This window comes from Argentina silus (assembly GCF_951799395.1).
Source record: "Argentina silus genome assembly, chromosome: X".
In the NCBI taxonomy this organism is placed as follows: Eukaryota; Metazoa; Chordata; class Actinopteri; order Argentiniformes; family Argentinidae; genus Argentina; species Argentina silus.
Window position 1 is genome coordinate 2,676,289 of NC_139653.1, and position 144,179 is coordinate 2,820,467.

At 40.9% G+C, this 144,179-nt stretch overlaps 7 protein-coding genes across 12 annotated transcripts; 6 read left to right on the forward strand and 1 right to left on the reverse strand.

Annotated features, from left to right (window-relative positions):
• Positions 1–704: 704 nt before the first annotated feature.
• Positions 705–24,131, forward strand: prkg2l (protein kinase cGMP-dependent 2, like; the record flags this gene model as incomplete). The annotated part of the gene is made up of 18 exons (XM_083695511.1): positions 705–1,189; positions 2,255–2,421; positions 2,779–2,892; positions 4,851–4,956; positions 6,871–6,934; positions 7,066–7,143; positions 8,816–8,910; positions 9,593–9,661; positions 9,776–9,874; positions 9,969–10,119; positions 10,448–10,584; positions 13,155–13,244; positions 13,909–14,050; positions 14,515–14,678; positions 14,876–14,998; positions 21,229–21,291; positions 22,448–22,514; positions 23,031–24,131. The coding sequence occupies 18 exons, from the start codon at positions 705–707 to the stop codon at positions 23,124–23,126; spliced, it is 2,310 nt and encodes a 769-aa protein (XP_083551637.1). The 3' UTR covers positions 23,127–24,131.
• Positions 24,132–28,284: 4,153 nt separating this feature from the next.
• LOC310823196 (uncharacterized protein) lies at positions 28,285–68,255 on the reverse strand. The gene is made up of 8 exons (XM_083695959.1): positions 68,120–68,255; positions 55,863–56,686; positions 45,325–45,486; positions 38,934–39,096; positions 34,849–34,979; positions 33,388–33,509; positions 32,098–32,199; positions 28,285–31,626 (listed from the first exon to the last, which is right to left on the reverse strand). Exons 1-7 carry the CDS (start codon positions 68,196–68,198, stop codon positions 32,106–32,108), a joined length of 1,575 nt encoding a protein of 524 aa, XP_083552085.1. The 5' UTR covers positions 68,199–68,255; the 3' UTR covers positions 28,285–31,626; positions 32,098–32,105.
• Positions 68,256–87,391: 19,136 nt separating this feature from the next.
• Positions 87,392–96,945, forward strand: hells (helicase, lymphoid specific). 3 transcript variants are annotated; one of them, XM_083695684.1, is made up of 23 exons: positions 87,392–87,709; positions 87,871–87,971; positions 88,073–88,194; positions 88,304–88,426; positions 88,778–88,810; positions 88,898–88,922; positions 89,050–89,111; positions 89,200–89,241; positions 90,039–90,266; positions 90,476–90,658; positions 90,871–91,014; positions 91,223–91,419; positions 91,620–91,716; positions 91,865–92,026; positions 92,423–92,574; positions 93,163–93,307; positions 93,639–93,722; positions 94,063–94,182; positions 94,374–94,490; positions 95,000–95,159; positions 95,504–95,600; positions 96,148–96,224; positions 96,403–96,945. In XM_083695684.1, the coding sequence occupies exons 1-23, from the start codon at positions 87,702–87,704 to the stop codon at positions 96,486–96,488; spliced, it is 2,565 nt and encodes an 854-aa protein (XP_083551810.1). In that variant the 5' UTR covers positions 87,392–87,701; the 3' UTR covers positions 96,489–96,945. The 3 variants fall into 3 exon arrangements, with proteins under 3 accessions (XP_083551810.1, XP_083551811.1, XP_083551812.1); XM_083695685.1 differs by having other exon boundaries at positions 88,076–88,194; XM_083695686.1 differs by lacking the exon at positions 88,778–88,810.
• A 1,826-nt stretch (positions 96,946–98,771) lies between these two features.
• On the forward strand, positions 98,772–100,863 carry calhm3 (calcium homeostasis modulator 3; the record flags this gene model as incomplete). Its single annotated transcript, XM_083695851.1, has 4 exons — positions 98,772–99,069; positions 99,460–99,587; positions 100,020–100,147; positions 100,411–100,863. Exons 1-4 carry the CDS (start codon positions 98,783–98,785, stop codon positions 100,861–100,863), a joined length of 996 nt encoding a protein of 331 aa, XP_083551977.1. The 5' UTR covers positions 98,772–98,782.
• A 2,481-nt stretch (positions 100,864–103,344) lies between these two features.
• On the forward strand, positions 103,345–105,207 carry calhm2.1 (calcium homeostasis modulator family member 2, tandem duplicate 1). The gene is made up of 2 exons (XM_083694514.1): positions 103,345–104,054; positions 104,303–105,207. Exons 1-2 carry the CDS (start codon positions 103,509–103,511, stop codon positions 104,714–104,716), a joined length of 960 nt encoding a protein of 319 aa, XP_083550640.1. The 5' UTR covers positions 103,345–103,508; the 3' UTR covers positions 104,717–105,207.
• A 2,771-nt stretch (positions 105,208–107,978) lies between these two features.
• On the forward strand, positions 107,979–116,815 carry LOC310823173 (RING finger protein 122). 4 transcript variants are annotated; one of them, XM_083695928.1, is made up of 8 exons: positions 107,979–108,075; positions 108,164–109,075; positions 109,519–109,590; positions 110,453–110,609; positions 113,636–113,678; positions 113,911–113,952; positions 114,243–114,325; positions 116,059–116,815. In XM_083695928.1, the coding sequence occupies exons 4-8, from the start codon at positions 110,500–110,502 to the stop codon at positions 116,177–116,179; spliced, it is 399 nt and encodes a 132-aa protein (XP_083552054.1). In that variant the 5' UTR covers positions 107,979–108,075; positions 108,164–109,075; positions 109,519–109,590; positions 110,453–110,499; the 3' UTR covers positions 116,180–116,815. The 4 variants fall into 4 exon arrangements, with proteins under 4 accessions (XP_083552054.1, XP_083552055.1, XP_083552053.1 ...); XM_083695929.1 differs by having other exon boundaries at positions 109,542–109,590; XM_083695927.1 differs by lacking the exon at positions 109,519–109,590 and having other exon boundaries at positions 108,164–108,475; positions 108,960–109,075.
• A 17,829-nt stretch (positions 116,816–134,644) lies between these two features.
• On the forward strand, positions 134,645–135,559 carry LOC310822782 (phosphatidylinositol 3,4,5-trisphosphate 3-phosphatase and dual-specificity protein phosphatase PTEN-like; the record flags this gene model as incomplete). The annotated part of the gene is made up of 1 exon (XM_083695261.1): positions 134,645–135,559. One exon carries the CDS (start codon positions 134,645–134,647, stop codon positions 135,557–135,559), a length of 915 nt encoding a protein of 304 aa, XP_083551387.1.
• Between the last annotated feature and the right edge of the window lie 8,620 nt (positions 135,560–144,179).

Consider the following 144,179-nt stretch of genomic DNA (forward strand, 5'->3'; position numbering starts at 1 on the left):
ATTTTTAAGTTTTTTCGCGGTAATACCGGTAAACTTTGAGGACGGTATAAAAGTATGAAAAAATGGATACCGCCCACCCCTGCGTCACACATTTTAATTAAATGAGATCACATTTTGATGAAGATGATCACGGGTAACAATTACATTTGGGATTTCAATTTATTGAAATTAAAATAATTATTTCTTTGATTACGTGGTGAATGTTTTTCATTATTATTGTGTGTTTGATTATGTAAAACCCGCAATTTTTAAAATATAATTACATTATCTCTTACTTAAAATGCTATCTAAAAGTGATTTTGTAACTATTACTTGGAGTACTTATCTGGGAAAATGAAGCAGTATTGAGGTCAATGCAAAGCATAACATTTTTCACTTAATTAATTTTAAATTAATTGGAAGTTAAAGCAAGTCATGCTGATCATACCAGTTACATTTTAAGAGATAGCCTACTGTAATGAGATAAATATGATTTATGTGATGTGTTTATCCAGATTCAAAAGAATGACTTATAAGTTCACATTCTAATCAGAATATATGTTGCTCATATCTATTGTTCATAACATCCATCTCAATTTTAAAGAACGTTCATAAGCCTTTGAAACAGCACAAGTCCCTCCAGGAGTGAGAGAAGGGAGACCTTTAATCAATCAAAGGACGGAGACCTCTCAGTAACTGGGGTGAGGTTGACCAAGGGCTTTCCTATGGTGGCCAGCCAAAAGCTGGGCATGGGCAACGGTTCGATCAAAGCCCCACGGCTAGAGGACAGCTGCCTGGCCCCAAGTCTGAAGGAGCCCCCGGTGTGGGACACGGAGCCCCTGAGGCTCCGCATAGCCCACCTGGAGGAGGAGCTGACCCGGAGGGACCAGGAGTTCAAAGCCCAGGAGCAGCAGCTCCAGAAGCTTCAGAGGGAGCTGGAGGCTAAGATCTCCCAGATAGACAAGCTTCAAGATGCCATTGGCTACAACAGCCTGGGCTGCTCCCCGCCGGCACCCCCTCGCCACAGCCACCGCCTGCTCAGCGTCATCAACCAGGGCCCTACCCGATTCCACAGGGTGGCTGTGGAGGTGCACCGCAGGCTCAAGGCCAAGGAGGGTGTGTCGGCTGAGCCCACCTCAGAGCACTTCTGCGGAGGTCTCAGGGCCCATCATGTGTCCGTTGAGAGGGCCCGTGTCCGCAAGGACTCCAGGTGAGTGGCCTAATCAACAAAACTGATGTGTGACATTTTAGAAGGGTTATTGAATGTACTGTATTGTAGTCTGGAATCATAATTCATATGGGGGGTATCCCAGACTGATTCTCGTGCCCATGTTCCTTGTGTCAGATCCATACCCAATTGTACATTTGATAATGGGCTACTTGTCAAGACAAACCTTGTCCTCTTTAAGCAGCACAGCAGCAATTGTAACACTTTTATTTTTCAGTCGAATCAATATTATTTGTATTGCCTAAAAGGAAGTGTCAGCAAGCTCATTCTGTTGGACAAGAGCAGAGACTGGAGCTGCCAAGCCTTTGTAGTCTGTCCCACTCCAAGGAGGTTTGAAATCTTGTATTATTAGCATCGGGACATACAAGATGGGGGAAACAAAGGCCAGAGCATTTATATGCAGGACTGGATCATTATGGCTACAATTAAGCTGGCATTGGTTGCCTGACCCCCACTCTGCAGCATTAATACATTCACAAGGTCCATTTTAGGTCAATGGATGGAACCTCTGCTGTGTGATGTGGTAATCAGAAGCCTCGTAGTGATGAGGAGGCACACAGAGGGAAACTGACAGGCCTAATTGAACTGAATGCACCTTTTTGTTTCTCATTGGGGATTGGCTAAGAGCCATCATGAGAGCAGTGCATCATGTGAAAAATATATACATGAATACTCTGAACTAGTCGAGTTAAACTAAAATGATCTGTGTCTTATAGATTCTAAAGATTATTTAAAAGTTATTAAATCCATTCCTTTTCCAGCACCATGTGTGATATTGTTTCAGAACATATATCATATGGATTTAAGAAAAAAATATCCAAAAAATATAGCTAAAGCCAACATGAACTACTAATACATTAAGATTGTGACATAATCACAAATCTACCCACTGAGCTCCTCCAAGTACCAGCTAATATCTCACATCCTGTCAGAAGTGGTATTTGACTTTGGAGGAATATTGATCTCCTGGTCAAACAAACCTTAGACCTTTGACCTAGCGAGTGTCCGTGCTGCTTCTTATCTCTCTCTCCCCCCTCATGCTCCCAGCACCAAGAAGCTGATCAACGATGCCTTCATGAACAACGACTTTCTGAAGAAGCTGGAGCCGCAGCACATGAGGGAGATGGTGGACTGCATGTACGAGAAGATCTACACTAAGGACCAGCTGGTCATCCAGGAGGGGGAGCCCGGGAACTACCTCAATGTTTTGGCAGGTCATAAATAAACACATTTATATTTTCACCTGCCAGTTTCGTCTATGTATGTTGTTGTACTTGTACCCACTTAAACAGAGCCGGTTTATGATGCCAGATACCCTTGAGGAACCTTGAGAAAACTGTGAAGAAACCCATTCTAGTCACCTACTGGGGCCTGTCTACCATTTTCAATGTAGAATGTGTCTGTGGCTATACTGCACTTGTTTGTAATACTAACAGTCAACATTTCATATTAATTTGCATAGCTAAACTTTACGTTGCTTTTGATAGTGAAGTTGTGCTCTAACACCAACACACACTTTGGCATTCATTCTTTTATGTATAGACTTATGTTTAGTATGTTTTCCTCTCTAGACGGCTTGTTAGAAGTCATACAGAATGGCAAGCTGCTGGGAGAGATGCGTCCTGGGACGGCTTTCGGAGAGTTGGCCATATTGTACAACTGTAAAAGAACTGCAACAGTGAAAGGTGAGTTGCCGCTAGCAAGCGTTCTGTCAAAGTGGTATATGATGTTACGAGAAATCGCAAAGGGATTATTACATCCCCATTCAAATGCCCAAGCGAAAAAAGTAAACTTAAGTGTATTAAAAATGGATTAAATGAGTAATTCAAATATATTCATGTTTTTATACTTACTTAAAGTACACTAAAGTTGCCTTTGTAATTTTGTGTACTTACTAAAAGTATACTTTAATTTCATGCCCTTACATGTGTACTTTAGTAGTATACTGACAAAAAGTATACTTTATTGTCATATTCTTAAACCTTTATTTCAGTTTACTTATAAAAAAGTATACTTTTTTATCAATTTAAAAAAAAGAATTCTAGGTAGCTTTTTCTGCTTCTCGCAGGTACAGCAGTAAACAAAGGAAACATGTTTTAGCATTTACAAATTTACAAAAGAAAAGATTGTTAAATAAAGATAGTACTATATGCAGTATACATATACTGTTTGTGTGTATATATACACTACATACACACACACACACACACACATGCTATATACGCATACATATACAATTACAGTAATCATATTTATAGCGATAATTATGTATCAGTACAACACAATAGTTGCACCTGCTGGCTACCACTGCCAAAAATAAAATTAGGATTAGAGAATTAGGATTGGAGAGTAAACAGAAGACGTCGAATGGCTGTAGAAATTGCGTCCATCTCCAACGTCGGAAGACCGGCCAATAAAGGACCCAGTGTGAATGTTTGCTGACATTCATTGAGGTCACATTTCAACCTGTTATATTAATTACACTTTAATACAATTTTAACACCCCCGCTCCCCTTTCTACTATCTTTATGTAATCTAATATACTACCACTACTCTTCTATCTGCACTCCACCACCACACACATTTGCATCAACACACACACAAAACAAATACAGAAAAATACAGTCAATCCTCTGGTTAATCCAGTCACAATTCAGGCAAGTTATTATTGAAACAATAACATGATTTAGAAAAAATATTTCGAGCAAGGTCTTCAAAAGCTGAGGATCAAACAAGCAGTTTTAGCAGTACGAAGATGTAATCGCCATAGAGGCATCATGTTGTAAAGGCCAACAAATATTATTTATTGACCAAGATAAGGTATGCCATTCAGCACCTTGTACAGTACCAGGCAGAAGCTTATGGGCCTACTTGCTTGGCAGTTGACCTGCTGCTAGAGTGACATAGTTGCATGGTTATGTCATGTCCCCTTCAACCTCAATGGGACTTCATGCATTAATAAAGGTTGAGTATTAAAATTAAATACCAATGCATTTTCTATCTAATTGAAGTATACTTTTAGAATACACAGAAATATGTTAGTGACACATTATTAACACACTTCTAATATACTTCATACTATTTTACAGTTGCTTTGAATATGACTAAGATTACATTCTGAGTGTGTTGAAAGTACATCTCAGATAATCTATTATAAGTATACTTAAATATGAATTAAGGGGTCAATTTAACATATTTAAGTATTAAATAATAAGAATTATAATTAATATTCAATAAACCTACATAATTTAAAATGTTTGTATATTAAATACAACTTAAATACATTTTAAGATGGGTCATTTTAGAACCTTTTATATACTTAAGTAAAAAATGTTTTCACTTGGGTGTGTTTAATAGCATGTGCAACATAGATACAGTGTGTAAAGTACATGTTGCTAAACACACTTTAATGTAAAATGGCTGGCCAACTCATTTACTTTAGGTTATTTGACTTATTTTAAAAGCAAACACACATATCAAGACCCAGATGTACTGTACAGAAATAAAATCATTGAGACTATTACACAATAAATTCCAAGACTTGTTTCCATTGTGGTCCTCATTTAAAATTATGAAAATACCTGTCTTAGTGAGTGTCAGGTGACATACTGTAGTACATGGTGTCATGTAACTATGTGTTCAGCTGTATCCAGGTCTCATATCTGGGCTCTGGACCGCCAGACCTTCCAGAGTATCATGATGAGGTCTACCCAGGCCAGGCACGAGGAGTATTTCAGCTTTCTACGCAGGTAAAACCAAGGAGTCAGCCATTGAAGTCTCAACCTCAGTATCTCGGTTATACAGTATATAATAATGAGTTACCATAAACATATAACAGTAACACATCCAGTGCCCTCCATAAGTATTGGAAAGCATTTTGTCTTCTTTTAGCTCTATACTCCACTTTGGATTTGAAACCAAACAATTACTATGATGTTAAAGTAGAGATTCTCAGCTTTAATTCAATGTTTTAAAAAAAAAAAAAAAAAAAAATGTCAGATTGGTTTCACCATTTAGAAATTGCTACCCTTTTTTACATAGTCCCCCTATTTCAGGGCACAAAAGGTATTGGAAAATTGGCTTGACAGGTCTTTCTAGTTAGTCAGGTGTGTTCTGTCACATCATTTGTGCAGGCAAAAAAAGAGCTGTCAATGTCTAGTATTGATTCTAGGCTTTGCATTTGCCTTTGGAGTCTGCTATTGGTGTCTGTCAACATGAGGACTAAAGAGACGTCAATGAAAGTCTTGGAAGCCATTATGAGGCTGAAATATCAGAAAAATCTATCAGAAACATAGCCAAAACCTTAGACTTACCAAAATCAACAGTTTGTAAAATCATTAAAAAAGAAAGAAAGCACTGGTGAGTTCATCAATCGCAAGCAGGTTGGTAGACCAAGGAAGACTTCTACAGTGGATGACCGAGGAATGCTCACCATAATTAAGAAAAAACCCAGAACAACTATTCCACAGATCAGGAACACACACAGGAGGTAGGCGCGAATGTTGTCAGAGACTACCATCTGCAGAATACATCACATGCCAAACTATAGGCTTCACTGCAAGGTGCAAACCAGTAGTTATCCTCAAAAAGGATGGTCAGGTTACTGTTTACTAAAAAGTACCTAAAAAGCCTGTAGAGGTCTGGAAAATGGTCTAGTGGACAGATTAGAATTAGAAGAATATGATCATGTACCAGAGAGGAAGGTTTGGAGAAAAAACGATCTGCCCAAGATTTACAGCATACCACCTCATTGTGAAACATGGTGGAGTGGTGCTATGGTTTGGGCATGTATAGCAGCAGCAGAATGTATTCTGATGTATACAGAAACATCTTGTCTGCTTGAGTACAAGCAAATGCCACCAAATTCATTGGATGGTGCTTCATCATGCACTAAGACAATGACCCCAAACATACTGCCATAGCAACTAGAGAGTTTTTCAGGGCCGAGAAGTGGTAAGTTCTTGACTGGCCATGTCTATATTCAGATTTAAACCTGTTTGAACATGCATTTCATTTCTTGATAATAGAAATGTAGGCAAAAATACCTCAAAACAAACAACAACTGAAGATGGCTGCAGTACAGAGAATATACCCAGCGTCTGGTGGGGTCAATGGGTCGAAGACTTCAGGCAGTTATTGCATGCAAAGGATTGTCGACTAAATACTAACATGAGTACTTTTTTGCACGTTATATGATTTTTCATTATATGATGTTCTGAAATAGAGGGAGTATGTTTAAAACATGTTGTACCTTCTCAATGGTGAACCCAACTTGAAAAAAATACATAGAATTAAACCTGAGAATCTCTACAATACTTTAACCCCATAGTAATTGTTTCAATTTCAAATCCAAACTGTTTGAGTTTAGAGCTAAAAGAAGACAAAATGCTTCCTCTTTCCAATACTTACAGAGGGCACTGTACATAATCATTGCAATTCAAGGCTCCCATAACACATTTCTTTTACATTTTTGTGTACAATAATTGGTTATCTATTACTCCTTTCATAGACATTGCTGCCTCTCTGATGTGCTTATGCTGTAGCTTAGGGAGAAGACATTCTGAGACTAGTAGGTTGTTGATATTAGGTAAACACAGCTCAATCAGTATTATCAACAACATCCCCCGCCCCCCAATAACTATCTCTGTGAACTTAACCCACAGTGTGTCTCTATTGAGAGACTTACCAGAAGAGAAGCTTGCTAAAATTGTTGACTGTCTTGAAGTGGTAAGTCTTAACTGTGTTGTACATCTGTTTTTTCAATTTGATCTTTAAATTAAAAAAAATATATATATACAGTACATGATGTGGGAAGATTGTTGATGTGGCAAAGAGTTGCTCTTCTGTTTCATTTTCAGGACTATTTTGATAAAGGAGAGTATATCATTCGAGAAGGCGAGGAGGGAAACACCTTTTTCATAATAGCTAAAGGAGAGGTAAGGTACTACTCTCATCATCATCAGGCGTTGAAGTTTTCCGTCACTACGACTGATTTCTGTCATTTTGGATTCAATATGGATTATTGAGTGACGATGCTGATTCCCATAGGTGGCCCTGCCCAAGCGGGGGGAAAAAATGCTTAAGTGTATTGAAAATAGATTAAAGGAGTAATTAACATGCTTAAAATATATTCATGTTTTCTATAATTACTTAAAATACACTAAAATTGTACTTTGTACTTTTGTGTAATTACTTAAAGTATACTTTAATGTCATGCCATTACATTTGAGCTTTAGTATACTTGCCAGCAGTAACTAGAACTGAATGTATTTTAAATTTTACTTAGTATACTTACAGTACACTTTATGTACTAAAAGTACACTTTATTGTCATGTAAACAAATCTGCATTTTAGATTAGATAATTAAGATTTGATTGATTAAGTAATATCATGTCCGTAAATGTGTCCCTGAGTGTTAGGTAACCTGGTCCTTCAACTTGCAGTTGCACCTCTCATGGGATCAATCAATTAGAAACTCAGTTTTGCCAAGTAAATATCTTGGGTCGTCTTGGGCCATGAGTAAACCATCTCAGCGACAGCTTTGAACAAAAATATTTGTAGAATATCCTGAAAGAATCCCAATAAAAAATATGAAATTAAGTTTAGAATATAATGGTAATATACTTTTAGTATATTTCATGTCATTTACATATTACCCAGCATTGCTGTCTCAAATGTACTTTTTTAACAACAACACTTACAGTTTGGTTATTTATTGGATTCAATGCTCATTTTGAGATTGGATTATGTATTAATAGTGCTACCCTTCAGTTTTGTATACTTCGATTCCTGCTATCCCTCAATTATGTGTATTAAGTTGCTAACCATATTTATAAATAATTAGGACCATTATTAGGACCAACATATGGTATGCCATTCAGCTCTATGTACAAGGCGGAAGCCTATGGGCCTCCTTGCTTTGCAGTTGAGCTGCTGCAAGAGTGACATAGTTGCATGGTCACGTGTCATGTCCCCCTCAACCTCAATGGGACTTTATGCATTAATAAATATTGAATATGAAAATGTAAAAGAACATAAATACTAATGCATTTTCTATCTAATTGAAGTGTACTTTTAGAATACACAGAAATATGCTAGTGACACATTATTAACACACTTCTAATATACTTCATACTATTTTACAGTGGATTTGAATATGACTAAGATTACATTCTGAGTGTGTTGAAAGTACATCTCAGATAATGTTATAATAAGTATACTTAAATATGAGGGTTCAATTTAACATATTTCATGTATATTTAATATGCTAAAAACCTACATAATTTACCTAAGTTTCAGTATATTAAATACAACTTGAATACAATTTAAGATGGGTCATTTTAGTATCCTTTAATATATTTAAGTATATTTAAACTCAAGTATTCAGGACTTGAAATATAATACTTAAGTATACTTAAAGTATTAGGATTTTTTGCTTGGGTGTTGAGATCCCATAGGTGGCCCTGTCACAGATTATACCATTGCATGTTTCTTTTTTAGCTGTTTTCAGCACATTCGTAAGTGCATATTTTAACAAGTCAACCTTTATGGCAAAATAGATTGATGGAGAAAGAAGGGGAACACTAAGATGCTGTGTTTCTTGGTCAGGTGTCTGTCACACAAACTACAGAGGGATGTCCTGAACCCCAGGAGATCAAGACTCTGGGTGTGGGGGACTACTTTGGAGAAAAAGCCCTCATTAGGTAAGAGCTGTCACTGCTCTCTTTGTCAAAGGTCAAAAGGCTGTTCTCTGCTCTAGTATCAAACACAGTTGGAACATACTGTATGTGAGTCCACTCTCTCTCTCTCTCTCTCTCTCTCTCTCTCTCTCTCTCTCTCTCTCTCTCTCTCCATTGTATAAAATGTATTTGTTTTGCACCAAACAATAGAATAATCTTAGTCATTGCCCCCAGACTGACATCAACATATCTGACCACAGCAAGCAGTTTCAGTCCAGTCCTTTCACATGGGAGTTGTAGGCTGTGGAATGTTAGTCTGCTTACAAAGACATGCATTATCAAACAATTGTTATTTAGGTAGTAGATTTCTACTGGTTTCATAGAAGAGAAGTGTCTGGTGAGCAGGGACATAGGAAGTATATTTTGCAAGGTCTTGCTGCCTAAAATGGCCAATTCTGGTGACTTTTGATGGGAGAATAACATAGTGGTTAGTGTGAGTGTATAATAATAATAATAATAATAATATCAGTTTCCACACAAAGGTTTGGCAGAGACTTTTGGCTATATTTTGTTAATAGCAAAGCATATCTAATATGCTTTGCAACTGCACCCCCACTTCCTACGTGCCTGCTGGTGAGTAAGATGAGTTTCACAGTTTTTCTGGGCTGTATAGTTTGGTTGGTTTATGTAACCTGTCTGTCTCCAGTGAGGATGTTCGCTCAGCCAACATCATCTCCACTGAGAATGACACACAGTGCTTGGTGGTAGACAGAGAGTGAGTAGCGTCAATGCAACCACACTGCACAGTACACACACACACACACACACACACACACACACACACACACATGCCTGCAACACATCTATATTCTTCATGGTACCTCTCCAGCAACTTCAACCAGATGGTAGGCACTTATGAGGAACTCCAGGCATACCTGAAGGAATACGTTGAGGAGCTGTCTCGGAGCGATGTGAGGAGAAACGCACTGTGAGTAATGTTGTAGGCCAGCTAACAAACTACATGGTTCCCTTCCAAATTAAGTACAAATCCCACATTATTCCACACTTCTCTCATCCCACAGGCCTCAGTCTCCCCTCATCAACTCATCCCCAGAGGCCCAGGAGCTGAGGAGACTCAGAGAGAGGGTCGCCATCCTGCCCACCCACCAGCCCTTTCAGGACCTGGAGGTCATAGCTACGCTGGGCATGGGCGGCTTCGGACGGGTGGAGCTGGTGAGACCCCTGCCGTTTAGGTCACACCCCCAGTGGGTGCATACACACATTATCATAAAGTATATGTAACAGCCAGGGTTCACATATGCACGGAAGATCCAAGTGTCTACTATTAGACCAAGAGGATATCCTCAAGATCCGAGGGCGGCACTTGAGTTTACTGTACATGTCTCAGGCAGGGTTATCACGATTCCTAATCATCTCACGACATATTTTACAGTTCTCTTCATACAGTAACATTCATGACAGAACTCTGCAGGGCTGATCCTCAGTGTCCTGTTAACTCTGTTTTCTCCTTAGCAGATACCATATGATCTTTGTGTCTCAGGTGAAGCTGAAGGATGAGGACACAACTTTTGCTCTGAAGTGTATTAAAAAAAAGCACATTGTGGACACGAGACAACAGGAGCACATCTACTCTGAGAAGAACATCCTACAGCAGACCAACTCACACTTCATAGTCAGGTCTGTGTTATATTGTACTCCACATGCTCTGATAGCAGATATGTGGATATGGATATATGATGTGGATCCATGAGCTATCCTCAGGGTTCATGCCTACCAGACCTGGGTTGAAACCAATTTGAAATACTTTCAAATGGGCAGGGTTTGCTTTTTTGGACTACTCCATTGGTTCTATTGTGTCAGGCAAACTCAATCAAGTATTTGAAATGATTTCACATACTATTTGAGCCCAGGTCTGATCACCACACACGTATTCCTCATGCCCCAAGAGTGTGATGCTATAGCGTCCAAGCAAGCATTAATACATGACAGGATGTGCATTAACAGCCGATATCCACACACTTCCGGCTGTTGTGACAGTGACCGCCAGAAGCGTGTGGATATCGGCTGTTAATGCACATCCTGTTATGTATAAATGCTTACTTTTATAACGGGTTCTGAGAAATATATGATCTGATTGGCTAAAACTGTGTTCCAAGCTGTGCATTAATCTCTGAGAATCACACAGCTGAGAAAGGGATGCCGGGCGGTTACATTTACATGTGCCAACCTGATTGGTGCATGGCTTGGAACGCAGTTATCTCAGAACCCGTTTATTCACACTTTCAGGTGCTCTTGGTAGACATTGTCTTTACAATCCCAAGGCACTCATGGTCGTTAACTGTCTTAGTTCAAAGACAGGCGTAGATTGAAAACCCATCTCTTCAGGCTACATCTTAACAGTCCTTCCTAAAGACCTCTTCACCCCCACTACCCCCCCTGTACTAACCCTAACCCCAACCCTTGAGACCCCTTCACCCCAACTTCCCCCCTGTACAAGTTCTCTCCTGTTAATAAATAATTTAAAAACAAAAAAACAAAACAAAAAAAACGACTGCCAATGGCCCCTGGTGTGAGCATTGATTACTTTGTCTTATGATGACTGTTGGATAGATGATTCACTTACTTAAACAAATGTATTTGTTGTAAGTCGCTTTGGATAAAGGCGTCTGCTAAATGCCATGAATGTAAATGTAAAACAAACACTTGAAATAGTCTGGACTGGTGACTTTAGCACAGGTGGCCAGCATGTTCTGAAGCTGGCAAATTTAGCTGAAAATTAGTAGGGTTATGATTCCCATGAGGGTATAACCACAGATTACTGTGGCACAAAGAAGTCTGTCAGCCACTGTCCAGGAGTGGATGAGAGACATGTCTTTGTGGGTAGTTAAGAGGTTATTAAAGTAGATTAACTTAAGGTCTGATCAACAACATTGTGTGTGGATATTAGCTTGTGTGGAAGTCATGTTTGTTGGTATTGTAGGTACTGTATGTCAATGTCAAGGAGTGAGAGCAATCTAGTACAGTATGAACAAACGAGAGGTTGAATTACCTATTCAATATCTTACTTTGCATTCTTCTGGACTGGCATAATGAAATGGATCATGAACCAAAGATGTTCATCCCAGGAGGGGATCAACAGAATTGTATGTTACATAATAATAGGGAGCAGGGAACTCTTTAGTGTATAATAAAGCCTTGGACCTTCAAAGGAGGTCCTTGGACCTTGGTGGTTCATGTTCTGTTTCATAAAACAATTCATGATTACATAACATAATACAATGTCAGTAGGTAGATGTATGCAAAGTTTTGGCTGATTAGTGTCCCCTGAATGCATAAAAAGGTCAGCAAAGGTCAACTTCACTGTTCTTTAGATCTGTGAGGCACAGAAAAATATTGCTTGTGGTCACAATAGAAATGAATTTGTAGCCTAGTGCATGAATAATGCATACTACAGTAGAGTGTGATATTAAAAAACTAAATTATGGAACAGAGACTGTGAGCATAGCCAGCTGTAGTATCAGACAGCGGGGTATTCTTCTTCCCTGCTTTTAAGGATACAAGACAGACCTAAGGGAAAGTCAGTGAATGCAGTTAAAAGCTTTGTATGTTGAGCCTATAGCCTTCATATTGACAGGGGAAAGGTGGTCTGTGAAAGTGAAGGGCGCTGACTTTGAAACAAGAAGCCACTCTTGTGAGTAAACTTGGAGCTGTTCTCTTGGTGAGAGAGAGAGAGGGAGAGGGAGAGAGAGAGAGGCCCCATCTCGCGTGCTCCATATCCTAGTAGGAGTTGCTAAGGAGTCCCTTTGGAGAATGTGTGTTTGTCTCCCATCCCACAGCTGAATGTGTAGACTGAGGTTTCATTTATATGGCCTGTGACATTCATGGACAAAAGAGCCGGATAAACACTGCTCTGAGCTGCCACTCAGAAGGAAAGTTCAGTGTAAATATGGTGATCTTTCTCCCATATTTATTTTTCCTTTTCTTACTTTCCTTCTCTTTCTCCGAAACCCTTTCTCTCTCTCTGCTTTCTTAGTTTTTCTTTGGGGCCTCGATTGACAAATAAAACAAGGCACATATAACACAAAGCTAACCTCTTCATTAAAAGTACCCCGGCCTAACAAAAATAGTTCTGAAGAGTGCACAGTCTTGTTTTTACTGTGGAGAAGCACGTTTACAATGTTCAAAATGTTTCTTACCCTAAATTCTCTACACTAAGGAAAATTAACCTGTGGGTGTGTGTGTTCCAGGTTATTCCGGACATTCCGGGATGATAAGTTTGTGTACATGCTACTGGAGGTTTGCCTTGGTGGGGAACTGTGGAGTGTGCTACGGGACATGTGAGTGTAGGTTGTTTTCCAGTACTGTACATCATCCTCAACACCCATTTGAAAAGGCTATGATTTTGCTTCAAATCAAACCTACTGTACTAGAACTTTTGCGGGTGACGGTCAGATTGAAACATAATTAAAGCCAGGTGTTTCTTTTTCTGACCATATGACTAGAAAGTTGTAGTTGTAGTAGCCTATAACTTCGTAGAACTGAGGTTTTCCTGGCCAAGTCATGAGGTCAGGGCAAACATAGGGCCTAGACATATTATATGTTGTATGGAACAATAAAAACCTTAAGCATGTAGTCACAGACCACCAATATTCAGTCCAACTATGTGTCCTAAGCCAGGGCCACAGTAGTCTGACAGAAAACAAAAATGTATATGTAAGCACTATCTTATTTTATCCATGAAATTTGGGCATAAACAGAGGCACCACCACTTCCTCATTTCTAATTGGCTAAACGGACTACAGTATAACATATAGTGTGGTAAGTTAAATGTTCAACTCCTCTGAACTTTCAACTGTATGAAAATGGACACCTACAGACCCTTGTCATCTGTTGCCTGTCAACGGATGACTCCCTCAGAGAAACCATTGGCTCAATCTGTACTTGACGGATACAACAGACTAGTGTGTCCATAGCTTAACAACTGCCTTGCCTGTTAAACAGGAGTTTCTTTGAAGAGGCCACAGCCCGCTTCTGCATTGGCTGTGTCCTGGAGGCCTTTGATTACCTCCACGCCAAAGGAATCGTGTATCGAGACCTCAAACCAGAGAATCTACTGCTGGATGCAGAGGGCTACATCAAATTGGTACATAGATCCATTACTTGATAACCTTAACCTTAATTTAACCTTACACAACCTTTACTTGATTCCTGCACTTTATGTATTTGTTTGCTACATAGGAATTATTATCCTACTTGACACAGAAGTGATGTCTATCTAATGACCTGAAAAAGTACTAGGGCATTTTAAGGAAATATTTACAGACCAGGTTTCTTCTTTGTTCTTCTTTGGTGTGTACATGTTGTTTGAAGTACAGTAGAACTACATACAGCACTATAGCAGGTATCAAAGCTGTGTGCTGGGAAACCTTGTTAGTGCACAGGTAAAGTTATGGTTGAGGGTGCTCATTTTGAATGTTCTGTCTTTTGCAGCTTTTGACAAGCCGTAACGTCTCACTTAAAACATAGTTTTTGGTAATTAATTATTATGACATCTGTCCTCCCTGTCCTTACAGTACAGTATCAATCTCTTCTCTTGTGTTTTCTCAGGCTGACTTTGGCTTTGCCAAGAAGATTGGCCTGGGGAAGAAGACATGGACGTTCTGTGGGACTCCAGAGTACGTGGCCCCAGAGGTGATCATGAACAAGGGCCATGACTTTGGGGCCGACTGCTGGTCCCTGGGGATCCTCGTCTTCGAGCTGCTAACTGGCGTGTGAGTCAGTGTGACAGACAGTAAAGCTAAGTGGGATGCTCTTGACAAAGGCTGTACGGGTGAGCGCCTTACTCTGTGATGAAGCTTTACGCTAGCTACCTCTCAAGGAGGTAACCATGGTAACCACGTATGTTGTATAGTGCTGATCAAATCAAGCCACAGATGAATCATACAGGACCTCCTTCATTCCCGTCCAGCCCACCCTTTTCCGGATCAGACCCCATTAAGATCTACACCATGGTTCTTCATGGCATTGAGAAGGTGGACTTCCCAAAGAAGATCAGCAAACGTCCAGATGACCTGATCAGGAGGCTCTGCAAGTATGTTGCATTCACAAACATTGTGTGAAAGGTGTGATACATGCATTACAATCTCGCCGAATAGGGTATATATTTGAATAGCGTTCAGTGTCATGCTTCTAAGTGCAGTTGCCTCAACCCTTCTGACCAGCTCAGTGAGTCACACAGCAACTGGTCTTGCAGTAATTGACCAGACTGGGACCATTGAAGATGTGACAGGCAATCGATCATATCGCATCCTAGATTCCATTAATAATACCCATAATTGTGATGTGTGTAAAATACTTTTTTGAAAGTTGTACTCATCATAATAATCACTCATAGAGTCACGATCAAGCAAGAGAGAACAGGAGGGGGATACAGCAGAGCGTGTCCAAAACCAGCCATGCATATTTTTTTTTCCCGGTGCGCTCCTCCCAAATAGGCAATGGCATTATGATAAATAATGTGTGTACAAAACAAGATTACATGACATTATTTTATTTGTTCCATGTTTGAACGAAAATCAAGATTTAGCTAACTGGTTGTTGTTCTCTATGACAACTGTAGCAAACTATTCTATTTCTATTCACAGACTAAAACCTAAAATCCAGTGTGACTGGAGCGAGATGTTCCTGAGCCAGCCAGGAGTTTAACGTTTATAGTGATATATTTTGTGGTTGATGAGAGAGGATCTTTTTCTTGATAATTTCCGATTAAAATAAAGGCGTGACAATTTATCCAGCACACTCTCCCCCTTCAAACGATCCACCAAAAAGTGTGATACAAAATAAATGCATAATTATCCAACTGAAACCCAAAATCCTTACTCCTATCACGCATGAAAATGATTTATTATTACAACCAACTCATCTTATTCATGTCAGACTGCGCAAAACATTTCCCCCGCTTCTCTGCGCATATGAACATATGAGCATATGAACATCCATGTATCTGAAATGCGCAGAATCAACTGAGAAACATTATGTCCTATGAGTTAATTAATGTGCACTTTCGCGGACACACTGCCACATATATTCCATGTCTGACATGTCCATGAAGACATTAATAATTTCTAAATTAAGGTTCTGTTACGTCTCGTCTTGTTCATTAGTTTGTTTGTCTTTGTTTCATGTTATTCATTGTTCCCTGTTTATTCTGGTGTCTCTCACCTTATCTCTCGTTCTAGACACTTCACTACCTGCCCTTGTGTGTTTCCTGCCTGTGTGATCGTCTACCCCACCCTGATTGGATTCACCTGTTCATCAGCATCATTCCCTGTGTATTTAGTCTGTGTGTTTCCCCTGTCTCGTTGCCAGTTCGTCTTTTGTGCCTTAGGGTCAAAACGTCCTTCTTGTCTTCCTGTTTTTTTTATCTTTGTTAGTTTTTCCGAGTTTGTCTTTTGTACCATACCCTGCTTTGCCTGCCCTTTTTTGGATATCTGCCTCCCTACATATTGTCTACCTGTGTACCACACTCTTTTTCTGGAATTAAAGGATTATTCTTTTGGATTAAGCTTTTGTCCTGAGTCGTACGATTGAGTTCTCTGCCTTGGTCTACAGCCTTTACAGTACGAACTGGCCAACAATGGACTCAGCCGTCTCTGACTTGGTGCGCGCTGTGCTTCAGACCCAGGAGAGATGGATTCTCCGCCATGACGAACAACTCACCTCAATCTGCCTGGGGGTGAGTGGGCTGTCAGAGCGACATGAGGGCTTTTTGATCATACAACCCCCGGTTGAGAGGCAGCAAGAGTGCTTATGGGCCTGCGTCAGGGTAGAAGACGGGTGTCCGATTACGCCATCGAGTTCTGCATCTTGGCAGCATATAGTGGCTGGAATCCTTCCGCCCAGTTTGACGCGTTTTTCTTTGGGCTTTCAGAACCCCATCAAAGACCAGTCGGCTCCGCTTGAGCTTCCCTCTGACCTGGATTGTCTTTTCGCCCTGGCCATCAGAATTGACAGCCATCTTCAAGAGAGAGAGATGGAGAGGTCCAGGTCTGCGATTTATCCGTCCGTCCAGAGGAGTCAGTTCCATGTTGATCGCTCTTCGTCGTGGCGTCTTCCTCAACAGATCCTGCTGACTGCTCATCTACGCCCCCTGCTGCATCGGAGGAGTCCATGCAGCTAGGGAGGGCCAGGCTTTCTCCTGAGGAGTGCCAACGTCGAATACGGGAGGACAGGTGCGTCTACTGTGCTCAGATGGGTCATTTCATGTCTGTGTGTCCTGTAAGACAAGACTCATCAGTGGAGAAGAGGGCGCTGATGAATCAAACTGTTTTTTCTGCCAATCTCGTTGTTTTACTCCTGCACAACCAATCGTTTCTTCTCGGACTATTAACCATCCTTTGTTTGTGGACTCCAGAGCGGATGGGAGTTTCATGGATTGGAGGTTTGCTAAAAGGCATGGTATAGACTTTGTTCCTCTGCCCAAGCCATTAGAGGCCAACGCTCTTGATGGTCACTTATTATGCAGAGTCACTCACCGCATGGAACCTATTCAGATTGTCATCGCCAATAACCACACGGAAACCCTGAGTTTTCATTTGTTCAACTCCCTGTTAAGCCTCTCATTCTGGGATATCCCTGGCTCGCCAAGCATAACCCCCACATAGACTGGTCCACTGGGGAGGTTACGGGGTGGGGCAAGGGCTGCTCACCTTCATGCTTTCCGTCTGTTCCGGTTTCTGTGTCTCCTCGATCTTCGGCCTCTCCAGTGCTTCCTAGGTCTCATGTTTCCTCACATCCCCTGCTTTCTATGGATTCTGATTTCCCGGACCTCTCTAGTGTTCCCCTCTGTTACCTCGACCTCAAAGAGGTATTCAACAAGTCACATGCTACCTCTCTGACTCCTCACCGGTCCTACGATTGCGCCATTGACTTGCTCCCAGGATCGTCTCCTCCAAGAGGGCGTCTCTATTCCTTAGCGGCCCGGGAGAGGGAGGCTATGAAGGAATATATTGACTCCTCCCTAGCTGCTGGTATCATTCGCCCTTCCTCTTCTCCTGCTGGGTTTGGCTTTTTCTTTGTGGACAAGAAGGATAAGACGGTTCGTCCCTGCATTGACTATTGAGGTCTTAATGTGGTCACCATAAGGAACAGGTACCCTCCCTCTTATCTCATCTGCTTTTGAACTATTGCAAGGGGCTAAGATACACTAAGCTGGACCATGCCTAACATTTGGTTAGGATAAGGGAGGGGGACGAATGGAAGATGGCATTCAATACTCCTAGTGGTCAATATGAGTACCTAGTTATGGCGTTTGACCTCACTAATGCCCCCGCTGTGTTTCAGGCTCTGACGTTCTCCGGGACATATTGAATCAATTTGTTTCTGTTTACCTGGATGATATCCTTATCTTCTCCCCCGACGAGGAGACTCATGTCCAGCACGTCCGCCAAGTTCTCCAGCATCTCCTCGACAATCAGTTTTTCATAAAAGCTGAAAAGTGTGAGTTCCATGCCTCCACTGTTGCTTTCCTGGGTTTTATCATCTCTAAAGACAACATTGGATGGATCCCACCAAGGTTAGTGCGGTTGCTGAGTGGTCCCTGTCTACTAGTCGCAAGCTGGTACAGCGGTTTTTAGGGTTCGCTAATTTCTATAGATGTTTTATCAGAAATGTTAGTACTATTGCCACACCATTGCATGCTCTCACCTCCTCGTCTGTTAGATTCCAGTGGTCTCCCTAGGGGTTCGTTGTAGAAGTGGATGCTTCCCGCTTCCTGTGCCTCATCGCCCCTGGTCTGACATCTTTCAGGACGTCATCACAGGGTTACCACCCTCGGAAGGTAACACCACCATCTTGACGGTGGTGGACAGATTTTCCAAAATGGTACACTTCATCCCCCTGTCTAAATTGCCGTCCGCCAAGGAGACGGTGGAGACACTGTTATTTCATGTGTTCCGTATCCATGGTTTCCCTAAGGATGTGGTGTCGGACCGGGGGCCACAGTTCATCTCCCAGTTTTGGAAGGCTTTCTGTTCTCTCCTCGGTGCCACCGTCAGCCTCTCCTCCGGGTACCACCCCCAGTCCAACAGCCAGAGCGAGCGGCTCAACCAGGAGCTGGAGACCTGCCTGCGGTGCATCGTTTCCCAGAATCCGGCCACCTGGAGAAAACATCTCAAATGTGGGATGAGCATGCTCACAACATCCCCCTTCTAGTGCGCTTATGGGTACCAGTCGCCGCTGTTCCCGGAGATGGACAGGGAGGTCAGCATTCCTTCTGCTCAGGCATTCGTTCGGCGGTGCCGCCACACCTGGAGCCGGGATGCAGGCAGGTGCTCCTTAGAACCTTGGCCCGGTATAAGAAGATGGCAGACCGTCAGCAAACCTCCGCTCCCATTTACCGGCCTGGGCAGAAGGTATGGTTGTCCACACGAGACCTCCCCTTGCAGTGGCTGTGCATCTTCGACTCCCCAGATTCTTGAAGGTTCACCCCACCTTCCATGTGGCCAAGGTCAAATGGGTAAAGGAGCCCCCCCCCGGTTCATTGATGGAGGGCCGGTATACACGGTTAAGCCGCTCCTGGCTGTTCATCGTCGGGGTCATAGACAGCAGTACCTGGTGTATTGGGAGGGGTACGGTCCTGAGGAGAGATCCTGGGTCTCCACCAACAACATTGTGGATCCAGGTCTCATCTGGGAGTTCCACCAAGCCCATCCTGATCTGCCAGGGACGTCAGGTGCCATCCCTAGATGGGGGGGTACTGTTGGCTGTCTACGTCTTGTCTTGTTCCTTAGTTTGTTTGTCTTCATTCCATGTTATTCATTTATTGTTCCCTGTTTATTTTTGTGTCACTCACCTTATCTCTTGTTCCAGACACTTCACTACCTGCCCTTGTGTGTTTCCCGCCTGTGTGATCATCTACCCCGCCCTGATTGGATTCACCTGTTCATCATCATCATTCCCTGTGTATTTAGTCTGTGTGTTTCCGTCATTGCCAGTTCGTCTTTGTGCCTTAGGGTCAAAACGTCCCAGTGATTTTCATAGTGATTTCTTGTCTTTCTCGTTTTTGATCTTTGTTCGTTTTTTCCAAGATGTCTTTTGCCTTTTCCCTGTTGGATTATCCGCCTCCTATTTGACTGACTACCCGTGTACCATACCCTGCCTTGCCCCTCCCTACGTATTGTCTACCTGTGTACCAAACTCTTTTTCTGTAACTAAAGGATTATTCTTTTGCATTCAGCTTTTTGTCCCGAGTCGTGCGATTGAGTCCTCAGCCTTGATCTACAGCCTTTACAGGTTCATCCAAAGACATCATCACCCCCCTCGCAGCATTTTAAACAGCACCCCCTCACGAAATATAATTGAGCTAAACATTTTCCCCGCTTCTCTGCGCTGTGATAGAATGCTTGATGACGGTATGAGAATAGATAGGACTTGGTCCCATTGCTTGGTCCTGATATTTAAATCATTTCCACTCTTCATCTCTGCAATTCATGAGCTGCTATAATAAACTTGATTATGCCAATCTATCTGATAAGGCAAACCATTGTCCTTGTCATCGCCTCGGTAGGCTAAAAAGGTTGGTCTAGCTTGTATACAATAGTTTGACTTTATCTTCAATGTTGCCTCTATTGGATATCCGACAAATTTATGTGAGGGGGCTACAGCCTAAAAGGGGTGTAGGGGGGGCTGTGTTGCATATCACATGTTAAACAAGCAATTTTGATGACTTTTGACTGGAGAATGGGTGAATGGAATTGCAGCGCATGACAAATATATGCAACTCTTATCAGAGCTGTTTATAGGCCTTGTGTCATAAAGAGAGAGATCCGATCCATTTCATGCTTTTCACTTACACTAACCACTATGTTATTCTCCTGTCAAAAGTAACCAGATTTGCTTGTTTAACAATATTTTCCTGTCCTTGATACTGTATATTAGCTTCAAAGGATGGCGTTACAGTAAAACTGCCCGTTTGGCTCTGACAAAAGTATATCTTTTCATGTGAGACCATCCTCCGTTCGTGATGTAGCGATTACAATTCACAATTTATCACATTACGTGAGCTCATTAGTGATCAAAATAATTAACTGAAAAACTTTCCAGAAAATTTAAATAATCCAATGATGGTTATTGTTTGTGTGCGATGTTTGCAAGTGCAAGACGCATATCCCATCCTTCACAGCTCTTGTCACCACCTTGTGGTGGCTTTTGGCAACACTTCACACCGTGAAATTTCTGCAGCTGCGGGACTTAGAAGTACCCTGCTAAAGCGTTGGCTTGGACCTATTAAACTCCTACCTACTGTACCTCTTCCTTCCTCAGGCTCAACCCTGTGAACAGGCTTGGGAATAAAAAGAATGGCATCATTGACATTAAGAAACACAAGTACGTCCACTTCCATTTCGCCAAACACCATCAACACGACTGACACTTTACATTTACATTTGAGTAATTTAGCAGACGATTTACAGTAAGTACATTTGTACGTGTAACAACTATACATCACAAACATCGCAAGTAAGACTTTCTATAAGAACAAGTTCCACAAGCAGTCACAGTGCTAGAGAAAGGAAAGAAAACAATTGTTAGTTAGTTTGTTAGTTTATTTCAACCACTTATTAGATAGAACACAAAATGGTACAGACACTACTGAATCAAAAGGTTTGCTTCATTCATTCAACTCGCCAAGTGGTTCACAAATGAGCACTTTCTCTGTATTAGTCATACTGTACATAGGGGAGCTCATTAAATCAAGACCATACCAAAACTGTCATCGGTGTCATAGCAGTGTTCAAGTCATTGTCTGCTAAACACCTTCCCCCTGGCCCCACTCTCCTCCTCGTCCTCCTCAATGTGTCACATCTACCACACCATCCCTGCACGGGCAGCATTGTGGAACAAGCAGCACTTACACCAGGGAGCAATAAGAGATGAGAATGAGGGCTGCAGCTGTACACCCCTCCCCAGCCCCTCTCAATGGAGTACAATGTAGCCTTCTCTCAGTTGTTAGGAATACGACTCCTGTGACCTACTGAAAACACATTGGAGGAGAAGATTTAGGTTCCTCCTCTTAGATCTTCTCCTACAATGTCTTTTGAGGACGACTCGAGTAGAGGACGGCGGAGAGGACGTGAGGAGTCATCAGACGAGTGCTTGAAGAGTAGCTTTGTGTTGTTTTCATCAGAGCAAATAATGGATAATGACAACCAATCGACATGTTTTAGATGGGAGAGATACATTGTAATAGATTGTATTATGGAAGAAAGAGCGTGAGATCAGTAGCGCACCTATTTGAAGTTCAGCGAGCTCTACAGTTGGTCATGTAGTGTTTCTATGGTTGCATATTGCTGTTTGTGTCTTTTCTGCGGCTATTGAGTGCCCACAGCATGCTATATATCCATGTCATTCAACTCTATCAGTATAGAGTGTTGTAAATAGCTGTCTTTGTGGAGGGCATTTTAGGCTAGAATGAGGGCTGTGATGTAGTGCTGACAGGAAATGAACACATGCCTTTTTTATTTGTATTTTATACTCCATTCAGGTGGTTCCAGGGCTTCAACTGGGAGGGGCTTAGACGGCAGAAGCTCAATTCTCCACTGAGGAGAGAGGTGAAGTGTTCCCATTCAGACTGTTCATGTACTCACTCTGCAACACCCATCTATTGTGTACCCTGGTGTGTTTTCATTGAAAACTGAAAAGAGCCCCCTTGAAGCGATGAGGTGACATGATGTTCAGAAGCTCAATGAGTGGGCCTCAGGCTTGGGTGGATCACACTGTCTCATTCTGGAATGAATTACCATGAGTGATTCTTTATGTACAGCTCTAGTATTAGTCTCTCCTGTTGATAAGAGGAGGCGCAATGAGTGGATATGTGCTATTATCTGAAGGGATGACAAATAACATGTGCAGGCCAATTTAAAAACACAGACAGCTATCTCATCTGAATTGCATTCATTTAACATAACACATGCATACAGCACTAAAAGGTGGTGTGACATATATTTCCCATCAATCTTCACATGCCGACTACGAACCTTTGAACATCAATTGATGAGACATTAGGATCTTTGCATATTGTTGTATCTGACTGACTGGTGATCTGTGATGATCCTCCCTCCACACAGCTGAAGGGCCCGATGGACCACAGCCACTTTGACATGTTCCCTCCAGAACTAGAGGAGACACCAGAGGAGTTCTCTGGCTGGGACAAGGACTTCTGAAACGCCCCTGGAGTTTCCACACTCTACAGACAAACAGTGTGGTGACATTCCCAGACTCTAGTTTTTCAACCAGTGAGCAGTGAGCTGTGCTACAGTATCTAACGTAAAACAATGCACTCTGCAGAAGTAGCCATTACCCTTGATTATCCCATTGCTTCCCTGCTAGTTGCCATACTTGCCATGAATTTGACATGAGTGTCTGTTGCTGCCCCTGCAGACTGAAGATTGTCTCTAAACCAGTAATGTCAGCCATTTGGCAGGAGGAACAGTGTATGAAGTGCTACTTGATGACACCAGGCAACAGCAAGGACATTCATCAAGACAAGTGATTAATTGGCTCTGAGTGCCAAAAGTATGCAGGGTGCTAACACTCCGAAGGCGTTGTCATTCTACCCTCTATTCAAACCAAAAATGTTTTTTGCTTGGATGCTCCCAGCCTTCCAATTTGTTGATGTGTTTCTAATATCATGGGTTTGAATCTCAGTTATAAAATGTCATATTTTGACAATGTGCTCCACAATGTGATCATCAAGATGTTTGTGCTTGAGTAAGCAAGGTGGTGAATTATCGTATCTTCCTTGTGTTGTCTGTTAATCATTAACTTGTTTTGTTTCCCTGGTTTGGTCAGATCAATATCTTTCAGTTTCACACTAATCCTCAGGATCGACATGTATTATGTACAATAATATATCTTATGATTCAGCTTAGTTAAAAAAAATAATACAAAAAATGTAATTCACTTTCTTCCCATGGTGGCCATTTTGAGAATTAATTGGTTTAAATGGCTCATATACTGTAACACCTTATGTTGCTGTGTGGGCTTTGAAATATGTACGATTTTATCACCAACTGATGGAAGTCTGTTTGTTAATAATCTGCACTGTAGATACAAAACAAAGATAGACAATTCTGATCAAAGCATTATCTAGGTATTTTCCTTCCATTTATGTTCAACAAATGTATGTATGTAATGCAATGTGATCATGCAGAATTATAATTGTATAACTCCCCAAATAATGTGCACTCTGTTTGAAATTATTGAATTAAGTGTTATACTGTATGTTTTTGAAGCTTTTGTAGCACAGATGTAAAAACAAACAAAAAATGTGTTTATGATAAAACATCTGTTTTATCTAAAGATATGACATCTCAGTTATTTCTTTCAGGGATGTCTTTCTTGAAAACACAATAGAGATACTAGATACAGTGGTTCCTATAAATGGAGAAAAACAATCAATACAGGAAATATGCCACAAGCAACAGGCAACATATGAACAGCCCTGGGAGAAAATCTCAGATTCCCACTCAGATTCCCATAGTTCCCTGTGTTGTTCTGTCAACAATGTGTCAGACAGCTGGTTTTTTATTTATGGTCACTAAGTAAAGTAGAGTTACGAAAATTACGAAAATAAATACACATAAATATTTCTATGGTATACACAGCCATGGTGATAGCATCACAATAAATTGAAAAAAATAATAACAATTTCAGATGCAAGATGAGAGGCCGACCACAGTTAACAGAAATGCATTGATGCATATATTTTTGTAGAAGGATGAATAGTAATTTAATTGTTATTTTGTACAATAAGTGAATATCAAGGTGGCAAAATCTACGGATGTTTGTAAACAACTGACATTTGTCTTACAAATACTTCAGGGAAGCAATGGCTCCCTCTACTGAGCAACTTGATGAATTGCACCATCTGAGACACAACAAGAGACCAATGCCTCAAACAACGCAATGCCTGTTCTCTTGTTACTTTCCCAGAGAGAGGTCCATGGTGAAGACTGGCATATGGCCCTCAGAGGCTCTCTGCAAGGCCAACACAGACCGAAAAGGTACAGTACGGTGTTTACAGCAAAGAGAAACAAATTCCTTTTAGGATGGTAAGAAAAGAAGGCAAATGGTTATTATAATAATAATAATAATAATGCATTTTATTTGGAGGCGCCTTTCAGGTCACCCAAGGTCACCTATTATAGACCATGTTACCATTTCTCAGTGCATACAGGCTCAGAGGAGGGAGCCAAAGGGAGGGCAACATGAGCCAAAGAGAGCCACACCAGAGGAGACCTATTTGTTCTGGGGTCAAATTGGCTACCTAGAAATTCCTACAAATATTTGATGTACTGATGGGATCTTCTCTGTTGTGGTTGTGTTTGACCTCAGAACATGAATGATTCAAGCTTGGAGATGAGCTTTTTTGTTGGGGACACAGATGTAAAACGAATGTCTTCCGACTTTTGCAGACAGCACCCTGCCGTCAAAGCACCCTACCATCAAAAAATAGAATCAGTTGAGCTTATTTGTGGTGTCTGCACTGTGCAAAGACTCAACCAGGCATTTATTTGTAAAACATCACCCTGTATCCTGTCACAGACCCTACCTCCCTGAGAGTGAGAACGATGCACTCATCAATGTTATGCTCAGTGCTGTCTGTCAAGCGTTTGTGGTAACCCCCCAACTGGCCATAAAGTCAGGCTGGCACACAGACACAGATATGTTTTGTGTTTCCTGGGCCCTAGATAATCTTCAGAGACCCCAAGTCCAAACACTTCCTGAAAGAGACAGGGAAGAGCCTGCTAGGAGGTCAGGAGGTAAAGTGCTAGGAGGTAAAGTGCTCACTTTAGCAGGGAAGGTATGTATTGAGTATTCCAAAAATAGCCTAAATGGATCCTCTGGTAATATGTCCATTAGAATACATGCATTGGCAATCAGTATTATGACAGTATTATACAAGGACGTCAAATAGCATATTTTTAACTCAAACTATTCATGATTCTGATTGAAGAACAATGGACAGCTTTCTTCCAAACATGCCTATTTGAATTTCAAGCTCTCTGTCTACGCAGCGTGGTGGGTTCAATATGTGTGTCTCTCAGTGGGCTTTATACATAATGCCCTCAGTTCTTTATGCATCACACATTTGTTGCTGAATTCCTCTGGAGGTGGATACTGGAAAACAGCCTGGTATTTTACTCAAGAATCTCCACAGTAAATGTCCTTGCTGTCCAATGTTGGAATCACGCCATCAGACTACTATGAGTGTTTGTTTGGGTGTTGTATTGTTCGTGATTCCCATAGAGTACTGAAGGCTATGGCCTAGTATAAGAGAAGCTCATGGCATTCACTGAAAATCCAACAAACTGGCCCAGTATCGTTGATGAGTGCAAAGAGGCAGGGGTGAGCTACTGTCAAAGAGACACATATCACATCAGTACCAACTGTCGTTACTGTCAAATCCTAATTTAATCAATTAAAGAGCTTCAATGGAATACATTGAATCATTTAAAATGCTGCATTGTTGCACTGTAGTGTTTTACTTTTCAATGGAAGTTGATTCAATTGAAGTAAATTGAGTAATACTTAGATATTGTCATGAAATAACCCTTTTTTGGTACACTGTTACAAACACTCTGCAATGTTAACCTGCCCATCAAAACAACATGCACCATGTGTGAACTACCATACTATACCAGCCTTGTCATCTATGCACTGGCATTGTTGTAAAATGGGTCTGGGGGAAACGTGATTTAGACCTAAGCAGTAACAGTAAGAATATCCTGCTCTTCATCCATCCCAAAAATATTCCCACCATATTTCACTGAACAATGCTTCTGTTCCCTAACTGCTATCTCTACATGCAGACTGTTGACTTTTATGACATATTTTATGAGTCCATTGTGCTGAAAGTTCAGGAATGCAAGGATCACATTCCAGACATCTTGAAGCCAACTCTATACGCACCACATGGATTTCAGAGAGTACTAAGAAAATGGTGAGTTTTTTATAATCAATAGTGTCTGTGTGTACTTAGTATTGCTTGTAATGACACTACTGAAGCTGATTACCTTGGTTCAGCGATTTCTGTCAGAATGGTATAGCATACAGTATATGATTTAGTTTATACCTGTAGTTAACATCTACATTTTCAATCTAAATGTCTATTTTGAAATGTTGTTTTCTCTTCACAGGCTGTAATGTTCCATCCAGGTCACAAATTAAAAATAAAAGTTAGTGTTCAGTGGTATGTTAAAGATTAAGGTTTAAGGTTTAAGGATTAAGGTTAAAAATAGGACTTGTATTATCTCCATCAATACCTGGAGAGTTCAGTTCTTACAGTAACAGCAATATTCTGTCTGGCCAACGCATTACCATCAGTTACCATAAGATGTCAGCATGGTTTTGACACAGAATATTCACAAAGTGCTGTTTTTACTGTTTTGACACAGAATTTTCACAACTGTGCTGTTTTATATGTACAGGAAACTATTGGGAATCTCATTTATGGTCTTATTCATGCTCAATGAAAACCCTGTATTATATATATACCACTGTCTTTCCTTCATCACATTTTCAGCCTGGACAGATCGTGGTACCACTGTCCCAGCTTGGCTGTGCTCGTCTTTGCTGATTGTTAGAGGCTGGTCTGGTTCCTACAGTGCTGTCTGGATGACAGCTACAGCTCGGTGAACCAGTAGCCCTGTCAGTGTGTGGCAACTGGAGGATGGGTTGTATGTATTCTGATGGCTGATGATGACTTTATTCCATAGGGAGTTCACAATACATGGAAAAGTCAGTAGATCCTGTTATTATTGTATATGATGAGGTGCATGATGAGTGCAATCATCAGTGACATCTGTGTGTGAATGATTGGCTCCATGGTCGTTATTGATATTCATAAAGAGAATGGGATCTCTCTCTCTAAAACAGGGGTGTCATACAGGTACACCCATTGGGTGGTCCAATCAGGCCTGGGGTGATTTGCGCAAAAAAATATATATATATATATATATATACATATATATATAGATCAGCTTTGAAATGGGAAGATGTGTTCTATCAGAAAGGATTACTTGCATAATGTCTTCATTTTTTATTTCATTTTTTAATTCCCTACCATCCCCTTTTTTTTGTACTTGGTAAGGTAGATGCAATATATATATATGTTATATATATATTCGATTTTCAGCTTCAGTTTTTGGCGGTTCAGCAGTAGCGAACTCTCGCTCTCTCCCTGAGAAGCATGACATCATTGGCACTGAGAGTGCAGTCAGTTTGATGACAAACATTGAATCTATGCTACAGTTGTAGTCTATAAAGAAATGCTAGTGGCTAACAAGAATTACAGCAGAGATGTCCTGTCAGAGGAAATGTCAAGTTTATTTTTAAAAATAACTTTGAATAATAATGCAATGTGCATATTGAGATATTCCATTGTAATACATTGTACAATATATAATACAGTGTCTTCGTTAAGTATTCACCCCCCTGGATTTTTTCCACATTTTGTTGTGTTACAACCAGATTTTAAAATAGATTTAATTTATTTAGTTGGCACTGATCTACACAAAATACCCCATAATGTCATAATGTCAATTATTTTTTGGGAAATGTTTACAAATTAATCAACAATGAAAAGTTTAAATGTCTTGAGTCAATAAATATTCACCCCCTTTTCTATGACACTATTAAAATTAGCTCAAATGCAAACATGTCTTCAACAAGTCACTCATCTGAGTTCATGTGATATATCAGAATAAATATATTTGTTTTTATAGGGTCTCTATTTGCATAAAAATCAAATACACACTGTGTGGATCAGGTTCTCATTACAAACTGAGCAAATGGAGAGGAACAACACTGCTCAGAAATGCTACCCTGAGGCCTGGGGAGACTTTAAAAAAATCTACAAAGTTGAATGGCTGAGAGGAAAACGCAGTCGATGGGACAACATCATCGGTCACTCTACAAAATTGGTCTACAACCGAGTGACCAAAAATAAATCTATTTCACATCCATAATTGTGTTTGCCACAATGAATTCAAGTGATACAGCAAAGAAAGTGGCTGGACATGTGTTTATTTAATAGTGCAAATGCAGCACATACAATGCAGTTTCTGCACTATTCCTCGTGTGAAGAATCATGGTAGATGCATCATGTTATGGGTATACTTGTCACTGGCAGGGATTGGGGAGTTTGTCAGGATCAAGAGAAAATTATGAAATGTGTCATTGATTTCTATGGAAATCAGAGACCCTATAAAAACAAATATATTCATTCCAAAATCATATTAACTATTATCTCTGCATTCAGATGGACTCAATTCAACTTACTGAGTAACTTGTGGCAGACATTTTGGCATTTGAGCTAATTTGTAGCAAAGGGGTGAATACTTATAGTGAAGACTCAAGACATTTCAGCTTTTCATTTTTAATTAATTTGTAAACATTTCTAAAAAATAATTTTCATTTTGACATTATGTTTTTTTTTTTTTGTAGATCAGTGACAAAACAAACAAAATGTCCAGGGGGTTGAATACTTACTGAAGGCACTGTACACAGTTATTGCCTTCTTTTGTCTGTAGCTTCCAGACAGACAAAACATTTATCACACACATGCTGACAGTATTTGCTGCCTCTAATGTTCCCACAAATGTCATTTCTACTTTGTTTAGAGTATTTGGAGGTAAAATACAATTTGATACAGCATGAATACATTCTTGTTATTACATTAGGAGTCAATTATGACAGAACAGTATGTAATATATCTCTTAGCATTGTACTAAATTAATATTAGCGTCACAATGTTAATATTGCTGAAGTACATATACTGAATAACGAACTCTCTCGCTCTTTGCTTTTAGTGTTCTCTCTGTTTTAGGATGAGCGGCTTGTAAAATATGAACCCGATCTTTTTATTTATTTTAAGGAACTGTTACCACTGGTAGTTACCGAGTATTCACTAGGAAAGTATTGTTGGTAACTACCTAGTACCATATGGTGAATTTGGTTATTATTGTGTTATTACCATTTTACCATGTACAGTTGTTTCTAAGTAAATATCTGGTTATTTTTGTACCATAAAGTAAGACTATGGAAACTTTTGTTTTCTAGTTCACCAAGGCATCATATGTTTTTTCTGTCTGCAATCAGACTGGAACCCATTAGTGATGTAACAGTGGTGCAGTGGAACCCATCAGTCACCCATCAGTCACCCATGATATAATAATAACCCAGTGGATGCTCAATCATTGTTAGCCTGTCAAATACAACCTTTTCCATGTCCAGATCAGAGAGCATCTCTAACACATGAGCAGCAGTCTATGATATAATATATTTTTTTGTGATCTAATGATTAATGATGTCTCTTGACAGTCTCTTAACATCCATGTTCATGAGTGGAACATTAGAAACCTTAGGGCAATGCAAGGATTTATGGATGTGTACTCCATATCTGGAGACTAATGTTAACAGGCTAATGGATCACAAATGTTATGGAATATCTGACGGCGAGCGTCAACGTAGTAGTGGTTTTATCTTTAGTGTGATCTTGAGCCCCATCTCCAAAATGATGCATGTCCATAGAAATAGGTATTTACAGGGACATATCTCCCCTCTTGTACATACAAGCATACTGTACACTACATCTATCATGCCCACATACTGTACATAGATCCTTATGGTACACATAAACAAGAAGATAATTCTCACAAAATGAAACTCTGAAACTGAAATATGTGTGAAATACATGTGTATGTTTCACATTTGCTTATGGGAATTTGGGTATGGTTTGTCTTACTGTAAACTGCGATCACATTCAGACCTAGGTAGAAATAGTATTAATAGTATTATTTTTTCAAACCTTGAGCATTTGCTTGGACTTGCCTGGAGTGCCAGGTGGACAGGGTTTGCAATTTTGAGATTATTCCATTGGTTCCATTGTGCCAGGCAAACTCAATCAAGCACAGTCTTAAAGGACTTCCAATACTATTTGAACCCAGATCTGCTCTCATATAAGTGAATCACCAGTAATAAGCAAATAACATTAAATATATACTACAGGATTCTTGTTGCTAAGTCGAAAAACAAACTACATAAAAAAACTAATGTTGCTTAAGTGTTTGACTGTATGCTTCATGATATCATTGTTCTAATTAGACCACACAGTCCTAAGTGTAAGGCCTACAAACTTTAGCAAAATAAGGGATTGTGTGCTCATGGGAGTGGGGAGGTGTGCCCCTCTATCCAATCAGGTAATTTCTTGGCAATATTCAATATATTTCTGGGACCCTTTTTTGGCTCGTGACGGCTAATTTTAGAACTAGTGGTTCAAATTATACAGAAATCCTGTTGCATCTCTTTAATACAGCAGACCTTAGCAGCCCTGTTCAGTTTTCATGTTGCATTAAGTGAGTATCTTTACCATAAACAAGATACAATCTTCTTTATTGTGTTCATGTAATCATAGTTGTTGTGGAAGTAAATGCAACTCATATAAATACATTTTCCCTTATCTGAAACAATCCCTTACTTAATAAGAATAACATCTCAAGAGTCATGTACAGTAAGACCATCCCTCATTTTGTTTTCTTTTTACTCCACACATATTTGTCATCCATCACAATTTTCTCCCTCTCATCCCTCCTTCAACTCTTCTTTTCCCCATCCAGGATCAAGGCAGTATCTTCCCACTTGGGGCCATGTGTTTCGTATCTGCGTAGGAAACAAAGAGTGTCAGTGTGGGGGCAGTGTTCAAATAGTGCTGCTTCTTCACCTTAATGTAATATCTTTACTATCTTTAATGTCTTATGATTGTAAAGCTTATTGTCGCCGCTAAATGAGCTTGGCCTGTAAGCGTACAAAAACATAACAAGTTAGTGATATGATATAGCAATTCCAGTAGGTAGTATTTAATACAAATACATAATAATAACAATGATCTCATTGATTACAATAATTTACTCTATACGGAGGTATAGCACTTAAGATAATGAAATGGAAATTCTATGTATATCTCATGGATTACCAGATAGTTACAGTCAAATACACACAGCATCAATGGTTTGTGTGGGTTTTTTTAGCAGGTAATGTATAGTGGGTTTGATGTAGGCTTATCTTAACAAAAACATAATTGAAATATCTTGTGATAACACAGAGAATGTTGGCTCATAGCAGAACCTATACCTGCTTGGTCATTGGGACCATAGGAAGTCCAGTTTCTGATGGCCCAAGGCAATCATCGAGTTCCTGTTTCTTCCTCGTAGTTCCATTGATCCCAGGTCAGGTCTGTGGGGAAATAGGACAATGTTATGAATGGCAACCAGTGACAACAAATAGTGTCCCAAGCAGCCTGGAGAGAACACCTCTCCTTTCAATGGATATCTTGGAATATCTAATGTTGCTCAACATTGAACAATACAATTCAGAAGATCTACCAAATCCAACACAATTACCCACTAATTGGAGTAAGATATACAGTTTACGCATAGCAATGCATGAAATACCATACAGTACTACAAAGCAAGAGATCAGCATGGGTTTTCCACATGCATTCCTGTCCAACAGAGGGTCTCCCCTTGGATTAATCTGGCATAACATCCATATCTCATTGGACCACTAAAATACTTGGGGAATTCTCCAACTCCTCCAAGCATACCAAAAACCTGACACGACAACCCCTCTGCTATTCGTCTGGGTTGGTGCCAAGCTCCCAGTGAGGAGTGCCCCACTCTAACGTGTGGAACACGGTGAAGGGCCACAGAAATATCTGTTCTTTTCACAAGCCTTGCAACTCCCACCAGATTCCTATGTTCTACAACCCACTCAAACAAAGGAATACCACAATTCATCCACTGACACACCCGTCTAGCATTAGAGGTGGGGGGGGAAGAGAAAGAAATCAGAATTTTGATGTGCCAAGAACCTGTCATAGTTGGTCCTCGCCTAAAGTAGCTGAAGCTGTCAACACTTTCCATCCGAAAATATCATCAAGCCTTTTTTTTATTTTGCTGGCATGAATTTCTGAGTGTAAAATAGTTCACATACCATCAGTTCAAAAAATGAGGGAGGGCACTTTCAGTCTTTTGAACTTCTACCATTTTAACTCAGCAGTGCTTGTCACCAATTACAGTCCAGAGCTGAGAGCCAAAGTATTTCTTTCTGAGGAACCAGTGAACTTTGCAGAGCAGAGGTCTCAGGAGGAAGTATGGGCTTACAGTGTTTTGGTGAGATAAAAAATATCTGGCCTGGTCACTGCATAGTCTCTCCCTAACACAAATACACCTGTGTTCAGCTTGTTTTTATGCCGTTGTGACATTATTTTTGTGGCATAAATTGTGGCATTTAGAAGATGTGTGTCACTACAAACATAGCCCAGCTTTACTGACTGCCAATGACACTTCTCTGTGAAACGTGATGGGACATTGTCAGATATAATAGGCCCCAGTCTCCTCTAGGTTCAGACATTCTTCCCACCGGTAGAGCTGTGGACAGGACATCTTCAGGGAGTTGGAGGTGAGTCCAAGCTTGCTTTGGTTCCGCAGTTTGGTCCTCTTCACCAGATCCTTCACTCTGCCCCATGTGTGGTTCTCACTCAGCTACAACATAACCACACACACATACATTATTAGCTTTATAGGCTGTATAGGCTCTTGGCTGGATCATGCATAGTTTTGATATTTAACATAACTGTCCAATTCTAGTTGTACCATACAGTACTATGTCAATTATCTTATATAAGATCACTCTCCCTCAAAATATAATCCGTCACCACCTGTATATCTAAAAACAAACAACTTTACTGTAACACATGGATCATTCCTTTATTCCCTGTGGAATATTTCTCTGGATTAAATTGTCTGCTCTCCACGTCACTACAGATTTCATTTTTTGGATTTCATTCTTCTTTTAGCCCTATACTCCAACAGTTTGTAATCAAACAATTACTATAGGATCAAAGTAGTAATTCATAATTTTTTAAACATACTCCTCCTATTTCAGGGCTCCAAACGTATTGGTCGACAATCCTTTGCATACAGTAACTGTGACCCATTAACCCCACCAGACGCTGGGTATATTCTCAGGTAATGCTCTGCCAGGCCTGGTGAGCATTCTTTGGTCATCCACTGAAGCCTTTTTTGGCCTACCTGCCTGTTTGCGATTGCTGAGTTTACCAATGCTTTCTTTATTTTTTAATGATGTTACAAACTGTTGATTTTGGTAAGTCTAAGGTTTTGGCTATGTTTCTGATTGATTTTTCAGATATTTCAGCTTCATAATGGCTTCCTTGACTTTCATTGATGTCTCTTTGGTCCTCATGTTGACAGACACCAATAGCAGACTCCATGCACATGATGTCATGGAACACACATGACTAACCAGAAACACCTGTCAAGCCAATTTTCCAATAGTTTTGGTTCCCTGAAATAGGGGGACTATGTACAAAATTATTTTCATTTAAAAAATGTTGTAATATGTATAATATGTATAATTGTATAATATGTAAAAAAATAAAATAATTAATTTCTAAATGGTGAAACCAATCTGAAAAATGAAAACATTGAATTAAACCTGAGAATTTCTATTTTAACCTCTCAAGTAATTGTTTGATTTCAAATCCAAACTGTTGGAGTATAGAGCTAAAAATACACAAAATGCTTCCTCATTCCAATACTTTTGAAGGGCACAGTATAAGTCCCAGGCACCTCCCTTAAAAGGTGTGGTAGTACAGTCAATGGCAGTGCATTTTTCTTTTACTGTGGTAGGGAGGCAGGGCTTCTCCTCTGGAAGATAAATCCTACTAAACTGCGTGTCATAATTTTGAGTCATAATTTTGAGCGCACTGAGCCCCATGTTTTTGCCAGTAGACCACTAAAGAGGGCTGAGGATGTTGAGTGGAGCCCAGTGAGTCAGAGTAGGGATGTTAGCATGACTCACCCGTCTGTGAGGGGCAGAGAGGCCTTCGTTGCTGTCACAGAGATAGTGTGTGTCCCCTTCCATATAGCTCCTCCAGTTCAGACTTCTCCTCCACAGTGGCACCAGAGGCTGGCATCCGGCCTGACCAATGTCTGCCCACAGATATATATATATATATATATATATATATATATATATGTATATATATATATATATATATAGAGAGAGAGAGAGAGAGAGAGAGAGAGAGATGATATGAGTCATGGGAGACTGGAAAAACAGCTATGTGGGGGGAAACAGTTATGACTTGTGATGTGAATCAGCAGTCCCAGTGGACCTCTGCTTTGGGCCATGCCTCCGTAACCACGCACGCATGCACGCACGCACGCACACACACACACACCCTTCCCCACCCCCTTGTATAGTTAATTGCTATTTTTTTTCTGATCATGTGACCAGACCAGGAAAAACTTCTGCCATTACTTACTGTAGCATAGGAAAGAATGCTCATCATCCCTCTCCTCCCCATCCCCCCATTGGAGGGAGTGAGGAATTTAAGAGTCACTGGGACGTTATACATAAGCGTTGGAAAGAGGAAGCATTTTGTCTTCTTTTAGCTCTATACTCCAAAAGTTTGGATTTGAAATCAAACAATTATTATGAGGTTAAAGCAGATTCTCAGCTTTAACTCAATGTTTTTGAAATTACAACATTATACATAGTCCCCCTATTTCAGGGCACAAGTATTGGAAAACTGGCTTGACAGGTGTTTCTGGTTCGTCAGGTGTATTTTGTCACATCATTTGTGCAGGAATAAGAGAGCTGTCAATGTCTACTATTGATTCTAGGCTTTGCATTTGCCTTTGGAGTCTGCTAATGGTGGCTGTCAAGAGGAAGACCAAAGAGACGTCAGTGAAAGTCACGGAAGCCATTATGAGGCTGAAATATCAGAAAATCAATCAGAAACATAGCCAAGACCTTACACTTACAAAAATCAACAGTTTGGAACATCAGTAAAAATAAAGAAAGCACTGTTGAGCACTCACAAACGGGCTGGTAGGCCAAGGAAGACATTACTGTTGATGACCGAAGAATGCTCACCATAGTTAAGAACAAACCCAAAACAACTGTACCATCTGCAGAACAACAGCCAAACTACAGAGGCTTCACTGCAAGGTGCAAACCATTAGTTATCCTCAGAAAGGATGCCAGGTTACAGTTTGTTAAAAAGCCTCCAGAGGACTGGAAAAAGGTCTTGTGGACAGATAAGACAAATATTTACCAGAGTGAAGAGTGCAAGAAGAACTTTTAGAGAAAAAAACGATCTGCCCAAGATTTACAACATACCACCTCATCTGTGGAACATGGTGGAGTGGGTGTTATGGTTTGGGCACATATGCTGTAGCTGCCACTAGAACTGGCTGGCTTTTCTTAATTGATGGTGTAACTGCTGATGTTAGCAGCAGAATATACTGTATTCTGAAGTGTACAGAAACATCTTATCTGCTCGAGTGCAAGCAAATGCCTCAAAATTCATTGGATGGTGCTTCTTCATACAGTAAGACAATGGTCCAAAACATACTGCCATAGCAACTAGGGATTCTTGTGGAAAGGTCTTGACTGGCCAAGTCAATCTTCAGATTTACATCCAATTGAACATGCATTTAATTTCCTGATGATAAGATTTTAGGCAAGAAAACCCTCAAAACAAACAACTGAAGATGGCGGCAGAGAAGATACCCAGTGTCAATGGGTCAATCGGGTCAATGGGTTATTGTATGCAAAGGATTGTTGACCAAATACTAAACATGAGTACTTTATTTGGACATAATATTAATAATAATATTGGACATCATTTTTCCAATACTTTTGGAGCACTGAAATAGGCAATTAAAATGTTTTGTACTTTCTAAATGGTGAACCCAATCTGAAAAAACCCCCACTGAATTAAGAGAATGAAAATCTCTACTTTGACCCCATAGTAATTGTTTCAAATCCAAACTGTTGGAGTATGGATCTAAAAGAAGACTAAATGTTTCCTCTTTCCAGTACTTAGGGCATTGTATTAGGGCATTGTATGTTACCTCCAAAAGCAAAAATGCCTGGAATTTGCCTCCCGCTCAAGCAATCATTCCTCTGTCCCCTCGAGACTGTCACCTGAGAGAAAGTGAGCTGCTCCCAAAACAGCATAGTAAAAACCTTTTGGGAAATGACTTTTTTGCAGAGTGACTGCCTTTGCTCGGAATGTGATATGATGAAAAGTTACCTTTTGGGCGAACAAAAACACACCTGAGGTCGCCCTACGGTCACATTATGAAACCCAAGAATCAGTAACGCATTTAAAATAAACCCATTAGGTCTATTCAGGAAGACGCTGGGCAAACATTGACTTTAAAATGGTCAAATGTGGTTGTGTGTGCCGTAATGAAATGCTAATTTCCTTGCTAATGAAAATAATACAGTTGTGAGGTTTGCTGAGGTCAGGGCAGGTCCAGCTTCAAGTCCATATTGGTGAATATTGCCAATATCCACCTTTTATTCACCAAAACAAAAAGATGGATAAACTGAGTTTACTTGGGGGTCACTGCACTAACATCACTGATGCCATCGTTAAAGGTTGGATAGGAGACATGTCTTTTTACATTCCTCTTTTTACATTCCTCTGAAGAGTCAAGATTATGCACATTGTTAAGCAACTATAGCCACAGCCCTTAGGATATACACTCATGAACACTTTATTAGGAACACTATACTAATACTGGGTAGGGCCTCAATTCTTTGTGGCATTGATTCCACAAGATGTTGGAAATGACATTCTGGTTCATGACGACATGATTGCATTACGCAATTCCTGCAGATTTTTCAGGTGCACTTTCAAGCTGTGAATCTCTCGTTCTACCACATCCCAAAGGTGTTCTATTGGATTCAAATCTGGTGACTGGGAAGGCCACTGAAGAACACTAAACTCATTGTCATGTTCATGAAACCAGTTTGAGACGACTTTTGCTTTGTGACATGGTGCATTATCATGCTGGAAGTAGCCATTAGAAGATGGGTAAATTGTGGCCATGAAGGGATGCACATGGTCAGCAACAATACTTAAATAGGCTGTGGCATTCAAGCGATGATTGATTGGTATTAACAGGCACAAAGTGTGCCAAGAAAACATTCCCCACACCATTACACCACCTCCACTATGAGAAGGTGTACAGGTGTTTCTAATAAAGTGTTCAGTGAGTGTAGGTTCTCTGCTAGCGAAAAAGTTTGACAATATAATTGAACAAAGCCACTTAGACAACAACGTTGGAATTTCATAATTCCATAGTGGGTGTATGCCTGTCTTTCACTCCTACCAATTTACCTTGTCCAGGGCCATGCACAGGCAGCTGCTGTTTCCCAAAAAAGGGGACGGAATGTGTACACTACCTCATTCAGGTGGTTTTGCCACAACAGTTCTGTAAATGTTTTGGCGCATTCAGATTAATAAAATAATCTGTTATGCCACATCCTTTGGGACCAAGGTGTTGTACAGCTGTTTTAGAAGGTCCAGTGTGAACAGGGTAAGTATGTCTATGTTGTGTATTGACTGAGAGTACTTGACTGGACATTTAATTGTCCTCCACAATGAAATCAAGGAGGGGACTATGGATCGGTCTGTCCGTCATTTGAACAGAACTAAGGTACGAAATGACACTGATTGGCCCAATTTTGACTAAACGTATTATTATTATGAGTTTCGAGGTGGTGCGGCTAAAGTGATTATTGTCATTAATAATGTAAAAACATCATTATAGGGTGCAAAGAGGAGAGTGTATCTCAGACCGCACCTTTTGGCCAATTGACTGTTTTCAAATAATACTGTCAAATCCTTGGAAATGAATCAAATAAGAACTACAAGCTCAAGTAACTTTTCAGCCTACCTCAAATCCGTGGACTGCCTTCAAATAAACGCAAAGCTGTAAGAAGCAAGACTGATTATGAATAATATGAATAAGTCATAGGTCTGAATAATTGTCACCAATTCACACAAGGAGGGGCACTACATCATTTGTGAGGGGCAAAATGTTTACTGTACACTTGTTTTAGGTTGTAATTATGTTACTGACCATTCCTGCCTGTGATCCCAGGGCGGCGTGTGACCTCAGGGATGGTCGACAGATCAGAGAGGGTAGCGCTGGAGGCCGTCAGGAAGTCACTCCTGGAGTGTCTCTTCATCTCCTGGAAGGCCAGGCTGGCCGCCCGACAGCTGCAGTGCTGCAGGAAGAAGTCCTGTAGAGGGAACAGAAGACATCTGGCCAGTCAGGAGGAAAACCACTAACCGATGACTAACCACTAACCAACTAACCTACAAAACTGACAGCAAACCCTTAAAACTAAGTGGACAACCACCCGACCAGACCTTTTTGCTAAAAATGATGCTCCTGAACACATACAGTATATTGACTATATTTAAGTATTAGTACTAGTATTAGTATATTGAAGATATTCGATATGTAGCACCATATTGTAGCTCTTTCTTCCTTTTATCAAACAGGCATCTTAGTTTGAGGATACGACAAAACAGTAAACACTTATGATATAATGAGCAAAACATGAAAAATAATAATTCTAGTCATAAAAAAGGAAATGTTGTCCTTTAGTCTACAAATTGTGATGCTGACACCTATGAACGACTCTGGGGTCATCTATAATGATGAGGACACACATGTTCTAGTCAAAGCACCCTCCAAATGTATTGTTATGAGCGCTGTGACAATCAACCACTGTAACTTAAAGCCCCAGTCTCCCCAATGATCTTTAAGAATATGTATTATATTTCACTGTCCAAATCTAGATTGGTTGTTTTTCTCGCTCATGGGTCTAGGAGGGTTCTCCTATACTACTTGGCTCAGCAAGCAACCATCTGTTAAAGATTCAGGAGAGTTAAAATGTGAGAGGTTAAATATCAAAGCATTTAACCTCTCACTAAAAGCTTAAATAGTTTTAAAAAAATATATATAATAATAATAATATCCTCCAGAACAGTCAGATCCGATTTGACGAAAAAAGCTTATGGAAAAAAACGAATAATTTCCCTCAATTATATTATGAAAGATGAAAAAATTATGTCACATAAACAACTTTTAAAAGAATATGGGATTGTATGTTCAGTCAAAAATTACAGTCAACTGATTACAGCCTTGCCACAGAAAAACTAGGAAAATTAGAAAAGGAGAAGGTAAGGATTAAGTTTGTCTGCCTCATATCAAAAATCAAAAATGGCTGAAAAGGATTAGTATAAATAGATCTCTCTACTATACCAGTTTCATTTAAGGTAAAAAAAAAATACTGAACTGCACCATACAGTATACAAGATGACTGGGATCAGTTATTTGATGTTCCTATCCCATGGCATCAGGTTTATGAGTCAATATATAAAACAACAGTTGACTCATCACATCGCTTTTTTCAATTTAAATTGCTGAGACACCACAGCACAATTTAAATATATATGGCACAAGGAAACCAAGAGGGGGTGGTATCTCGAGAGAAGTGGGATGGGCTGAGAGCAGTTGAGGGGTGGAATTAAAAATAAACCTCAAGAACTATATAAATTAAAATATAAAATATAGGGCTAATAAAAAACATATAAAATATCAGCTTGTGAAGGTTACACACACACACACACACACACACACACACACACACACACACACACACACACACACACACACACACACACACACACACACACACACACACACACACACACACACACACACACACACACACACACCTGCACTGCTTAAAAAAATTAAACAGCAACCCAAGTGCCTCATTTACAGGGAGTGAAGTCATTTCCTAATCTTGTTAAAATGCTCCTCTACTATGAGGTTACCTCTAACTTAGACACAAGGTGCAAACCCAATGCTAAAATAACATCATCAATGTACAACTCTCTCCAAAATGTAGTGTTTAGTCTTTGATGGCTGCCTCTCTTGTTACACAACCACTGGGCGTTTATATATTTGCTGAAAAACAGGGGAAGTATATCATGAAGAATGGCCGCTGATGTCACGCTCCACTGCTTTGTTTTTGTTTTTACTGAACTTTGGCCTCGATCTGAAATCCCCACTGGAACCCTCAACAGCACTCTACCCTTAGTGAAGGCATTTGAACTGCTGGGGGAGACCATTTCAGTTCCTGGCCAGTTTTCAGTGTGGTCTCTGACTCTTAGGACCACACCATCTGTGTGTGCTTAGCCCCTTACAAGGGGGCAGCCCACCTTCAGGGACACAGAGGGGCCGCACATCTTAGGCCTTTGACCTTTGACCCTCTCAGAAGAGGATTAGACAGTTAGAGGTATTATGCTACGTACTCAGGGGAGAGGGGAAGGTCCAGAGCATCCAGCCCTGGAATGTTCCCTCCATCACTTCCTATTCCTTTACACTTCAGGGATGCATCAGATGTGTCCTCTGTGTGAGGAGAGTCTTCAGAGCAAGCAGATTTTTGACATTAGAAACTCAGATTTAGAGTCTCTTAGGGTGGAATCCTAACTCGAGATCCATGCGTGTAACTCCGACCTTCACATAAATCTTACATTGATGTCAATGGGAAACTCAAACTGGCATGAAACATGATTTGAGTTACAGTTGCAGATCTCAAGTTAGGATTTCACCTTTAATAAATGAACACCATCAAAGTGTTGATTTCCATTGCTTCACTAACGATCTTTTTCCCACACAAATTGCCTTACTATCCTCCATTTTATACACCGAAATATCCTATGACAACATTGTCATTCTCATTTGCATTCTAAGTGGAATGGAATTGTTGTGAAGACTTCTGCTGCATGGCTCTGGTTCTTCTCAGTCAATTTGGGAGATGCCAACAACCCCATAGTGGTCCTGTTGGCACACAATGCACATAAAGACAGGGGAGAGGGCTCTATGTAGGTGGTAACTGCCCATTGTCCTGCCTCAGAGGGGTAATAATGAGCCCAGCTGTGCCCGTGGTGCTGATGTGAAAGGTGGGGTAGATTTGGCACAGGCACATGGAGCCATGGGTGTCAGCATGGCCCTTCACAGGGCTTAGACGTACACGTCACAGCTGAGTTGCTCCTCCTTTTGATGTGTCATCTCCGTGTTTCAGCTTGCCGCCTTTCTATAGAAATGTTCACAGCAGGGGGAATGACCAAAGGCTTGGGAGGCCAGTTAGTGTGGTCCTGGCTATTTACGTAGAGATTTCAAATCCTTTGCGCATCTCTTGAGTCAGGATTCCGCCCATTGAAAATAGCATCCCCCGGTTCCATCCTTGTATATGTCAGTACATTTTATCATAAATTGAAATAATGTCTGAATTATGTGACCTCAAAATCAGGAAGAGGGCTTTTGTGGAAAAGGTTGAGTTTTTTGGGGATCTCGCTCCCTCTCTTGCTGTATTTCTCTCCTCCTGTCTTTTGCTTCTCTCTCTCTCTCTCTCTCTCTCACTCTCTCATTCTCTCACTCTCTCACTCACTCACTCACTCACTCACTCCCTCTGTGTGAAGGCTTTGAAGTGGGGGCTCCTGCTGGGCTCACCCACTGCTTCAGTGGAAAGCTTTTCCGGCCCCCGGGCACAAACTGACAAGGTTAGTTTAGAACAAGCTTTCTAAAACCCCCTGATCATAGGCAGCTGCGGTATTGTGCCAAGGTCTCAAAGGAGAGAGCGAGACATCTACACAATGTGAAAGTGCTTTTCTTTAGAAACCCAGGCAAATGTCACTAGACATTTGAAAGTTGAACACAATGTAAAAAGGTGTCACCCATGTTGTAAGAAGATATCTTAGAATTCAAGGTTAGGTTTTCTTCTTGTGTTAAGCTGATATAATGACAGAAAATACTGGGTAAATTGTTCAAATAAAAATTAATTATTGTTTTGGCTGGGGTGGTTTTGGGAGACAATGAGATGGAGAGGCTGCTGCTGTACAATGTTGTCAATACTACAAAATGTAGTGTTACTGAAGTGTGCTGAAATCCTCCCTTTGGGATCATGTTATCACTGCAATAATAAAGTGTTTTTTTGTCTCTTTGGTGATGGTAAGATAACATTCAGAGTTGATCATCCTTTTTGGGAACAGAGAGGGAGAGTGAGGAGAGCTGGGGCTGTGGATTTTATTGCCATTTTTATGAGAGCTTACTGGAATACTACCTAATGCTTACTGCAGAAAAACAACCGTGCCTATTTTTATGTTGACATTGCACTTGTCTTTGTACATTTTTATAGGCATTTGTTTTGTTTGCTTTGTTTAAATCTAATTTTGATTAGCTATGACAGTGACACAATGATTTGAAAAAAATTTTCATGGAATTCTACAAAATCAGCTGGGGTGACATTTTCCTGAACTCATGACCCCGGGTAGCAAAGTTTAACAAACTATTAAAGTATATGCACAAAGACTACTTCCAACAATAAAAAAAGAAAAAAGAAAAAAAAAGAATACTTTAACAACTGTGCAGCTTCAAAATTCAGTAACAATGACCCTAAAATCTCCTTAGTTTTTTTCTGCAACCACATGTCCCCAAAACTCTTCAATATCTGCTCCAACTTAAGATTCAAATATGTCTACAGAAAGAGTGGGGTGTTTGCTATCATATGATAGCTTGAGTTTGAAAATATCTCTTTTGGTTGTTGAGCTACAGTAAGTGAAGCAGATACAGGTACATCCAGTAACAGAATGATGGAAACAGAATGACTAAATGGGTCCCTTACAGAAATGCATATATGGAAACAATGCAAATAGGGAAACAGAAGTAGAAATATTATTAAGGTAATAATGTATTATTTTATCAACTTATATATAACAAAACACAAGGAACATAAATCTGCCTTCGAAACTCTTAATTTAATGTGATTTAAATCAATGACATCTGTGGTTTTCAGTGTATCTTTCTTGATTATAACAAAATAAAATAGGCTACACAGTCGTCCTATGTCATGTGTAGACACACACACACACAGACACCCAGTCTGCTCCTACAGTAGTTTGCCTCAGAATGAAAAATGAAAACATTCTTTATTGTCTGCATTGTCTGCAACCGTTGTAAGAATCTGTCTTAGGGACACCATACCATGTGTCAGTGCATTCTTTCATGATGAAGATAAATCTCTTGATGTCCTTTATGTAGAAGTGTGCAACATGTACACTCACCGGCCACTTTATTAGGTACACCTTGCTAGTACCGGGTTGGACCCCCTTTTGCCTTCAGAACTGCCTTAATTCTTTGTGGCATAGATTCAACAAGGTGCTGGGAACATTCCTCAGAGATTTTGGTCCATATTGACATGGTAGCATGCAGCAGTTGCTGCACTCATGGTTTTTCAGGTCATCTACTGTACAATAGTCACCATGATGCAGCTTTGGTGTGTCCTGCCCTCCCCCTCATATAGATCTTTATGAAACTGTTTACAATATGATATGATATCTTTGGTCCTGTTCCTCCCCCAGATCTGTCCAAAGCGGGAGGAAAAGCCCCAGTGATGCTTGTTATGAACATGTGCACCATGTGCTGCACCATAAGACTGCACTGCAGAGGGCTGTGATAGTCCCTCCCAGCTGCTCTATATAATAAATACACTTTCATCTGGCATGACTAACAACTCCTAACTTAAGTGAACTGCCGCTTTGGAAACAGCTTGTTACGTCTTGTCTTGTTTGTTAGTTTGTTTGTCTTTGTTTCATGTTATTCATTTATTGTTCCCTGTTTATTTTTGTGTCTCTCACCTTATCTCTTGTTCCAGACACTTCACTACCTGCCCTTGTGTGTTTCCCGCCTGTGTGATCATCTACCCCGCCCTGATTGGATTCACCTGTTCATCATCATCATTCCCTGTGTATTTAATCTGTGTGTTTCCCCTGTCTCGTTGCCAGTTCGTCTTTGTGCCTTAGTGTCAAAACATCCTAGCGATTTTCATAGTGATTTCTTGTCTTCCTGTTTTTTTTATCTTTGTTAGTTTTTCCGAGTTTGTCTTTTGCCTTTTCCCTGTTGGATTATCTGCCTCCAATTTGACTAACTACCTGTGTACCATACCCTGCTTTGCCTACCCCTTATTGGATATCTGCCTCCCTACATATTGTCTACTTGTGTACCAAACTCTTTTTTCTGGAATTAAAGGATTATTCTTTTGGATTAAACTTTTGTCCCAAGTCGTGCGATTGAGTCCTCTGCCTTGGTCTACAGCTTTTACACAGCTGGGTTTACACAGAGACAGCACGGGTGACTAATCTCTCGCTTGAAGGCACCACAACACCTGGATCACAGACACAATCAGCAGCATACTGTATCAAAAATCAATAATCCTTTGTTTTATCGACAAGGACCCACAACGTTGATCTTAATGTTTAATGTTAATATTTCCAGGAGCTTCACCTCTCTGAATAAGTGTATCTCCATGATTCTCATCGACTGTCATTGAGGTCAATCAAAGAGCATGACTCTGAGAGCATGTTTAGCACTGTTGAGACAGTAAGCTACGCACCTCTTTGGTCTTGGTCATGCGGCCGTCCTTCTGCAGGCCACAGATCTGCTTCTGCAGTCTGAGGTTGTGGTCCTGGAGCTGGCCGATCTTCTCAATGAGCTGGCAGATGTGCTCCAGGTAGCCCAGGCCGGAGCCCAGGGGGTTGGAGCTCCTCTGGTGGACCTGGAAGGAGGGGAGAGGGGTTTTGGAGGTCAGGAAGCAGACATTTTCATTGTGTTCAACTTCAGAAAACAAAACTTTTTTCCAGTTGGAAATTTAGAATGTCAAATATATTTACAGCAATTCCAATTGAACATGCATTTCATTTCCTGATGATAAGATTTTAGGGAAAAAGACCTCAAAACAAACAATTTGTCTCTATTTAATATTTTCTGAACCCAACAGTAAAATAAAAGTTTTCATCATGAGTATAAAGCAGAGATACAAATACAATAATACAAAAGAAACACTGGAAGAAGGACACAAGTGTAGCTAAAGCCCATCACTATGCTCGGACTCTGAGGAGAGACCACCATCTTTAGCTAGCATGGATGGAAAAGGCAGCATTGGAATGAAGAGACTTGCAAGTTTCGGGGGGAAGTCAACGAGTCACTTGGGAAGATGTCCAACTCCATGGCTGACATTACACAACAAATCTCAGGGCTTGACAAATGCATGGATGAGGCAGAAAGCAGAATCAATGAAACAGAGCACAACTGCTGCCACAATGGCAGGCTACTTGACTACATGCTACAGAGAGAGAAACAACTAGGAGAGCGGTGTGAACAACTGGAATCCTTTTCAAGAAGGAGCAATGTGAGAATTTACGGCGTGCCAGAGGACTCAGAGAGTGGGGACACTGTGCAATGGGCTGATGGATTTCTGAAAGTACTTTTACAACTACTACTCGATGTCAAGCTACAACTCGAGAGAGCACACTGATCACTGACACCGAAACCAACAGACCCGGCACGGCCCATCGTTATGAAATTCCTTCTCTTTCAAATGAAGCAGCACATGCTGTTTACAGCTTGGAACGAGTCCACTTAGAAGACAAAGTGAAAACCTTCCAGTCAGCTTGGGAGGCAGCAGGGCTGAAACCCCTGGGAATCAAGACCACTTGAGAGAAGCACCACATCAGATGGCACATCACGGGCGGAATGGAAAGACAGAGAGACACGCTTTACTCCGAGATGCAACCCAGCTTCTTGTCAAACCGAAATATAACCAGCGGCATTAGCCTACATGCTGTAGCTGAGAATGAGTGTTAATGTTTGATTTAAATCAGGCTAGGTTACTAGCCTACAGGGTTCAGAATTAAAGACTATCTGTGTTTGGACGATGCTGCTGCGGTCAGTCTGATATAATAAGCTAACGTTAGCCTATATTTCTCGAACTTTGGGTGGACTTTCTTTGTCTGATTTGTACAGCAGCGCGTCTGCTGACTTTTGTTATTATTGGGTTGTTTTTTTTATTATTACTATCATACTACCATAGAAACACATTTGTCAGATGTAGAACATGCCAAGCTTAATACGTCATGGGCAAATCAAGTGTTTTTCTCATCCCATCAGGTAAAAAAATGTGATGCATGATTTTGATACACAGAGCTCTTCAATTCTCTGTTACATCACAGTACAAAGACAAGGAAGGGAGGTATATTCTGATCAATGGTTCCATGGCAGGGACAGAGTTAGTTAATGTTTGTGCTCCAAATGACAATAACCCTCAATTCATTAACAAGCTTTTCAATGTAATTTTAGATACGGCTACAGGAATGTTTCTAATGGGGGGAGATTTCAATTGTGTGATGTCCCATGTCCTTGACAAGCTCCCTATGACCAATGCTAGCCTTTCCAGAATGAACAAAACATACAAAAACAACAAACACTGCACTGAAGCAGGAATAGTAGATATTTGGCGCCACATACATCCTAGGCAGAAGGACATTACCTTTTACTCCAACACACATGATACTTATTCTTGTATTGATTTTTTTTTTTCACCTGTAAATCTGAAGCCTATAGAAGTAAATGTGAAATTCTACCTATCACACTGTCTGACCATGCTCCGGTGGTCCTTCAGTGGGAAATAGGTGGGAATCAAGCATCTAAAAGATGGTGACTAAATACTGGTTTACTTAATGAAAAGGAATTTGTAGCATTTATTGAATCAGAGATTAAGCTGTACCTTGAAACCAATGCCTCCCCTGAAATATCACCTGTGACCCTCTGGAAGTGTGTCAAGGCTTATTTAAGAGGTTGTATAATTGCTTTTGCTTCAGCTACAAAGAAAAAGAGTGAAAGTAATAGAATCACTCTTGAGCATAGAATAGTTGACCTAGAACAACAGAACAAACAGCAGCAATCTCAGGATGTGTCTGAGGGAACGTAAAGCAGACAGGAGCAATCTTAATAAACTGCTCTCAGAGAAGATCAAACGAAATCTGACATTCCTAAAGCAGAAATATTATGAACATGGAAATAGGACTGGCCGGATGCTGTCCTACCACCTGAGAAAACAGCAGGCTGCATCTACCATACAGAAAATAAAACTAGCTTATGGAAATGGATTTCTAACTACACTAAAACACATCTGTGAAGCATTTGCTGATTTTACAAAACCCTCTATGCAAAGAGTGACACATCCAACAACGCAAATCAGATTAAGAACTTTCTTGAACGTATCAGGCTACCCACCATCTCAGAGGAGAAAATGACAGGAGTGGCTGTAGCTATCACAGAGATAGAAATTAGAAAATGAGAATTATTAAATTAGAAAATATTAGAAAAATAATAAGAGCCCAGGGCCTGACGGATTCACTAATGAATTCTATAAGAACTGAACTGGTTTCCCCTCTGTAATCAGATGCATATAACCACTCCTTTAAGGCCCAGACACTGCCTTCCACATGCGGCGATGCATTGATAACAGTTATTCACAAAGAAGGTAAAGGCACCACAGAGTGTGTCACTCCTGAACTGTGATTATCGAATCCTAGCTACCATATTGTCCCACAGACTGAATAGAGTTGTCAACACCATCATACACCCAGACCAGACAGGGTTCATGATAGGCCGTTATTCAGGAAATAATATCAGGAGACTTCTCGAGATAATGGCACACTCCCAGAGGGTAGGGCTTGAGGCAATGGTCTTGTCTCTTGATGCTGAGAAGGCCTTTGACCGAGTATCCTGGGAATTTCTGTTTTAGGCATTGGCTAAGTTTGGCTTTGGGCCCAATTGTTTAAACTGGATAAGCTTATTGGTTGTACAGTGCATGTGTGTGTTGTCTCGGGGGGTTAGGGTTAGGGTTTTGTGTTATTTAAATGTTCCATATTTCCTTTCTGTAGTTGCTTATCTCAGTGTATACATTCTCAGCCGTTTGATTTATAGTAAGGGAGTGTGTCTGCCTCATTCCCATGGCAGTAATAAAGATGTCTTGACACCAACATGGAAATATGATCTTAATAGTCTTGTTGTCATTGAGAGAGGTGCTGTTGTTGCTGGTTTTGAATGTAGATTATATAACTGTTAGATAGTTGGAGTTGGATTGGTAAAAAGCAACAGTGCTCACAGAGTGAGACAATAGTGTAGTGTCTTTGACGGGTGGAGCAGAGATCACTGCTGTTCGTGTTCAAACCTACATCCGCTCTCATGAGAACACCACAAAGAGATGGTTATTCAGCATTATTTGTTTGTTTGCTAGTGTGCCACGGTTCACCCGAAAGATGCAGATGTTCACGTTTTCCAAAATATGAAAATAACATTTTTGAGCAAATATTTAAACAATCATCAACATTCAAACAACAAAAGCCGGAAGTGAGCTCAGGTCAGCCTCCAACTGAACCCCCACCCCCCACCATTTAGAAAGTGGAAACACAGGCCAAACAATGGGACTCAAAGTCATAACAGCCAGGAGAACTGACATCACTAATTTCCTTTGATGGTGAGAGGGACCATCACACATAGTCTTGACTGTGAACATATTTCCCACCATGGAGTGGTCTTTAAGCATTTTTTTAACATCAACAACAGGTCCATTTCTATCAATACTACACACAATCCATTGTCATAGAAGTTAATGCTGGCTTTCAAATGTCACCATCTCCCCCAATAAGTTGACGGTGTGTCTACAAATGGTCTAACTACCTGGTGAGTTCCTGGATGCACTTCTGTTATGTGATGCCATGCCAATAGCTAATTTTACTTTTTTGACATTTAGCAGATGCTTTTATCCAAAGTGACTTACACATTTGTCTAAAGTAAGTGAACCATCTATACATCAGCCATCATAAGCAAAATTCTATGCTAGGACCAGGTGCCATTGGCAGTCACAATGCTAGTAGAGGAACTGTACAGAAGGGTAGTGGGGGGTGAAGAGGCCTTTAGGAGGGACAGTCAAGATGTAGCCTGAAGAGATGGGTCTTCAGTCTACAGCGGAAGATAGGTAGTGACTCAAGGAGAGTGAAGTGACTCGTGCAGTACTACTGTGCCTCGGAATTCCCTGCTTTATTGCCCAGAGGAATTCCAAGAGCGTTCACCCCCCACTAACACCAGAAGCAAAGTTATGCAGCACTCCAACATTACAACAGGTGGTTGGCCTCAGTGATGGTATAAAGTCATCAGGTGGCTATTTTATTGGAGGCTTTTTAAAGGATTTTTAAGGGATTTGGGACACCCAACAATCGATGGGTACTACTTTGGAACCTGTCTTTGCTGTCATTCATATGGAGTGCCTTACCTGATTTTCCTCATGAGCCACAATGCTACTGCTAGTAGATGGGGATATATTAACTAATAATACAGCGTCTGCAGTCCATCAAAGCTCATTCAACTTTTAATACCATCACTTTGAAGTCAAATGAACGTTCAATCCATTACCTTGTGGTGGAACTTATTTTTGTCTGTCGAAGTACCCATTACTATGTCCCTCCACACAGCAGCTGCGGAGCAATAAGTTGTAGCTCTACTCTCAGGCTGAGACCATATCACAGGTAACAGTGTATCGCTCCGCAGTTTTGTGCACTGCTGGTAAGTAGAATACACAGATATGGTTAAAAAATCCCGAACCAACCCTTTAAGATAAGGGGGATTCCTCTGAGGTGATCGGCTCCTCCTAACACACAGTAAATGACAGGAGGAGGATATGAGGCAGGCAGTCATTAGCCCTCTTCCTGGCAGAGGCGGTGATGGACGCAGGGTGGGACTGATCTTATCAGCCCTCTTGGTCCCCTGTGGCCGCTGTGAGAGGACGAGAGAGGGGAAGATGCCCCACCACCTCCCTTCCTTTGGGTTTCCTCTGGCCCTACGTGAGTGAGGGGCTAACAATGTTTCTGACATGGGAATCGCTGACGTGCATCGAAATGCCAGACTGTGCCTTAATTACTGAACGATTTCCCACTGGACGTTTCTCTCCCACTTGTGAAAGTGTGAAAAAGAGGTTCACATGATCGGTGGAATGAATTAATTAATTGTTGGCTGTTTTTTGCCTGTTTCCGCTAAAATATAAACAAGACACCAATACGGCCATCAAACACAGTACAGTGTGTGTTGTGACAAATTAGCCTCCCAACCTGACCCACACTGGGCATTCACTGATGGGGTGCAACTGTCTCGCATTGAATTTGAGGGTGCGGCAAACAGCAAGTTAACAAAGTATGGTGTTCATTTTAGGACATCCTCAATTGTCAGCCAATAGAATCAGTTGTCAGATCAGAAGGATGTAGTCCTGAGATCAAACTGCTATTCTCCCTCAGCTGTAAAACCAAACGGCCATACTCCCAACAAAAAGGATCTACTCCTTACAGCTGTAGGCAAAAAGGCTCGACAGTTTACGGTCATAGACGTAAAAGCTATACTCCGTAAGTCCATAGACTTACGTGAAACGGCTCTACTTGTTATGGTCACAGACGAAAAGGCTATACTCCTTAAAGCTATGAATGAAACGGCTCTTCTCCTTACGCCGTAAATGAAAGGGCCATACTATCTAAGGCCATAGACAAAAAGGCTTTACTCCCTTGTCTTTTCTTCAATATAAAATAAAGTGTTAAATGTTGCTAGAAAAACGACGACTACTTGCAATGACGAGTCTGCATTTCTATGAACACAACCAATGAAAATCGTGATCTCTTGATTGGTGTACTTTGATCAGTGGGAAGCAGACAATTTGTGTAAACAGAGAAAGCATTGGCAAAAGGCAGAGCTAAGCCGAAACAATCTGAAAAATTAATATATAATATATTTTATAGTACACTTATTACATAGATTGATTCATTTGGTTTATAAATGGTTAATTTATTTTAATGAGTTAATAAATCATGTATAACCAGTTTATTATTCAATTAGAAACCATTTACAAACAGTTATAACTCATTAGATTGTTTGATAGTCACTTGGTGCTTGCCAAAAAGGGTGCTTGCAATCAGGAGCCAGTTATTAATGCTTTATAAATGCACATATAAATGCTTTGAAAACTAACCCTGAAACATCATGCAACATTATTTGCAATTGTGCACAGTTGGGAAATTGTTTTTGCTAGTTTTTACACCAGATTTAGATAATTATGGGTGTAATTACTCTTAATTAATGTACTCTATCTATGCCTCTATCCTATAATTATGGCTACCCTCATCAGGTATGGCAGAAACTGAGACCCTCCCCTTATTGATTAATTCCTGGTATGGTAACACCTTGGACAACAGCAATAGCAGTCCAGTTTCCTCTTCATTGAAAGGTTCAGGATTAACAGTGTTCTTGATGTCATGCAGGTATAGGTTACTTCTTCGTTATGGAGTGTGGCTCCGGAATTATTTTATACAAAAAACATGTGGTTACTACTTTTTGAAGTCATACATTGACAGCTAATTTGCCCATGGTTGGCTCCTGGTTGTCTCCTGGTAGGACAAAGGCTGCACTCTTAAGTTGTTGCAACTTTAAAAGTATGTTATTGATATGTAATAGCTACCTTCTGACAAGGTTGCTAATACCAAAACACACTACTTGACACTACTGTGCAACAACATGGCTGTATTTGCTGGGCAGCCATATTACTTTTGCTGGGCAGTCACATTACAGAAAGTGCAAAAAAGTACAAAACTGTATCAAAATCATAGTTTTTAGCATATTTGTTTTCATGATCATATCTAATCAAAGAAAATGTATCCAAACGTGAAAATATAACTATCAGCTTTGTGGAAAACTGAGGCACTTCTCTGGGCCATGCTTCTGGATATTTCCACAGTGTCTACAGCTTCGAAAATACTTTCCTAAACATGACAGTATTGGAAAGATATGAGGCGCCAGATGTGGGGTGCGCACAGAGATAGGGAGAAAGGTATGTGCAGAATTGTGCACATTTACTGGTTCTCTATCTGGCTCCACTTGTTTTCAGCACACTCAATCTGAGGAGATCATATTTTTGTCTCACTGTTCTGCTGTATATCTCACAAAGCACCCTGAGACCCTGACTACACTGTAAGTCTGCGTTAGCTCTTTTTCTCTGTTTACTTCAACAGGGAGGGAAAGGGGTCTTGAGGATTTCAAGAAAGTTAGCCACCTGTGATACTTAACACAGAACTGGTCTAAATGAATACCTGAAAACAAACCATCCAATACCTTTTTTATGTGTCAACCATCAATTCACCCCACATTGTGAAACACTGTTAAACCAAAAAATGTAAAGGGGAAGGGGAAGGGCAACAGCAGTGCCATACAATACAAACAGGTGTGCTTTTACACCATACAATTACATAGCAATTAATGAGTAGAATGTATCTCATCCCAATCCGGAAGTATGATCAATACAAGGAAGGGGGAGATGGCTGCTGTTCTTATCCTGGCTTTATTCTTTAATGACACTATATTTCACACCATTGGACACATCCTTAAATTGAAGGCAAAGATGTGCTTTGAATGCCTTGTGGTTCCCTTATGGATACAGGCCTGTTGCATGCATGAGATCAGAAAGACAGCTAATCGCATTCATATGATCAATGTTTTCTCCTCATGTTGAAAATACATCTGCTATGAGCTTTGATGTTGTATCTTCACAACAGGGCAGTACTGATTACAGAATTTATAGTTTTCATGCTTTGCACTGTTGGGGAATGCTTGTTGTTTGTTGCCATGGTAACACACATTTGATTGAGATTGAGAGAGAGAGAGAGAGAGAGAGAGAAAGAGGAAGGGTGAGATAGAAAGAAAGAGAGAGAGAGAGAGGATGGAGAAAAAGGGGAGAGAGAGAGAGAGAGAGAGAGAGAGAGAGAGAGAGAAAGGGAAAGAGAGAGCGCCTTTGATGTTCCCATATCTTTTCCTCGGACCACAGAGCCCATATTATTAAGCGGGCAAAGAAACTACATTATTAGCTGTGGTGACAACTGACGATGATGATGAGGGATCGCACTGCCCAACCGCCTGTCAGCAATGCACCCCTAAAGTAGGCCACAGAGAAGGCCCCCCAAAATAACTGCCACCTTAAAGGGCCCCAGCCAGTTATCAAAGGGGCTTTATCTGGATAAATATGTGAGTAATTTGAGCAATTTGACACCTGTTTGATGCATCCAGGTAGGCCATCCAGCTCTGAGCCCAGGGAGAGGCAGGACCGAGATGAGAGAAGGGGCTGGCAGTCCACTACACAATCACGGCAGCCATCTGCACAGTCACTCAGCACAGATGAACAGGTGCTGTGTGACATGCAGGCGCATGAAAAATGCCCTTGCACTGTAACGCATGCTCTCCCCACCTTTCCTCTCAGCCTGCACGCAACCAACACTGTGTTTAGATTCCCCTGTACTCTGTATGCCATAGTAAGGCCTTGTCTTTGCTGGGTCTTTGAACCAAACATTGTTGTGAAAGGGGTTTTGGGGGAGAGATGGGGAAGTATGTGTTAAGAGATTTGGGGCTTTGAAGTGTGTCCTAGTTTTGGTGGTTTAGCCATACCTCAAATTCTATGATTGTTAAGTTCATCAAATCAAAAGCTCTTGATATGTCTATTGACCAGATATGACATAATATCCTTTTAACACAAATTGTCTCAGGGCTTAAGGGTATGAGATCTTCGATGTACTCTTGTGACATCTGAGATATGATCAAAGAGACCCATCGGTGTGTCTTGGGAAATTGGTTATTATTGGTGTCATGGGAATCACTTTCACCTTGGCTTGTTTGACCAGCCCTACACTTACTCAAGCCACTCTCTCTTACACTCTCTTGTGTAATTATGCAGAGTATCATATCACTGGCTCATTAAATCAGTGGGTACTTAAAGGAATACAAATATTATGTAAAATAAGTCATACAGGAACTCAACCCAGTCCTTGGAACAAGATCAAACAGCATCATTGTTTTAAGTGTCATGATTTCTCATAATGAAATGCTGATCCCCCCCAACTCAAACTGAAAACAACAGTAGACATTTATATGAGAGTACACATTTTCAAATGGTTTCTAACTCATGAAAGGCAGAGCTGAGACCTGATAGTGATGTATTCAGCACATTAAACATGTGATTATGGCTTGGCAGCCTGCACAGCTGTCAGGTGCAGCGCTGGTAGAGTACAATCTGTTTTCTCTTTGGAACATGAAAAAGAAGATGTCTCTTTTTTTCCCAAACATGAATGAAAATACAGCTCTGGCAAGCAATCATTATGAATATGCCTCTACAGGTCGTTACAAAGGGGTCAAGTAGCTTTTTGTTGATCTGCTGCCTTCTTAAGGAAAAGATGAGGTCAATGCCATGATGAAAAAGAAGCTTAGTGGGCTTGCAAAGTTTTATTTTGGTAGTGGAAAAAGTTTAAAAATGGTTTGGACGATAGATAGATAGTAGAAACAATTTGAAGAAAGAGAAGAAGAAGAAGAAGAAGAAGTAAGCCCATTAATAAGACATACAGTAGGTAATCATACTTTGAATGAAACAATACTCCTGGCCATAAATAGTTTCCTAGAGCGTTGTTGTCGGAAGTTAAGTAATTAGCTGGTGATGTAGAGGCTGGGAAGGGTGGGTAATTAAAGATAATGACAGGGAGCATAAATATGTTTGTTGTCCACCACCCAAAAGGGCTTTCCTCAAGTCCCTGGTGATTTTAACCTCCTCTAATTGTCCCTATGCACCAACTTTATAAGAAGACAGCAGTATAAGTTGAGCTGTCAAAGTTCAAGAAAATATTCTTGTAGAAAATGTTAACAAATGTTAACATTCACTTCCTTCCTTCCTTCTCTACAACTTTACAGTTGTAGAGAATAGGATGCTCACTAGAGCCTACTGTTTTTCTTATTTTCAAGAGATACTTGTTTTTCAAGTCAATGAACAACCATATTGCACCTCCTGCTATTGGTATGGTCAATAGCAAATAGATTTAGTGTTTCAGATTAAGGTTTTAGTATACAAATGGCATAGCTACAACTTGCAATAATTCAAGTCACTTCCCTTAAAATAACCTTTTTGGTACTTACATAAAACAGAATTTTAAAAACAAAGGCAACATCTGCGTGCTTGATGATGATGGTGTCGGGAGTCAAGAGTTTGAGAGTAAATAACATGAATGGAGAAAATGCCATTACCTTACTCAGTCTGCAGCATTCCTCCATATATTCCTCCAGGCTGTCGCTCGTCATGCTCTTCCTCAGTGCCTGCTGCTCAAAGTCTACCCCTGCCATATCGTCACAGGCCCTTGTAGAGGACTGGCTCCTTGGCCTTGTGTTATCTGAATTGACCCCTTCAATTACAACAGTATTCTCCTCCAGCTGCCCTGAGGTCCCGTCACTTTGCCTAGAGGTGTCTCCCAAGGCACTGTGCTGGGCCCTCTCCATATCCATGCCCTCATCGGTTATATAAAGCTCTACTCTCTCAACTTTAGAGCTTAGTTGAACCTCAGACTGCACGAGAACACACTCCTGAGTATCCACAGGCGTACATGGTGTATCCATTCTGTTTTCTATCTCTGTGGGCTCAGAACACTGTTGGAGTGTGAGGAGTGGGTCAGGGGTAGGGATTGGAGTGTTTAGATTACAGGAGTCACAGGAGGACTCTCTACTGTGGACCACAAAGCTCTGCTCTGAGCCTGTGGGTGTGGAGGGAGAGTTGGCTCCGCTGGGCAATTCCACCCCTGAGTCCTCAGACTCAAACTTGAATAGCCTGGGAAGCTGAGAGTCTGAGAAAATGGACGACAGGTAGTCTGAGTTCGACTCCATCAGGGGCTGTCCGGGCATGTTATCTAGGTCAGAATTCCCCTCCGTGGCTTTGACAGGTTCTGAGATGTCCTGCTTAGACACTGACATGGATAAGGCGGATAAAGAGTCATTGTTAAGGAGCTTCTCGTGGAAGTTGTTGAAGAGCTTCATCTTGGTCAGAACAACCTCACTCTCTAGCACCATGTCCTCCCTCCCTGGGGATTGCAGAAAAAACACAATTAGTCAAAACAACCCTTTTCCATGTGCATTATCTAAGTTGCCTGTTTATTTATGTTTCCACTAGTGATTCAGATTTCACTCAATTAGCCCACATTAAAGACAACACAGTGTAAGTCAAATTTCAAGTGTTTGAAGTCTGCAGTCTGCAGCCATATGTCAGAAATCTCTAGCTGCATTAAGAGAAGTAGCCAAATAAAATGTAAACTCACTCCTGTTGAAAAATAAAATGTTCCTTTACCACAGACATAGAATACCTGGCTTACTCATGAATGACCTCTAATTAGTGGGCTTGCATCAGCCATCATTCCAATTACTTATTTTACTTTCACTTATTATTTTCCCTAGAGCTTTTAAGCTTGTATTACATTTTTTTAAACTCTTTATATTTTTTTAAATATCCAGCTTTTTGTAACTAAAAAACTTAAAAACAGTATGTTGAGTTAGGTAAAATTGCATAGGGTACAATCTACTCGACAACACTTCTAGTTGAAACTCACTTGATATGTATACTAGAAGTGTTGTTGAGTAGATTTGTAGTATCATGTAGTATCATGTTTAGCATTATTTGTGTACAGTCCATTATGTGTTCCCTATGCAATCTAGATGAGGCATTTTGAACTGTTGGGCCACAGTAAAAGGCCAATAATTCTTTGTATGTCATGGTTGAAACTTGATATGTATACTAGTAGTGGTAGTAAAAATCATGTTTAGCCTTGGAATATTATTTGTGTGTACAGTCCATTATATGTGCCCTATGTAAAATGACATATAATGATCACGTGCCAGTGATCATGCCAGTTATTGTCTTTCAGAGAACACAGCTCACTGTTTGTAAACAGAGAAAGCAATGCTTTTAATTTACATATAACAATAACAACAGGAAGAAACTATGTTCTTGAATATCAGGCAAGAATGATTTATGCAATGGGCAGACATAATAAAATGCACTGCAATCTACTTTGCTACAGTAGTTATAGCGTGCAAGACACAACTTTGACTAGCTTTGTAATCATTATTTGATAAGCCGATAGCTAGCTATAACGGTCGGCTTGTGCAAAGCGTTTCATCTGTGGTTTGAGAAATGAAAATAAGAACTGACACCTGAGGATGACGCTGTCTTGATCCACGGATGATAACTGATGCCTTACTTGAGGTGGAATGATGCCATTTCGAGGAAGGTATGAGAATGAGAACTGACGACTTCCTATTATGGATTCTGTACACTATGTCCTCCGAGAGATGGCAGTGCCAAACGGCCAGCAGAAGTGGAAGAACTGAGTGATCGGGCCGGGGTTTGAGGACTGACCTTCATTTGCAGATAGAGGGTGTTCCCTTTACTGCCCTGTAGGCGAGCACCAGGGTCTTGAATCTGATGCAAGCTGCTACTGGGAGCCAGTGAATGGAAGAATTTGGGGAAATTGAACACCAGACAGGCCGCAGCATTCTGGATGAGCTGCAGAGGTCTGATGGCGGAGGCGGGGAGCCTGGCCAGAAGTGTGTTGCAGTAGTCTAGGTGGGAGATGCCAAGTGCCTGGACCAGGAGTTGCGCTGCTTCTCTCGATTTGGATATTTTTCGGCTAGGTTAGTTAGGTATAACTTTTAAAAGGTTTTAAAGATTACTTATAGTAGATAAAGACTCTGCTCTCTCACCCCACTGAACTACCCGCAGGCATTTGCCTTTCTTCGAACCCCACTGCTTTTACACTGTTAGGAACACCAAACCAATATCATTATGTTTACAAAGTCTTTATTAAGAAAGCTGAAGGAATAATTTTTATATAGTTCATATTGTACAACTCAAGAAGGGTTTAATGGTCACCAAATGCTTATTTATCGCACCAAACTTCCCCCACTGCCAGTAATTAGAATACTTTTAGCCAGCTGAGCAAGACTTTGCAAACCCACAAGTGTCTTCTGGAAGTAATTTTGTTTGTTACAATATCTTTTTCTGAGGACAGTGTATTTCAAGAGAAACATTTAGTTGAATTGAAAACATACTGGAGCTGCACAGGTATTTGAAAAATGCTCTTGATGGCTGATGGTGTTTTTGTTCCAAAGGACTCAGTTGCATGTCCAATTCCTTTGACCAAGAATGACACAGATGTACTGTCAAAATATACATCTAGAGGTACAAAAGGTTGGTCCTCTGAAACCAGAGGACTGGTTTTATACAATCCAGCATTCTTCAACTTTGGGGCACACAAATACTTCAGGACACACACTATTTGTCAGTGTCCCATACCAGACTGTCCAGCTTTGATCTCAAGGTCTAGTTAATACTATTATGAGGTGCACTCATATGTGACATCTCCTCTTTCTCGCTGCAGGCAATCTGATACTTCTTGGTGTCAATCAAACTTTACTCCTTACTTTGAATTTTAAAAAAAATAAATAAAAAAAAAACTTAACACACCACTATTTCCCTGGGAAACTGGGACGTATTGAATACAAATGTGGGTTTTATACTTATGCACCGAATTTAACACAAGCTCCTTTTTGGTCAAACATAATAACAGCCTGTTAGATCAAACTTCAACAATAGAGGGGGTTTGGCGACTACCCGCTGGTTGAATTGGAAATCTGGCCAAGGCAAGTTTGAGATTAAAAAGGGCTTTGATGTCGTATGTCCAATGCTTTCACTCACTCCTGAGTGGGACTTTTAGGAGAGTGAAGTTTTAGTAAGGGAACTTTTGGGAGATGTTTGAACTCAGAGAAATGTAAAACTAAAATATTTTGGTTATAGGTAGCTGGTATCAGAACCAGTCCTAGAAACACAACCTTCTCTCCTTTTTCTAACAGAATGCCCACTTAAGGGGTTGTGGTGGGCCATTGAAGTATAAACACTCTCAGGGGAATTCCATCACTGATTGTGGGGAAATGAGGCAGTCGGATATTATGATTGGAGGGGAGGAGGCATGGATAGGATGATGAATGATCAGGGCTAATTCACAGAAGCTTCAGTAGCATGATAGACCCTGAAATCTGTTTGGCAGGAAGCGAGTCGAGATGAGTAAGCCAAACTGATTGGCCGTAGGTGTAGCCGCCATGATTTGTTTTCAAATCAATTGTTAAAATATGTGACGGCTGTGACTTGTCAGATATGAAGCAAGCAGTTTGCAAAAAATCATAACAAGATTCTGTTCTCTCCCTATCGATAACTTCAGGGTCTTTGGATCATAATTCACAACGAACTGTGAGGTCTAGGTATTTCCACCATGTTTGTTCACAGCTTTTTTTCAGAAAACTAAACCCATTGTTTTTTTTATTTCACTGTGAATAACATCCACAAAAATGGAGGCGCACCCATGTTTTCCTTTAAATCTGTTGTGATAATACTGTTTTTGGATTGGATTGCGGCTCTGTCAAAACAATGATAGCATTTCAATCTTGTTTGGTCATATCAGCTTTGGTTCTGGCTCAGGTCTCTTCCCATTCCAAACAATGGGCTGTTTTCCCAGCTGGTTTACATGTACCAATTCTGACTGGGAGAGCAAACCAAGGTACAGTTATGGTGTAGTTACATGAAGTAATCCACGCTATAACACCTTCTCAATAATAGGTTTAACATCCAGAAACATCACGGTCCAAAATCAGTTGTTCTAACTTTTGCATCAGAAGCATCAAGCTACTGCTTAATACTTTCTTAGTGGACAATGAACCTGAAAGCTGACAAACAAATCCTTAGTACAAGAGGATAATATGCTGTAGTTGGTTGCATACACTGTACATGTGTTTTCTTTTTCAAACCCCTAGTCCTGGTGGTGTTGCAGGAAACAGTTTCTTTTTATTAGACATCATGAATTAAATATACCAAATTGCAGGCGGTGAACTGCGTCATTTATATGTCTCCCTTAATTATAATGAAATGTGCATTTTCTTCATGACACTCCCATAGTGCTGATGTACAGTAACATTTGGAAATAATCTTACTGGCTTATACGCACAGTTTCTCCAAACAATTTCTTGCTGTAGAGGCTAGGGAACATATTTCTTCTTTTCTTCAAACGCCGGGAAAGTTTAGTGCATTAACCCATTTCCACTGTGATCATGGCAACACTGTTCTGTAATGCTGTTTAGGACCTATTGTGTCCCCAATTACCTCACAACATCAAATGAAAGACTTGCCCCCAGTGTGAGTTTGTTTGTGAGATACTGAAAGTCATTTTAAATGGATCTCTTGAGCATAGCCTTTGTCTCAAACAAAGTTAATACAAGATATACGTTGCTTTCCTGGATGGAAGTATCAGCAAAACAAACAACATAACACACTAGAACACAATAAAAGCATACTGAAAGACTATTGGAATTAAACTTCCCAGAAAAACATGCAGAATGGACTCTCGGAACCTCCGCTGTTATACATGTAGATGAGAATGGTGGTTTGGGCTGGTCCGTCTTGGGGTATACACATTTACAGCAGCTGCCTAATCTGTGATAAGGCTATCGACCCTTGAGGGAGATATGAGAGCTCACAGCCTTCCAGCAGTACTGCTCTGATAATCATTTAATTGGCTTTATCAAGTCAGTCTATGGTCAGTCATGGGTTATCAACTGCAGTGTAATAGAAACTGGTGTATTTCACACAGTGGCAAGAGATAAGACAAATTAGGGTTGATGAGCAACTCTGATGACCTACTGTACTGTAAAGTAACTACAGCATGTCACCTGTATTACTCAGTATGTTAGTGCAGGAACACTCTTAGTTGAAAGTGACAAAATATTTAAACTGTCAAATTGATCTAATTTAGCTAGATTTAACATGCAAGCAAACTGTAAACTGCACTGCCCACAATATTTATAACCTAAGCCAAGGCATCACTCACTCAAGATGTCATTCACCCTAAAATCAAGAGTGCATTGACACCTCTGAGCATAACACACAGTCCTAAACATTGATGTAGTACTCTTTGGCAAGCAGAGGTGTGATACAAATTGAGTACAAAGAATGCTGTTGTGCATGACTAGAAAGCAATCTGCACCCAAATCCCCCAGGATTTTCAATTAACGACCCTGAGACCAAACGCCCCTTCACCCAGCTACGGCAGCTTGGAATCTCAATAATGTAATATGTGCCCAGGAGTGTGAATATACTCGAGATATGTTTAAAAAATACAAACAGAAATAGGTCAATGGCTGTGTAAGCTGGATATGAGAGTGCAACATTTCTTTTTCCAAAAGATCTTTGAAATCTAAATCTATCTTTGAATTGTTTACTCTACTCAACATAGCAAGAATATGTGAATGATTTAGTTATACAGGTGGTGAAATTGAACATCTATATTGGCTATTTATAGTTCTTAACCTAACAACAAGGCAAAGTCAATTTATAAGATAAAAGTATTGGGTAGTTATGTTGCACGTTGCCTAATGCCTAATGCCTATGCTGTATGCTTGGAGGAAGCCGATCATGAGTGACTCTTTATTCAAGTCATATTTTCTCAATTAACAGCATTAGGGAAAAGCGATCTGTTTTTCAATGACTGAATATACCAGGAATTTATTTTGAAAACCAAGAATGTGGAAATTGATCAAATATGGAGATTAATCAGAACATTCTGTAACAGAAGTAAAAGTAAAGTTAATGGACAAATTGGAATTTTGCCTTGTGAGAATAAATATTTATCTGCACTGTCTAGGCCATAATATCAATACACCTTTTTCTCAATGCAATAGCTGCCTGTTGAATTAGCAGCAGACCATGGGAATGAGACCAGGTTGACTTTAATTACACGCTGAAGTCACCTTGTTTATTCAACCATGTAATCCAACTGCTGCCATTGTGATACAATCTGTCCCCCAGTCCCTCCAATCACCTGCATTCAAGCAGGTGTCATCATCCCCCAAACCAAACAGATATTCTATCCTGTAATTGAACAGCTCTGGTGAGTCAACCCATTTCCAGTACGGCTGACTAAACGCCACAACATATAATTACAACAGTCTGCCCCCGTCTTAAGCTGCCTTTCTGCCATAAAACAGAGTCAGCCATTTCCCACAACATTCATTTGACATGCGGCGGCTAATATTGTGGTCAAAAGTTGTTTTGTCCATGGACATTCTACCTTTCAATGATCTCAGTAAATGGGAGTTTGAGTAAATCAGATGGATTGCTCTGTTGCCTTCCCAGATGCCTGGAGCCTCCATACAATGTGAGAACAAAGCTTTAAGCTCCTAGAAGGCTGTTACTCCCTCACAAAGGAAAACATTGAAGTATGTTTGTCATAGACCGGTGAGCTCCGGAGCGACAAAAAGATGTGCTGGGTAAGGACACACAAACACACACACACACCCTTCCCTCCACATGTTTGTGTGTGTGTGTGTGTGTGTGTGTGTGTGTGTGTGTGTGTGTGTGTGTGTGTGTGTGTTTCTCCATTTGGATTTACCGATCCACCCCTGAGGTATGCTGACCTACGTACGTGCAGACTCAACATTCCTTTACAAGTCGCCTTTCTCCCTCAAGGGTAAGAGCCAGGAACCCAAAACAAATTGTTTATATGTCTGACAGATATTGTACTGTAAAGTATGCATATTTCACCTAAAATTCTCACATCAACTCAATTAGGCTTTGTAATGAATTGTAACCTAACTGGTTTGTTTAGCGATGGAAAATGGCATATTCCTGTATCGCTTATAGGGTTTACACATGTAGGATTTATCTTGCAAAGCAGGTGTGCCTCTCCTAATGCTTAAAGGTTCCAAAGATCCTGCGGCTCTGGGGCAATGGCATGTGTAAGCCCCGGGCTAAACTGTTAATTCAGCTGGCCCCATGGATCCTGAGTGGAAAGGTCGTAAACAAGCTATGACAAGTTGGCTATTTTTATAATGAGAGGGGCTTAGGAGAATGTCAGTTCCCTGTTAGCTCTCTGTGTGGCTAGGGTCAACTGTGTGTGTGCTAGTAGCCACTAGCCACCATGCCCACACTGCATCAAGTCTACTTCAGTGACTCATTTAGTGACTGTCATAACGTGCAGTTCTTCACAAATTTCACACTGAACTTGGTAATGTGTACAGTATTCTCAACAGACACGTTTATAAACCAATAGTTCTATGGTGAATATACAGTACTATTTCCCTCTCTCATTGCTTTTCCCCAGTTAAATCCTCAACAGTATTGTACAAAAATGTTGATTTTCAGTTTCTCTTTATATACAGTATCTGGAGTTTCATTCCAGTCACTGACACCAGTTTCCGTCAAATGGCACACAACCAGTCATTACAGAAGACCAAATGACCCAAACAATCAACAACATCATTTTCATGGCCCCCAAAATACCACTGCTGCCCAGGTCACAAAACCCAGACATCCTATTTGATGAGGTGTGAAATACCGCTGCACGCCATCCCTCTCTCATCCCTTCCCCCATCTCTCACCCCTTCCCCCATTTCTCACCCCTTCACCCCACCAATCTCACCGATCCCCAAAACCAAGGAAACTCATCGTCTCTCATCACATTGGTTAGGGTTAGGGTTTTTCACCTCTTCTTTGGCTGTGACGTCATTGGAGGGTTCCCAGACTCCCTTCTTTATCAATGTGAGCTAACAGGGGCCCCGCTCTCCACTATCAGACACCATTAGGATAAGACAAGAATGTGCGGGAGCAGTGTAACTCAACTCAAATCTCCTTGGGGATAATTTCCTCCAACAATTCAGGTCTGGAGTTTGAATCGCCCCACATCCGTGAATCATCTCTGCTCTCACTTGTCCTTTAAACTGACCCTATATTCTACCTTAAACTGAACACAAACCAGTGTTTCAAACACTATGTGTTGAATATCCATCCAAAAATTTATTTATTTATTTGTTATCTTTTATTTTTCCAGGTAAGTCCCATTGTGATATTAATATTAAGACAGAAGACCTCCAGTATGAGTGTCTACAGTTTGACATTATCACACACATTTCACAAAGGTGAGGGCATCAAAACAGGCTGCCTAATGTTTAATAGGATAAATACTGTAGTGACTCTCTACATTACATAATGCTAGCTCAATACAAATGCATATTCGCTAAATTACACCTAATTTATGATCCATAAATACAAACGCATGTTAGCTAAATTGCACCAGAAAACATCCATTAAATACACATACACTCATACTTCTGATTATTGCGCAATATCAAGACCCAGAAATGACCCGGAAATAAACGCTACCTGAGTAGATATTCACACCGAGTCAGATTTCCACTCATACCAGTCTTTAGCTGATTGACTGAGACGGATTTTTGCCCCTTGTTCTGCCTGTCTGTCTTCCATATTCAGCTTCACACGTGAAAACGCTGACAGGGTTTGGTGATGTGTGGTTTGACTGGACTGGATAACGTGATAACGGTAAGGTTATTGGTCAAAATTGCAAGCCCTTTTATGATTGGACCCTTTTATGTAGTAAAAGAGAGGTGATTGGTTAAAATTGCAAGGCCTCACAAAATACACAAATAAATGTTGATTTTGCATTGAATTATCCAATCGCAGAATCACAAAATCCTGGAGGGACTGTTTAATGGTAACAATGTTTTGATCCATGGTGGATCCTCGTGAAAATAATGTCTTTATTCTCTGAACAACAAAACACAAAATCACATCTTAACTAGACCTCATGAACAGGTAGGCTAAATAACAGTAGCCTAAAGTTTAAAATAACCTGATGCCCAGCCACAGACTGATTAGTGTGATTCACAGTGGTCTCAAAAGTACCGATCACTCTCATCTGTGCAGTCCTCGTGTGCCCTGGACATACCCAACACTACATTTTCCCCCAACCCTAGCAGCCATGACAAACCTTATGTGTTAGCTAGCTGGCAACAATTCTTACACATGTCAATCATGTCAATTTGTAGCCAACAGAACAGTATTCATAATAATACTATTATAATATATTTATATTTATTATATTATAATATTATAATAATAGGTTAGGATTCATAGAAATTAAACCTTATGACAGCAAAGGAAAAATACTGTAGATCAAAAAAGTTACATTTACAACTCAAAATGTCACGGTTCCATCTGATCACCAGTAAGCGGCCGCCCCAAGGACTAATTAACACACAGATGTATTTGATCTCAGCTAATTAGACTCTCCTTAAGAGAGGTGTGTTTTCTGTTGTTCTTTGTCTTTGCTTGGTATTGTTTTGCCATGTGCTCTAGCCTCTCAAGCTTATCTGTAGTTTATGTCTTTGATTTCCTTCTTGAGTATTCCTGTGTTAGTCCTAGTGTTTGATTATTCTCCAGTGTTTCAGTGTCAACCCATGGACTATTCTCAAGTAAAGCTACCTATTTTGACCTTCACCATCATCCCCTCATCTGGTCTCCTCTTTGCTCCTGGGTCCAACCCTACACCTCACACAAACACTACTTTTCCCAATAAAACCTGAGATATTTGACTAAATATTTTCATGCAGGGAGTAAACCTAACTGTGCATGTATTAAATTAATTTAATTTACATTGGTCTCCCCTACATGTGATTTGGGCCTGGAGATTTTCCTGTTGAGGTCACATGGACAGGACAATCGCCTGCCCCCTGTATATAATATAACACATATTCTACTCTACACACTCCACGCAGGTGTCCAAATTCATCAGAATCTGAATTACACTGTCCTTACAGCTTGTCCTTGCAGAATGATTCCATATATCATTGAATTCCACTGCGTGCCATCCAGTTCTGCCTGTTACTGTGTCAGGGTGAATAATATGGGAGGACTAGGAGGGCTCTGTAATGGTTGGATGATTCAATGTATCTTTTTTTTTATTACTGATATTCCAACACAGTTTTAGTTGTTTCAAGGAAAATCCAATACAGGAACATAAAGTTTGAGCCAATGAAGTTCTTATTGTTCTCGCTTCCTGAGAACAATCATAGTGTCATTGTATACATTGTATGGGACAATCCTCCTCTCACTGAGAACTAAACAGCTATCAAATGACAACAATGGGGGGGGGACAAGAATACACCAATAAATGCAGTTCCTCGCTGAACTGTACACAATGTGAGTGCTAGCTTTACAATGGCCTTTTCTCCTAACCCCAAGAATCATGGCAAACAACGTTATTCCTGTCACTGAGGGTTTAGGCATTTCACAACTGTAACAATGCTGGGAATTCTCTCTCTCTCTCAGGACAAAACAACTTGAGGATCTGAGGAAGACAATTCTTCTTGACAGGTGTGGAGGTCATACTGTACATAAGCTGAGATTGTTATCTGATAGAGGCGGATACTTGGAATGTAGAGAAACCTGTAGCCAGTATTCCCGTTAGAAAGGCGTGGGACTAAATGAGGACTTACACTGTATCACAAGGGCTCCATTGATTCTGTAGCTACTGTATATTATGAGTAATACACACTCTGTAGAATCAGCTTTTGTTTCATGACAGAGAAATCCTGGGATGAACATTTCATGTCATGTGTGGCAGTAAAACATGTTTTAATTGGATGTGTATATTTGTCAAAACAATTCATATTGCATTGTCATATAACATAAAGCTTTTGTCACATGACATAGCTTTATGTAATCTAATATCAAATTCCCCTGTTACAGAAGACACGAGGGACGGGATTTCTATATGTATATCTCTATATATGTGTTTCACAGCTTAAAAAGCCCTCAGCTCAGAATGAGACCACAGCACACTCTCCTTGTCCCTGTCCTCATTCCCTAAGGTTTTCTGGTTTTAAATCACAACGCTCAGTTTAAAGAATCTACTCACTGTCTGGATTTACAGACATATGTTGTGTATAAGTGCAAGCCTTATTTTCTCCTCTCCTCCCAAATGTTCCCACAATGAATTGTATTGACAGTGAGTGGAGAGCAGAAGTACTTGTGCTGTCCGGGCTTCACATTAGAAGCATACTATATGAAAGGAGAAGAAGGGGTTCTGAGACATACAGTAGTTCAAGCTACTGAAATCAGCTGCTCATTCTCATCGAAGAGAGACGAATAAATGAGCTTTGACGAATAAACTTCAATCTTACTCTATTGGGCACATCTGTTAAGTTTGCTATGAGCTGAACATCTTGCACATTTGTTGACAGCCTTCTTCTTGTAAAGTTGAACTCTACCACAAAATCTCTCTCCCTTTAAAAAACAGAGAAGCACAAACACCACTTTGCTCTCCCCTGTTTGCTCAGTCAAAAACCCTTTGGATGTCAGTAAATATCTGGTTTTGGATATGAGGTTGCAGTACAGTTTATTCGATCAGATGATTTGTCTCCTAAAAGCCAGACACCTAAAAAAGCACACCAGAGTAAACTATAAACAACACCTATCTTCAGGCTGAAATTACACCTCTTTCTCAAACCACAGACACACATCCACCAAACACTCAAATTATGTTCTTTTGATGGGAAATATAGGCGGCGTAGACATCTGGCAAGATGAGATGACAGGTTAAACATGACGATTACTCTACCTTTCCTCCAGGGGTTGAGGATGGAGAAGGACTTCTGCCAGCTAAACACCATGCTGGCCTTTTTGCTCTTCACACTCATGGGTGGTACAGTAATTCCACAGGTTCAACAACTTCAGCAAAAGTGAGTAAAAGCAACCATCTCCTCTGCAAAACAACCAAAAGCGGTCAGAAACTCCTCATCTCAGGTTATTTGTGTTCTTTCTTGCTTTCTTCAGCTCCTGTGAGGGTCTCAATGTAAGCTTGGAGTTCAGTTATGGGGAAGGCATCTGTTGCCACAGGTCATAGTTCTGAGGCTGTCCCCTGTTTAGGTCATGGTGCCTGCCTGCCGGTCTGACTGAGGGTTGCGTGTGTGTGGATGTGTGTGTGTGAGTGTGCTTCAGTCCTATGTTTGAGGAGACAGAGGGGGCCGGGCTCAACCGACAACACACACTACCACAAGGCTGCTGGGAGGAGTGGCAGCCAGCCAGAGGGGGGAGGGAGGGGGGGGGGAACAGGGAGGTAAGGAGGGAGAGAGGGAAAAGACTTGGGAGAAGCCTGAGACTTCAACTCAACCTGAGGGCAAACGTGAGGGAATAAAAAAAAGAGCGAAAGAGACAGAGAGAGGAGGTCGATAACCACATAAGATGCCATTCCCTGAAATATTGTGGAACACAAGTGCTTTTATATCTAGCTTGTCATATAGCAAAAATCTGAAGAGGAAAATCTGCATCATGTGTCCGACAGTTACACCGGGAAAAACATATCTGTTTCATCTGCTTCTCAGTAGAGACAGCGTGGAGAATGTGCTTTTGCTGTCTTTCATTATCAGCTTTCACACAGGCCAGGAAATACCAAGGAAATATGGATCGAATGATTCAGTCTACCTCATACCAGAGTTCTTAATCTGCTTCGACACTAACTTTTTTATTGTTGCAATTATAGACTGGATATCTGACATTTCATCTCATTTTTAAAGCACAGGTATTCACATCTGCTGAGATATTGCCTCAACAAAACAATGGATTCATAAATGGTTTTACTACACTTGGTGCTGTAGATAGCCTGCTACAGTTGTTAATCTATGAGAGCTAAAGCAAAACATATGTTGTTCAGCTCCTGATATTATTAGATGATGACATTATTAGAAAATTCACATACATTTGGATATTGTCCAGTCTCGCCCTAAAAGAAGTCTCTCCTGTTTTTTCTAACGAGGAAAACAAAACAAGGTAATGGAATTCAGACACACCCACACATTTGCTCCAGTCAGCTGGGGTGCAATGCAATTCTTCTCTCTCTCTCTCTCTCTCTCTATCTCACACACACACGCACACACTCACTCTTGCTCTCTCTCGCTGTCTGGGAGGGAAATTATTAAGTAGATTCTAAGAATACCAAATTCCTTTTCAGTGATATTTTTCCAGACATCTGCCCCAGTGTCAGCCTTTCAGGGTGTTTTGGTAAGGCACAGGTGGAGAGGTTAGGCGAGAGTCAACACAGGGGTGAACCCCCCCAGGTGGCTGATGGAAGTGGTGAGAGGACACTGATAAAACACATGAATTTACAATACCTGATTTGTATTAGATCAAGCCACATAGACCTATGTGTTAAAGTTAAATTCAGGTACACTTTCCCAAAACATTATTCTTATGCAAATTCAGGCCGAACCATCTTTCCCCTTCTATTTCCAGTGATATTATTAACATGTGGAAAAACAGAATCCCTACTGTCGCTGTTGGGGACACAGTCACAAGTGAGATAATGGGATGTGCATGAGAGTGTTTGTGCCAACATAAATACGATTCTTTTCATGGGGTCCACAAGGAGAAACTATTTGTGCATACTGAGGCAGAGTTGGCAAAAAATGTGTTTGCTTGGAATCTTTTCGACTGGACTTTTGCAAACAGTCTTGTTGGTCTTGGACTTGAATGGGAACTATCCCCGCAGGTTTTGATATCGATTTTTTTTGATTTGTTATATAATATTGACTTTGAAGAATTTGTACTGCACAAGTCCCACGCTGCTTTGACCCATCTTGTGAGTTTCACAGATTTTGAACATAACAGGGTTACTTTTCAATCAAAAAAAGAACACATTCCATGTTTATTTGTTTTTATTTAAAGGTGCAGTATGTAGTTTTTTCCCCTTGAAAATGTCACAAAATAACCATGCTGTATCATTATGATGCATTGGCAGTCTGTGACAGTGTTTGCACCTGCCAAGACCCTGCTCTTCTGCCTGAATTTGCTTTTCCAAAATGTTCAGGACATTTCTACCACTTGCTGTTGGTGTGTAACTTGCTACTTGCGTGTGTGTGGCTCACTGGATACCTTCTGTCTGGAAGCTGCAAGCATTTCTCAATGCCGGAAGCCAACATAAGCAACAGAGGCCTTAGTGTGCAAATACGTTTGTAACATGTATTCTGATGATTTTTCCTAGTAAACATGCTATTTCCCATGACAGCCTTGTCTGAGTTTTCTTTGGGGAATGAAAATTTGGGTTTAGAAAATGTGAATGTCTCCGCTGGCTGCATCATTTCCATGTTAATGTTTCTGCGAACATTTCAAAACTAACGGCTGCACTTTCAAGCACTTTCACTCCTTTGCTAGTTTCAAGGTCATATAACTAAGACATTTGCTGGATAAAAAGGTGGAAATTATTGATAGATTCATTGTTTCAGTTAGAAGTAGTTTGTATTGACACTATTCTGAAGCCTCTTTTGCAGGTACACCCTGACCATGATATAACTACAATTTCAAAACACATAAAAAAATACTACACAATAAAATACAGATCAATACATCATATAAAACCACAACATGATATGTTATATCAAAAGAAACAATCACATCCTTCACCAAAGATGGCCTTAATCAACATTTTAAATTGCCTGAGTGGCACCACAACAACCCATTGTAATGTGTTTTGTGGATTGTTCCAGCAGTGAGGTGCACCAAACTAAAAGTGGATTTACCCAATTTGGTGGAGACCCGAGAAACCTTAAAAGTTAACCAACTCTGAAAACAAGTTAGGCAATTGATGTTCTTATATTTCAATAATGAAGTTAGGTAAGCCTGGAGTTTATGCAGTAAGGCTTTGTACTCAAAAAGGGAGTAATGAAGAGTTCTATGGGACTTTGACAGCTGACTTTTTGATAAAGTATGCAATGATGAGTGTTTATGACCTGTGATAAAGCGAAGGGCATTATGGTATGGCATTCAAAGGTTTAAGAGTGGTGGTGTATGTTTTGGGCTTGCTCTTACCGTCATCTGGTTGGGGTTCTTGTTAGCTCATTAGGTAACTTTCGTCATACACTTGTGAGAGTAAGCTATCGAACTTGGCTGCATTTTTGTCCTACACTTACGTTTTTCTTTCTAACCGAGTGATCATTATTAGGACTGACCATTTGTAAGATTTCTGCTATTAGTTTTGCCTTTTTTGCTTAATGATTGTTTTATGTGCTTCCTCGTGGATCATTGTTGCTTTACAGGTGGTGAGAACTGTGTAGACTCAACCATTGAACGTCGCCATCTTGGATTACCTAAAAGTTATGCTACTGTCTTGCAGCTACCTACCTCTCACTGGAATCTATCTGTTGTGTTTTTACTACCAAACATTGGCGTACTACTTCGCTAGCTGCCAACTAGCTGGACGTTTTGAATGGGCCCATGGGCCACATTCTCAATGTTTGTTTCACCTGGAGAACGCGTCCCTCATGGGTTCATTCACGATGACAGGATATTCCTGTTCTCATTCCGGAGGGAAGGCATGCCAAGGAGATCGCCTCTGCCATTCCAGCGAATGGCATTCCTGCCAAGTGCCCGTGATCCCATCGGGGAAATTAAACCTTTGTTTTCTCTTTGCTTCTTGCAGTTTGAGTTCTGCGTGTTTACATGTATTACATGCACTCTTCCAGAAGCTCGGCTACTACTTCTACTAGTTAAAAAATAAAATATCCACAAAATAGAACCATTTAAGATTTTGACTATCAAATAGATCCATTTAAGCTTCATTAGACATACAACATTTTCTATACCATGGTTAATAAATGGCACCATACATGGTTCTATTTAGAACCATTTAGATAACCCCAAATGGTTCTTTCATAGGAACCATGTAAAATGGTTCTATGTACAGTAGCACTTTTAAGGGTGTATGCTTTACGTATGAAAGCATGGAACCTTTTTTGATTCCATATAGATCTGTTAGTTCTTAGAATGTATATATGTACTTCTACCTACCTGTATGACTACAGCCATGAGCTTTAATGTTTATCACATCACATCACCTTACTAACTAAAGCCCAGAAGTCAGATCACATGGTCAGGATTAGGAACACTCCCGGCCCTAGGTGTCTTACATGCAGTGAGTGGAGTGAGATCTGAAAATGAGATCTTAAAACTTTGATCAGAAAATGGCAAAAGAGTTATCAGGTTGCCCTTACAGTTGTGAAATGTTGAATTTCAGTGCTTCTGTTTTTTATTTCATATCATTATCATTCTTATTCTCAACTATTGGCATAACATTCCTATGATGCTTACATTAGTTATGTAGGGAATGCCAATGGCACATGGTAAAAGGAAATGATGACTCATTTGAAATAGCAGAGGTTAATGATTGGCAGGTTTCAGCAGTGACACATCCAACGGTTGTTTTGTCATGCCATTTTGATTCCAACCATGACATCATACAGATCGGTTGACACAAGCATTAAAAGCATATCTCACGCCACCACTCCCTCAGACGGAGTTCTCTCCTGCAGATCTCAGGCAGGTTGCTTTTGGCTAAATTCTTTAACAGATGTGTTCTGTTATAACTGTAATAACTGTAATGTGACTGTAAAGTTTGAAAGTTGCTTTAGTATGAAATTGATCAAATGTAATGGGGCAGCATTCATCAGATGTCCAAATTATGCACTCATGTTTAGTATTTGGTCGACAGTCCTTTGCATGCAATAACTGCCTGAAGTCTGCGACCCATTGACCCCACCTGACACTGGGTATATTCTCTGGTGACGCTCTGCCAGGCCTGTACTGCAGCCATCTTCAGTTGAGAATGTTTCTGTTTTCTTCAGAATACATTCTGCTGTTGCTGTCAGAAGTTACATCATCTATTAAGACAAGTTAGCCAGTTCTAGTGGCAACTATACATGCCCTAACATTAACACCCCCTCCACCATGTTTCACAGATGAGGTGGTATGTTGGAAAGCTTTTTTCTCCAAACATTCCACCCTCCATCATTCTGATACATGATGATATTAATCTGATCTGTCCACAATACCCTTTTCCAGACCTCTTTTTACTAGTCTTTTTAGGTACTTTTTAGCAAACTGACCATCCTTTTTGAAGATAACTAGTGGCCTTGCAGTGAAGCCTCTGTAATTTGGCTGGTGACGTATTCTGCGGATGGTAGTGTTCCTGATTAGTGGGAGAGTTTTGTTTTTTTCTTAATTATGGTGACCATTTTTTGGTCATCCACTGTCGAAGTCTGCCTTATCCTACAGTACCAGCGTGTTTGCGGTTACTGAGGTCTTTACAATGATGTATGTTGATTTAGGCAAGCCTAAGGTTTTGGCTATGTTTCTGACGCTTTTTTTTTTTCATATTTTTCAGCATAATAAAGGCTTCCTTGACATTCATTGACACCCCTTTGGTCCTCATGTTGACAGACACCAATAGCAGACTCCAAAAGCAAACACAAAGCCTAGAATCAATATTAGACATTAACACATTAACATTATGTCTGCATAAATTATGTGATGGAACACAACTGACTTACAAGAAACACTGTCAATGTCTTATCTGAAGGGCTTGTCAGAGCTACATTGTGGGCCACTCATGTAATGATAAACTAACTGGTAGGTCAAAAGGATATGGGGTAATATTGAGGATAGGGATAGTATCCTCAATTCTCAATGTATTCCAAAAACATGTAGATTGTTGACCTCTATTTTAGGCTTATACATAACATTTGCATTTCCATCCATTTCGTATTCATACCTCATTTTTTACTCCATCAAACCCATTGTCTCACGTCTAGTTCATTTGCCCAATATTATCACATTTTAGTGATCCTATTTTACTCACAAGCTCATGGATAAATTTCTGGAATGTATCTTTAAAGGATGTTGGTATAGAATTGAGTTTATAGAGGGAAGGAACTTCATTCACCATATGGGGGAAGGGAAAGGATGGGCAAAAAGGTGAAAACTCTACATTTAACTTGCATGAGCTTGTCTCAGGTTGTCTGTAATTAAATGTTGAACCAGTGGAATAGTAAAGGTTGTCTGAAGGGTTTGTTTTTGAACAGCAGGCGTTAAACAGAGAGGTGGATTCCAGGAAAGAGGACTTAAATGAAAGAAGAGAAGAATAAAGCCCCTTGACCTTAACCTAAACAGTTTAGGTTTTGACATACCTGTACGTATGTTTTTGAAACCATTTTGCCATTTTGTTTATTTTTAAAATGAGTAGTATTGAGTACTAGAATGAGTAGAATTGGGTCTGATTTCTTTTCCACCCGCTGCTATTTTCCCAGTCTGTCCTTAACCCTTAGGTACCCAGTTGCTTGCATGAAAATTAAGCAGTGATTATGACTGCCCAAGGACACCCCAAATAACACATTTCTGGGGGAAAAAACTGAACACTCAGATAAAAATGCAATGTTGCATTTATTACAACCCCCACTACCCCTCTTGTACTAACCCTAACCCCAACCCTTGAGACCTCTTCACCCCCACTTCCCCCTTGTACAAGTTCTCTCCTGCTAATAAAAAAAATAAAATAAAATTATAACTTTATAACTGCATTATAACTGCCAATGGCCCCTGGTGTGAGCATTGATTACTTTGTCTTATGATGACTGTTGGATAGATGATTCACTTACTTAAACAAATGTATTTGTTGTAAGTCGCTTTGGATAAAGGCGTCTGCTAAATGCCATAAATGTAAATGTAATTCAATCTATTTTTCCCCATATAGGCAGTTAGCGCTCTCATACATGTGTGATATAAAGATCCAGACTCTGAAAGCCTATGCAAAGCATGAAAGTGCTTGAAAGTGTGATTACAGTCCATTAACGCCTGATGTTGCTTATATGCAACATTTACATTTCAACTCACTATACCTTTGCAAAAAATTAATTCATCCATTGAATTTCTGAAACTCACCCTTTTGACCATGTACGAGACTTAATAAAATGTTTTTGACTTGTGATTTCCACCCTTTTTTAGAGAAAACTTATGCTGGTGTAATTACAACAATCGGCCACGAGATGCTAAAGTGTTTATTAGGATTTATTGTTCAAGACCGTACTTTCCTTTTGTGAATTGATTGTGTAAAAACATTTTACCAGGTCTTTAAAAACATTGTTGCCTATATGCAACATCGGGCGTTAAAGGGTTAAGATAGGACTAGGCCTATTTGCACACAAAATTGGTTTCAGTAAATCACAACCTATCAGATTGTTATGAGAGGACTATAAGGGCAAAGGTTTTGTTATATTGTTTGAGCCTATCACGTTCCTGAGAATCCGACTTATGAGAGCATACCAGAGACAGTCATGTTTATAAATGACTAAAGCTGTGTATCTTGGCGCATTGATGAAATTATTACAGTTGAGAAGATTCTGGGATAAATAAAACCAGATGATTCTCCAAATGTTCTCTGCTCTTTTGAATTAATACTTTTTGAGCTGATAAAATAATAAAGGCACATCTGGGCTGGATCAAGGGATGATTTATTCAACTAAACCTGTCTTCACCTTTTTCCATTCTGGGCCTCTGAGTTTGGTGGAGGATTCAGAAGCACACAAGTTCCTCTTGTATCATTTCCTTTTTCATTCAGATCTTTCCTAAATGAGGTCAGAGGGATGGTGGGGGTAGGGATGTACAGTATGGTCTTTGCTACTCCAAGCTCCAGGCCACTTTGATGCTTGCACTTTCCATCTCAAGCTTAGAACAGTCCTCCTACCTCATCTAACACTTTTGTCCTGATTTCCTCTGATAGAGAGGTACAGAAGAAAGACATCAATGAGAGCATAAAGGCCAAACTCATCCACTATGCTAATGCCCTTCACCACACACACACACACACACACACACACACACACACACACACACACACACACACACACACACACACACACACACACACACACACACAGAGTAAGCACTTCATTTTGTCATTCTGTCACTAACATTTTGTTTTGTTCATAATTTTCCTCCCCCTGAAGTTTCAGACAACATCTGTGATCATATCTGCATGCTAGAGCCTGTTCCTCTGTTGTGCTTTCTGACAATTACTGGATAGACTTAAAAGGAGGCGAATGCTGACTAACCTAAGAATAACCCAATTTAGGGCAATTTGTTGCTGGTGGACGGAGGATCAGAGCATTTATTTCTAAACGTGAGCTATCATTATCTCCACCATAATCCTCTAATTATTTATATTTACTCTGAAATACTGATTACAGGTCTGCTACTCCACCGGTGTGAAATTCACGTCCATGGGATGAGTGTGAGACAGAGTTGATAGACTCCTATATGCTGGTAAAGTGAATTCATTATAATCAAAGATTACCATGACAACAAAGCTGTCTGGGGACAAACATAGCAAGTTTGTATTGGAAGCTCCATAGGAGACTAGTAAATAAAGCTATGTTAGCTATTTTTGAACGTGACCAAATGTTTTCATTTGATATTCCAGACATGTGTACTGGTGCTGGTGTACATGTGCTAATGTGACCAGTCGCTAATATAGCTGTAAAACAGTTTTACACACTGTCTCCGTTTCTGGGATGATGGGAAAAGTGAAATAATGAAGAATATTCAATCACATTATGGTGAGAGTACATTTAGCAGCCAAATATAAAAATGTTCATCTCAGTTTTGCAGCGCTGAATGTGTGTTTGAGTGTCTCCAGTGACATTCCACTGTACCAGCATATAGTAGTCAACGTTACCTGCCTCACCAGTGCATGAAGAGTTTTGGGCAGTCAAATATTGAGGCTTTTATTAAACAGAATGAAACCTTTCTGCAGCCGGAAGGCATAACTAACTTTTTCAGAGCAGAACGCACAGTATTGTCGACATTTCAGTCAGTCTCCTCCAGGGACATGGGCAACTAAGATTGTTTGGTAGCCCCTCTCTCCGTGGCCGGGGCTAAGTCATTACAATAGGGGTCCCACTACTGGGCTCAATGGTGCTAAAGTTCTTTGAGGGGTGACGGGATTAGGTCTCGTCACTCCTCCCCAACAGGCCCTTCGAGAGAGAGGTTACCAGACAGGCCCTTCGAGAGAGAGGTTACCAGACAGTCGGTGGGTCAAAAAACATAATTTTAACTTAAGAGACGAGGAAAAAGGTCCCACGGAATCTGAATTATTCTCCACATGTACACATTCTACACATATCATATACATGGTCTGGACCATTCTACACATATCATATACATGGTCTGGACCATTCTACACATATCATATACATGGTCTGGACCATTCTACACATATCATATACATGGTCTGGACCATTCTACACATATCATATACATGGTCTGGACCATTCTACACATATCATATACATGGTCTGGACCATTCTACACATATCATATACATGGTCTGGACCATTCTACACATATCATATACATGGTCTGGACCATTCTACACATATCATATACATGGTCTGGACCATTCTACACATATCATATACATGGTCTGGACCATTCTACACATATCATATACATGGTCTGGACCATTCTACACATATCATATACATGGTCTGGACCATTCTACACATATCATATACATGGTCTGGACCATTCGAAAACCTCCTGGGATATGGCGGAGGAAAATCCTGGCCAGCATAAACAATTTGAACTAAACTGGACAATCAAAATTACATTTGATTGATAATTTTTTTTATAAATACATGGTTATTGCTAAGTAGATAATAGCCGATGAAAATAATGAATCAACAATGCACAACCATTAACAAGGATGATGTGAAAGATAAATGTGAGGTAATACTAAACCTAAGGGTACAATACAATGATTAGAATAATTTCATAATAAAAATGATACAGTAATAATAACAATGATAAAATACTGCTAAAAATGATAACATACGGATAAAAATGATAAAATACAGGGATACAAAAGGTGAGCATGGAGAGGGGACAACATTATTTCCTCTAAAGTCATAATTACCAGATGTTCAGAAAATATTGTGTACCCCCATACCCCCAGCCAGAACTGCAGCCCGTTGGCCCACCCTCCCTTGTTGGGTTGATGGACGGACCAGGACACATCCTGGATGTGGGACATGTGGTTGGAGGCATTTTGGTCTGGTATATATGCGCAACACTCTGCCCCGATCACAGCGCAAGTGTCTCCAGAAGCGCCTAGCAGGTAGTCTAGGATGGCTCCATTCTGGAGGGCCACTATTCTAACAGAAGTTAGCTCCGTACTGAGTAAACCTAGGGCTGTGGAGGTAGGATTAGCAATATCTTCGACAGCTATGGATAAATCCCTACCTTGGTCTAGGACCTGCATTACACCGTACTGGGGAAGGAGAGCGCCCACCAGTCGCGACCGGGTGGTCTGCACATGGGTGTGGAACGGTTCAGTCCTCCTATAACAGGCATGAGTTGAGGGGGGAGGGGGTTGTCCTCATGGCGGGGACTACATAGGCTAGGCCACAACCTCCCGCCCACCCCAATCAGAAGATATTCATGGGCTGACTTCCCACATACCCAATACATACCTGCTGGACCTGGTACAGCACAATGGTGGGCTGCTACAGCGGCGAAACCTCTGAAATGGGAACTGGTCAAAGTGTTAGCACATATTGTGGGGTCTTCGGTTCCATGGGTCTGTGGAAGGGTGGGATTTTGAAGCCCCCCATGAAAAATTACGCCACAGTCTAATCTTCCCAATGCGAAAAATAGCCCCCGTTCCTAATATACAGTGGGTCAATCGAGTCAGAACTATAGTGATCCAAATGGCAGGGGGTGCAACTGAACAGATATGGCAATTGTTGGTATCTCGGGTACAAGGCAGGGGTACAGTGCTACAGTTTGTACTCAATTTGTTGTTTGAGTAAGTGGTGCTTAAGTGGAACAACTTACACAAGTCACAGTCATTGATGGTCACTGCCATTAAAGGAAGTCCCTTACCTGACCCCCGAGGGGCCAAGCTACATACGTAGCAGTCCGTTTCCTTACCTGCCCTTAGCTGAACCATGTTCAGGAAAATGCGGGGGCTGCTGTTTGTTCTTGGGAGGTCGGGGGTGTGCAAGGAGGTTCGGGGTGGTGGCCTAGTCGGGAGGGTTTGGGTAGAGTGGAGGGTGTCTGGGCTGAGAGGTTACGAGCACATCAGCCTCAGGGGAGGTGGCCCGCAATATCTTACTCGTACTCTGGAATCTCGCTCTCATGTAGCTTTCCACAAACTCGGGTGGAGGTTGTTGGTAGAATACAAAGGCTGGGTCCCAGCGGCAGTGGGGTTTCCTCCACAGGGACCTCAGTGGTGGTTTTCCCATTGGTCAGACCTTTGTCTGTTGGGCCATACTTTCCAGGGCGGGCCTGGAGGTGGTACCATTGGGGGGGTTGAGAGCCGGTCGGGGAGCTCCCATTTACATTTACATTTATGGCATTTAGCAGACGCCTTTATCCAAAGCGACTTACAACAAATACATTTGTTTAAGTAAGTGAATCATCTATCCATCAGTCATCATAAGATGTAATCAATGCTCAGACCAGGTGCCATAGGCAGTCAGAATGACATTGATATATGATAGGATTTTTTTTTTTTTTTAACAGGAGAGAAACTTGTACAGGGGGGTAGTGGGGGTGAAGAGGTCATTAGGAGGGACTGTTAAGATGTAGCCTGAAGAGATGGGTCTTCAATCTACAGCAGACACCCCTGAGACAACACACATGCACTGCACACTCCTCTCCGAGACAACACATGTGCACTGCACCCTCAAGGGAGAACAGAGCTCTGGGCACAGGGTCAGCCATATTCCAGCGCCCCTGGAGCAGTTAGGGGTTAAGTGCCTTGCTCAAGGGCACAACGGCAGTGGTAGGCACCTGGATATGATGCCAGTAACCCTCCAGTCACCAGCTCACATCTGGCTTCCTCCTGGAGCGGGGATCAACCTCCGATTGCTGGCCTCTCTAACCTCCAGGCTACCTGCCGCCCCATAAGGATCTCATGAGGAGATAGCCCTGTTTTGCCCCAGGGGTGGCCCTCAATGAGAACAGTACTACAGGGAGGCATTGTACCCAGTTCAGCCCTGTTTCTGCCTGTGTTTTCTTGAAAACGTCACATGCCACACAACAACCCAGGGCCCATATAGTTTTGTTGGATAGATAGGAGACGTGTCTGACATACAATTTGTTAATCTATCAAACGTAGGTATAAAGTATTCCCACCAATTTTAGGTTTATGCTATAATTTAGAAATTGATTTGTTGTATATCTTGGAGTCAGACAACGTCTCGCTTCTATCTGGGTCACGGCACCAATTGTTGGGGTCCAGAAAAAGGAGAAGAGATGCTTCATAGTATTTTAATGTAATGGAAACATTGATATTAGCAGTACATGCATACATGCTATTGCCCTGTAATGCCATAAATGAGGACAATTCAGCGCAATGAAGTAGGCCTAGGCCAAAGTTATGTTGTTAAAGTTTAGGCCTGTTAGAGCTGGAGGGGGAATGTTGCTTGCAAACGTTTGGTGGCAAGTGGATTATCTAATAAGGAGATGAGGCCCAGGAGTATACTAATTGTTCTAGTCTCGGGGAATCTTGGTTGCAATCAGTGGCATCACTAGGCCTGGGCTTGTTTTTTTCTTCTTTTTGACACAGAAAGCAGAAGAGTAGATATTGGAGAGAGACACCAGAAGTGTGAGGGAGAAAGAGAGAGTCTGCATTACCAGATCTGTGTGTGTGTGTGTGTGTGTGTGTGTGTGTGTGTGTGTGTGTGTGTGTGTGTGTGTGTGTGTGTGTGTGTGTATGTATGTATAGTACGTGCACACACACTGAAAAGGCATTTCAGTGATGTCAAATTCTAAAATGGGTAAATTTGCAACATAACAGGAAGGTTAAAACAATTGTGTACTTTAACACTTTTTTCAACCAGGACATGACGAGAGAGAAGGGTAGACAAAAAAGAAAGCAACATATAATTCTAAGAGACAGCAACAAGAGAGACAGCAATGAGAGAGTCAGAGGAGGGGTGAGCACACAGTAGACTATTACTTAAAGCTGTACACAACACAGTGTGTGTGTGTGTGTGTGCGTACGTGCGTGCCTGCCTGCCTGCCTGCCTGCCTGCCTGCCTGCCTGCCTGCCTGTCTGTCTGTCTGCCTGCCTGCCTGTCTGTCTGTCTGTCTGTCTGTCTTTAACCCTTTAACCTTTAACCTTTGGACAGTTCAGAGTCTATGTTGGAAGTTGTGGAGCGGTATGAAGGTTTTGGGCAATATACTGTAAATGAGTAGAAACTCACACTGTAATAAAGCAGCTGTGGCAGGTGAGATGGTGCAAGTTACCTCACAATAAAATGTCTTATATTGTATTTACACAATTACTGTATCTTTTTACAAAATTCTTAGTAGAGCTAATCTCTCAGTGTTAATCTCAAAGTGCACCCGATTGCTGCATTTAGCCATTAACATGCACACCCTGCACCCCCCTGGGCTAAGCACCCAATGTCCTCTAGTCCTAGAAACGCCCTTGGTTGCAATTAGGATCATCTCCTTCACACCTATATCTGGTTTAACAAGAGACAAGCTTATGGTCATCCCATTCGGAATGGTGGTTGCTATTAACCCAATAGGTCCCACAAGAATGAATGTATTCTTCAAAGGAAATAGTATATTGCCTACTTATCTAGCTTGATTGGTGTATTTCCAGTTCAAGTGTGGTATTTATTTGAACTGCTGACAAATAAAACCCCACTGATATACAGTAAGAGTGTTTTGATTTGGAATTTTAGTCTGCAGGTTCTTGAACACTTCAGATTCACAATGAGATGGGACAGCCTTGATGTGTTCGCAACAAAGACCCAGACAAGTCATTTCATGTTGTTCTCTTGGTTGTGGGTAGAGTGACAATAACAATGTAGAAAGGGAGGAACAATGACGCTGGTGGAAGTCACTGTAACACTGAGGGGAGTAAGCTGGTGTTAACAACATTTGGTTCTATTGTTGTATTGTTGTAATGTGCAGGAAAAGTAGCTAGCCCTTAGGAAAAAATAATTGGAAGACTACTTTTCCTAGCCCCAAAAGAATAGAATAGAGTATAGAAAGGTAGAGAGGAAGATTGTTTTATCATCAACATACTTTGGAAACACGTAACATTGATTGATTCAACATGAATATATTCAAATGGTGTTTTAGATTAGTGTTTTGACAGCTGTAAACCTGTGCAGACGTGTATACGTATCATAAGCACTTATAAGAATTCATAATGGCATATCAAAATATAAAGACTACCATTCACTTTCATAGATACCAACATATACAGTATACAGTAGGCACTTTTTCAATTAGGGAGTAAGAAAATGGCCACACTGAGGAGTAAAAAGCAAAACTCAACAGAGGAGCATTTTGCTGAACCAACAGACGTGGTGCTGCAATGAAGGAAATGGGTCATTTCCATAATGTTTACAGCTAGCAGTATCTTAATGATAACCTCCCAGATAACCCCGGGCATACTTCTCATATACATAAAAATAATATATTTACCAGCGTAAGTTTAATGTGATGTAAGTCCAAACCTCGAGTCATTCTGAGGTTAAATATCGTTCTTCATTGTCTCACTCTTATCATCTTTACATGTGGGTGTGACTCATCATAGGCATATGAATATAAGGTGAAGTGGATGGTTATGTATTTCTGATATCTTACCATGGTCTACTTGTGGGTCAGTGCAGTACTGTGTTGTTTTAAACTGAACTGCAATACATCTTTCAAAGCCTGTGTAAAATGGCAAAATATATCCTTATTGACCTTTCTTTACCTCAGATATCCAACATGAACGTGTTTTTCAATGTTCAGTGGGCTACCTTGATTGAGCAACAGTGTTCACAAAAATATGGTTGCACCAAATACTGACAAAAAAACACTTTTTAGGCCAGTGCCTTTGTGAACATTCTCGCCACAGATTTTCACAACACGGCTGGCTAAGCGTAAGCTCAACACCCAGGAATGTAAGGGGCAGGCAAGCAGCAGCCAATGTACGACAAATCCATCACACATTTACACTGTCTACCCATGAACTTATTTCACATCAACAATAGCCAGTTACAGTACTGAGGAACGAATATAGTACCTAATAATCCAGTGCTATAGTGAGTCCTCACAAACCTTCACCTGGACCTATTTCTCCTCACATATCTGGACCTAGAATATGTTAGTGAGAGATATGTGACTGTTGTATTCATATAGTGAATTTCACTGTGAATGAATGCACTATACTCTGCGTTGTTGAAGAGGGAGATGGACAGATTTAAGAAGGCTACTGATATGACCTTTACCTCGGGTATACCTAATGTATACTTTCCCAAGGCTTGCCAACCCATCTTTATCAACATTATACAGTGCCCTGCATAAGTTATGGGACAGTGAAGCATTGTTTCTTCTTTTGGCTCTACCCTCCAAAAGTTTGGATTTTAAATCAAACAATTACTGTGAGGTTAAAGTAGAGATTCTCAGCTTTTATGTTATGGTAATTGTATACATATTGGTTTCACCATTCAGAAATTACAAGGTGTTTCTTGTAAGTCAGTTGTGTTCCATCACATCATTTATGCAGACATAATGTTAATGTATCAATGTCTAGTATTGATTCTAGGCTTTGCGTTTGCCTTTGGAGTTCACTATTGGTGTCTCTCAACATGAGGACCAAAGCGATGTAAATGAAAGTCAAGGAAGCCTTTATTAGGCAGAAAAATCAGAAAAAAAACTGAAAAGAAACATAGCCAAAACATTAGGCTTGCCAAAATCAACAGTTTAAAACATCATTAAAAAGAAAGAAAAGCACTGGTGACTTCAGCAATAGTAAACGGGCAGGTAGGCCCAGGCAGACTTCTATCGTGGATGACCGAAGAATGCTCACCATAATTAAGAAAAAAATACAACTGTCCCAATGATCAGGAACACTCTCCAGGAGGTAGATGAATGTGTCAGAGACTACCATCAGTCGACCTGCAGAGGCTTCACTGCAAAGTGCAAACCACTAGCTGGCCTCAAAAAGGATGGTCACTTACAGTTAGCTAAAAAGTGCCTAAAAAGCCTGCAGAGGTATGGTAAGAGATCTTATGGACAGATAAGATGAATATTATCATATACCAGAGGAATTGCAAGGAATTGCAATGTATAGTTGCCACCAGAACTGGCTAACTTGTCTTAATTGATGATGTAACTGCTGACGGCAGCAGCAGAATGTATTCTTAAGTGTACAGAAACATCTTGTCTGCTCAATTACAAGCAAATGCCTCTAAATTCATTGGATGTAATTAATACAGTAAGACAATGACACACATACTGCCATAGCACTAGGGAGTTTTTCAGGGCCAAAAGGTGTAAAGTTCTTGACTGGAAAAAGTCAGTCTTCAGATTTAAATCCAATTGAATATGCATTTCATTTCCTGATGATAATATTTTAGGCAAAAATACCTCAAAACAAACAACAACTGAAGATGGCTGCAGTACAGGCCTGGCAGAGCATCACCAGAGAAGACACCCAGCATCTGGTGGGGTCAATGGGTCCCAGACTTCAGGCAGTTATTGCATGCAAAGGATTGTCGACCAGATACTAAACATGAGTGCTTAATTTGGACATTTGATGAATCTGTCCCATCACTTTTGGGTACCCTGAAGCAGGGGGACTATGCATTTGCAATTTCTGAATGGATTTGTTTGGAGTGTAGAGCCAAAAGAAGAAGAAAAAAATGTAATGTCCCATTACTTACACATTATACTGAACATCAAGAACTCAGTCAATTACCAGAGAATTCCAAGACTCAGAATGTGGCTTTTGATCATGTGAAGTCAGTCCCTCTTACAGGTTTTGCTCTGTGTATTATTTTAATGCTGTGATCATCACTACAAAAAGCTTTTGACGTCTACCAAAGTCTCTGTCTTTGGGCATCCCAGTAAAGTAATAGAGGGGTTGAAGGATGGAGACCCACTGAATTGTGACGCAGAGCACTTATTTGCCCTTTCTCTAGACAAAGATAAGATGATATATAGGGAAGTCTCGTCCCCCGACCCCAAGCTGTTTTGTAAAACGATCCACTGTTATCAAGTGTGACAAATTTTAGAGAGACCCAGGCCTCAGCCCCACTCCTATGGCAGGAGTCTCTGGAGCTATATCTGTCCTCTATTAAAGGAACTAAAAGGAAATCCCAAACCAGGAAACCTTTGAGTCAAGTCTAGCTACAGAACTTCCTAAACAACTTCATATCATAAAGTTGCATTGGGGGAAACCACAGCACAGGACCCAACTTGCATTAATAAGTACAAGGTTTCCATGCACAGCCTGGAGATAAATGAAGCATGTATCACTGTAATTAGTCTTTGTTTCATAGGTGACTGTGAATGTCACCAACATCATAGCATGGTATGATTTGACAAAATTAAACAATGTTCCCATTGTCAAGTCTGAGCTACAAATATAGGCTACATTTGCATCAGTTCAATGGCGAATATGCAAGAGAGTATCATTCTGAAGATCGGATTCATTAGTCTCCATGTGTTTTCTCTGCAGAATATGAGGTTTGGTAGGACAATTAGACAAATAAGGTGGTATTCCTACTCTGGAAAATTAAACAGGCAGGAGTAAAGTAACATAATATAACATCATTTGTGACATTGGGTGTTAGTTCATATTGTTTATATTGTATAAATTGTGTGTATTGTATTGTGTTGTACTGTTATGTTGTAAAGCACTTTGAGACGTTGTTTTTTGAAAAAGCGCTATACAAATACATTTGATTGATTGATTGACATGATGTTATGATAATGTATATTTTTTGTTACAAATAAAGCACATATTTCAAAACACGAATCAAATTTTGATGGATTCTAATGGGCTAGAGTCGAATATGAAGAGCATATGCCTGCTGTGAAGTGAAAATATTTTCTAACGCAGCAAGCCCTCATTTTGCTTCCTATGTTCGAACTGAAACTCATACACATTTTGGGGTATCTGACATAAAGTTTGTAGGCTACCAAAGTAGGCTGTGGAACTGTCCATATACGAATAATATTGTTGTCTTCTCCCATCTTGTGGTGAAAAGGAAACATGACATAGACACCGACAGTAGAAAACCAACCATTACTTTCCTTTACAACTAACACACACAACAGAAGTATACACGAAACATACACTAAGGGTCCAACAACGCATTACACAAATACCTTAAAATCTGTATTAATCGTTTTTTTCAGCTTTCTTATTTGCAGAATGTCGAATAACATTCATCTAGAACTAATGTTCGATCTCCTTTTCTTATGGAAAACATTTTTTTTATTAGTTTTTACGTTTTATTAGTAAATTGACATTATGATATATTTACTATCTATAAATTGGACACTCTGCACTTCACTTGTTTTTATCTTGATGTGTTGTTTGTTTTGTTTTTAATGATTGATGTCATGCTTTTGCTTTTACTTCTTTTCTGTAAGGTGACCTTGGGTGACCTGAAAGGCGCCTCCAAATAAAATGCATTATTATTATTATTATTATGAATATTACATTTTGCTAAGAGGTAAAATAGTTTTATTTATCATTACTGTAGCTAAGGAAACTAAGCACTTTCACAAAATAAACCAAAGTCGTCAACCACATTGCTTTACAGCACGGCATTACAAGCAAAAATGACATCACGTTCAGTGTCCGGAGTCACTTTTATATCTATTTGGGTATGATTATAGTTGAATAACTACACAGAGATAGGAGGAGCTTCTATAATCTTTGATCACTACAAGAGATTCGCGGGAAATATTAATGAGATGGATTTTAGATATATGATCCTCACAGGGGTGTATGGTTAATATGTCGGTTGAATATTTGATTTGAAAATGCGCTGCTATAGAAATATAGTTTTCTCCAGTACATAATATCGTTATAAATGTTCTCTCTATCCGCAACCTGCAACTCCCCGCCCAAACTTTTTTTTTTAAAGTAAGTACTGCAAAAAGATCGACATTCCTGTTCTATTTTTTTGGTTCCTTCCACATTGGCGCGAAATCTTGATGCCCCACCTCTACTACATTGTGTGCGTGAAAAGGCAATGTGCTGCTAGTAACGAGTTCTTATACAGAAATATATAACTAGGATCTACTAACATATACTTTAAAGGCGTAAATTGCTTCACATTAAAAGCTATATTCAACGGATATTTGCAACTCAGTCTTGGTCACGCTAGAACCGAAATTATTGCGTCATTGCTAATTGCTAGTTGTTTGCTTCTTGTGTAGCTAACTTGTAATTTTAGCTAAGTTAGCTAGCTGATAACTAGTTACGGCAGTGTGGCTCACAACAGCAAACACACTGGGAAAGTATTGTTTACGTAATACCTAGCAACCAAGTTTTTCAGTTGTCAAACATGAGTTGGTAAGTTCTGTTATGTTTCAAATGTCTGCTTTGTGCAAGCCTCGCTGCAGCATTTAGCCGACTAGCTAGCAGACTTGTGATAACTTCTTGCTATCGACGTTATTTACAGCGATATTTGTCGACCATCCGTCTAACTTAGCATATTGATGTAATATTAACAGCTTGAAGGAAGAAACACGCAGCGTTTCTCCTCAATGTCCCAAGCCTGACGAATCTGAGGAACCACAGGGTACAGCTATGGAGGAGACCGTGCCTGGAAATGGTAAGGCTATTGACATATTTTAAAAGTTAAGAATGGTATGAAAATGTTAATTTTCAACTAACGTCAGATTTGCCTACAATCTGCAATTCGTGTAAATATAGCAGCAGCAAGTGTGAAGGTTGAAGATGGAGTCCCTGAAGTTGTCATCACTAAGGAGATGGAGGAAGAGGAGAAGAAGTTGATGGTATTGGGAGAGAGAAAAGAGATGGAGATGATGGAAAAGGTTTTTTCTTCTAATTAATCCTATGACATCCAAGTGCATGGTGTTTGTGTGTAGGCAAGTTCAGTTGTCATTACTGCACATGAGCCTAAGATTGTGTTATGTTTATTAGGCACGTGTGTCTTATGAGAAGGAATCTCATGACCTGCGCTTCAAGAGACTGCAACACTTGCTGGAGAAGAGTAACATTTATTCCAAATTCCTGCTTACCAAGATGGAGCAACAGCAGCAAGAGGTTAATTCAGATTATTGTCTAGGACAAGTGGGGTGGATATTAGTCGCTACTTTAACAGGAGTTCATCAAACTGTACAACTGTTGTTGTATAGAGCCTCTATCCCTTGACTGACAGGAGTACACATTGGAATTGGCATTGGAATTTAGTTTATTTCACTCCTTTAATCCCCCTCTGTCATGTTTGTTTAGAGGCCCCCACTACTCTTAGTTAGGGGATAATTGCTTTCTGACTTACATTGATTGTATTTGAAAACGCATGGAAACATGCAAAGACATGGGTCAAATCAACCTGAGGAATATGAGAAGGACTTAGCAGTGTCTAATTGTATGGTATCCTTCCCACAAATTCAGGAAAAGGATAGGAATGAGAAACTGGAAAACAATGTGAGTTACTACTTGTAAGTCTGTAATTATCATTCATAAACGTTTTAGCGTCCTAGTCACTCACCTTATCAAACTCTCTTGCCACAGGACACCGGCAAAACTACTGGGAAAGGTAAGCAAAGCAGCACTCCTGTCCTTATACATTGTATCCGTAACCATTTAATCATGTGCTGTGTTGGATTTAGTATAAGACTGTTGGGAAAAATGTCTTGCATATTTATTTTTTCTCTGTTTTCAAGTTGAAAGAAAGAAGCGGGAGAGGGAGGAAGATTACAAAATTGCCGATGTCATGTCTAAAGAGGTATGGTAACATACTTTGAAATGGGGCAAATGGGCCTAGTTAATAGTTTCATTTTGACTGACTTTTTTGCATGTTTTTCGTGTTTCAGGAAATTATGTCCAAGGCCAAAAAAGCTAAAGTGGAGGAAAAGGTAACAAATTTTAATCACAATGTAAGGGGATACATTTTATAGATTCCGAGTATTGACTGACTGAAGACTCAATTGTGGTCTAACAGTTAAAGATTTAAAGGGATGGTTCAGCCTATTTTCATGTTGGTGAAATATCATCGGTTCTCATAGTATCAGTTGTCCACATTAGATTAGATTCAACTTTATTGTCATTGTGCAGAGTACAAGTACAGAGACAAAGAAATGCAGTTAGCGTCTAACCAGAAGTGCAGAAAAGTGCAGTGTGAACAGTATATACAGGTAGTGCAGTATAAGTAGTGCAGTGTAGCAGTATATGAATTAGCAGTAGCATTATAAGCAGAATAAATAGAATGCAGTATGAACAGTGTAAGCAGCATATGAGCTGTATAGGCAATGCAGTATATATGTATTAACAGTAACATTAGAGTAAATAGCAGAATAAATATGGAATGCCGTATGAACAGTATAAACAGGTATGTACAGATATGTGCAGTGTATTAACAGTAGTATTAAAAGAAAAATATAAGGATATGTGCATTATGAACAGTATAGACAGATATGTACACATATGTACACATATATGTACACATAGGCCACTAGTGGAATCCTATATGACGTTTTCTACTTTCCTACCTATGAGGACAACTCAGTAAGATGATATTTCACCTAAACATGAAAATAGGCTGAACTATCCCTTTAACACTTAACCCAAAATAAACTTGAAGCAGTAATGAGAACACAGCTTAGCTTTGACCTAGATCCTCAAATTCCGAACTCTCCCTCTTCTTGAACAACAGGTGCAGGCCCCCAGCTACAGGAAGCTGGAAGCGGAGGACCTAGAAAAGATGAGTGACTCTAACGCAGACATCAAGGGTCGCCTGTCGGAGGTTGTGAGAGACCGTGCCAAGCACTTGCTGGACCCAGACAGGAAGGTGAATGGCCAGCCTGTGCCTGCTCTGCAGCCCAAAGTCTTTACTGGAGGTGTCATGAGATGGTACCAGATAGAAGGCATTGAGTGGCTACGGGTGAGTGTGGACCTTTTGATTATGCCTATTGCTTGCTTATTGCATTGAAGCTAAAAGGGGGGTAATTTGCTCTTTAACCCTTTGCGAGTTGGCGGGTTATTATTGGGATCTGAATTAAATGACTTGGTTGTAGAATTATCCTGAATTATATTGCGCTGACATTGATTGTTGAGATATATTCAAGATGACGTGTGTGTGTTTTCCTGCAGATGTTGTGGGAGAACGGGATCAATGGGATCCTGGCAGATGAGATGGGTCTGGGGAAGACCATTCAGTGCATCGCCCATGTGGCCATGATGATCGAGAAGAAGGTCATGGGTCCCTTCCTGGTGGTCGCCCCCCTGTCCACTCTACCCAACTGGATCAGCGAGTTCAAACGCTTCACCCCAGAGGTACACCGCTCTTCTCTAATTCTATTGTACAGACATAATGCAAGCAGATACCCCATGGTACACAGTGTATTGTAACTTGACATCAAACCACTCATGCAAAATGTCTTACTGTACATTTCCCCTAATTTACAATCACTGCCTGAATTGAGCTGATATCTATGACTGTTTACTCTTTACCTAAAGCCTTTTTCTGTTCCATGTTGTGTAATCAGCTGTCAGTGCAGCTATACCACGGTCCCCAGAAGGAGAGACTGAAGCTGTTGAAGACAATCCGTAAGCCCCAGGGGTCCCTCCACATGTGTCCTGTGGTGGTCACCTCCTTTGAGATGGCCATGATTGACAGAAGGCGTCTGCAGGTAGGCCTCTCTCTCTCTCCCCTCATGGTCATCTATGGTGGTTGCAATTTATAAGGTTATAAAACAAAAGTAATTGAGCAATTGTTGTTTTTTTTTCTCAGTTATAAGAATATTACTTTACACAAGCTGGACCTCACAAGATCCGTAGCTGAATGGTACATAGTGCATAGCCTCTTGCTGATGCCCCCCCCCCCCCCCCCCCCCCCAGTGTTTCCAGTGGAAGTACCTGATTGTGGACGAGGGCCACAGGATCAAAAACATGAACTGCCGGCTGGTGAGGGAACTGAAGATGCTGCACACAGACAACAAGCTGCTGCTGACAGGCACCCCACTGCAGAACAACCTGGCTGAGCTCTGGTCACTGCTCAACTTCCTCCTGCCCGAGGTGTTCGATGACCTCAAAAGGTATGGATGTCTCTGTGAACGAACAAACAAATGAATTGTATCATGGAATTTGATTACATTATTATATATAATAAAATCTGTTATTTTATACTTTGACAATTTAGTGAATAGTAAGAAGTATTTTTTTTGTTTTTATTCACAGCACAGCAAAGATTGGTGCTGGTGTGTGCATGTGCTAATATTTGCCCTCTCTCCTACAGCTTTGAGTCATGGTTTGACATCGACACCATCAAAGCGGATGCAGAGAACATTGTTGCCAACGAGCAAGAGCACAACATCCTGCACATGCTTCACCAGGTTAGTCCCCTGACTGGCTGCCCACCCGTTCACATGAGAAGATGACGCTGTCAGTGATGTAGCCCAATAACGGCTTAGATGGGCAGCAGTGAGATTGCCTGTGGCCTGTTGTAATTCATTTCATTTAACAGTATGTCTTGGTTTGCAGATTCTGACACCGTTCCTGCTGAGGAGACTGAAGTCCGATGTGACGTTGGAGGTGCCGCCCAAGAAGGAGATCATCGTGTACGCCCCTCTCACTGCCAAACAAGCATCTTTTTACACTGCTGTGGTCAACAATACCATCGCCAAAGTGCTGGGGCAGAAGAAGGCAAGGCCCTCAGTCTAATTGCATCATCAGCATTTATGTCTCTCTGCCGATGGCGTTTACCTGAGATGTTAGGGTTCCCTGATTAATCAGCAATTCCTGCTTTTTACATGCATCCTCTATTGTTACACCATTGAATTTGACCAGGACCCAAATCAATATTGTATTTATTCCTCATTTTCTATGTTGTACTTTTAGCCTTTTTTAAGTCCCACGTTAGTCCCATTTAGAGAGAATCTGGTCCACATGGTCCTTCCTTGATCACATCCCTGCTTTAGTGCTCCATATAAGCACTACACGAGGCTATACTATAGAAAAATAAAGGTGGGTGCATGGAATTTAAAATCTAAAAAGTGTCAGTGGCTAGACATAAAAGGCATGTTTCTTTTGACCTGTCAGGAGGAGGCTCCAGTGGAGCTGACGCCTAGTGGCAGGCCTATGCGCCGGAGCAGGAGGCCCGTGGACTACGTTGATCACCATGCAGACTCGGACCACGACATGTTGGATCTGGAGAGATACCTGGAGAAAGTACAGAAGGAGGCAGAACAGAGGTCAGCAGCTCCTCTGTCTTGTCTAGATGGCACAGCAGCACTAATTTGTAGCCACTAGGGGGTGCTCAGTTCAATGGCAGTTTGTTTACCATGCCATACTTCATATGAATGGATGTTACATCCATAGAGTGCAAGCTGACTCAAGGGGTGACATATTTTAGAAATTATTTATTCTGAAAGAATAAATGGAAAACACAATAGTGAGTAGTCTGGTCCTCAGTGGCTTTACTGGTTCAGGTATTAACTGCCAACTGAAGAACGCAGCGCAAGGCCACAGCTTATATACCCGCAGGTGATCTAGTGCCTTTTATACTCAAAATAGAAATGCTTGAAATTGAATGGGGGGTGTCTGTAAACATGCAAGATGCATTTTATATGCGTACATATAAAATAACATCAAATAAACAGACATATTCATACATATTAAAGTGAATACTGTGGAAGTGTAGTGCACTGAATAGATGTGTTAAGAAGAGTGACCCTGACCCTGTAGTGAACAGAGTAACAACAAAAAGCTAGTGAGTTGCTCAGCCCCAGGCAGCACAAGTCTTATGTGCCATGTGTGTCTCTCTGCCCTGCCCTCTCCAGGGCCGCCCCAGTGGTGGAGGTCCAAATGCCGCTGGACGCCCAGATCAACCTGAAGCTGCAGAACATCCTCATGCTGCTGAAGAGGTGCTGTAACCACCCCTACCTCATAGAGTACCCTCTGGACCCTGCCACTCAGGAGTACAAGGTAGGTTCACTGCATCACTACCCTGACAGAAGCACTGAGACTGCTGGTGATCAATTATTTTAGCTATGGTGCTAATGAATGTTGTACGTGTAACTGAGTTGATAGGGTAAACTCACTCTCAAATTGAAATCCCCCACCGTGCCTTTAAATTGCCATCTTTTTCATGGCATAGCAGGTTAACATTTTTGCGTATTTTGTGACGGTCACGTGTGTTGGCGATACAGAGGACCCAGACTAGTGTGAGCTCGGAGTGCAAGGAAGCAATGTGTTTGCGGCACTGTGACGCTTGTTACAGATGACTGGATGTATGTATGAACCCCCTCCCCTGCAGATTGATGAGCAGCTGGTGCAGACATCTGGGAAGTTACTCATACTGGACAGAATTCTGCCAGTGCTGAAGAAGAGAGGACACAAGGTAGTGATTCTGCTCTAACAAAACCTTTAAGAACTCCAGTGCTCTTGGCCTCTTCTGTAAAGTTATTAATGAATAGTAGTAGAGATTAAAGAAAAACACATCACAAAGAGACTATTCCAGGAAGTAAATCTGAGCTCACAACTAGGATCTATATAGACAAAATATTATATTTTGGGACCAAATCAATGTTGGGCTGATATGTATATGCTGATAGGTATATAAAGAAGGATTTTTGAGTGTAATCTGCTTTAACAATCTCCAGTTGTTGCATGACCACCAATTTGTGTTCATTACATATTATATTGGCTGGTTTGCATCCTAATTCCTGTTGCATTGCTAGGTTCTGGTTTTCAGTCAGATGACGTCCATCTTGGATATCCTAATGGACTACTGCTACCTGCGGGAATACCAGTATAGCCGCCTGGACGGGAGCATGTCGTACTCTGACCGCGCCGAGAATGTGAGTCACAGCAGGGTCTGCACACCACGCAGTAGTGACTCCTCATTAAGTGCTTCTTACTATGAATAACCAGTCAGTTATTACCACAAATAACCAGCCATAAATAGCTTATTAACATCTCTCTCTTCCTGACACTATGAAGTCCGGTCCTGTGCTGTGAGTTGAACCCACCGTGTTTTGTTTTTCTCCAGATGAAGAGATTCTCCACTGACCCAGAGGTCTTCCTGTTCCTCTTGAGCACGAGAGCCGGTGGGCTTGGGATCAACTTGACTGCTGCTGACACAGTCATCATCTTTGACAGTGACTGGGTAGGTGTACTTCCCCTTAGCAGTCTCAGGAAGTGCTGTTTTCATATCTAGTTGTACACTGACATGGAAACCATTTTAAGCCTTTTCAGAGTTGTTAGGAACATGATTCCTAACGTCCTCTCCACGTTCCTCCACTTGAGTCGCCCTCAGAAAGCATTGGAGGAGAATGTCTAAGGAAAGGAACCTGGAGCTTCTCCTCCAATGCTTTTTCAGTAAGTCAAATGGAGGATGGAGGAGAGGACGTGAGGAGTCGTGTTGAGAAATCTTGATAGAAGCATGTTAAGTACATGGTAGGAATACAGGGCACCCAAGGATCACTGATGCTGAACCCATCAGTTGCTTATACAGGGGTCAAATGTCCAGCATTGCTGTAATTCTCCTATTATAGGGGCAGCAGAATATAAAGTGTGACCTATAATTCTACTCTCTTCCTTTGATTTCTTATGAGTGTCTGTATGAAGAAGTTAGAATTTAAGTTTCTCGTACCACACCATTTCCATTACTTTCAGAACCCCCAGGTTGACTTGCAGGCCCAGGACCGGTGCCACCGCATCGGGCAAACCAAACCGGTGGTGGTGTACCGCCTAGTCACCGCCAACACTATCGACGAGAAGATCCTTGAGAGGGCCTCAGACAAGAGGAAACTGGAGAAGATGGTCATTCACAAGAGTGAGCACCATTCCTTTAATCCAGGACTAAAACAGCATTGTTGCACATTCAAATATCTCATGGTGGCGTAGAGAGTGTTGTTGTGAGTTAACCCATTTGTGCCGGATGCTGCGCTACGCAGCATTGCATCTACCGCCGGTTGCTGCGTTACGCACATTTGAATTTGCCGCCAGTTGCTGCGCAGCGCAATGACAGTGCATTATATGCTGCACTCATGAAAATTACGACAAATCAAAAATGGCGGTAAATTAAAATGTGCGCAACGCAGCAACCGGCGTTAGATGTCGCGCGGCAGTCGGCACAAATGGGTTAAGAGAATTTGTTTTTACCTTTTTGTTCCTCAGACAAATTCAAAGGAGGGAAGGCCGACCTCAAACTGAACAGAAGCTGTGTCGATATCTCTGAGCTGATGGACCTTCTCAAATCCAGAGACTTGGAGAAGTACTGTACAATTTTTCTACTGCTTTCTACTGCTTCGTCATAACTATACTGTTATTTAAGCAATAATACATGAGGCCAAGTGTTGTGACATTTATCACCACAGACATGATAAAAATTTCATAACACATGGACTCAAGTGTATTATTGCTTTTATACAACTGGTTACCAGCATTAAAAAGCAACATTCATTCCCAAACCATACAACAAAATGTGATGCTACGTTCACTACTAATACTGGTTGTCAAGTGCAGTTCTCTGGTAGTTAGTTCTATTCATGTTGACTGCCACGTTAAATCAAAACTACCCAAGCGCTGGTTGCTAGTTCCAGAACTGGTTTCTAGGGATGCTGTCCATGGTGAAAACAGCTAGGTAACAACGTAAACTGTGGCATTTTATGAATGGACGTGGCCATATGTATGTTGTTTAATATATCATGGGCAGGGTAGGCTGTAACAATGGGAATTCCAAACCACCCATTGTATAAATAGGAATAATAAGGTCTAGGGAATGTCATCTAATTACCAATGGGTCTCTTGTTCTTTCTCAGGGAGGTAAAAGGCACCAAGGGGAAGGTAATAAGTGACAAGGACTTAGAGGTTCTGCTGGACCGCAGTGACCTAATGGGTGAGTGTTGGGCTCTGTTCACAATCACTGTTGCTGTAGTATACACTGCACTCCTTTCACAGAATGCCTGCCTACAGCATATTCTAGCTCTGTCATGTTTACTGCTTTCAGGAACATGGCTATTGTTTTGGGCTCTCATTTATGTGTTGGCTAATGTAAACCATTTTTCTTCCTCCAGACAAGACCAAGAGGAGCGCCAAACAGAAGGTTGGAGTCTTCAGGGTGATGGAAGCCAAAGAGTCATCAGAGATCAGCTTGACCTGAGAAGAGAAGATGTGATACTCTTGAGCTGGATCCTAGGGGACCAAGATGCTGCTGTTGGTTATGGTTAAGGTTAGGGACCCAACCCTGTTCTCCTAAAACTACTGTTTATTATATACATAAAGAAAAACATTTTGTCAGTTGTCTCTTTAATCTTGTTTTTGTCTTCCAGTTGGTCAGATGCTGTTTGAACGTTGAGAAGCAGTTATGCTTAATCTTTTTTTGGTCAGTTTGCAGAAAAAAAGTCCCACTTTCATTGGTAACAATGACTTTTCATTAAGCCTGCACTTGAGTAAGAAGACCACTCGTTCATTGATGCTGTATGTTCGATCAAAAAGCACTTTTGTGATAATAATTATCTCCTTACAAACCCCTGAGACCATGATATTCATTTTTTTGTATTAGTCCTCTTGTTTTTTTTTAATTTAAAACAAATAAAGTAAACTGTGTTACCCTTTAATATGGTGTTTGCAATTATTGACTTTCAGCTGACTTTGTATGGCCTACATTGGAATCATCTAGGATATGTTAACCCTTGTGTGGTGTTTGGGTCAAAATTGTCTATTTTAAAATTTTTACAAATTAAAAAAAATAAAAATAAAAACCTGAAATTCAATGGCCTTGGCTTATTTTCTGTGAAGAACATATAGAAGAACACATTTTCATTGAGTGACACACTCATGTCCCATTCATGTCCCTGATCCAATGTTCGGCTCAATTTGCCCCGAGAATAATGAAAGGATGAAAACAGACGGGTCATGGTAATTATGAAACAAAAAAGTGACTTCACTTCTTGTCACACTACCTTCATCTCTAATTTGCATCTCATCTCTCACGTCTGTGCACACGTATTCTTTTTGTCTTTCGCTCAGATTTGCAGTGCATTTCATAGATTGAACACTCAACCATCTCCACCATGTTATAATGTTATAGACAATATTGCCAAAAGAAAATGTCCCAAGCCTAGTTCCATCTCCACCCCCCATACACACAACGCCCCCGCCCCTTTAATCCTGGTCCATGAAGATTCTCACTATTTCTTTTCTTTTCAAAATCACCTCCCAATTTCTCTGTGGATATCAAACACACACACACGGGGCGTTTGGTGGCATAGCACACTAATGCGCTTACCACGTAATCGTAAGGCTCTGGTTCAATTCCGACCCTCGACATATCTTGCATGTCATCCCTCCTCTCTCTCACCCATCCTTCATGTTAATCTCTACTGTCTCTATCCCAATAAAGCAGAAATGCCCTAAAAACATATTAAAAATTTTTAAAAAACACACACCTGCCATAAGGTTGCAACATTGGTACATCCCAACCACCCATGTCTTCATTATAGTGGATTTTTTTACATTTTACATTTTTACATTTTCATATTTACATATCACAAAAAACTAATTACACTTTCATTGTTAAATGTGATCTAGCAGAGGTTAATGGCAAACATTAGCCATATATGTTATCTATATTGTATAGATTAAGACAATATATGTATGCCCATGAGTATTTTTACATACATTTTTATTTCTGTATTGCTTTAAAATCCCAATAATGTCTTGGGTCAATTTGACCCAGTAAACGTGTTAAATTTGTAGGGAAAACAATTCTATGCCCCCCCCCCCCCCCTGCAAACCAGCCAATATTTCAGTTGTATGGAGCAATAGCAAGTTAACATCTTAAGTTGTACAATCTGTACATTATAAGTACATACTTATATAGGACATACATCTGTGAGACTCTTTTATCTGTTTTGTCTTGTTGAGTACCTTGCTTTGTGACTTACTCAAGATACTGTTTTTTGGATACTGCACTGCAGGTGCTCGTGAACACACCCTCCATTCTCTCCCAAAGCCTCTGATGTCAGTGTGACATCATGGAGTCATTCTCTATGTGTCTCAGTGTGTTCATCACTGCTCACACGCACTGTTGGGGTGTGGTCAGAGTGGATAGTCAACTGGCTGGGTGTATTCACTAACCCTCTTTTTAGATTACTGTGTGCCTGTACAGACATCTGTAGTTTACAAGGAAATATAGCAAAACAATAACAGGAATCATTCTGTTATTCTATATATAATTATTATTATATAGTATTCTTCATTGGGGATTGCTTTATGGTAGGTTGACTTTGCTAGAGTAAGGCTGAGACATTTTACGATACCTACTTGTATTTGTTTTCTGAAATAGCAGATTAGATCTGTTCTAACATCTTTTGTGACAAATTTGAATTCAACAGAACAATTCTCTTTTTACTATTCATACTATTTTTCATAAACCTTTACTCTAACTAATCAATGGATCGTTTGAAGTTAGTGCTGCAATACTTTCAGTCCAACTCTGAGTCCATCTCTAACGGGATCTGTATCATACTGGCCCTGATCAGTGTGAAGCTCTATACCAGCTTTGACTTTAACTGCCCTTGTATTCCTCAATACAACAAACTCTACGCTCTGGGGGTGATGTTTGTTCCACCAATCATATTCTTTTTCCTGGGAGTCCTGGTCAACCGGCACACAGGGGTCATGATGGAAGAATGGCTGAGACCGATAGGGAAGAGGACCAAAAACCCTGCCGTTGTCAAGTGAGTGACCTTGCTTTCTTGTGTTCCTTGCCCTTATGTGAGTGGTCCATTCACTGGTTTAGCTGTGGTGGAGTGGCTATGACAGACATTATTGAGAAGAAAATGTATACTCCACAGATCAGACTGGGTCTGGAATTAAATAGATTGAGCTATTTTATTTTGTCATGATTTTTGTACTTAGACACTTATACTTGTAATTTCAGCATTTTCAAGGGGTCAAACCTCTGTGAATAATTGTTTTGCAGGATTGGTTTTAATCCCATGTATACTGCAACTCCTTTACCACTTTCACCACTGCCATTACTATCATACAATTACTGTTATCACTACTACTACTACTATGTCTACTTCTGTTGTTGTTGACGTCAACAATATCAACAAACCCTGCAGGTATCTGTTCTCTGCCATGCTACAGAGAGCCCTGCTGGCGCCCATGGTGTGGATCCTGGTCACTCTTTTGGATGGCAAGATCTTCATCTGTGCCTTCAGTATGGGTGTGGACCCCAAGCCCTTCTCCGGTAACCTTAGCACTGCCCCAGAACGACAGAAACCTTAACCCTTACCCCATAGCAGTTCTTACTCCAGGTCTTATGCTGGTGATTTGAATTCCAATGGCTCAGTTGTTTTTGCCTCTTACCAGAGTTGTGGGTCTCATGCCGACATGGGCCGTACACTGAGTGACCAGGTACTTTATCTAGATTGTAAGTCTCTTTATATAAGAGTATGTTCTGAGTATTTCATTCTGACTTGTTGAATACTGACGAGTGAGACTATGTGCTGAGTAACCGTATGATTGTATCATTAGTAGTGTTTGCTGTCTTAGTGAGACTATGTGTAACCATAGTAACCATATGATTGTATCATTAGTAGTGTTTGTTGTCTTAGTGAGACTATGTGTAACCATAGTAACCATATGATTGTATCATTAGTAGTGTTTGTTGTCTTGTCAGGTATGCCCAACAACACGGGTCTGGACGTGGTCAGGCTCATGGCCAAAGTGCCCTGCAAGGAGGACATGATCTTCAAGAACAGCACCTTTCGCAAAGCTGTTTCACGCTATGTCCGCTGCTACTCACAGGTGAATGTTACTCCATTTAAAACCTTTGTGAAACGTATCTATTGTACATTTATGCTTTTGTATTTTAGTTGATGAGTTCAGTGCTTGTGTCAAATGTGTAAAAACTGTTGTCACACCACTCAGGTAGGCAGGCTTTTGTTAGTTATTTGTATACTTCAAATCCTACTCCTAAACTTGGGTGTGTCAAAAACAATTGTCCCGATGACTGATGTTCTTCCATTAGACAATGCCAGTGCTGTGTATGTACTCTATTCTCCTGACAGGCCATTGGCTGGTCCATCCTCCTCTTTCTCATTCTCTTGGGCGCGGTGGGTCGTCTCATCAAGCCCTGCTTCGACCACGCCACCTTCCTGCAGACCCGCTACTGGAGCAACTACCTGGACGTGGAGCAGAAGCTCTTTGACGAGACCTGCGTGCTGCACGCCCGCGACTTCGCCCGTAAGTGCGTGGTGCAGTTCTTTGAGGGCATGCGGGAGGATACCGTGCTTCATCTGCCCCTCTCGCCCACCGCCAGGTACATGAGGGAGGAAGGGGGTGAGGAGGAGGAGGAGGAGGAGAAGCTACATGGGATAACCAAGCAGGAGCAGATGGATCAGCTGTTGCATACCTGGTACCTGTGTAAGCCAGAGCTGGACGTTACAAGGATGGCTTACAGACCACGAGTGTGTGTCACCTGGGAGGACCATAATGGACAGACCCTCTACTCAGATGTTTAGTGTGTGTGTGTGTGTGTGTGTGTGTGTGTGTGTGTGTGTGTGTGTGTGTGTGTGTGTGTGTGTGTGTGTACACAGTTACCTCGGTTTGTACTTCATGCAGTAGCCTACATTCATTTTATTTCCATCTAAAATACAGAGAGTAGACAATATTAGAAATCTTGTTCCAGGGAGTATTTGAATGAGCTGGGATGTAGGCTGGCTAATTTTGCATAGTTTACTTTACATGCTGCTCAACCTCATGGATATAAGAGAGATGCAAATCACTGTTAGACAGACTTACCTAATACTTTTATACTCATAACTGAGGCTTTTGCATTCTGCTATATACTGCATATTTATTTGTTGTAATCTCAGCAAAACATAGATACAGTATACAGTGCTCTCCATAAGTATTGGAACAGTGAAGCATTTTTTTCTGGGTTTGGATTTGAAATCAAACAATTAGCTTTTATTTGATGGTATTTGTGTACATATTGGTTTCAACATTCAGAAATTCCAGCACTTTTTATACATAGTCTCCCTATTTCATGGCACTAAAAGTATTGGGACAATGTGTTTCTGGTTAATCAGGTGTGTTCTGTCACATCAGTGCAGGCATAAGAGAGCTGTCAATGTCTAGTATTGATTCTAAGCTTTGTGTTTGCCTTTGGAATCTGCTATTGGTGTCTGTCAACATGAGGACCAATAAGGTGTCACTGAAAGTCAAGAATTATGTTATGAAACTGAACAATCAGAAAAAATCTCAGACACATAGCCAAAACCTTCGGTATACCAAAACCAACAGTTTGGAACATCATTAAAAAGAAAGCAAGCGCTGGTGAGCTCAGCAAAAACGGCCTGGTCGGCCAAGGAAGACCTCTACAGTGGATGATTGAAAAATGCTCCAGGAGAGAGGTGTGAATGTGTCAGAGAAGAAGAGCAGACAAACTACAGAGGCTACACTGCAAGATGCAAACCACTAGTTAGCCTCCAAAACAGTATGGTCAAATTACACAATAAGCCTGCAGAAACATCTTGTATGTTCTTCATCATACACTAGGACAATGACCCAAAACATACTGCCATAGCAACTAGGGATTTTTTAATTTTCATTGCATTTAATTTTCTGATGGTATGATTTTAGGCAAAAACACCTAAAAACAAACAACAACTGAAATGGCTTCACTACAGGCCTGGCAGAGCATCATCAGAGAAGATACCCAGCGTCTGGTGGGGTCAATGGGTCACAGACTTCAGGCAATTATTGCATGCAAAGGATTGTTTACTACTAAACATGAATACTTTATTTGGACATTCTATGATTTATAGATACTTAATACTAACACTTTTGGAACCCTGAAATAAAGGGAGTATGTTTAAAAAAGTAGTAAAATCGAGTATAGAGCTAAAAGAAGACAAAATGCTTCCTCTTTCCAATACTTACAGGATGGAGGGCATACTAAACATGAGGACATAATATCAATCTGTTGCCATGGTGAAACCAATATGTACACAAATACCCTCAAATAAAATCTGAGAATCTATACTTTAACCTCATAGTAATTGTTTAATTTCAAATCCAAACTTGGGCAGTGTATATGCATGTTATGTTATTGTTTACTTAGTATTTCCTATTTTTGGTTTCTTGAATTTAAATCTGCCCTTTTCTCCTTAGGTTAGGCACCTTTTCTCCTTTTTGCCATTCTTGTAATGTACTACAGTAATGTACTTTTGTTCCAATGGGTTTTGTTGGGGTTGAGGGGTTTATGTCATTGATACCTAGTTAAGTGTTTACATCAATATATCACCTAATTTCATCTCATATTACATATTATTAATTCTGTGACAGCCAATATCTATTATCTACAGTATCTTCATAAAGTCTGAGAAATCTAGGTATGTTTTGTATATTCTATAAGGATGAAGCAGCTGAGGAGTGGCTCTGAGTGGCCCCTCCCTGGCCATGTTGCCTCTCTCAACACATGGTTCTAGTTAAACACATTTTTTTTCCACTGGAGAGGAAACTGGAGGGCAGTTCCTGTCGATGATTCAGCGCCTGTGCCTACACAACACACACAAAGAGAGACGTATCTCCTCAAACCAGCAGCACAGGCTAATTTTAGCGTGTTATTTACTCTTCCCTATCATTCTTTTACTCACAGTCTTTGACATTTCCACAGTATTTTCAATGGTACTACATAGTTTCCCACAAATATCCCACTTCAAGGTAAGTTTGCATGGCTTTATTGACTCCATATCCTCTTATTCTTATTCAGATTCCTGCATCTTCATCTTATGTAGTGATATGGTTGACTAAATTAGGTTACCAATGTGTTACCATAGTTTACCTCTAAACTGTTATATTGTCGTACTACAAGTAAGTGTTCTACAAGTAAATGTAATCTACTCATTCATGAAAAATTAACTCTCATTTGAGGCTGCAAGAACAGCATCTTCTTAAAATGTTTTCTCTACCAACAGATTCACTAACAAGGCAGTTCAGACTAAAAAGGTTTCATTCATGATTGTATCTCTCTCATTCTGTAGCGTGACTTCCCCGTGTCAGCTCTGAAAGAGGGAATCCCTACCCCTGCTCTTTAGTGTCCACGAGAGAGAGAGAGAGAGAGAGAGAGAGAGAGAGAGAGAGATAGAGAGACAGTACAAAGATGGCTGCCCTCGTCACAGAGAACTTCAAGTTTGTATCCCTCTTCTTCAAGAGCAAAGATGTGATGATCTTTAATGGTCTGATAGCACTGGGCACCGTCGCCAGTCAGACCATGTACAACATCTTTGCTTTCCACTGCCCCTGCTCCCCAGGACGGAACTACCTCTACGGCCTGGCAGCCATCGGTGTGCCTGCCCTGGTACTCTTCCTCATTGGAATCATGCTGAGCAAAAGCACCTGGGACCTGGTGTCCGAATGCCGCCTCAGAAAGTGCCGGAAGCTCTCGGGAGCGGCAGCCTTCGCCCTGCTGGGCTCTACCATTGGTCGAGCGGCCGTGGCGCCTGCGACGTGGACCATCATGTCGCTGCTACGCGGGGAGTCCTATGTGTGTGCCCTCAGTGAGTTTGTTGACCCCTTCAGCCTGGAAGGTTTCCCCGTTGGGCAAGGGTCAGAGGTCATGGCTAGATTCCCGTGTCCGGCGAGCGTCTCATCTGAGCTGCAGGGCTTCTGGGCGGAAATCGAGCGCAGGCTCAAGTATGAGTCCCAGGTATTTGATTCTGTTTTCCCTCCCTCAGTATTTTTGTTTCATTTCCTGGGCTGTTTGTATTGTTCCCAGGCATGTGCACAGTAAAGGGCGAAGGGTGGGCAGCGGCAAGTGGGGGGGGCACCCGCGGTCAAGTGCCCTCCTGGCCGTCTTGGGTTTAGGGATTATGTTTTTGTATACTGTTAGCTGATTGACCAGTCTAAAGTTGATAATAGGTTGATTTGTATCTTCTCTGTGTTGTATCCTCTTAGCTGATAGGCTGGCTGCTGGTGGCAGGGATGGCTTTAGGTGTGTTCCTCCTACTGTGCGTGAAGCGCTGCTGCTCTCCCCTGGGCTACCAGCAGGAGTCCTACTGGTCCCAGTTCCGCTCCAGCGAGCATGCCCTCTTCCAGCGCACGGCCGAGGCGCACGCCCGCATCCTGGCGGCCGAGAGCGTGCGTGGCTTCTTCGGCTTCGTGGCCCTGGACAAGGAAGAGAAGGAGCAGCTGGAGGAGCACCAGAGTGCCAGCCCCATCTCCAGTACTGAGTGGAACAGAGTGACTGGGGTCTACCTATACAGAGAAAAACAAGGCCTCCCCCTGTACAGCCGTCTGAACAAGTGGGCTCAGTACAACGTGGAGAACAACCTGGAGGCCATGGAGAAAGAGATGGACACCCTGAGCTGACTGTCACTGGACAGCCTGGGTCAGGGATGCACAGTCAGAGTACTCGACGGCCGCACCGGCCTTGCTGATACCTTTTAACTAGGGACTGAGTTCTACCAGGTGTGTGTATGCACTCTCCTGCCAATCAGCTCAACTGATAAGTTGGTGCCAGGCAGAAATGAAAGCCAGCAGGATTGTGAAAGACGAGGGCCTGAGCTGTGCATTTTCATTCTAGGCTGATGATATAGTATACATGTGTACTTTACATGTTCCTAAACCAATGACAGTAAAACATGGCTCTGTATTACAATGTTAGTATATTGGAATGGACTATAAACTATAGATTGGAAAGGACTAATGTTCATAACATTACACACTATCAATATCCCCCTTTCCTCTGGTCTCTCCTGTATGGTAAATTTATTTTTTACTGTAATGTCTGATAGACTGACAGTCAGAGGTCTGTGTTATGTGCTTGTTGCCCATGTTAAGTTTCAGTCCTGGTGCTTTTAATATGGGTGGCATCAGTTTGAGAGGTAAACATCTCTATTATTAATTTGAACTTATGCAAGTATATATCTTTTTTTCCATATTTTTCTGATATTAGTGACAATATTGTATAGATGATGACAAAACATTTGAATGGTTTGCTAGATTGGCAGTGGCTCTCTCTCCCTCTCTCTCTCACACACATACATTTCCGTCTAAGAAAATAGGTAAAAAAATAAAAGAAGAGACCTTGAGGCTATCAGCTAGTCAACGTACGTTTTTCCTTGAACTTAATTGAAATGTATTCCAGAAGTCACCTGACGTTCCGCTATGGGTCAAGCAAATTGGGCTCTTGCTTAAACCATGTGAAGAGTAGGTTTAACACTAGTCATATCAAACCGAGATCCACAGGAGCGACACTATAATAAAATAACTATGTCATTGTGAAACCCATGCCTTCCTCCTTCCCTGACATTTCCTAAATGTCTGTTTTGAACATAAAAGCATTGTTGCAATTTCAAAATTACACAGACATCTCCAAGTCACTTACTGAGGCATGATTAACACCTGCTCCCTCACCGTAGTTTTTCTCCTCATCGATCGTGAATCGAAACTGACAGTTATGAATATGCTTACCCATTTCAACCATAATGGGTCGCACACATAGAGAGAAAGACAATAACAGTTATTTGCATGATCGATGCGCATTTGCATGTGAATAGAAGCCAGCTTTAGCCAGAAGCTAGCCAATTACTCAAGCCATAATTTTGCTCTCAGTCTAGAACCACCATATTTTCTCCACCAGTGTGTATATCTAGGCTCTAGCGTACTGTATGTGTGTCTGATTGATAAGGGCATGGTATCCACACGCAGGGAGACAGACAAATGTGCCCTGATTACAGACATTTGGAACACTTGTGAGTAATTAGATTTCTTGTTATAAGCTAGGAGACCAAATCAATATTCGTATTGAATGTGGTTTGCATGGTGGAGCATAAGTTTCGACGGATTTGTCTGTGATCTTTACTGATGCATTTGCCTTAAAGAAGAAGCGATTTCTTTTGTCCACTTTTTTTTTATTTTTTTTATTACTTTTTTAAACTTTAGCAAATGACTGGTGTATATGTATTCTTGCAAATATGTATAATTATATTTCATTACATGTCATTATTGCTTCAGATTGAGTAGAGTTACACCAATTATGTCTGTCAATGTTATAGTCAATATGTAAGCTCTAAAAAAAAACGTTTTATTCGTATGATTCTTAAGTCCTGACTAAAGACAGCCAGTTCATTATTTGTTGATTGGTGTCGATCTAATTCAATGATACACTGTTACACTAACCTCAACAAATGGAGGTCTCCAGACCTCACTCTGGGTACTTTGGTTAGTAATGAAGGCCCGAGGCTTCTATTGTTAAGGGAGAAAAGCTATTTAATTTCGGAATACAAACCACTTTCAGTACACATTCGCTATCATATGTTAAACCGTCCAATGGTGTTACCATCATGTACTGGCATGATTTTAATGAGATTTATTTCTAAAGAAGAAAAAAAAGCTGTAATTACAATGTAGCCACATTCCGTGAAATACCAGAATACAAATACTACAGCCTTACTACTTTGCGCACTAGCCTAATGATGTTTCTCCCCTTTACTTCTTGTTTTGACATTTGTGGTTCACCAAACTTAGAAAGCTGAAATAGGAAGCATCCAGAAAACATATTCATAATACAAATAGCCTTACACTCGCAGTGTAAATGTCAGAATAAAATGTCAGAATTTTAAAAATTACAATAAACGTTATATGTCATGCTAGAAATGTATGTTGATGATGAAGACAAAGAAGACAAAGACAACCAGTGCATCGTGAGATCCATTTTTGTTAAAAGTGCATTGTGTAGCTACGACCTGCAGACGGCAACCGACGCTGTCAGGAGAACTCAGGTTGGTTAGACTCAATTCGCCGTTCTCCAGACAGTCTGCTGAAGGTTAGAAAACCCATTAGTGATTAGGCACAGCAATCATGAATTACACACTCACAGGTGAAGCGTAATCCAGTCAATTTTTGTGAACCCGCTCAAAGCGTAGCTAAACTAGCGTGGTGCTACACAGTAATAGCCTGCTTGTGAATATTTTTTGGAAATTAATGAGTATTCACATCCATCTTTTCTGACACCCACCCGGCATTTGATGAATTTCGATTTGCATTAACAGACCGTTTTAGAAAGGTCGTCCTCCCGCAGAGCTCAGAATGATGAGGTAACACCCTGCACCTCCACATATCAGTCAGAAAGTGGAGGTAGAGCACCTGCAGCTCTGGAGATTCAGCTAGGGCTAAAGAACTCTCTCCTTCTCCTTCCTTGTCCTCTTAATACTATATCTATCATGCTTATCTGACTGCCTATCTGTGATTGCATGTGTTGCTGTCTCACTACCATACAGTCTATCTGGTCAACCTGTCTGTCTGTGTGGTTATCTATATATCTGTCTGTCCATCCTTCCTCTTGTCTGACTGCTTGCTTGCATTTCACTCTGTGTTCCTGTCTCGCTGCCCCCGTGCCTAATGATCTGCCCAAACCCCACTGGATATGTCTGTCTGTCTGTCTGTTTGCCTGCCTGCCAGACACACCTCATGCCTGTCTGTCTGTGGTTCTGTCTGTTTGCCTCCTCTTCTGCCTTCACCTCCAAATGGCTTACAGCTGGAAAGAGTGTGAGGGGGGGGGGGGGGGGAATGAGAGAGGGAAAGTGAGCAAGAGAGGGAGGAGGGAGCTGGTGAAAGCAGAGCTGTGATGCAGACAGCGAATCACATGAGCAGGGATCTGTTTACAAACTAAGCTGTAGGAGAAGTGCTCGGCACCATTAGGAGCAAGCTGGACAGAGTGGAAGAGAGTGAGTGTGGAAACAGGAGGAGGGTGTCTGCCTGGGTTAACCTGATCAGTGTTATGCTTGTTTTCACTCTCTCTTTTCTCTTTTTTAGGTGGGAGAGAGGAGGGAAGCAGATAATGGGGGCTGGCTGAAAGAGGAAGGAACACAACGCCAGTGTCGCAGGCTAGAGGACCTGCTTTGCACATGAACACTGGGGAGTGTTCGCCTACCTTTCTTTGTTTCCCCATGTTTTCACAGCGAGAGGTAATCTACGCGAAACTGAGTATCCAAGGAGAGAAGAGGCAAGAGAGAGGGAGAAAGAGAGAGACAGAGGAAAACAGAGGACTTCAGAGGAGGGGAGGGGGCAGCCTTGTGACAATGTTTTGAAGGGAGACAAAGCAAAGCCGCGACTCCACTCAGCTGAGTAGGTTCATTACCAGTGTTCACTGGGATTTGGACTGTTTTTCACTCCTTTTAGACTTTTGTCAATGACATTGGCATGGCTGTAACCAGCAGAGGTTGGAAGTTCATCCCCAACACAAACAAACAAGGGTTGATTATTATGTAGCCCTATTATTTATTTGTGTGTATGAAGAGGGGGCCGTTGCAATTTTAGATTCTGTTTGCCTATTTACACTGTATTTGCTTTTGAGCATGACAAGTGAAGGAGATCCAATTCCAGATCCAGTTTCTGCTTGAATATTGTCATCATGCTCATCTGCCAGAATCGTCTGTGATCTCAACTGAGAGTGTGGATATTTCAACTATGAGTGATTTGTTTTTATAAGGATTCACAGGAAAACCAAGCATAGCCATAGCAAAAAAAAAAGCCTGGTCTCAACAAGGTTAGTTGATAGCCAACAAACACTACAAGGTTTGATCAGTGTTTGACCCCGCCCCCAACAAAGGGCACAGATCAGTTGACCCCAGACACAGCAGGACGTGGACCCCTGGTGTTTTGATTCCCTGCATCTCCCTGGCTGTCTGAAGGCTGAGTACATGCACCCTGTCCAGTGGTGTAACGGTGAGTATCAACTATGTCTAGCGGTGTAACAATGAGTGGACACTATGTGTAGTGGTGTAATAGTGAATGTGCAATGGTGAGACTGTACTAATGTGTGCAGTGTGAGACAGTATTAATGTAGTGTCATTACAATGGTTCATTGCACAGTGTGTAGGTTATAACCCTGTGCTGTCACACCTGGGCCCTAGTAGGAGGCTATAAGCAGTAACAAGGGCTCAGCCTTTTTCCTGGTAAGAATTTCTGCAGGCAACGGCATCAGGAAAAACTCAGGGCCCTGTGAATCGTCTGTTCTTTTCTGTTTAAGTGGGTGCCTTCCCCTCCAACACTGTTTGGGCCTAAACACTCCCAGACAGAATACATTCAGAGTGGCCTACGTCTTGATTATCAAAGATTTACTAACTAACTAACTAGCATCATTCTTTACCCAAATGTTGCTGCTGGAGATGGACTGAAATGTGTTTTGTAGACTTGAAGAGCCCAGACCCTGCTTCCCCTCTGCTTCACACACACTTGGTGTAAGTGTGTGTGCCCGAACACAAATATCTGATTGAAAAACAAATGTATCATCAAGAGGATTGTTAAGAGGATCAGTTGTCAAGAGGATCAGTTGTTTGTGCAATTAGCCAACTTCAGGGGCAGCCAGACGTCAGGGGCAGCCAGAACCTGGGAATATAAGCATATACAGAATACATGGTTTACTGTCATTGTGGTCTGTAATAGCCGCATGCACACACAGATGCATGCACACACGCACACACGCAGAGCATCACACACTGTGACATCTCACTTGTCAACTGAAGTAGTAATTCTGTATTTTGTGAAAAGTTCATGCAACTCATTGGAGTTCAACAATGGAAGCAGTGTTACATTGATATATGAAAAAAGAGGCTGCAGAGTGGCTGACAGTATGCATTATGCATGGCAAGCCTCAGAAGCACACACACACACACACACACACACACACACACACACACACACACACACACACACACACACACAGGGTATGATTTTAATCCAAAGTCCAGCGCTGGTTAGAGACTTAAACATGAGACCCACCCACTACACAGTGAAGCACGCACATGCTAATGTGGCTCATTCCTAATTTTTTCTAATAGTATTTCATCTCCTTGCTTCTGACGTCAAATATCCTCTGTGCACTTCATGAATGAAACACTCACATCACTAAATACCATTTGTCTTGAAATGCCACATATGAATGCCTTAGATGTAAACCATCCTCTGTGCACTGTAAATGAGCACACATACATCATTTGTTCAAATGTCTGCACCCGTGACCAACAATGACGCAACAGATATTTTAGCCCCTTCTAGTCTTTTGTAATGGGTCTCTAAAGGGCTCTCTGTGTCCCAATCCAGGATGTCTGTGTGGCCCGGGATTGCAGATATCAGATCCTTTCTGCAAGATGACGGATGAAGACATCCGCCACCTGCCCCTCAACGTCTACGTCATCATCCTGGGCATCGGCCTGTTCATCTTCATGCTGAGCCTCATGTTCTGCTGCTACCTGTTCAGGTAAGGCTCACAGCATTAGTCCTAGTCCTAGTCCCACTTTAAATTACTCTGCATTCATGATGTCTCGGAAAGTGGAATTACAGGCCTTTGAGCGGAAGAAAATCTATTTGAATGGCCCTCCAATTTGCAGGTGGGAAATTCGGGTATCATCCTCATCCTCAAGTCCTACTAGTTCCCTGACGTCATATCAACAAGAAAGTAAACACGAGCATGGCAGGAATTTCAGAAGTTTAGCTAATGGAAAGTGGAAATATAACAATGTTTTTCTAAGATGTTGAATACACACTGATGTTTGTTTTCATACATGAGATGTTATAACTGGCCACTGTTAGCCACCATCTGCGGGTGTCCATGTTGTTTGGAGTTTCCGACCTCAAATCACTTGAATGCACCAAGCTCAGAGGTCCAAGATCACTGGTGGGAAGTACAAGTTTCAAAGTTGGTCAAGAATGCACCCTTAGTTCTCTGGGGCTAGTAAATTCGGTTCCCTCCTTCAGATTTGGTCCCTCCTCCTTTCATTGGAAGTGAAATGTACTCTTTGATCATCTGACACTGTCTTACATGCAGCCATACGTTACATGAAGCATTTGTTCAGACAGGACACTTTAAGTCAAACGGCACAGCTGTCCGTCATATGAACTATATTATTCAGTTGTTCAGTTGTTGTTCGGAATGAGAATGATTTTAATTGGCACTCAGTGTTTATATTTGTTGTACAGATGGTTGTCTGTCTTCATGCTGATTACCAGAGACAACATTGTGGGGCTGAGGCAACATGAGGCCTTAATTTATGGTATTATTCTGATGGCTTGCGTGATCAGTTTTGATCTACTGCTTGTCATCTTAACTGGTGCAGGCTAATATTGGCTTTGAACATCCCATAGTGTCAAGGACTGTATAGGCCTACTTAGTTTCTTCAGGACGGTGTTTAACACATTTTGACAATGGGATGCAAATGAACCTTCCAGCTCTTTTATTTCTGTTTGTTGTCCCCCACCGACTAGCAAAGTAAGATTTTCATTGTGTGGTGTAACTGTCTGTTTACTGTGCATATGACTAATAAATATCTTGAATCTTGAGTCTCGAATGAAATCGGAGTGGCCTATAGCTAAAGAATTTAGGAATAATATTTGTGAGTCTGTAATGCAGAATAGAATTGTGTAACCAAGGTCTATAGCCAGTAGCATTTGTGACCAAATCATTTGTCTGTGCAAATATTTTGTCTTAGCTTAGCTTACTTTGTCTTATTAGTGAAATTTGTGTTTGAAGTAGAGGCGTCTTATATCAATACAGAGTTAGTACAATAGTAGCCTAATGGAACCCAAATTATTTTCCTCTTTTGTCACAGAATGTGATTGTAAAAAGTTTATGAATAAACGTCCTCCTTCATTCCATCACTCTCCTTTTATAGAGGGGTGCTAAAGTACATCATATGTGGGGGACAACATGTTTACTGTCCACTTGTTAACTATTGTGTTGGATGCAGGGTGACGCCCAACACGCGCTAGTCCTGCTATGTGTATAGTTTGGGTTTCTCTTCCTGGTCTTGTCTAGACGTGCATGTTTGAGTTGCAATGCAGCTCCTCTTCGTTTTGGGGGCCTTAACAAACTTGGCTGAGTGCATGGTGCAAATTATTATCCTGCTCAAGGTGCCTGGACGTTGGCCTGCCACATGCCTTGCCTCTTTCAGCTATGGTTAGACTGGTTAGATTCCAGACTAAAGACGGTGCGTTCCTATGTGTCCAAGGCTGCTCTATACGTGAAATGGGGCAACAATGACTACAGAACTACAGCTCAGATGAAGAAGGTCATCTAGTCTTCTCAACGGATTAAAGAAAACTCAACTGAGCAGTGATAAAAGTTTCTTTGACTCTTCCTCTAGTGCACAGCTGGTGTCCTCTAAGAAAAGGGTGTTTAAGTCGCTATGTAGATTCAGTCACTGAGTAGTCTTACTAGAATCAGTGTTTCTCACGGATGCATGGGCTTCTAAGGTGTGGTGAATAAACTACTTGTGATTATATCTTCAATCCTTGTGATTCTCACACTCTCTGATATTGAAAATTGATAAGCATTTGTTTACATGACTCTCAAACACTCCGCTTGATAGAGGTAGCAGAGGAAATCATTGGTACTGCCACGTCAACCTTCAAGGTGTCAACGGCTACCCTGATGAAGATGGGCTGATGGTCCTCAGCATCATAAAAACGTCAAAGTGGATGAAATCAAAAGACAGTGTCAAGCACAAAAGCACTGAGTACCGCTAATTTATGACATGGAGATGCGATGGTGCGCAGCAATTAACACGTGCAGAAAAGCGGTGATGGATTCACTGTGAACACATAGATGATGTAGGAAGCATCCCGCCTTGTATGGGTGAAATGAAGCCTGCGTTAGTTCAAGCAGGACACTTTAAGTTGAATGCCAGGGTGAAGGCCAGCTGATTCACACGTATGGAAAACATCATCACATGTTCAGGGACACTCCACCATGGTTAAACAGTGTGACGCCACTGGCTATGGTATAATAATATTGTCGGTTGTCCGACCCACCGCCTCCACCCGCTCAGTCGCTCTGTATTTCACCTATGGGGGGGTTTGATAAGTTATGGGCTCCCTGCCTATCTTATTTTGTATTTTATGTTGTTAAACGTGGAGCTATACAATTACACCAAACTTAAATGTATTACCATTTTCATTAAAAAATTATTAAACTGACGTAAGTGTCCTGACTGAACCAGGTGGAGACACAAAAAGACCCACTGAAATGTGCTCGTCTTTAGGTCCTTTTAAGCTGTAATGTGGCCAATCGTTGACACATGGGCTCTGACTTTCCTGCTAAAGCTGGTCTCAAAGCTGACACATGATGAGACAAATCTGAATGATAGATAGATAATGAGACCCACCAAGTGCCAATGCATGGGCCCTGATCTAATGATATGTTATTTTGTCTTGTCAGTTTTACTACTAGTGTACTGTAGTTTCATGTGTGCTACACAGCATCACAATCTTTCTTTATGCTTTTTACAGGATAAGGCGACAAGGCACAAGGGAGCAGTATGGATACAATGAGGTAATTTGAACTGACAGTGAATCAATGAATGATTTGCAATCATTTTCACACACAAACAGTTAATGAATCAATATATATATATATATATCACAAATTATGAAATATGTATTTGATTTAGTTTGTCTAGTTGTAGTTTCTGTCTGGTACGGTGTAATTGTTTCATGGATACAGTAAAGCAATTGTATGCAGAAGAAAACATTTGACTCTAAAATGAATGCATCTTTGTCTTCAGGTTGTTTTAAAAGGAGCAGGGAAGAAACTGAGCCTTCTAGGAGTAAGTTGATTGCTTTGCTTCGGCCATACACTTCACTAACAAGAACGTTTTGTTCAAGCAGGGATGCAATTTAGCCCTCAGCTTCACCATGTCCTTGTTATACTATGAGCAGTCTCACATTTTTTCCAACCCCTGTATTGCTTTGCCATCTGTTGGAGAAGTAGGGGTACCATAGAGTATCACCTCCTATGAGTGTGCAAGATGGTTGTCAGTGAAAGGTTTTGGGTGATGACTGAGTGGGTTATAGTAGTGAGTAAGAGGGTTAACATGGTTTCTTTCCCATATTACAGCAGACCTGTGCCGTGTGCTTAGAGGAGTTCAAGAGCAGAGACGAACTCGGATTGTGTCCCTGCTCACATGCTTTTCACAAGAAGTAAGTCCCCTCCCGCAGTCCTGGCTTTGACAGCGTTAAATTAGTGAACAGTTGAAGTGAACATCTGAGGGCATATTCGGAGGAGAGATAAAAAAAACATTGAAATACAAAAGTCAAATATCAGATACAAGTACAGTGGTCTCAAAACAAGCCATGTGTCAGGGGCTGCAAGCGAGACTACAGAGACAAACATTCACATTCCTGTGTGCTCTAGAAGTGAGAAGCACCGACATGTCGAGTGACTTCAGACATTTGAATTATGAGCCTGTTTTTTCCCAACAGCGAGTCTCCTGTTTTTGGCCCTGAAGCTCATGGTGCAAATATGACATCCCTGACTGTAGGGCAGGGATGGGCAACTTTGTTGCTGGTGGGGGCAGAGTAAAGTATATCCTCACTATGATGGGGCCACAATGCTTGTGCGCACGCACAGACACACACACACACACACACACACACACACACACACACACACACACACACACACACACATATTTACCCATTCATACCAATCTCTCATAACCAATTGTATTATACCAGTAACAATCAACATAATTACTTTATTATTATGGAGAGTGGAGACCTCACAATACAATTAAGAATAATTGAATACAAGTATTTTTTCAACAGAACAGCGCAACCATGGCAGTACATCACAGTGCAGAGCCCCTTAGAGTTCATAGTGGAGAAAAACATTGGGGCTAATCTGTCCCCTTGGTTTACTATTTCTTTCCCTCAATTTAATAAATCGCTCCCTCAATTTAATAAATAGTTCCCTCAATGTATTAATCCGTTCCCTCACTTTATTAATCTGCTCCCTCAAATTAACCAATCCGTTCCCACGATTTAGGTAAATAGTAAACCAAGGTAACAGATTTGTGTGGCTGGGTTTTTTTCTTCATCATGAGCTCTAAGGGGCTCTGTATCACAGAGAAATCAATGTATTCTAATTATTTTGAAATTTGTATTTTTTAATTGCATAACAAACATTTTTTTATTAGTAATGATGCAAACAACACTACTGGATAGAACTTGAATGAATTATCATTAAGGTAACTTAACAGTTGTTATTTTTTACTATTAAGTTAACTGAACAGTTAAAGCTGTTGCATTTTTTTAAATTATGATTAAGTTAACTTAACAGTTAGCAATGTTGTATTATTTTTTTAAATTATTATTAAGTTAACTTAACATTTAAAGCTGTTTGTCCTCAGCCTCCATGTCCCTCTCCCCTTGAATGCTCTCTCTCTATCTCTGCAATAATTTGCTCCCACTATTTATATTTCTGCAACCTTTATTTCAAAATCTAGGTTTTCTACTGTTGTGTTTATTTTGGGGGTAAAGTATACCCAGAGGAGGGCATGCTGTTCTCTTGTTAATTTAGTTTGTGGTCAGGCCAAGTTGGCCATATATAAAGCACATATGGCGAAAATGGACAGCATAGACCTGGATACCATAGCACTTTTCAAGTCCTTAGTTGTGGCTACGGTTTCAGGGGTTCTCTTGAAACTTAGCAGGTGTCAATGACGTTTTGGAGCTGTAATAATGTGCTATGAAATGCTGATGATGGACTTAAGTTTATTTGGGGATGGACATTTTTTACCTTATAATATGCACAGTATATGGCACTCTTTGTTGATTAAACTGATGAATAACGAGCTATTAAAAGTAAAAAAATCTCTATCTGAGGAGAAGGCATGATCTGATCATCCATTCTTCCTTCCTCTCCTCCTCAGGTGTCTGCTAAAATGGCTGGAGATCCGCAGTGTCTGCCCCATGTGCAACAAGCCTATCTGCCGCCTACAGCCAGACCCTCTGCAGGCCACAGAGGGGCCCCAGAGCCCTCTGGAGGTATGAGAGAAAAGAGGGAGCCCAGCACCCCAATTCACCTTGCCCCTAAGTCCACACCCAGTGGGGGCCTCACCTAGCCACCCGGACCCTTACAGCCCACCTCCTGGTCCGAGTTGACTGAGTCAGTCACCCTGTCGCGACCTTTCCCACAGACAGACCCCACCCCTGGAGTTGTCAAAGACCTGTCCAGCTCCAGAAGCGATCAACCTTCTCCGGCCTTGAAGGTGTTCAACCCTCCCAACCCCATCACGCAGTACCTCCATTCCCTATCCTGAAGGTGTGTCAGAGGAGACTATAATGAGGTACTCATAGAACCATAATGGGGTTCAAGAGGACAAAAACCAGCCAATGGGAGAGGGAGAAAACCAGCCAATGGGAGAGGGAGAGACCCTCTCCCATGACCACCATAGCCTCCACCTTGTTGCCAAGTGAAGATGTGTGCCCGGGGTAGACTATACACTTTCATACTACACCCACAGCAGCCCAACTCATACAGTACCTAGACGCTATGACAACAGGTGCAGAGGCCCTTTTTAAAATAACACATGAATGAAATATAGCATAGTTAAAGTTATTTGAGTTTTTTTGTATTATAATAACTTGCTGGCTAACTGGCTTTCAATAAAGTGTAGTGATGCTGAAGATTCTGATGTTATTTATTTTAAAGCATTATTTTAAACCTTTTACTGCTGCAATGAATTTGGATTTGGGGCTTGTAGCTAAGCACTGCTCACAATTCATGAATACATATCAGGAGTCGGAATGCTATCATGAAAGAGGATCACAATGGTAATAAGTTGTAGACTTTTTTTGTGCTTTTATCCTCAAGGACTCTTTATCAAGTGCATAACTGTATATGTGTACCTTGACAATATGATGCAATGTTACTGTATGTCCTTATAATACCCATTTACTTTTACGATTTCATCTTCAAATATTCATCGTCAATGGATACAAGCTCTGAACCAAAATTACTTTGCAGAGAATTCAACTGTGAAGTAGTCCCCCTCTGTAAGGAAACCTAATGTGACCAAAATAAGAAAGTTGATAAGACTTCCTAGCCTCAGATCTTACGCAAACAGGGCAGCTGGTTCTAAACCTGTTCTAACCAAGTTGTGGTCTTACATAAGACTGAACTAGAATTTAACAAAAGGCCTGTTATTTGTGGATTTAACAGCACTCCACTCTTACAAACAACACACTACAGTACTATGTGTGTCAAGGGGACAGTCTTGTGAGAGTCTAACACTCTCTCTATTTTCTCACACAAATAATTAGCAGTACAAGCTCATTGTTTTTCCATCAACCTCCATGAACAAATGATATTAGTTATTCAAAAATACTGTGGTGGATTGTTACTTATAAGACCATGCTATACGAATGTTATACCAATCCACAAATGGGTGTATTCAAATGTAGGAACAATGGACTACAGGCCAAATGTGTCCGAATCTATACACCTCATTCCCAATTCAATTTTGTTGTAAGTCGCTTTAGATAAAGGCGTCTGCTAAATGCCATAAATGTAAATGTAAATGTAATTCCCAGTGGCTAGTCTCAGGACAAGTCAGGTACCTGTGTGTGTGTGTGTGTGTTTGTGAACTTTTATTTATGTTAAATGACCAGCAAGCAACAGGATGAGAGCGCCATGTTGTCTCTCTCACAAAGAGGTCAAACTGAGTCATGACTACTTCAGGAATGAGAAGGGGGTTGTGCTGCTTAGATTTGGGGATTTCCCACTCACATGTTCCTGCACAGCAGAACACACACGCACACACATGCATGCTCACACACACACACACACACACATATATTTTAACTACAGTGACTCCCACAATATATCCAATTTTATATTTTAGGTCCCTCTCTATCCAAATTGAAATCTTTTATACTCTCATCATTAAGAATATTTACTCAAATTTGATTTATATAGAATCTCTCCACTGGACAAAAGTCATTCCTATGGGATTAGGAACCCATACAGTTAAATGATTTCTTGTCATATTTCTTAATACTAACATCATATGAGGAGTCATGTTGCATACCATTTTAATCAGTAAATACTAGAGAACAGTAATATGTCATTGTCTTGTTGACTTGTTTACATGTACAATATTGTAACTAGGGATTAAATAACAGCAATAAACTGCAATTTCATTCAGGGGACTTTTCTGTCACATTTGTCTGTGTGCGTTAATCTCTGGGCCTAAAAAGTTTCAAACAAGCCATTACTACTGTAAATTGGCTCAATAAATTAGAGGTTGTTAAAACCAAATTAAATCAGATGCACACTTATTTATTTCAAGATGACTGTAATCAGATAATGTATAGCTGCATAGTGTACATCGATTCCAGCCAGAATGAATGTACAGCTGGGCTGGTACTATGCGAATAGTGTCTTTCAAGTGTCTCCGTAGGCTGGTTAATTTCCATGTTCATGCTTATGCATGCATTTCCAAACTATATAGCGGCTGCTCTTTCAATCACAAGAATCCTTAGTTTTAAGGTTGAGTAACTAAGAAATTCGCTGGATAAATACAACAGCGTGAGGGTGGTAGAGGCTCTTGTTTGGGCTTAATATAATTGTGTCTACGTGTTTCAAAGTAGATCCAAGACACTATTCACATATTACCAGCTCAGCTGTGCATTCATACTGAGACAGAAAACCTTGTCGGATACCCTACACCAAGGCTACAGTGGGACCTGCTGGGGATGATTCACATCCTCCAAAGAGAAGGAGAACATTGAGTGAACACCTTGGTGAAAGTGTTGTGCTCTCAACTGTGGGTCATACAGATTCTTATGATCCCACCACCACCCCCTGTCAGTCTCTGAAAAGATCCCTGCTCAACATCCTTGACAGGGACATTTCAGAAATGGAAAACTGATTTTCGAAGAAGAATGTAGACCTAATGACAGCCATATCCAGTCTTGTACCCAAATCTAGTGCATTTCTAGATTCCATCTTGTTGCGCCCTCTGCATGTGCTTGCTGGTACTGCGGCAGACGATGTGAGTCTGAAAAATGATATTCTTGTTGGAAAAACCAATGTTGGTCAAGAAATGTCCAAATGAAACAGACCTGCCCACTGTGTGTAAACACATGCAGGAGTATAAGGAAGCTTTTCATGTGTTGCATAAATTGTATGTAACAGCCCTGGTAATTGGTGTGTCTTCAGCATCATGTGAGAGTTTCTTCTCCACACTGTCACGAATCCTAACCCCCTATCGTCACACCATGTTACATGAAAGAAAGAGGAATTTGGTGATCTTGGCCCATGGGAAATTGATAACAAATACCTTAGACATGGATGAATTTGTTCAAATTTTTGCCAAGGGAAACAGGAGACTGATGTTGTAGATGGATGGATGGATATACTGTACATATACCTTCGGGCTACTAGTCTACTTCTCTAACCTCTGGGCTACCTACCGCCCAAGTTGCCCACCTATTATTTCTACCAGCCCACCCTAATATAGCAGGCTAAAACCAGCCCTGCCCTACACCGTATATCTCCCTAAACTACCCCAAAGGCTCCCATTGATAGCTAGCCAATGAGCCACATGCAAGCAAGTTGCAGGTAACATGCAAGTGGTGTAAGCCCAGAAAGGTCCTGAACATTTTAGAAAAGCAAATTCAGGCACAAGGGCAGGGTCTTGTCAGGTGCACACACATGCATCACACATGCATAAGTAATGGATCAGCATGGTTATTTAGTTATATTTTCAAGGGGAATAAAATACATATTCCCCCCTTAAAACAATACAAACACAAATAAAATAAGATAAGAGTCATATATTGTCAAGACACCAAGAAACAACAAACACATTTTTACACAATATTCATATATACATATTCATATTTGTATATATAGTTCAGTTAAATTCGAGACGCAGTGATTGATACAAGATGGGGGTTTTTAATGTTTTTTAAAACTAAATTTGTTTTTTGGCGGCAGGACAACGTAATGTACAGTATCTCTCACTTGTTCTCTCTACACAGGAAAACGACATGAGGTCCAGGCGTCAAAAAGACGAGGAAGGAATTGATGCTGTCAAGCAGACGGCTTGAGAGAGAAGAAAATGCTATAGGCTCTATTATACTGTAGCTGGTTTAGAACTGGACCCCAGTGTAAGATGGCTGCCAAATTGCTCCACTCCTGAGCATTAGGTGTCTATTGTTCGATATTTGTTTTTACTCTTTTACTCTCTCTCTTAATCTTAATCTTTATCTTCTTAAACAGACAGCGGAGAAGAAGAAAGAGCTAGAGGAGGTGAGAGCCAGCGAGATGAACAAAGAAGAACACAAAACTTGAAGCAGAGAGTCAGAGGAAGAGGAGAGGAATAGGTTGGCAGATCATCAGAAAAAGGAGGAAATTAAAGTGAAGGCATTGGAAGAGAAGATGATGAAGTTGGATGAAAAGAGGAAACAAGCAGAGGAAAAAAGGAATAAAGATCTGGAAGCAGAGAGGCAGAAGAAGGAGGAGAAGGAGGAGACAATGAAGCTGGCAGAACGTCTGGAAAAGGAGAAAATTAGACTGAAAGTGATGATGGAGAACAGAAAACAGAGAGAAGAGGAGGAGATAAGAGAGAAAGATGAGGAGGTCAGTAAAGAATTGGGGAAGGAGCCAAAGAAGGAGCTAGACCTAGCCTCAAGCTCAGAGGAAAAAGTGGCTCGGAAAACAAGATACAGTGTAACAAGAACCAGATAGAAAGGGAGGACAGGTCAAGCCTTACATCAGGGGAGAGGAGGAAGAGAGAGACAGAGGAGAGGGCAAGTCTGACATCAGAAGAGAGGAGGAGGAGAGGAGAGCAGAGGAGCACAGAGTGAAGGAGGAGAAGAGAATTGAGGAAAAGAGGGAGAGGAGAAGAAAGGAAGGTGGTTTTAAAAAGTGGATGAAGGTCAATTTCTGGGAATTATTCTGACTTTTAGTGACTCCTTTCACACTCACTTAAATTATCATTAATTCATTCAAGAAATGTCAGTAATGGTGAAATTCCCCTCCTCCCCAACCCAGTGCAACCAGCATATAAACATTAAATACACAATAAACATTTAAGTCATAATCATTATTTGATATCAACCATTAACCTTCCTGTAGTGTTCGTTGCTACCCTGCCACTCATGGTGTTCACGGCCAAATTTGGCCGGTCTGTTTTAACTGCTATTATTTTAACACAAAACTCCCTGATAGCAGCCAGTTTATCATTTTGCCAGCGGGCACGTCGTGTACCTCTGTCATCAAATCGAATTACTCTTGAGAGGACATGAAACTGCTGTAAGGACATAGTTGCGCGGAAAATAGCCCTCCCGGTCTCCGCATCCCACAGACTTGGTGCAGCCTCGTTGTTTGACCGGTATACTCCTGCCAGAATCAATAGACCTATGTAGGCTTGGAGGTCTGCCCGGTCCAATTCTCTCCACTTGTCCCCAAACACACGCCTCCCCTCCAAGTTTGTCATGTCCAGTAAAGTTTTCTCAATTGATTCTGGTAAAAAGAGTTGGAAGCTGGACTTGATGTCATCCACACGAGATGTTGCATACCATGTTGGCCCTGGGGTCATCCTCACTATGTTTTCCTCTCTTGCTCTGCCTTCTCTGTCCATGGAAGATGAATACCACAGCAAGTTGCCATTCTTGGACTGGAATGTCACCTCAGGGGTCTCTTCCTCAGGGGCCTCTTCTTCATCTTTTGACTGTTGGACACTCTCCCGGGGGGGCGCGAGTAGGCTACAGGATGGGAGGGGGAAAAAAACACACAAAAAAACACGAAAAATCACGGACTCACTGGCTATTAGTAGACCTACAAAGGAGATGCAACAGATTCCCCCCCATGTCGAAATGCAAGTGGTTGGACTATTATAACACACAAACAAATCAACCACACAGTTTCATTTCAAATCTACCAATACAGGGGGTAGTATTTTGAGCCTGTGACGCAACGTCACGTAAGTGCTACTATATAAGCGTCCGCACACGCGTCGTAGCTCCATTCACTCTAGTCTAGTCTCTTGCCAAGTTCGCTTGTGCCAACTCTCGCTAGTCTATCTGTTATCAATCTCGATATCGATTTATTTAGGCCTATACTTCAAAACCCAAACAGTCTTTTTAAAGACTAACCCCACAAACAGTCTTTTTAAAGATTATCCCCATCTCAGCCCTAGCCAGTAATTTTTTTAACTGCTAGGCGTGCACTTAGCTAACTAGCTAGCAACTTTTTCACCGTGTTGCAACACAACTATACGACCCACGCGACTAAGACACACACACACTCACCCACTCACAAAGGACTACAATTGTTAAGTCTTAAAAAAAAAATCTGCATTGCCTGCAAAATCGTTATTATGTACTGTTGTATTAAAGATCGTGCCTAAGTCCCGACTGATTAGCCCCCAATACTAGTCTCTCAACATAGCCACACACGCACACATCGTTACATCATAGCCTAAACTTGATTGAAAACACAACTAATCCACATCCAAATTATTTCAAAACCAAACAAAAATGGAGAGATTTCGAGTGAGGACCAACAAGGCAACCGACGCACCACCAGCTGCAAAAAAGCTTCGAAGGTACGATGAATGAAATACCGCAAATACCGCAATCGTGCACAAATCAAGGATGATTTGAGGCTATGTTTATCAGACATTGCGCCAAGAATTGAGGATCTTTGCAAGGCAAAGCAGGCTCAGGTCTCACATTAACATCGCCAACCTGCAAGCTTCTGTAAAAAATGCAGATGATATGCCTACTATTAGGCCTAGTAATAATAACAATAATAAAGCATAAATTCATATCAGAGGTCTGGTGCCAATTCCCAATTATAGCAGTAGCCTAGTAATGATAATAGGCCAACTGATGATAATGATAATAATAATAATAATAACAACAACAACAACAACAATAAAGCATGTAACCTCATATAATTATATAGCAATAGCCTAGTAATGATAATAGGCCTACCACTACTCATAATAATAATAATGCCTGCAAGCTCACATTAGAAGTCTGGTGCTACTGCCAATTATAACAATAGCCTAGTAATGATAATAGGCCTACCTACCGCTACTGATGATGATGATAATAATAATAATAGTGTGGGCCTAACAATAATAGCCTAGCCTAGGGCTATCTATCTATCTATCTATCTATTTATGCAAGGTGGTGTAGTGGGGGTGGTGCCGGGAAGGGGGGGGGGGGGGGGGGGGGGGGTGGCGCCGGGAGGAGGGGGGGCCCCAACTGCAATGAACCAGCTTTGGGGGGGCCCAGCTTGCAAAAGGTTGAGAACCCCTGTGCTGGATGAACATAATTTAGTGTTTCCCATTCATTTCTTATGGCCGGGAACACCACAGGTGTAACAAAGTTGACTAAACCACTCAAAATTCAATGAAAGTGGTGATCAGCAATTTTATATGTTCAAATGCCTAGTGTGGAGGATATCATAAGATCTTGAGGCAATCAAATGAAAAACACGATATTTATGATTAGCTAAAGTTGTAAATCGGCCAGATTTGACCCGAACACCACAGGAGGGTTAATAAATATGATAATTTGATATCAAATAACATGTTTCAGTGTGTTCCATGTTATAGAAGATAGAAGTCTGTGTCACGAGGTATTGTTGTTGTCCAAGATTATATTGCTCTCAGAATGAGCTGGGTCAAGAGATCACTTGAAGTTATTGTTATGTTTCTGAATTCATTTTCTACTTTGTATTTCCATATTATGTGACCATAAATATGTGGCCTTATTCTTGTTTTAAATCAATATTAATTAATATCTGCGTACTGTATCTTGGGCTATCTTTTGAATATAAAAAAGGATATGTCACGCCCTCCACTTCCACCTAGTCAGTGTCAGTCTCTCTCCCTCTTCCCAGCCTGGGTGTTTGGTGTGGGCGTGGCTACTAATACTCATCATCTCGTCATCATCTACACACCTGTGGCTCGTCTCCCCATCACCCTTCTGTGATTTATACTCCGGTTTTTCATTCATTCCCTGCCAGTTCGTCATAGTACTTCCTACCTATACGTCCCAGCATTTCTTGTCTGTTGATTCCTGGTTTCGGATCTACGAGTGTTTTTCTGGACTGTGCTTCTGCCTAACGCCTGTCGGATTATCTGCCTCCCCTAGAACTTTCTACCCGTGTATCGATCCCTGCCTGTCTGACTACCCGTCTGCCTGCCCGACCTCTGCCTGTCTGATTACCTGCCTGCCCTGCCTACCTGCGCGCCCAGTCTACCCTGCCTTCCCCATCCCCCTATTCCTTCATTAAATATACCTGTGTCCAGACTCTGTGTTCTGCATTTGGGTTCACTAGCTCTGATTCGTAACAGGATGGGCAGTTTACACAGAACACACACCTGCACTGAATGGCTACTCACTGACATTGTCATTTTACCAGCATTTCTTTTGTTTTTAAATATGTATTCAATGACATGGAATGTACAAAAGTATTTGAATATTAGACAGACACATACCCCATTCTTCAAGTGAAGATTCATGTTAATTATAACTAGCTTATGTTCTCTCATCACAGCAGAAATTAGTAGAATTTTATTATATACTGTATACACTATTCTATATACAGTAGTTGCCAATATACAATAGAAACTTTGTCATATCTCCAACCATGCTATATCTATAAATCATTCCTTTGGTTCGGCCTATGTAATAATAATGTTAATACATTTTCTGGGTAGTTGAAAGAAAGTGAGATACAGTAGGTTGCTAGATTTAAATGATGAATGAATAGATGAAAGAACGGATTGATAAATGAGAGATGGGAGGTATAGTGTAGCGCCCCTTTGCTGTTCTGGGCAATTAATAGGGGTGGCTAACCTGAATTCTTTAAATAAAATATTATCTCTAACTATTATTGTATGCTTACTTTGTTTGTTCACTACAGGTATCAGTAATAACTATGTTGCAATACTTTTATAACGTACCGTCCATAAGTCATCTAACCATATGGATTCCCACTTAATCTACAGTATATCTTATCATGCAATTAAATGTTTCCCCTCTATGTAGAAGCTATAGCTATGTGTTCAAGCTTAAATGCAAATAATCATTCACAGGCAATTAAATGATTTAAAAGTAAATCAAATATTTACTTATTATTAATATTTACACATTCACATTAACACAGTCCCACCAATTCCATGTCTTTTGTTAATTTATTCAAATCAGTCTTCTTTCACTGATCTTCAATCCCCAAAATAGCTTGCATGCAATGAAAATACAATACCACTTAAAGTGCACATTCAAATATCCAAATTCAAATGGTAAACACTGTAAACCTCAATGAAATGAAATAAAACCTATTCTAAAGCCGGCAATGATAACTACGACAACAATACCAAAGTCCAGTGCGTTGCAGGCCTGGCGCGTGTAGCTTGCGTGCGTTGTAGCTCACCTAAAATGGCGGCTCCTTCACTCTCACGAGCTAGACGACAAAAACCAAACTCCCAGTTCCTTAAGCCGGCAGCCTCGCGAAGCTCCTCTCTCGGCAACCGGGGTAGTTTTCTCAAACGGCAGGAATCTTTTGTGCTACTGTCTCTCCCGGTTGCTATCGACGTCTTGAGCTCCCGTGTTGGTCGATCACAGTCCATAAGCACTCCGAAGAAAGCTAGCTATCTCACTGTTGAGCTAGGCTAGGCTAAGCAAGGTGGCTGACCGTCTGAACGGTTACTCCTCTGCAGAGAAAGTGTTCCAAAACAGTTCATCCGCCGAACGTAATAACTTGTAGAGTTCACGGGTTGTGCACTCGCGTTATTACCTTGTTCTAAACACAGAAATAAGTGGGCTACGTATTTCCACACTATTAACTTTCACTTGACCGCACAGCAGCACATTTTCTCTTCCTTCGCCTTCCCCAATCTAACGTCTCATCCACCTGACAACTCACATTTTCATTGGCTCATGAAAATAAACAAAATGCACAAACTTTACATTTGAATCTTTTCCCACAGAAATCAAAAGTAAATTCCTTTACAGTATTGCCAGCATTGTGAACATAGTATTTAAGAAAACAAAATAAATTTTACATCATGTAAATAATTCAATACATGAACTTAACCCATGAAACTCTATTCATTTTGCACAATATTCAATATCAAACATAGTAATAGTTTTACCCTTTTAAGTCCTATGTATTCTATTAATGAACTTATTCTATTTATACTTCTATTTATACTATTTATTAATTCCTATTTATTAATCAATGAACTTTTAATAGTTAGGCCTAATTTTCCATAGGGCTACAATAGAAAGATCAAAATAATTAAGAGGTTAATCAGTATGGGTTATATTGAGTGAAGCAGTAGTAACTGGTGAAAGGAAGAAAGGATGATGCTAGGTTGTTGAAAGGTTAGATCGATATAAGTTTGGAAAGATAGAAGGTTAGACAGATAGTAGGTTAGAAGGTCATAGATAGATAGATAGATAGATAGATAGATAGATAGATAGATAGATAGATAGATAGATAGATAGATGGGACAAGCCTGGGGTAGTTCAGTGGAGTGGGTAGAAGGTTGGATGGTTGAGTAGTTAAGAATGGTTTTAGTGGGGTAGAACTGGTAGCAAAGAGAGTGCATTGTTGTGTCATCATTCTAAGAATTTGTTCTGCAGCTCTCCTGTGGTTTTATTTAAGAGTTGTGAAAGTTCCATAGCAGTTGCAATAACAATGGGGCACTCAGAATGTTGGCCAAGATACAAAAATACAAAAATCTGAATAGTGTAAAAAGTATAATGAATTAAAATGATAAATGTAAGCAACTCAAGTTAGACTTCTGCAAGTTCTAAAGTTTGATTGGTGTGAATAGCTTAAAAGCTGTAGGAGGAGTAGCATACCAAAAAATCTGAAGAATTGTAATAATAATAACTAGAAAAAGAAGTTATAGAAGAAACTTTGTGGGCTTACAAAGTCTTATTTTGGTAGTAGAAAAAAGTGTAAAGATGGTTTGGACAACACATAGATTTGCTTGGTCGTTGAAAGAAAGTGAGAGTGTTATTTTAGTAGAGGATACAGTTAAAGATGGGTTGATTGGGGGCGCTCAGTGGCGTAAGGCGCATATTATACCATATCATTGCAAGGTCCCTGGTTTCGATTTAATTTACAATTATGCTAATAATTAGGAAATTATCAACTCTGTATTCCTCTACCTGTCCTGCAATTTAGATTTTTAACATACAAACACGCGCAAACACACACCTGGAGACACATAATGTAAAACCGCTCTTGAATTAGAATTTGCAGACTTACAGTGATCTCGTGTGGGTGCAAGAATGGTACCCTCCGTAAAGCTAGTGTTTTCGGTATGGGCTGGTGGATGGGTTGAATAGCTCCTTTACATTCTCATACTTTGCTATGTTTTCTGAACAAAAAAAGAGAATAAGATGCAGATTAGAGTCCAATAAATTCAGGATTTAGATTTAGATTTTGACGTGGTATGAATTATACAAAAAATCTACATTTGATGGCCTTGAGATTTATAGTTATACCGTCAGTTGCCGTGTTGTCCTTGAGACCATTACAGAGCTGTAAAATACCTCTAGTGATACTAAATGGATGTCTACACTGTCTTGACTGGAAACACGTAACTTTAAAAACTTCAACTTCAACTTTAAAATAGCATTAAAAACAAAAGGAAGAGACTGCTGTTTCTCCTTCTAATTAATGTGGAAAAACAACCATGTGTTTGCGCACAAATGTTTATTGTTTATTGACAATTAAATAAAAAAAAATTAAGATGTCATCCGCCCTAACCTTATTACGCCATGATAGTTTGCTCTATGCATCATTTACAGATAGCATAGGTGATTGTGTTTGTCAATCAAAATCAGTCATACATGTTTTTTTGTATACACCAACTCAGAGTAATTGATGATGCTTTGCTGTCGGACACACGTGTCACACGGCATAATCAATGTGATATATGTTATGTTGCTATATATAATAGGATTATATGCCTATAGGACATTGGAATATCTCTGGAGCTCCTGGCGCCCAAGTGTTAGATTGCAATTAAGCAGATTACACACAGGTTACTGCACATGCACAATAACACATTTTAAGAAATTAATGACAGAATAAATTATTGAATCCATATTCTATTGTTCTTATTGTAATAAAAAACAACTATTATGGTAAATAAACAAGTTTGTTTATTGACAGTTTACCATAAAATCATTTGTGAACTATTAAATTAAAACCACAGGTGTATTTTGAAAAAGCAACACAACCGCAGCCCTGTCACATGAAAGGATGCAACTGTAGCCTTTAGTAATATATTAGATAAATAAACCGTGCTATTTAAACCGTTAAACCGTGGTTGGAAAAGGTTGGAAATTGGGTTGTCTGTACCTGACCTACTGCCAAGTATGATGACAACTATCTGTATCCCTGTGTAGGTTTATATTTTTGCATTTATCGCGAGTTATACACTTGGTGCATGTATGGCGTATTAATACATTAGGTGGCACGTTCAAATGCTATAAATAATCTTGATGTGCCGTTATGGAATCAGATGGCGGTTGCGGTGAGAAGGTCGATCTGGTAGAACAACACCTGGCTTGGAAAGTTTCTTTTGAGAAAATGGTTGGATTGCACTGCTATAGTTTAAATAAATATTACATAGTTTTTTATGGTCATTTAAATATGCGAACACCGGGCTAAACATCTCGGAATTAAGCATTTAATTTGACCGTCAGTCGGGTTTGGACCTTCCTGACTTCCATGTGGTCGCGGATTCTAGCTAGCTACTATGTCTACGATGGATTAGCCTCCACGATGGCAAATTGAAGACGAACCAATGCGATACAAGCACCATCAGAATAAGGTAATTTAGCGAGCTGGTGTCTATTTGGTTAGCGCGAGCCAACTAGCTCCTTAGGTCAGTGGTCACGTTTCCATGACGCTTGGCCAACCGTTTTTTAGAGGCCAGTTGACTAGCATAAATGCTAACCTCAGTTAGTTCATATGTCCAAGCCCAAATACTGCAATTAATTATAACCAGAAATAGGCTTAATTATAACCGAACCATCTCAAATGGTAAATTGACATGGTTCCCCAATGTCATTGAGTTGAGGACAACAGTTTTTGTTTGATATCAAATGTTGGCACCAGCTACTGTCAGTAAATGACGATAGCCGAAGTTCCACCTATTGCCCTTTACACTCACACCGAACATATTTGAGGACACTTATTATACAGTTATTTTTTTTGTATATTACTGACATGGTGTATAACTGAACTGATTATAGCCGTTTACCGGAGGCAAACTGGTTTCATGAACATGACAATGAGTTCAGTATTCTTCGGAGGCCTTCCCAGTCACTGGATCTGAATCCAATAGAACACCTTTGGGATGTGGTAGAACGGGACATTCACAGCTTGAAAGTGTACCTGTCAAATCTGCAGGAATTGCGTGATGCAATCATGTCATCATAGACCAGAATCTCAAAGGAATGTTTCCAACATCTTGGGAATGTAGTGTATTTTGCTCTGACCTGAAGAAGGCCTGATGTGTTAAGAATAGCCTACAGTGTTGTGCACAATGGAAGATGCAGCATGCAGTTGGCCACTGTAGATTGCAAGAGAGACAGTGCTAGGAATAGCCTTATTTGGTTAAGGCTATGAACATCACCATAAGTATAGGTTGAAAATGTTTAGAGTAATGTGGGCCTAGGGATTGCATGCCCAAATCTGGAAGACAAAGCATGCTGTTTTATATATAAGACTGAACGGCTAGACTAGACGGGAGGGGACATCATTGACTGTATAGGAGCCCCAACATCTGGCCGTGGATTGTAACGATGAAGTTATGATTAATAAAAGACGATTAAACTGACTCATCCGGACCTCTGCAGCTTCCTTTCTTCATCTAAGTTTATTAACTACAAATTGGCGTCACGAACAGGATTTGGCCAACCGATAGCCGTGCAGAAGAACAGGCCATCAGCTGGGTGCGTGCCTCAAAAGATAAGTACAGGCTATTATGTCAAGTTGACTGTGGGCTATCGACCAAATTTTAAAAGAACCAGGTAGATGAATTGAAGGTGGTTGCATGTCTGCTAAATTTAAACAAAGTATAGAGTGTCTGTGAAGTGTTATGTTGACCTAACTGTTGGAGGTTTGACCCTTCAATGTAACCCTAAAAACTCGGTAATTAGTTTGAATTATTTGGAGTTACGTCACTTAACATTCCAAAACTGGTCTGATCAGCTGGTTGTCGTGATCACTTAAATTTAGGAAGACACTAAATGGTGTAGAGACTCGATGAATACTGTGTGGGACGCTGTACAGTAATTTCGTCTGAGGTACAGGTTTATGGTGTAGTGACTCGATGAATACTGTGAGGGACGCTGTACAGTAATTTCGTCTGAGGTACAGGCTACATTTGAGTTTTTAAGTATCTGCAGCTAAATTTAGTTAAATTTCAGGCAGTTAAGTTTAGTTAAATTTCTTGTAATCGATGATGCATCCTGGAACAGAGGCGCACAGCTTTTCTCACTGCTGTCTCCCCTGCTCCCTTTCTGCTCCCTTGTTCTAAAAATAGAATGGCTGCCTGCTCGAAAAATTACAGATCCTTGACAGGGGTGGGTTCCCTGCTCTGGGCTATCTGAGTTAATTTCTTCCAGAGAACGTATGAAATAAAATTAGTATACCCTTGTTCTTAAATTGAGAACAATATGACTAAGTAACAGTGTTAGCTGTAAATATCTCATTTAAAAGGCCTTCTCTCTCTCTCTCTTTCTCTTTCTCTCTCTCTCTCTCTCTCTCTCTTTCTCATTGGGGATTTCTATTCCGTGAATGCGGGGATCTGGTTGCTGCGGTTCGACCTCCTGTCTCAGCGGGCAGGGGACTTCGAGTGCGCGAACGCTCGAGAGCCTCTGTTCGTCTGACTGATTTGGGGTTGAGCGGCTTCAAATCAGAAAACGAAGCATAAACCGTATAGTGCCTCTCTGAGATTCTCCCTCTCTCTGTTCTTTCTCTGTAGAATATGCATATTGTAAATAGTGTAAATTTATTGTTCTTTGAAAATAGTGTAAATTTATTGGTCGGCAGGGTGCGGTCTTAATGCTGTAAAGTTTAGCCGATACTATATGCCTAATATAGACATGTTTACGCAGATCTTAGTGCCAGACGGTTAATGTAACTGATGTTTACAATGAGTTTTTCTGGGCCTGTTGCCAACGTCTCAAGTGCACGTTGAGATGTTGGAAACTGTTAAAACATTGGAAAAAGTAACGTTCCATTTTTATTTTTCGTTCCATTTTTAGTTTATTTTTCTTATTTCTGATCTTATTTTAGTCTAGTATCTTCTGTATGTTTTGTTTTGAATGTTTAATTATTTTGAGAGAACTAATCAAATTGATGTTAAACAAGAAATTGATGTTTTGTTTCCGAGCAAAACAGGAGAGGGACAGAGGTCCCGAGAGAGAGCGCCAGATAGCAGTGAAAAGACCGATTTGTGAGAGACATCAGAACAGCTCGCCTCATATAGTCTACGTCAAAGTAAGACTGCTATTATTTGGTTGATGTTTAAAGTTCGCTATATGGACTTGTTGATTGACTATTTGATTAATTGATCGATTGATTCTTGGTTAATTGGTTAAGTGATTAGTTGGTTAATTGGTTAATATGGTGATCTGTTAAAAGGTTGATTGATTGATTGGCTATTTGATCATTTGATTGATTGGTTAATTGGCCATTGATTGGATTGGATGACCGATTCGCTAATTGGTTAATTGATTCTTGATTTGATGATTGAGTCGCTAATTGGTTAATTGCTTCTTGATTTGATTGGGTAGTCGATTTGTTTATTGTTAATTGGTTAATCAGTTATTTGATTACATGGTTAATTGGTTAATCGGTTAATTGGTTAATCGGTTGTTTGATTGCAGTGTTAATTGGTTAATTGCTTGGTTGCTCCATTGGGGATAACTGACAATTGTCAATTGTGATTAAGGATTAATTAATTGAATTGAATTAGTGATTGATTATTTGTGATTGATTTGTAATGAATCAATAAATCAATTTAAAAATAATATAATTAACCATTGAGTGATTGTTTGGCTAGTCGCTTAATTAAGATAAGGCGATCCTCTCATTCTCTCTCTCTCTTTGATCGGTCACTTCCATTAACAGATAATAGTAGTGAATTATAGTGCACAGAATAATCATGCTGACACTGATGGAGCATGTATAACACAGGCAATCTAATCTGCTTCTAATTTTTGCGTGCCTCGACTTGAACAATACTATGTGTGCATCACCTGTGTGATAATGTAAAGCTTTTGCATGGCTGCGATATGATCATATCACGATTTAAACTGAATATTCTAATTGTAGCGTGGTTGGTGGTTTGTTTAGTATTTACAGGAGGAGTGACTTGGCTAGCATTAACAGGACAAACATCCTTGTGAGGGACGTCTGAGTCTGAAAGGTGTATGATTGTGGGGTGTGGAACTGACTTGCTGACAGGCATAGCAGCAAAGGCATCTCGGTGTCTTTGCTGAACCTTTTTTTGTTTTAATTTGTTATTTTTGGCACGGAGGTGGTTAGAGCAGTTGTCTCGGGCGCTCCTTCACAAACCTGAGTTACTTGGGTCAGTGGAGTCCCCTCAAGGGAGTGCTTAAATGTCCCGCCGCCAAAGTGCCGAAGACTAGGGTTGAGATTAGAAAGTAAGCTTCTGGATAGGAAGATAGCCAGAGCAAGAACGTTTCACACTGGTATGGTGACTGAATGTGTTGATTAAAGACATATTTTATTTTAGATAAATGATTAATATAGAATCAACAAAATAAGTAACCAACCATTCAAAAATCAGCCAAGAAGTTGAACTGTAAACAAAGGAAGTGCCTACTGGAAAAGTGTCTTCAGCTAAGTCAACGGTTGAAGGAACAACAATTATGGGTGTGGCTTCGGCTACGACGTCTACTCCAGTGCAAATGGTTGAAAAGAACAACCCATTTGTAAAAGGAATTGATAAAATATCTAAAAAATGGAACAAGAGGTGGGCTGAAATAGACCAGCCTTGGCCAGAGGATGGCACTTTTGACCCAGAGGTAATAAAGACAATGGAAGTGCTCATAAACACTTATAAAGCTGAACAAAAGAAAGGAAAAAAGGCTCAGAAGCGTAAGGACAAGCGAAATATGGAAACAGCAGTCTTGGAACTATTTGACAGGGAAGGACAAAAGCTGTTAAGAGTGGCACAAAGAAGAAGAGATAAAGCAGTGGATAAGAGCCTGGAAGAGGAAACAGATTAGTGAAGAAGACGAATACTCCTTTCTCACACAAAACCCCAACCGTGGCTCCACCACCATATGAGGAAAGGGCTACGCCCACCAGACGCTATCCACAACTACCAATCCTCAACACAGAAGGAAGATACCTCATGGAAGATGAAGATAAACAAATACTTGAGACAGAAGAAGCTAAAACCACGATTGTCATCTACATGGACCACGTAGCCCATCAGGTGGAGTTACATCGCAAAAAAGAACTTTGAAAGAGCAAGACCAAGAGATGCTCAGAAAACTTAATCAGGTGCAGTTGAGCAAGGGAAAACAGAATAAGGAAAGAACACAGGCTGTGGTTCTGCAAAACCTGCCTCAACCACAGACACAACCTCAATCGACACCAGTAATACAGGCTGCTCCTCAGCCTCCATACCCACAACCTCAGAAATGGAGAAAGGGTGGTCAAGGATATTCTAGACAAGGAGGTTATAATCCAGGACCCCAGCGAGTCGCAAAACCATGTTACTATTGCGGACAAAATGGACATAAGGTCCGGACATGTTACAAAAGAGCCCGCGAATGCGGCAGAAAAGCCTTCAAGGGACGATATCCAACTCCAATGAATACATCCCAGGGACGAATGCAATGGCCACAGCAACAGCAATCACAGGGACCGGTGAACCCGAACAGGGGCCCGGTGCGGGGGTTTTAGGGGTGCCCAGAGAATCTGAAAGGGGGGTGTCAGCTGGTAGTGTCTAAGCCGGAAGAAGATCCAACAGTTTGGGTAAAAGTTAATGGTCATCCATTAGAAATTATGGTTGATTCTGGAGCATCATTTACCTGTATCCAGCCACAAGACACTATACACTCCAATAAAGTTAAGACGCAAGGTCAACTTATCACGAGACACAAGCTTGAGGAGCACATGCCATCAAGGCTGTAGAGTCCTACTTGCATATTAGACTATACTTTTGAGCTATTGACCAATACAACTATTTTCGATTGCTACATTCCTAGCGCTAATAGATTATACACCTATCATGGCCTCCATCACCCAGTCGTCTGACCCTGAGATCCCAGACAACCACAAAGAGAGCTAGCTAACATTAGCTAGTGGTGACACCAACGGGATTGCGAGGGAGAAACATATTGGCAGCGTTTCGTACAAAGGCAACAATACTCTCTCTTAAGCTCAATACCTTAAGGACTCCTGTCACAGATATGGCTGCAATAATAAAGGAAATTGTCAGCCGAAGCAAAAGGAGATACCAGGAAGATGGGTTTGACTTGGACTTGACCTATATTTATCCGATAATTGCTATGGGCTTTCCTGCAGAAAGACTTGAGGGTGTCTACAGAAACAACATAGACGATGTAGTACGGTTTCTGGACTCAAAACACAAAAATCATTACAAGATATATAATCTTTGCGCCGAGCGACATTACGACACCGCGAAGTTTAACTGCAGAGTTGCACAGTACCCCTTTGAAGACCACAACCCGCCTCAGCTGGAGCTAATCAAGCCATTCTGTGAAGACCTGGACCAGTGGCTAAGCGAGGATGACTATCATGTGGCGGCCATCCACTGCAAGGCAGGGAAGGGCCGCACCGGCGTCATGATCTGCGCCTATCTCCTCCACCGAGGGAAGTTCCTGGAGGCACAGGAAGCACTCTACTTCTACGGGGAAGTGCGGACAAGAGACAAGAAGGGAGTCACAATCCCAAGCCAGCGACACTATGTGTACTACTACAGCTACCTTCTGAAGAACCAGCTAGAGTACAAGCCCATCGCTCTGCTCTTCCACAAAATGGTGTTTGAGACGCTCCCCATGTTTAGTGGAGGCACCTGCAGGGACAGTACCGTTAAAAACAGGAGTGACCCGATTCCTCAGGGCTTCAAGACAGGGAATTGGCATTGGGATCCGCAGTTTGTGGTTTATCAAATAAAAGTCAAGATCCATACGTCCAACACAGTGCACACAAGGCGAGAGGACAAGCGTATGTACTTTGAGTTCCCCCAGCCACTGCCTGTCTGTGGAGACATCAAAGTGGAGTTCTTCCACAAGCAGAACAAGATGATGAAAAAGGACACAAGGCCTCTCAGAAGAAGTTGCAATATTGCCAGGAACGTGTAGTTTATTTAGGACAATCCATAGCACACTGGACACTGTTGTGGCGACGAAGCTCCAACTTGGAAAAGACGACGATTTCTAGCAGCACTAAAATAGTTGACGGTAGTTAGCTACAATAGCTCTGACGAATCATTTGAGGAGTAACACGTGTTGCCATTCAGAACTTTGCGATAGTGAATGTTTCAAAGTTAAATCAAACTTTTTTTAAGCAGGTTATATATTGCTCATCTTGAGACATAGAAAGAGAATACTTTGCGAAACTTAGCTAAACATATTTTGATTCACTTTTAGCTGAATCCGCTCAGGAGCACGACTGAGATGTGGTAAGGAAACAGCCCATCACCAACCTACCAGGATGGCAGAACCACGACTTGATCATGATGCAAGAGGAAGCGAGTGCACTAGATAAGAACTTGTGGCTTGCCAGAGGAGCGAGTCAGGATGCTACAGGCCTCTGGAGGAACCATGAGGGTTTGATAGTAGCACCTCCTAACTTGCTAGGACTGTTGATACATGACGCTCATGGCCTTGCCCATGTAGCGAGGGGGGAAGTGAGAAGGAAAATTACAAAAGAATACGGATTTTGGGCACCATATCTACTAGAACAAATTGACCATGTCATAGGTAGATGCACAATCTGTTTGAAAAACAATATTAGAAGAGGAGTATTAACTCCTCCAGGACACATCCCAACACCAAATGGGCCAATGAAAGAACTAGTCCTCGACTACATGGATATGATTCGCCCGGTAGGAGGCAAAAGATATATGTTGGTTGTTGTCGATAGATTTAGCAGATGGGTAGAAGCATGCCCAACCAAAAGAAAAGATGCCCAGTCAGTTGCTAAATTTTTATGCTGTGAGGTGATACCACGCTGGGGGATTCCTGATCGAATTTCATCAGACAATGGCAAAGAATTTGTAGATAAGACGGTGAAACTTATCATACAAAAGTTAGGGATTAAACAACGCTTTGGTATAACAACAAAGGAACCGGAAGTGGAAATGTCAATGGAGCTAACAACTTATAAAACACGATCAGAAAAACATCTACTGAAGAGTTGACGAGTCCTAAGCCAGAGCCAGAATCTGTAACCGGGTATACAACTAACAGACAAGTGCAAACAACTTCAGAGTTTGAACCTACAGTGATAGAACAAGAATATACCACAGAGCCAGAGCCTGTCGGCAAAGCTGAGATAGTGACCCCATTAGTTCAAGAAGAAATTGTTTCAACCATGAATGAGCCTACACTGTTTATGGTTGGACATGAAATTGGATCAACTCAGACAATGGAGATTAAAACTCAGAAGATGATGGAAACTACCACAATGGAGTCAGATGTAACACAAGAACTCACTATTGAGAAAAACTTCACAATTGATGAACAGATAACCAGGGAGGATATGGAAAAGAGGAGACCAACCAGATCAGGACCTGGAGAGGAAATAAATGAGAATAAGATAAGGTCAGCACAGGACTCAATTCAAGATCCACTGATGAGACAAGCAAGAAGGAACCTCTGGTATCAATGGATGAAATACACTGGAGAGGCACATAGCAAAGAAGACTTATATATGCTCCAAAGCAAAAGAAAGCTCGTTAATAATACAAGGAGGACAGACGCTTAGACAGTTTGGGAATTCCTAGAGGTATACCCAAGGAATACAAGGCTATAAATTCCATAGCAATGGGATTCACATCTTTCTTTCTTCCTGCAGCTGGAATAAATGTCAATGCTGACTGGATAAACTACATTTACTATAACCAGCAAAGATTCATAAACTACACGCATGATGCTTTAGGGTCTCTAGGAAGGCAGCTTGCGGCAACAAGTGAAATGGCTTGGCAAAACAGACAAGCGCTGGATTTTCCATTGGCAGAAAAAGGAGGAGTATGCCACATGTTTGGAGAACAGTGCTGCACGTTCATCCCTAACAACACAGCAGCCGATGGACAATTCTCTATAGCCATGAGGAAGCTCAAACACCTAAGGGAGGAAGTTAAAGAGAATGCTGGATTTGGAAGCAAATGGACATCCTGGATGGAGGACATGATGGGACAATGGGGAGCCTACTTCGCCAGAATAGGAGCCATCATACTGGGCTGTGTGATTGTCTTAGCCCTTATAATCTGCTGTTGCATTCCAATCATACGAGGACTAATAACACGAGGAATTGACAAGGCAATGAATACTCAAGCACTTCAAATGGCAGTTATGAAGGGAAGAAGAGATGACCGTGAAGATTCAGGAATGCCTGATGACTATGATAGTCCTGACTTGTATCCAAAACCTGGGTATCTGGATGACGATGACAGCAGTGAGGAAGATGGAAAGGATACTGAAGATCGGGAACAATCCACTCTCACAGTGTAAAACATAAAAGACAAAGGGACTGCAGAGACCAACTACCTATAAGATCCGCCATAACAAATTTCAGCAATGCTCCAAAAGACTAAGACTTGGAAGATGAACATGAACATGTGTAAACCACTATATCCGGAATTCTATAGAGAAGACAGGACTGCTTGCTCAGGAGTCAATGAAAGACAAAATGTGTCTTTGATGAACTTTTGCTGAAGAAAAATCCTCATTTAGGATGGGGTGAAGATCAAGTTGAACGATCCGAAGGCAAATCCTCATTTTGGATGAGGTGAAGTTCGAAGTTGGAGGCTCCGTGTTCAGCAAACCTCTGTCTATCTCTATCTTTCTATTCTCTGTCTGTTACACAAACGAGGCAGTGGTAAAGACTGTCCTCATATGGGGGGTTATGTGCTAGTAACCTCTGACCCCCAGGTAAGGGTAAATCAAGCAACGAAGACCTGAAGAGAAGTATTTTTATCATTCTTTATTATTCTTTGTTGAACATATATGGGACCACGTGCGTATCACAGAATAGTCTATACTTATGTATGTTTATGTCCATGGCAATTTATTTTAATCATATAAGCAAGGCTTGACTTAATGTACGCGTAAGCTTTTAATAGGACATTGAATAGACTGTCTATTATTTAGGAACTGTTATTTGATAATTTCCACGGCTTAGTTCACAATAATTTTTGTGGTTTACTTGTTATTTTGTATCCCTTTGAACCATGTTACACACAACTACATACAGTATGATTAGAGTAAACGATATACAACTTTTCTGTGTTGGGACTTTAATAAGTCCCAAAGGGGGGAATATGTAGTGTATTTTGCTCTGACCTGAAGAAGGCCTGATGTGTTAAGAATAGCCTACAGTGTTGTGCACAATGGAAGATGCAGCATGCAGTTGGCCACTGTAGATTGCAAGAGAGACAGTGCTAGGAATAGCCTTATTTGGTTAAGGCTATGAACATCACCATAAGGAATAGCCTTATTTGGTTAAGGCTATGAACATCACCATAAATATAGGTTGAAAATGTTTAGAGTAACGTGGGCCTAGGGATTGCATGCCCAAATCTGGAAGACAAAGCATGCTGTTTTATATATAAGACTGAACGGCTAGACTAGACGGGAGGGGACATCATTGACTGTATAGAAGCCCCCACATCTGGCCGTGGATTGTAACGATGAAGTTATGATTAATAAAAGACGATTAAACTGACTCATCTGGACCTCTGCAGCTTCCTTTCTTCATCTAAGTTTATTAACTACAGGAATCAATGCCATGAAGAATTGAGGATGTTTTGAGAGCAAAGGGAGGCCCTACCCAGTATTAGTATGGTGTTCCTAATAAAGTGCTCTGTGGGTGTAGATATATATGTGTGTGTGTATATATATACAGTAAAATTAACAGACTTAAAATATTGGTGCCCATATCATGTTTGATTAGCTTCCATTTACGTTATAAAATTACCACGCTAACAGAAAAAAAAAAAGCAAAAAGCTTTTTTTTTACAACCTAGCGGCAGAGGTTGGAATTCTGAGTGACGCCGTCTCGCTGAAATGAATGGAAATCGTTGACACCATTTATCAAGCCGTTTCATTTTCTCCTTTCAAGAGCAACTTTTTCCATATGGCCATTTAGTTAGTCACGAACTTGTATTAGTTAATATAAGCCACTATATATTATAGTATTACTTATTGTATTTTGTTCCATTTATTGTCATTAGTTAATAGAGCCATAAATGGTAGCCTCTCAACTTTTACACATATACTGTATCTGAAACCTGCAGTTATTTACTGCACATTTCAAACTAAGCTTTCAACATTAATATGCTAATATTTCATACAATTGTGACCATGGTAATCAACAATCATTGTTGGACTGCCTGATCGACTGGATAGGAGTAAGTGGCATGAGATTGTAGCAACTCATGCCACTTCTCTGTAGGAGCCTGCGTGAGCTTTCTAATCCAGGCATAAAGGTGATTCATCTCGGTGGTAACAATTTGGGCTTCCAAATGGGACTTAGTTTGCTTCAGCGCATGAATTTTGGGGAGTTCAGTAACCTGTTCCCCAATGTGAAATGTACACTCACCCGGTACTAGCAAGGTAACTAACCTTGCTAGTACCGGGTTGGACCCCCTTTTGCCTTCAGAACTGCCTAAATTCTTTGTGGCATAGATTCAACAAGGCGCTGGAAACATGGAGATTTTGGTTCATGTTGACATGATAGCATCACACAGTTGCTGCTGTCGGCTGCACATCCATGATGCGAATCTCCCGTTCCACCACATCCCAAAGGTGTTCTATTGGGTTGAGATCTGGTGACTGTAGAGGCCATTGGAGTACAGTGAATTCATTGTCATGTTCAAGAAACCAGTTTGAGATGATGTGAGCTTTGTGACCTGGCGCGTTATCCTGCTGGAAGTAGCCATCAGAAGATGGGTACACTGTGGTCATAAAGGGATGGACATGGTCAGCAACAATACTCAGGTAGGCTGTGGCGTTTAAACAATGCTCAATTGGTACTAAGGGGCCCAAAGTGTGCCAAGAAAATATCCCCCACACCATTACACCACCACCACCAGTCTGAACCGTTGATACAAGGCAGGATGGATCCATGCTTTCATGTTGTTTACGCCAAATTCTGACCCTACCATCTGAATGTTGCAGCAGAAATCGAGACTCATCAGACCAGGCAACGTTTTTCCAATCTTCTATTGTCCAATTTTGGTGAGCCTGTGCAAATTGTAGCCTCAGTTTCCTGTTCTTAGCTGACAGGAGTGGCCCCCGGTGTGGTCTTCTGCTGCTATAGCCCATCTGCTTCAAGGTTCGACGTGTTGTGCGTTCAGAGATGGTCTTCTGCATACCTTGGTTGTAACAAGTGGTTATTTGAGTTACTGTTGCCTTTCTATCATCTCGAACCAGTCTGGCCATTCTCCTCTGACCTCTGGCATCAACAAGGCATTTTCTCCCAGAGAACTGTCGCTCACTGAATATTTTCTCTTTTTCGGACCATTCTCTGTAAACCCTAGAGATGGTTGCGTGTGAAAATCCCAGTAGATCAGAAATACTCAGACCAGCCCGTCTGGCACCAACAACCATGCCACATTTAAAGTCACTTAAATCACCTTTCTTCCCCATTCTGATGCTTGGTCTGACCATATCTACATGCCTAAATGATGTGATTGGCTGATTAGATATTTGCGTTAACGAGCAGTTGAACAGGTGTACCTAATAAAGTGGCCGGTGAGTGTATATTCAGATATCATCGAGCGTCAAGACTGGAGATACCAGCGTGCACTCTCTGCATATGATAGGTTATGATCTTGATAGGGCTAGGGCGGTTCCTAAAGACTGGCATAGGTGCATACTTTGCACGCAGGGTTGGGGGTAGTATTAGACATGGGAATCTGAAGTACAAATTAGATTCTGAGCTTTTTAGCAGGGGTGGAGTGTGCTTTATTTTTCTGCCGATCATGTCTGCAGCACTAACAGACACCAACTCCACATAGCCTTCAGTGAATTCTGTCAAAAAATAAAACCACCACAACCTCCTTTCTCCATCATATTTAACATGGAAGATGGTTTTTCCATTAACCTCTTTGGATGCCACAACTGTTGCCCTATACCAGACTTTACTACCATTGTCTTCATGAAAAGCATGGTTAATTATCTTACCAAGCAGCTGGTCAGGTGAGTCCACTCCTCTTCCTACCTATATCCGTAACACATGCCTGTTGCTTCTCTGCCAAACATAGAACATCTATGCACTTCAACTTCTTACGCATTGATTCTGATGATTGCCGAAACAAGCTTCCTATCTCTGTCCAGCTTGTTTCTCTCTTTCCAGAAAGAGACTAAGGCCCAATCCCATTTCTTATTTTTACCCCTACCCCTCTTTTTCGAGTGGCCCTCGCTTTTCGACTTGCCCCTCGGAACAGTGTAGTGGTTGAAATCTTCCTCTATGAAATGGGACAACCCTTCAAGACCTTGATACATCATCAGTAGTCGTCGATGGCGTTTATGTAAACAGATGTGACAAGTTTGTTGCCGGACATTTAGAATCTCACAATGCCGTCTTCAGCTTCATATGCCATCAAAGGGGGGAAATGCGTCATGGAAATATGTCAAAATGTGGGAGTGTCATGCACAAATCAGTCTAAAAACAATGTTGTAACGTTAGCTAGCTAGCTAGAGACATCAGAATACTAATAGTACATACATACTTTTTGTTATGCGTGTTATAAAGAAAAGTCTATAATACATTGAAACGACATTAAACTAAGATAATACAATGGTTATCATAATTTTAAAATCTTTATTAACGAAGAAAATACTTACATTTGTGGTTTTCTTTTGTTGTTTGTGCAGCGTTCGCCACCATCTTGCCGATGATTCACAAGGCATTCTGGGAGATTTCTCATAACACTCGGTTGTGAGTGTGCCTCTGAAAAACCTCAGTTTGGAGGGCGATGTAGCCCTACCACTTCACCCTACCTATCCCTCTATCCCAACAAGAATCGGGACACCCTACCCCTACACGTGAACGTGCAAAACGGAGGGGTAGGGCTAAGTGGTAGGTGCAAGGGGTGTATTGGGATTGGGCCTAACTCTAACCCTAACCCTCTCACACCTTCATTAACCTATTCCTGTCACCATCTTCCCTCCCCAAATCTTCAACAACAGTTCACATCCCTTACACACTCAAACTCAGCATCCTCAGTGCTATCCTCACCTACCTGTACCTCAGCGTGTCTGGGCAAGATCAAAATTTACCCTTCAAAAATATCCCTGTCACTAGACTTCATCATTCTATTCTTAGACTTTGCTCTATGCAAGTACGTACCAACACATCTAAGAAGCACGTACAGTGGGGGAAATAATTATTGGATCCCCTGCTGATTTTGTTAGTTTGCCAATGCAAATTAATTTATAACTTTATATAATGTGTTTTTTTCTGGACTTCTTTGTTGATATTCTGTCTCTATTTGTTAAACTAAAAGTACCATAAAAATTATAGACCGCTAATTTCTTTGTAATCGGGCAAACTAACAAAATCAGCAGGGGATCAAATAATTATTTCCCCCACTGTATATAATAGTTGTGTGTATACACTCACTGAGAACTTTATTAGGAACACCTGTACACCTTCTCATGGTGGAGGTGGTGTAATGGTGTGGGGAATGTTTTCTTGGCACACTTTGGGCCTGTTAATACCAATCAATTATCGCTTGAATGCCACTGCCTATTTGAATATTGTTGCTGACCATGTGCATCCCTTCATGGCCACAATTTACCCATCTTCTAATGGCTACTTCCAGCATGATAATGCACCATGTCACAAAGCAAAAGTCGTCTCTAAATTGTTTTCATGAACATGACAATGAGTTCAGTGTTCTTCAGTGGCCTTCCCAGTCACCGGGTCTGAATCCAATAGAACATCTTTGGGATGTGGTAGAACGGGAGATACACAGCTTGAAAGTGTACCTGAAAAATCTGCAGGAATTGCGTGATGCAATCATGTCATCATGGACCAAAATCTCAAAGGAATGTTTCCAACATCTTGTGGAATCATTGCCACGAAGAATTGAGGCTGTTTTGAGAGCAAGGGGAGGCCCTACCCAGTATTAGTATCGTGTTCCGCCTGGCAATATTGGCACAACAGTACTGCAAGAGAGTGTGGAGAATTTTTAGAACATCTACAAAGTCAAATTGCCACAATGGAGCAAAGATTGAAATGCCAAATTCAATTGTATCCTAAACAAGCCATAGAAATACTAAACATGTCACTGAGCTGTGGAAGCTGAATGAGAAAGTGCGTGCAAGTCGTGAAAGGCTGCAAGAATTCATTGATGCATCATCCTACTTACGCGAATGTGAAGATATGGCATATAAGGGCTGGGACCAGTCCCTGCAGAAAATGTTCTTAGATCTTTGCCCCCTGTCTGTATTCTCAGGAATTCATTAGAAAACTGGAACACTCCAACAGGATTCCAGCTGTCAAGGATTTGATTGCATGCTGCTCAGAAGCTCTTCTTGGTGAGATTGAAACAGAAATAAGATCCGTTTCTTTCTTTGCAATAAACACATCAACGCCAGCAACAAATGCCTACACACCATCACAGTGCTGTTTGTGGGCAAGTTTAGTTCTATCGAAGAGCGGTTTCTCTGTTTGTTTTCCTTCGGTTCTCATTGTGCATGCAAGGTAGATGTGAAACCTGTTTGACTTTACATGTGAGCAAATGGCCGA

Bases quoted from the DNA above. Each gene is read 5' to 3' on its own strand.
- LOC310823196 (XM_083695959.1), bottom strand. From the start codon at position 68,198: ATGAGTGTGAAGAGCAAAAAGGCCAGCATGGTGTTTAGCTGGCAGAAG. The intron at 39,097-45,324 runs GTGCGTAGCTTA...TTCCCTCTACAG, and splicing joins GCATGACCAAGACCAAAGAG to GACTTCTTCCTGCAGCACTG. The intron at 32,200-33,387 runs GTGGGAAGAATG...ATTTCCCCACAG, and splicing joins TCCTGTCCACAGCTCTACCG to ACCTGACCTGGGATCAATGG.
- hells (XM_083695684.1), top strand. The intron at 94,183-94,373 runs GTGAGTCACAGC...GTTTTTCTCCAG, and splicing joins ACTCTGACCGCGCCGAGAAT to ATGAAGAGATTCTCCACTGA. The intron at 95,160-95,503 runs GTGAGCACCATT...TTTGTTCCTCAG, and splicing joins GAAGATGGTCATTCACAAGA to ACAAATTCAAAGGAGGGAAG.
- calhm2.1 (XM_083694514.1), top strand. From the start codon at position 103,509: ATGGCTGCCCTCGTCACAGAGAACTTCAAGTTTGTATCCCTCTTCTTC. The intron at 104,055-104,302 runs GTATTTGATTCT...GTATCCTCTTAG, and splicing joins GGCTCAAGTATGAGTCCCAG to CTGATAGGCTGGCTGCTGGT.
- LOC310823173 (XM_083695926.1), top strand. From the start codon at position 109,051: ATGCACCCTGTCCAGTGGTGTAACG. The intron at 109,076-110,452 runs GTGAGTATCAAC...GTCCCAATCCAG, and splicing joins CCCTGTCCAGTGGTGTAACG to GATGTCTGTGTGGCCCGGGA. The intron at 110,610-113,635 runs GTAAGGCTCACA...TGCTTTTTACAG, and splicing joins TTCTGCTGCTACCTGTTCAG to GATAAGGCGACAAGGCACAA.